The sequence below is a fragment of the Harpia harpyja genome, chromosome 1 (assembly GCF_026419915.1).
Source record: "Harpia harpyja isolate bHarHar1 chromosome 1, bHarHar1 primary haplotype, whole genome shotgun sequence".
Taxonomy (NCBI): domain Eukaryota; kingdom Metazoa; phylum Chordata; class Aves; order Accipitriformes; family Accipitridae; genus Harpia; species Harpia harpyja.
Genome location: NC_068940.1, coordinates 253,493 through 397,671, shown reverse-complemented (window position 1 = coordinate 397,671; position 144,179 = coordinate 253,493). Strand labels below are relative to the sequence as shown.

General features: G+C 42.0%; 1 protein-coding gene and 1 long non-coding RNA gene across 2 annotated transcripts; one reads left to right on the top strand and one right to left on the bottom strand.

Annotated features, from left to right (window-relative positions):
- Positions 1-65,774: 65,774 nt before the first annotated feature.
- RAMP3 (receptor activity modifying protein 3) lies at positions 65,775-123,129 on the bottom strand. Its single transcript, XM_052793893.1, has 4 exons — positions 122,864-123,129; positions 105,055-105,084; positions 102,222-102,354; positions 65,775-67,310 (listed from the first exon to the last, which is right to left on the bottom strand). The coding sequence occupies exons 1-4, from the start codon at positions 122,916-122,918 to the stop codon at positions 67,055-67,057; spliced, it is 474 nt and encodes a 157-aa protein (XP_052649853.1). The 5' UTR covers positions 122,919-123,129; the 3' UTR covers positions 65,775-67,054.
- Positions 123,130-138,710: 15,581 nt separating this feature from the next.
- Positions 138,711-140,321, top strand: LOC128144794 (uncharacterized). Its single transcript, XR_008236220.1, has 2 exons — positions 138,711-139,208; positions 139,702-140,321. It is a non-coding gene; the product is annotated as an uncharacterized LOC128144794 (long non-coding RNA).
- The last annotated feature ends 3,858 nt before the right edge of the window (positions 140,322-144,179 follow it).

Below are 144,179 nucleotides of genomic sequence, written 5' to 3'. Positions count from 1 at the left end.
TATTCAGCCGGCTGTCGACCAGCACCCCCAGGTCTTTCTCTGCCGGGCAGCTTTCCAGCCGCTCTTCCCCAAGCCTGTAGCGCTGCGTGGGGTTGCCGTGACCGAAGTGCAGGACCCAGCACTCGGCCTTGTTGAACCTCATACGATTGGCCTCAGCCCATCGATCCAGCCTGTCCAGATCTCTCTGTAGAGCCTCCCTACCCTCAAGAAGATCAAGCCTCTCGCCCAACTAGGTGTCATCTGCAAACTTGCTGAGGGTGCGCTCGATGCCCTCATCCAAATCATCAATAAAGATATTAAACAGAACAGGGCCCAACACCGAGCCCTGGGGAACACCACTCGTGACCCGCCGCCAACTGGATTTCACCCCATTCACCACAACCCTCTGGGCTCGGCCATCCAGCCAGTTTTTCACCCAGGGAATAGTGCACTTATCCAGGCCACGAGACGCCAGCTTCTCCAGGAGTATGCCATGAGAGACAGTGTCACAGGCCTTGCTGAAGTCGAGGCAGACAACATCCACAGCCTTCCCCTCACCCACTAGGCGGGTCACCTGGTCATAGAAGGAGATCAGGTTGGTCAAGCAGGACCTGCCTTTCGTAAACCCATGCTGACTGGGCCTGATCCCCCTCTTATCCTGGAGTTGCCATGTCAGTGCTTTCAAGACAAACCGTTCCATAATCTTTCCCGGTACCGAGGTCAGGCTGACAGGCCTGTAGTTCCCCGGATCCTCCCTCCGACCCTTCTTATAAATGGGAGTCACATTGGCAAGCCTCCAGTCCTCTGGGACCTCCCCTGTTGACCAGGAACGCTGACAGATGATAGAGAGTGGCTTGGCAAGGACCTCTGCCAGTTCCCTCAGTACTCTTGGATGGATCCCATCAGGTCCCATAGATTTGTGAGTGTCCAGATGGCGTAACAGGTCCCTAACTAATTCCTCCTGGATTAAGGGGGGTATGTTATGCTCTTCATCCTTACCTTCCAGCTCATGAGTTGGAGTACCCTGAGGATGATTGGACTCACTATTAAAGACTGAGGCAAAGAAGGCATTAAGTACCTCAGCCTTTTCCTCATCACTGGTTGCTACGTTCCCTTCTGTATCCATTAAAGGAAAGATATTCTCCTTGGGATTCTTTTTACTGTTAACATATTTGTAAAAACATTTTTTGTTGTCCTTTACGATAGTGGCCAGATTTAGTTCTAGCTGAGCTTTCGCCTTTCTAATTTTCTCTCTATATGATCTAACAAGATCCCTGTACTCCTCCCAAGTTGCCCACCCTTTCCTCCAGAGATGATAAACTCTCCTTTTTTTCTTAAGTCCTAGCAAAAGCTCCCCATTCAGCCAGGCCAGTCGTTTTCCTCGGCGGTTCGACTTGCAGCACATGGGAATAGCCTGGTCCTGAGCCATTAAGATTTCCTTTTTAAAGAATGTCCATCCCTCCTGGACCCCTTTGCCCTTCAGGACCGTCTCCCAAGGGACTTTCTCAACCAGTGCCTTGAAGAGGCCAAAGTTAGCCCTCCGGAAGTCCATAGTGGTGGTTTTGCTGACCACCTTCTTTGCCTCACCAAGAATTGAAAATTCTATCATTTCATGGTCACTAAGCCCAAGACGGCCTCCGACCATCACACCTCCCACCAATTCTTCCCTGTTCATAAACAACAGATCTAGCAAGGCTCCTCCCCTGGTTGGCTCACCCACCAGCTGTGTCAGGAAGTTATCTTCCACACACTCCAGGAACCTCCTAGATTGTTTACTCACTGCTGTGTTGTATTTCCAGCAGATGTCTGGAAAGTTAAAGTCCCCCACAAGGACAAGGGCACACGATTCTGAGACTACTGCCAGCCGCTTGTAGAACGATTCATCCGTCTCTTCAACCTGGTCGGGCGGTCTATAACAGACTCCCAGCACAATATCTGCCTTATCGGCCTTCCCTCTCATCCTCACCCATAAGCACTCCACCTTGTCATCACAATCGTGTAGCTCTGAACAGTCAAAACATTCCCTAACATAGAGAGCCACCCCACCACCTCTTCTACCTTGCCTATCCCTTCTGAAGAGCTTATAGCCATCCATTGCAGCACTCCGGTCACGGGAGTCATCCCACCATGTTTCCGTGATGGCGACTAAGTCATATCTATCCTGCTGCACAATGGCTTCCAGCTCCTGCTGTTTATTGCCCATGCTGTGTGCGTTGGCATAGATGCATTTGAGCTGGGTCATCGAATCCACCCCTAACATCGGCACGCTGCCCCCAGGCTCATCTCTGCTGCACCTAGTTTTAACCCTTACCCCCTTCGAACCTAGTTTAAAGCCCTCTCTATGAGCCCTGCCATCTCATGAGCAAGGATTCTCTTACCCCTTTGAGATAGCTGGACACCGTCTGTCGCTAGCAAGCCCGGTGCTGTGTAAGCCTCCCCATGATCAAAAAACCCAAAATTCCACCTATGGCACCAGCCTCTGAGCCACGTATTAACCAGGTGTGTTTTCCTGTTCCTTTCCCTGCCACTGAAGGGATTGAGGAAAACACTACCTGTGCTCCCGATCTTTCTACTAATCGTCCCAGTGCCCTGAAATCCCTTTTGATTGCCTTTGGATTCCTCTCTGCAATCTCATCACTGCCAACCTGCACAACCAGCAATGGGTAATAATCAGAGGTCTGAACCAGACCAGGAGGTTTCCTGGTAATGTCTTTTACCCAGGCCCCAGGGAGGCAGCAGACTTCCCTGTGGGATGGGTCAGGTCTGCATATTGGGCCCTCTGTCCCCCTCAGAAGGGAGTCACCTACGACAATTACCCTCCTTTTTCTTTTTTCAGAGGATGTGACAATGCGTGGGGTTGCCCAACTGGGCTTAGGCACCTCCCTAGATAGGGCTTCATCTACACCCTGATCTTCACTGGCCTGGTCCTCAAGTTCCAGAGCCCCATACCTGCTGTGTAGGGGCAACTGGGAAGGTGAGGGAGACCAGGAGGGGACTTGCCTGCCTCCCCGAGCAGGGACCTGTATCCATTCCCCTCCAACTCTTAGGTCCCCTCCGGCCTGGTGGCAGGAGGGCAGGGGAACCTCCGCTTCTTGTGGAGCCTCCATCTGCTGCGTCTGCCTCAGGGCTGGTAGGGCGTGGGGGGGGTGTGTGGTGTGTAGGGTGTGGGACCACCAATCTAGCTCCCTCTCCCACTCCCTGATACTCCTCAACCTTTCCACTTCTTCCTTCAGTTCTACCACCAGGCTGAGCAAATCACTCACCTGGTCACACCTCACGCAAGAGGTGTCCCCGCTGACCTCCGTCATTTCTGACAGACTCAGGCACTCCCTGCAGCCAGAGACCTGGACAGCTGCACGTTTACACGGGACCTCTGTCTGCGCTGCCATATTTTTCCTAACGAGTGGCGACCATACCTGGGTCTCCCTCCGGGCCGACACCCACCGCTCGAGTAGCCTGCTCCAGCTGGGAAGAGGGGGGGCTGCGCCCTGCCTGCGCCAACCGCCGCGCCAACTGCCGCGCCAACCGCCGCGCCACGCCCTGTTCGCCGCGCCCCTCGGGGCCGTTCAAATCTCCCGCCGTTGCCCCTGGCAACGCCCGCGCCGCGGCAGCCTCTCCCGCGAGAGCCGCCGGCGCCGGCCGGGTCCCTCCGCCCTTCCCCGGCGCTCCCGGGCCTCGGGGACCTCCCGGTCCGCCTCCGTCTAGATATATGTAGGCAATTCATACAGAAATACTGGCAGAAGTAATTTTAAAAATTGTTTTGTTAATGTGGTTTCTGTACCTTGAGAATTTCTCACGGTGTTTTTTAGTGACTTCTGAAGATGCTGTAAAGTAGTAAGCATACCGTAGGATAAAAAAATGAGACATAAGAGATGACTGGGGCCTCAGGAAAGACAGATGTTCATGCACAAAAGAGACTTTCCATCAATATTAATATTTTCCTTGAGTTAATTGTGAGATTTTGTTCAGTTTTGTTCTTGATAATAGTGAGGTCTTTGACTTTTGAGTTAATGTTTTTTAATTGAAAAACATAGTGCCTTTCCAGTGTTCAAATGTTTCTTTCAAGAAACATCTCAATTCTATTTGAAGGATTGCTATTCTCTAGTAATCAGATATGGCATTTATGTCTCTATGAGTTGTAAAATAATGATTACAGTGCAATACAGTGCTGGACTGCTTTATGTCTGAGATGCATAAATATTTCTGTCATCTCGGTGTTGTAATAAAATTGTCTTTCAAGTTTTGACTACTCATCAGCCTCATTTGAAACTGTATGTAGGCCATTTTCAGACACTTAACAGACAGGTAGTAGCTCTAAGAGTAAGCTTCATGAAGAACTGGTAGCTGGATGTAGGTCAAAGACACAAAATAGTGCCTGAAGGATGACATCAAAGTGACACAGTTCCCTCTGACCAGGCAAGCAGTATGTTGGTGCTGTCCCGTTACTATTTAGGATATGTAGGGAATAGTAGATAGAAGTTTGAAGATAAAGTTGGAAATTAAAGTACTGTGAGGCTGAGGGAGAAACATTGCCCTTTTACAATATAAATATTCTTATACGCATATTGCTGTCCTACAGAAATTACTGCTTCTTCAGTTATTTTCAGTTAGCACTCCTTCATCATTTAGGGATGACTGCAGGCAGGGAGAGTCCCCAGACTGATGACACCAAGGGAGGATGGAGGGATGCATTTATGCAGAAAAGAAGAGATGAAAGAAAGTAGATGATTGCTTAGATTATTCAAAGGCAGGTGATCTTTAAGGTCCCTTCCAGCCCAAACCATTCTATGATTCTATGTGAGCTCCAATTACCCAGATAATCATGTTAGGAAGTAGCGTTTATACCATAATTAGAGGCTGAAAGTTTCCCAGTCTTCATCTGTTACATGTATCTGTGTCTGGAATCATTATTATTCTGAGATCTTATACCCTCTCAGAGTCTTCAGCACCACTACAATGGCAGACTATCCCATACCATGCACAGAGAAGTGCAGCAAACTGAAACCAAGCCATTTCCTTGAGCTTTTGCACAAAGGTTTGCTCCCCAAGTCCCAAACTAAGCACTTGAAACAGGAAATTATGCATTTCATGTATGTGCTCCAGTTCAGTGTGAAGTTAAGCGGAACGATTTTGAGCCACTGTGAAAATGCTTCTTTTTAACACATGTATAAAAAATCAGTGCATGTGCAACAGGGAGCAGCCAACCCCATATTGACCCCATCTGTGGTAGCTAGACCCTACCTTTGGCCACATCACTCCCTATTCCCTGATCATTGGGTCTCACTGCAGAGCCTATTACACTGTGTGGACAAGTGAGGTTCTGGACAGAGCACTGGAGGGTTTTCTGGCTATCACAGTCAATGAGGAGGTTAGAACTTCAGATATTTGCTAATTAGATATTGCATACTGGCTGTAGTTTGCTTGAGTTTAATTATTATAAACTGTTAGCACAGTTCTCCACTCCTAAAAAATGGCAAAACTGCAGGTAAAAAGGGGAAAAGTGGAGCAAAAGGGCGATTTATGCTTTATAAGCATTAAAACTGAATAAATGTTAATAAGCCCCTGCCAAAGAAGCTTGCAAACATAGTGATTGCACTTGAAATCCAATCTGTTACACTTAAAACAGGAAACAAGGGAGGGCCTCATGGAAAACTTCTATTGTGGGCTAATAGCAGATCTAGGTTTTGTAGAGGTCAGAGAGTTAAAGCAGTGCCCTTGGAGCAATTCCATGACCTGTAAGTATTTGCTGTGTTTCCTTATTGCTCCTATTTTTTTCTTTTTTCTTACCCATCATCTCTTTGTAGTACAGCATCATTTCTTTCCCTGTTCCTCTGGTATCTGTCACAAAGTCATGCCTTCGAATCAGTCAGCCTCCAAAAACATATTCATTTTCTACCTCCCTTTCTGCCCTCCCTCCCCAGTCTCGCCAATTCTTCAAATAATTCTTCAGTTAATTCTTCAGCTGATTCTTCTGAATTCAGGTAAGTGCCAGGGAAGTTTCTCACGCCTTGAGAACAGCAAGCAATGCCCTGAAGTAGTTTCTGCAACATGAAAAGGAAAAACCTAGTAGCATAACAAAATCCTGCAGTCATACAGACAGGGAATAGGCAGTCTCTGGACATGATTTGCTTTTGCTCATCAAAATGTGGATTTATTGTTTCTACTTATCAATTTTAGGTAGTGGATTTATTATGGAAATATATATTCTTGTTACCTGGATTTGTTGAGAGTACTTTTTGCTTCACAAAAATCTCATTGTCTTTGACTTATAAAAGCAAGCTGCATAATTCCTGTGAAATGAACACATCTCAATAGGTTTCATAGTTTGCACATTTGCAACCTGAACGTTCTTCATAAACACACACACATGCGCATACACATACATACATACATATACATGTATGTATTTGATTTTTTAAAAAAATGCATATTCCAAATATGCAGATTTTCCCTAGTTTTATCATAATAAGACACTTCTCTGGATTCCTCTGGTGGCTTTTTTCCCCAGCTTTGATCCCCATAAAATTTTCTACTAAATGTTTGAGTCATCATCAGTGAGCTCACAGTTTGTCTGATTATCATTCATGCACAAAGCCATGGCAAATGTTAAAACAAACCACAACTTTAATCCTTAACTGTTGTTAAACAAATGAAAGGACACAGTATATTACACAGCAGCAACTGCATGTTCAAAGGGCAAATAAAATACCATTTTCTTTCTCTTAAGTGTATACTGACTGTTGTGTTAACAGGAATGAACGACACATAGTCCAGCAAAGCCAAAAGCTGGGGTAGTAATCACAGCTCAAAAAGCACTATTGTAATACAAACAACTCTTTTCACCAGATCTTGAAAACCTGTGTGCTTGTTCCACTGTACTTCTGAACCCATTTACAGTTTCTTGCATATGCCAAATGTCTTAAATGGGGGGGTTCATATTATTTGAAGCCTAAGATACCTGAGCATTTCTTTTACAGGAGTTCCTGCATAAATTGCATCCTCCCTTTCAAGAGTCTGCTTGCTCTTCCCTAGTCCCTTCATTGTTCTGGCTGAGCTGTTAGGGTGGCTACACGGTCAATCGTACAGGCAGCTGATCTACTTGAAGAATACATTTTCTTTTTTGGTTCCTTCTCCAGTTTACTCATGTTTCCTGTATGGCCACACAAGTACCTGTCCAGCTTACCGAAGGGGACAGGTGAGATGTGAACAGACAACAAAGAAAGGAGCAGCAGAACAAACTTAAACAGGGTGATTACTAAATGTCTGATCACTGTTCAATGCTGCAGATTATCTGAATACTTCTTTTCAAGGAGCAATAGTTGTGAGAAGTGTGTCAAATATGGCATGCTCAAAAATACAGTAGACTATAGTTTGCAGCTGGATCTTGGTTTTTCACAAGTTTTTGTATTGCTTACTATGAATAGCTCATGACATTTCCCAAAGATCATTTCTAACCCAAATGGGAAACTTAGATCTTGGGGAATGATGCTGTTATTTCTTGAAAAACTGAGTGTTTCTTAAAGAGTCAGTTCTCAAAAAAATGTCTTGAATTAGAAGCTTTTTGTTGGTTCTATTTATTGGTCCCAGATGAGTTCCAATGCACTGGAGTAATGCTTGATGCGTTCAGATGTAGCTGTTTGGTGTTAGCAGTCCGGTTACTACAACTTGTAAAGAAACCGTCAGGCCTTACTTGGCTTGACAGAAGACACCTAATGGGAGACTTAATAAACAAAACAGTTGTGGTGGAAAACCTCTGTAAATGGAATCTTGGAGACCATGCATGCAGCTTATACAACTCAGCAACAGAGAAGATAACGGCTCCAGAATTTAAGCTATGTACAAATATTTAAATATATGCAGTCTGTGGAATAAATTGTACATCTTTTTGTGCTGTTGCAAAATGAGGATTCAGTTGGATGCAAGTGGTGCTTTTTCCAAGCACTTCCATACCTGCAGAGGGGCAAAAAGGAAGTGGACAGTAGCACACAGTGGATGAAGAGAGAATGCTATTTATAAGCATTCACTGGTTGTGTGAATCCTGTGCCCAGGAATGCCTGGGCTTGGTGGACAGCAAGGCAGGCTGTAGGAGGGGAGGGGCCATTTGCAAGCAGTTTAAGTCGGTGCCCATAAAAAAGAACGTCAGCAGCTATTTTCCTGACTGACCTCACATAAACCAAGGATGACCTGGAGATTTTCATGGTCAGGACAGAAGTTCTGGCTCCTCTCTGTATCCTCAAACACTATTTTTGAACAGTTTTGAACAAGCCCTAAAGGCCATAACTCACACAAGGGCTGAAGTTTTAAGGGGGCAATTACACACAACTGTAAATTGTTTTAAATCCTTTATCTGGTGTTCAGGATGAGTCTATGCCATCATGAAGGCACAGAGCGCCTTCATAACCTAGAGGCACCATCAAAGAAATGGCCAAAGAAGTGTGGAGACTTCACCAGCTCCTGGAAAAACTAGTATGTTGCAATTTGAAATGTTCCCACATAGTCCACATTTAGTTGTTTATGTAACAGAACTTCCAGAAACAACAATTATGTGCTAGGAGATAATTGCTTATGATTAGCCTCGAGAAGAGTATTTCAACTTTGTGTTCAATATGACATTACTTAACTAAAGGATAATATGAAATGGAAATATATTTCTGTCAAGCTTTCTGAGAAATCAGAAATTCAGTGTTGGCTTATACATCTAAGGCACATGAAGTTTTCTTCTTCCACATATGCACTGTCTTTAATGCATCAATATTTTCAAAAAATACCAAAACAAAGACATATCTCTAAATTATGAACAACACTTAAAATTGCACATCAATCAAAGTGAATTAGATCTTATCAATAGATTAAATCTTATAATAATAATGCTGTTTAAAAGAATTAATGTTGGGTCTTCTCTTAAGCTTGCTTCAACTTAGATGCCTTAGGTCCCTTAGCCCCTGAATTGGTACCCTAGTTTTCAGAAGAATTGATCATTTGAGTCTCTTACTTTGCTGCCCAAATACAGATTTCCATCAAAAAACTTCTAAGCTTTCTTTAAAAGTTACAAAGGTAATGAAAAGCTGAGTATACAGAATTCTGACTAGAAGTTAACTCTGTCATTTTAAAGATCCCTCAATTTGCTTTTTACTTTGGTCAGAATTATAACAAAAACATTCACAGGAAGATTTTATAGGACTTTAACAGAATTTTTAATATGCTTTGCCACTTTGCTGCAGAGAGAGAGGAGCACGATGTGGAGGGCGAGGAAGTCAATTCCTACTGCTGATGCAGAGAGGTCACTGAGACCTCATGCCAACCTTGGAGCAGGGATGAGGTGGGACAACGGAGCAGGGTTGGGCAGGGCTATACGGGAAGGCAAAAGGCAAATAATGTGAATAGTGGCACTGCTGTAATAGTGTGGTGGCCCAATCTTATGGGTATCATTTGGCACAGTGTGCAATAGCACACATCTCAGTATACTTCCTATGCTGGCTGCAGAAGAGGCTGGTGCCACTGTTTGAGCTAGAAAGCCTAACTGCAAGTTGTGAGCAGGAAAGCAGCTCTTTCGTGGTGGAGGATGACAAATTACAAGGAGAGCACACACCAAGCTTTTGGAAGTGTGGTGTAGAGGTCCAGTGTCTCATCACAGAAACACCTGCTCAGCTGTGTGATAGGAGGCACAAGTGCATATTTTTGTAGAACTTGATCTTTAATTAGGGAAAAATATATACAATAAGCGCTTTAATTTATAGTATTATTTGCCTTGTGTTTCTAGAACTCTTCTTAATATTAGGAGCTTTATCTTATGCAAAATTTAATAACAAAGAATGTTTTAACTTCCTTTTCAAATCCCCAAAGTTATGCAGGATAATAGAAGATTGTATGTGTTTAATAACGTGTAGTTGATGCCTTTCTCAAGATAGAACATGCCTTTCTCTCTTATAGATAGAAATTTGAGCCCTTGAAACAAAAAGTTAAGTGTTAAAGTAGGCTACTCAGAAATACTCAATAAAGAATTATGCCTTTGTTTGTGACTTTTTTAACTTAGTAGAAGTCATGCAAAGAACAAACTAGAGAACTCCCCTCCCCACAGAACAGAAACCAATTTATCACAAAAGAAGCTATTCCTAAACATCTGAAAGATATCTTCAGTACCAGCCATCAAAGGATTGGGTATGTTTTTAAAATTCTCAAAGAAATATTGGGTCACCCTTAAGTGTTTTCTTCTGTCTGCTTCAGCTGCTGCTAACAGCTCTTACACAAGGCCTTAATCTGTTCTTCATTTTCAGTGTTGTGTTTCCTTAACAATAATGGTATATCATGATGAAATAGTATGAATGGCAGATGTCAATACCATTGAAAATAGTGATAAGATAACATTTCCGAGAAACAAAAGCAAAGTAGCTGGAGAGTTTAAAATCCAACTATTTTTTATTTTAGCCTACACCTTTGAATTGGGATTGCTATTTAAAGCAGAAGTCAATGCAATTTGAGCAAAGGCCAGATTTTTTCAGACTTATTAAAAGCTAAGTGGTACTTTACACCACCACTAAACCTCACTAATTATGTGGATAAGCACCATCAGGAAGGAGTGACAGAATCCAAACCTGATCCTTGAACAAGTAGCTTCCCACAAGGTTTGTGTGCCAGATTCACTTATCCAGTCACACAAAAAAACCAAGCTAATGTTAATATCAGATGCTTTCACAAAGCAATATCCAGTCCCATTGTTTTAATGTAAATATATTCATATAAACAGTAATATTTAAAATACATAGCACATTTTTTTTCTTTTTCTAATGTTTAAAAATTAAACAAAACCATTGTTTTTTCACATTCCCAGACTTTGTGCTTTCAGAGATAACGTATTGTACACAGTCTTGTCCTTTTGCCAGACAATACAACCCTGTGATAACAACAAAGCTGGGAACTCTACCAGGCTTTCTGAGCCAGAGATATTGCCACCCATTACTAATAGTTGGGATGGTAGTTCCCATAGCCCTGAAATAAAAATCTGAAAGCAATAGTGCTATTTTTTCCATAAGGATAGACAAAATTAGGAACTAACACAGACTCTGGATCTTGCAAGTGACACTGATAGGGCACTTTTACCATACATGTTTGGGAAAAGCTCCAAGACAAACTGATAATAAGGCTCTCATCTCTGAAATATGAAGTGTTTCACAATGCCTAGCATCTTCCCGTTCCCACTAGCTACTGACTTCTGTCTCCCTGAACTGATTTGCTTCCCACCTCACTCCACTCATTTCCCCATCCCACCTCTTATCATCTCCATTTACTTTCTCCTTGTCTATGTGTCCCTATCCTTCTTCATTGTTTGTTTGTTCATTCCCCAACCCTATCACACCCTTTCAACACCCCAATATTTAGTCTTTCCTTTCTCCTTTCTGAAGTTGCCATAATTCCCAAGCTTTTAATATTTAGAGGCATGACAATCCTCTCTCTTTCTCACTAACACTGATTACAGGGGTCCACTGCTCCAAGCAAGGCAGCAATAGGTGATCATATGATCACAGAGCATTTTGGGTAGGAAAGGTCTCGCATCCATCCTCCTGCTCACAGCAGGCTCATCTCTGAGATCAGATTGGGTTGCTCCAAGCTGTGTCCAGCCACATCTGGAAAACCTCCAAGGACAGAGACTATGCAGCCTCTCTGAGCAACCTGCTCCACTGCCTGTCTCTCCTTGTGGGGAAAAACATTTCCTTATACCCACTCTGAAGCTCTCTTCTTTAAAATTATGCCTGTTGTCTTGCATTCTCCTGCCCTGAACCACTCTGAAGAGCCTGGCCCCATGTACTCCATTACACCCTTATACGCCCTGGGGGGCTGCTGTCATAGCCCCTGAAGCCGTGTTTTCCCCAGGCTGAACCAGTCCTGGTCCCTCAGTCTCTGCTCACAGGGAAAGTCCTCCAAGCCCCTTCCACCCTGGAGACCCTTCAGGGCCTTTTCCACATTGCTGCTCCCCAAGCAGGCAGTCTCCAGCCTGTGGCACTGAAAAGGGTTCGTGCATGCCAGGGGTAGGACTTGCCATCTGTCCCTGCTGAATTTCACACGGTTCCTGTCAATCTACACTCTGGCCTGTTCATGTGGTGGTGCAGGGCCACGCTGAGGTGGAGGATGCTCATAACAGAAGGAACAAGAGAAGCCAACACCAATGGAGAGCAGAAGGACCTTCAGGGCAAGCATGACAGCAGCCTGCCTAGGGGCTGAGCTCCACATCAGCCCAGTGTCTGAGATACAGAAAGGTACAGAATGCCAACATTTTTCCTGTAGACCCCTATCAATCAAAGACTGAAACTCAAGAGACAAAGCCATAATACCACCGCTCAGACAGATGAGATGGCAGCAGGGCTGCAGCGTGCCCTGCAGGATTTGTCAGCGCTGAGCACTGGCTGCATTCAGACCTAGTCAGACCCATTCAGACCTCCAGGAGACAGGGCAGTCAATGGGTGACGTTCTGCAGGGGATCTGCACAGTCTCTGGGAAGACAGTCTCTTTGTCTCTAGACAAAGCCATGCAACCAGTGCAGATTTAGGGCCCAGCGTATGACAGAGATCGAAGGGATGTTGGAAACATTCGAAGCCTTATGCAAATATCCAAATCTTTAGCTAATTTGAAATATTCTCTTGGAGAAAACATCTGGAAACTGACATCGGTGCTGCGTTCCCAATAAACTATTAGCTAGGCAGAAAAAAAATCAGTGGCTATATTTTGAATGTGTGCGGTAAAAGCACCACTGGCAGATTCTAGGGAGATCTTTTGGAAGAAAGGAGGGGTTCATCAGTCATTCAGAGCCAGAACTTGCGTTAGCACAGCTGTCCTGATTGTGTTTTTTCCTATGTATGCAAAGACTCTCATGCCTTTCCAGATAGAATAATGACTTCTTTGTACTTTGTTTATTTTGTAATCACAGATTTCAAAATACATACCATAAAGATGAGCAAGTCATGTAAACATCCCACTAGGCTCAAAACTGAAAACATGAAAATAAAACAAATATAGACAACAGGATATAATCCTTCATGTCTTCAATAACAATTCCAAGTACAATGTCATCTGTTCATGTCAAGATAAGGTTAATTTGATCTTAACACCAATTTGATCAAAGCTTCATGTACCAAAATATTTGGGTGCATATTTATGTTTGTATTTATCCAATTTCTGTACTTTGTTTATGGCATTGTACCTAGCTTTATTCAGTAATGAAGTCACTAGTTAGTATTATTAGTCCATTGGCTGTTTAGTGAAGGAAATACTTCTCAAAGAGAAATTTGCTGTGAAAGCTCTGCTACATGATTATTTTAATGTTAATTTGCGTTATATTTTATCAGCTACTCTATATAATATTTATATTTATAAATGCATTGATTGTATTCTTATAAAATATGATTATTATATACATTCTAATACAATATATGCATAAAGCTTTTAAAGTTAAGTGTTCTGTACAAATACTATCCAAAATTACTTATTCTTAATTCAAAATTAAAATCTGGACAGTCATATGGATGAGAACATCTAGAGTTACATTAGCGTCAATTTTTTCAGAGTTTTGGCAAGGATGTAAAGTAACAAACAACACCCTAACGACTATGGTCCCGTTACCATAGATAGTTTAGCAACCTAAATTTACATTTTCAGAGCCTACCCAGGCATACGTATACTTTTGAAAATCTGGCGAAACACCTAAATTCCACCAAAAATTTGGACTACTGCATCTCTTCTGTTTTCAAAGCTCTTGCAAGCTTCTAAACTATTTATTGGCAGATTTTCAAAAGTCATTTAAGTGGTTAGGGATGCCCAGCAAGCATCTAATCAGATTTTGAGAAGTATTTAAATGGATCATGCACCCAATACCCTTTCAAAACTCAACCCTCAAGGATATTTTTAAAAAAGATATAAAGACAGCTCTGCCTATAATTTGGCAGAAACTTACCCCTGAGTAAGACAGCCTAAATCTGCCAACTGCTGAAGCACTCTGGCTGTTGGCACAGTTGGATGGGAGGCACTATGCAAAATGATTACTACTTTGATTCAGTAGGTCAAGAGCTGTATTTCTATGGAGCAGGCAGAAGAAAGAGTCTGCAGAAGATCTGCCTGAAATTTTTTAAACGGATCAACAAGAAGCTTTGAAGCACTCTATCTAGCACAATAACCATTATGAACACTTTACTGTGCCATGCAGACTCTATCCTTGTGAGTTGTATTATTATTAGTAGTAGTAGTATTGTTATTGTTATTATTATTAATTTCATTGTACTGGCCAGAAGTAAGGAATTAAGAGATGTAAAAGAAAAGATGCCAAGAGGGGGCTGGGAACCCTGCTTCTGCTCCCCCTCAATGTACCAAAGCCCAGCAAGAGCAAGGACAGATCACATAAAAGGAACTGCATTAGGAAGCTCAAAGAGGTGGGCAGTGTGCTCCTTCCCCCATGGGAGATGGATCCTAAACAGCTCTCATTAGCTAGCCCTTAATAGCTGCTGGCACTACTATCCTCAGCTGCACTCCAAAGGCATTAGTCCTTCTGACTGATGTGAAGCTCCCGATGCAATCTCTTGCCCTCAACACGGTGTGAAGTTATTCGAGGGCCTATTCAACTGTTTTCCATTGTTTTCTGTTTACGTAACAGCTAACTAATAAACAGCTTGCAAAGGCTCAGATGAGACTCAAAGCTCTTTCCAAAAGGCAGAAGCTTGTCCCAAGAAAAGTCCACATTACTGTTTTATAAATTATTTTGCAGTGACGATATTTGCTCTCTGAAGACTGAGCTGTATAGGGCCAACAGCAGAAATAATGAGGGCACCCTAAAGGGTCTCCTAGAGGAGTTTCCACTCTCCCCATCTATTGCCTAACATTTATTTAGTTTACCATCGGAGCTGGTTACGCGCCTCTCGATCCAAGTAGCTTTGAGATTCCCTATCAGCTGGGATAGGATGGACAGAAAAATCCTTTGCACAGAAGCTTCTATTGGCCACCTGGCCCACCTGAGAAAATCAAAGCAGGACAATTGAGGGAAAATAAGTAACTGCTTCTTTGTCTTATTTCCCAGTCATTCGGGAAGCCAAGGAACAATTTAGGAAATTGCGTAACATTTTTATGTAATGCTCCACAACACCTTTTCCTTGATGTTATATAGATCCTGTCTTACTGTTCAGTCTATTGGATGCTCAAGGCTGAAAACAGACGTGTACCGGAGATGCTGCTGGATCTGTTGAATAAATCTTAGTTTATAACTATGACAGAATATAGTACTAAATGCCTGCTGTCCCACATTATAATTCTCCAAGAGATGAAAGACTTCATTTTTTCCAGAAAAAGGACTATTCTTTGGGGGGAAGGTTGGGACGGATGACATAAATCATAAATTAAGCTAGAAAATACTTTCATCTTTTTCACAAGAAGTGATTTAACAAAGTGCTTCAGTAAAGCCCGAGGGAGCACGTGTGAGCTGAAATGAGGCTCCTGGGCCCATGGGGAGAGGGTGTGGGTGGGAGTCCCAGGTGAGGCTGTTCAGGGCCTTAGGACATGTTAGAGTCCTCAGGGTCCTGACAGTTTTCTCACAGTTTATGTATTTCCATTTCAAGTGAATAGCAATATTTCATTCCACTTTTAATGTATTTATTCAGTTATTATTATTTATTGGTATAATCAAGAAATTATGCAGACTTTCAGCACCAGAAAATGGATCATTAATTCAGAGCTTAGTAAATTAAACATGAGGAGAAAAATGTCCTTTATTTCCTCTGGGAAGAGGAGAAGGGAACAAAGAACATTCACGTGACCTGGGGGTTAGACCAGTGGTCTCTGAAGTGGGGTGCGTGCACCCCAGGGTGTGTGCAAATCAAGTCATTGAGGTGTGGGAGGAAAATATTTTTTGTACCATTAAAAAGTAAAATAAAATGAACTAAAAAATATTTTTAAAACACTATTTATTTTATCCTTATCCAGTTTAAAATTCTGGTTTGTGTGTGTTTTATAAGGTACATAATAGGAACAAATTATCATTTATTGTGATTTGTCTGATAACAATAGCCATAGCAAGGCTGACCTGATCACTACAAAACCCTTCCGTACCTGATTCTTCTTCCTTTCATAGCAATGCAGGTTAGGAGTGAACTGATGAAAATCTGGGGCATTTCAGTAATGCCAAAAAAATCGGCATAAGGGAAAAATCCTAACTTGAAAATGTATAATTTCCAGCTGATTCTAGGAATAGGCAGGATAGCATTTAGAATATGGCTGTTCTGGAGCTCATGCAAACATTTTAAATAAGGAGCAAGTAGTCCAGCACAAAGCACAAGACAAACTCAGAAATACACTTGTTGGAAATGGTTGCTTGCATAATTTCTCTGAGGGGTCAGAGAGAAGCTTCCAGCAAAACATCACCACCCCTGAGAACAAACTGCAAGAAGAGTGGGTTTTTTCCCAGTGTATTAGCTGAGTCACCTTGGGGGGAAATTGTTTGCATCACTTGCCACTTCATTTTTCCCCAGAAGATGGCCTGGGTTAGAAGCAGTTAAATGTGAAAGACATTTAATGTTGCCTTTTTTAGAAGGGTTTTTTGGGGGTGTGTGGAGGGGGTGTTAGGTCTTGTGGACCACTCCAAAATAATCTCCAGCATGAATACTGACAGGACTTTCTGCTCTTCCAGTTCAGATTTTGTCTAAGAACCCAAAATCTACAATTTATTATGTATTTTCCCTTTAAAACTGTGTCTTGGACAATGACAGAAGAGTTTTGGCCTTTACCAGGACATGCTGAAGAAGCTCGAACAGGTCATTTTTTAAAGGCACATGCCATGAAGTTACTGTAGATCAGATGCTGTTGGCAGTGTTATTTTTCTATCTGTATCCAAACAAACAAAGAATATATAATGCTATCTAAAATCTGGCATATTTTTCTGCTAAAATTGTTATGAACAGATGCCTAAACCAACACTCAAATGAGTTCAAAGTGGCTCACTTGAGTTTGAGATCAGACACAAACCCTTCCCTTAAAATGACTAAACTGCTGAGCTCAGCTAAGAAGTTTTATTTCATGAAAACTTTATAAAACAGTTTCACTAATAATTTCAGTTGTTCTCAGGATTCATTGCTTTTATTGCTTTTGATCTTCTCAGTTGTTTTGGCAGTTTTTTTCTCTTAGAATAATCAGATCTTTCCCTCAACCCTCAGAGGTCAGCAGCTTATTTTGCACATTCATTTTCACTTTCTGTGCTGCATGTGCCAGAACATTTGATGCCTTGGTGCTCTCAGGCAGCACTGTTGAAAATGACAACTTCAGCTGACACTGCACACAGATTTGAGGTCTAATCTCCATGTTCACTTGAGAAGAGAGTTGGTGATTCGTGTTTTTTTTATTTTAAATAACTGTCTATACATATATCCCATCTTTTTCAGAAACCTGAAATGAATAAGCACCATTCAGGTGGCCAGAGCATTCCTTGAAGCTGTAAAAGACTCCAGCTCAGTCTCCCTCTACCCGATTCAGAGAGCAGAGGACTTCTGTCTTCCACAGCCTTGCTTAGCAATCATGACCCCTCAGCCATTCCAGCTGGAGAGGTTTTTTTCAAGGGAACTAGTCTGCACATTTCTGCTAACAGTTTCTGGCCAATTAAGTGCATTTTCCAAAAGAAAGCAGTTTTAGCTGGAAGTGCCAACTATCTATCATCTCTGTTCATTTCATTACTAGAATTTCTTAACTGTTCAACAGATACATCAGAATCAGCAATTTATAAAGTTTCTGGAAAGACTTTCCAAGTACACTGGGCTGCAGCAATGTCAGCAAGGCAATGCATAATACACCAATTCGTAAGTATGAAATGAAACATGTTAAATTTGAAAAGAACATCCTAGCAGCTGTGAAAGGGCAGCTGCATTTCAAGAGTTCCCTGAAAGACGAAAGTGGCTGAACGAGAGCTAGCAAAACGTAGTCAACAGATTTGGTAATTTGAAAGTCCTATTACATCATTCTCTTTGGCTGTTTACAATCTCTGACAGGCAAGAGACTTCATGTTAAACTATTAAAAAAGTTAATAAATCTTACCGTAAGGAACGTTAACATGATGATCAAACTAATTGTTTAGTTTATTAATGCCATCCCACTGCTATTAATGACAAGTCCTCCAGGTACCCTCAGTCATTTATTTGTGTTTTTATCTTTCCTACAAATAGTTTTTATATCTTCACTTAATCATTACTAAGTCAACAGTATAAACTCATTCCTTTTAATATGCTTCATCAAACAATCTCTCCAATCTTCAGTGATTGCATGAGACTAGAATAGGGGGAGAAAAACTGTTTTTCTGTCCAACAGAAATGTTAAAATCTTCCCATCTTAATTTGGAATGGGAAACCAAAATCTCAGCAGAAAATACTAATGGTGAAATATCTCTTAATTTTCTTGATGTGTTTCTACTTTGCAAAACTAAACAGTAAAAATCAATTTGAATGTTTAAACTAAAACTTCAGTTCAAAGTTATTTGCATGGTCTTTTCCTGCATTTGAACATTAAACAAACAGTTGTTGAAACCAACCTTTTCCAACAGGAAATTGAGTTCGACAGATCAGCAGTTCCAAATGAAAAAAAGCTTTACCCAGGCCTGTCTCAGGTCAACATTTACCCTCTAAATGAAACCTCCTTTCTTGGATGTACGCTGATGTAGAGAAGCAGACATGAAATGACATCAGGAAACAGTGTCAGTGTGGCTCCCACTAGTGTTGAATGGACTGTGAAGTCTGAGCTGGTAACTTTGGCAGATAAGTGAAATGCACTTAGAATTAATTGAAATAGGATTTGTCACAATATAAATGATGCAACTTTCTTCAAAGACTTTCAGCACAACTTCTAGTTACACAGCTAACAAAAACAAACCTCAAAAATCATTGCCACTTCAAATATGAAGGCTGTAGAAAGTAATCATAGGAGTCAAATAAAGCTGTTGAAATATGTATAAAAGTGTGGCAGGTACACCCGCCCTGACAGAGAGCAAAACTTCTCGGCCATGCAAAAGAGGAAAAAAGCCCTAGAAGCTGTGGTTTGGGGGTCAAGCTGCCCTGCCGGCGCAAGCCTATCACCTGGTATTTTTACATGCCAATGATTAGGAAAGTTTTTGTCACCTGAAAGCAGTAATTTAAACAAAAATCCTGTTTGTACTTTCAAGTGCCTTTTCTTTACAGTCCCTTTCTTATTTAATTTTTTCTGCTTTATGATGGCTTTGACCATAAAACCTGATCCACCCTCAAGCCTGTAGGTTTTGTGAAATGATTAGCTATTGTGTAGAACTATACTTTCTGGACATGTAGCAGGTCTGATTACATGCCCACTGGTCTGCAGTGGAACTGACATAGATGATTCATGTAGCTTATTATTTCATTTCTAACTCACCTACTAAGTCAGCCTCTGTAGAGACATATGCAAACAGAAAGAAAAATACACCACACCCTTTTTAAGGATCCCTTCTGGGAAGCAAAGGTTTTCTCTGCTCAAGACAACTCTTGTAATATGACTAGGTTCATGCAATCCTAGAGGAAATGTACAACCAAGAAAACAGGCCAGTCTATACAGGAAATGTTATCAAACTGAAGCCAGCAGAGTTCACCCTGTCTTTGGTCTTTCCTCATTTTGATTTAAAGGGAACCACAAGTGCAGTGCTTTAATTGCCAGAAGTTTCGAGGGAGCCAGGCAAATGGAAAGGGAAGTACACAACAGAGCCTTTTGTTTGCTGTTTACACTCCCTTTGTCAGGAGCATCCCAAGAAGGAATAAGCAAAAACAGTGGGCTTTCCGGCTCACTTTGGTTTGCTTATTGCTCTCTTTTGTCCATGTATATATGAATAACACTTTTTATACAGAATGAATAACAATTTCTGGCCTATATTCTAATCTTAAAAAAGCTAATGCTGTTCTACTCAGTTACCCACAGAAGTAATTCTCAGCCTCCCTTTTGGAAAGATATTACAGAATTATACTGTACCATACACTTATTTCAGGAGTGCTACATACCTCCCCAAGGCGCCTGGAATCAAACAGCCTACTGCAAAGCACTTTTATAGTACCTTTGATTCAAAGAGAACAAAACTTTGTACAAAAATAAGTACAATCCCATGATTTGGATAGTTAAGAACAACATCCAATATTTAAATCCTCCAGAGTTTGATACAGAGCCACTTCCTTCCAAAGCCTGTGACTGTTATTAATGGCTCATCCTCACTTCTTGAGGAAGGAAATAGATTTTTAGTTGGCAACACCACCTGAGTCAGAGATTTTACACTCTCCTGTAGAAAGTAAATTGAGAATGTCAGCTGAGACATCTTCACACAGACAGTGCTATCTTTCCTCCTTTTCAGAACAAGGACTGATAATTGTGTTGGGACTTAGTCCGTTGCCTTGTCCACGGATAACATGACTTTCTAAATAACATACCTCTCCCTGTGTGTGGAAAGAGAATCAGTTCCCATGCAGGGAAACGTGTTCAGTAAAGATGGTGATGGACATATTCCTGGAACACATAAGAAACTGGGAAAACTTATTGCTTCCTACAAGGGCTAGGAGGTAGGTACCAAAGAAGCCTGTTAGCTGGAGGAAAAAGGAAGGATAATCTGGGTATGTGTGGAGAGAACACAAAGGGACGGACTAGCATTTATTTAAGAAGCATTTCCCACAGGTTCACTTGGGAAGCATTTCTTAACTCATGGTTTCTATTTCCTTGGTTCCTTCCTTCCTTCAGAGAATTTTTCTTGTCATATTAACACCATAAAATACCTTAAGACCTTTAACTCATGGACATACTGGTGCTGCCAGTGTTGCCATACTATACCTGCTAGCTGCTAGCTTGGATGCCAGTCAGCTCTTATTACACGTAAACCTCCGTGAGGCTGGTCCCACCATACTGACCCCACAGGGAGCGAGCCAGTCGCTTCAGGACCCTGGGTGTTCATGGCCTGGTTTAAGGTCTTCATAATACAGAAATAAGACAGATGAGGCTTAACACGCAATTTAAGTGCATTCTTAAGTCAACAGTTACTCTACCTCCTTTTTCACTGAGCTTTCTGTCACCTCCATAAAACTTTTGCAGTGCATTCAAAGTCTGACTGCATGATTGTTCATCCACTCTTATACAATGAACCTTTTTACTTCTGTATTAAAAAGGCTTTATCACTTTCTCTTGAAAGCATCTCACCTAAAGGGATTTCACTAGCTTTATAAAGAGGCTTTTTTAAAAGAAAGATTCATAAGTGACAACACCCATTCTGTGCTTTATAAAAGCATTTGCAGTATTGTTGACCTCAAGTTTTAAACTATCACATGCAAGACCTTAGAAAATGTGACTTAAAAATAAATTTAATCTGTCATTCTCATTTGCCTGCTTCTGAGCTCATAGGCTAGAGTAAGACCAAACAGGGAAGCTTTTTCTTCAGAGCAGCAGCAGCAGAAAGGGTTAGACTCTTTTTTTTTCTAGGGACTATTAGGTTCTCATGCATTCACATAAGATCAGTAGATCATTTAGCTGTATGAAAAACCAGGAACTGGGAACTCTGCCCTTTCCTGTTACTGTACATGTTTTTCCTCTCTCCTACTTGTATGTGAAGTACCCAATAAACCAAGTGGTGGCTTTCATCATACTAGGGAAAACATTATCGTAGCTATATTTAGCCAGCTTGAATGCATAAGGAATCCTACCCTGCCCCCCCCCGCCTCCAAAGACTGCAGTGTTGCTTTTCCCTCTAGTTCTCCTCAAAGCAATCTTAGAGCCTCCTTAAGATTTAAGTCTTTCTTTTCAAGCTGATTCCCAATAACTTTCCACTCCTTTCTTCCTTTTATCCCTCTCTGCCATGCACTACTTGGGATGGCTTTTTTTCTTCCTAGCATCACAAATGTTTTGCTTCCACACAGGACATACGGTCTCCACAGAAGAAAAGAAAGAGGGAATATTTTCAGAAGGAGCTTCTTGTGGGTCACTGGAGACTCAGGACTGTAAATATTCTTTCCATGTGAAAAGAGCTTTCCACATACTGCTGAAACCTCAGCCAGTTAATGAAATTTTTGCTAAAAGTCTTGCGTCTTTGACTAATCTCTTCACACTAATGAAACCAGCCAGATACAGAACAAGACCTTATCAAGCTGTACACTCAGGCTGGAGGAAAGCATACAGCTCTGGCTCTTGAAGGATGAATTGCAGATCTCTTTTTGAAGGATTTATTTTCTTTTCATGTAGTAAAACTCTGATCCTATCCCAAGGAATGGGGAGCAGTTCAGAGCCCAAGATGTCATGGAGCAATGGAGAGAAGAATAGAAAGGACAAGTGGACAGGCCTAAACCAGTTGTTTTATATGTGTATTGCTGCTATAATTAAATAGCTCTGTGAAGGATGGATTTATGTTATAAAGTAGAGGGAGTTTACAATTTTACAAAAACCTAAGTCCATTCACTCTTCCTGGAGTGAGTTGTCCCACTTGGGTTTGGCAAATAGCATCTGGGTGTAAAGACTAGAACTTTGGGAGGGGAAAAGATCTGGTGGAAAAGTTGGAGGTTTGCCTTGCAAGAGATCCATGTGCAAAGAAGGAGAAGAAGCTGAGATTCACCAGTGTTCCGTTCTCAGCATTATACTTCTAAATGTAACGAAGTGTAAGAGTTGAGATAATAAGATTTCTTAACTTAGCTAAAGTTACTGGAAGCAGCAAGGACAACGAGGAATGAATTGCAACCAACAGAAAGTAGTTCAGTCCAATAGTTAAACACAACTGAAATCAGACTTTGCTACCCAGTAAGACTGAGTCTGAAACAGCAACTGATCTGCAGGAGAGAATAAGCAATCAGATGATCTAGCAGCTGCCTTTCCAGAAAGTAGTGATATTGTTATTTGTTACACTTTAGGAATAATAGTTTATCTATCTTAGAGTTTTCTTTTCTTCCCTTCTGTAAAAACATTGCTTGTTATCAATTTGATTCATATATTAAAGCAGTAAAAATTATCCTGTGGAGTCCCAGAAAGATTATTACAATGTCCCCAGGTTTCTGGGTAACACCTGTTTTCCCTCATGACCCTTTCAGTTTTGATTCCAACCCTTGCTGCTGCTCATCAAATCATGACATTACACAGATAACTGTAAGGAGGTTAACCTTGACTAAATATCCTGGCCTTCAGCCCTTGGAAGCCATCAGGACAGCAACATTTTGATATAAGCATCAGCTCCATGAGTTCACAGAAAGAAAGAAAAAGAAATGAAGTAAGAGAGAATAGCAAAATATACCTGGAGCATGCATGGAGAAGGTTGATTTACAAGACACCTCAGGTACAAAAGAGCTTTAAGTTCTTGTACACAAAGTGGTATCAACCTGAAAAAAACAAAAACAAGTCAGTATGAAACTCTGATGAGAACACGAATGTTGCCCAGTCAGGCCCACGGCAGTTTGAATTTACTAATATAGGCTACAGTAGTAAACACAGAATTTGCTGCTGAAAGAAAATCCTGCCAGAGATTAATTGGTAGATTTTGCTGAAGTGTATGCTTTTGTGACTTCTATGTGTGCTAAATAGACGTCTTCCTACATAAGATCACATATTCAGCCTTAGCAAAGCATAACTAAACAGAGTGTGAGAAATCATGCAACACAGAGCTGGGCTCTCTTACTAGACATCCAGGCTGTGCAGAGCCACCTTAACCAAATGAACCTTTGTCTATTTGCTTTTCTTAAAGCAAAAAAAGTGCCTCTACACCAGAAGAAAATAAATGTGAAGAAAGCATTAGATACTCTTTGAAATTCGGATGGGACCATCAAATCAAAGAAATTCTGGGAAGTGTGAGGCCCATGTGAAGAGTACAGCAGGTAGTTCAGTAATCTGCAGAAATGTTTGTACAGCTAGTAAGTGCCTGTAGTGATATCCTTGAGAACATGGATCTTCTGTGTCTTATTCACTGCTTTATGAAAGATGTTTTTTGCTATTAAATAAAGGTTTTCTAAGTAGAAAAAGAAAATCAGAGCATGAACATAATCAGTGTCAGAATAATCATTCAGGGCACACAATCCTTTAATGGTCATGCTTTGTGCTGGTCCAGCTAAAACAAACAAGCCAGAAAAAGAAAACTTGTAATGTGGAAATTTTCAGTTAAAAATTACAATAGAGATATCTACCTACCCAAATATTGATTGCTATCTCTAAATTTCTCAATTCACAAATTCTCGGTCTAGTAAAAAAAACCCATATAATTCACATATGTATGCCAGAACTTCTTGTTTTCAGCCAACGCTTTTACACAGTTATCAAAAAAATGGCACCTCAAATATGCTTATACTTTTAGAAAGTATAAGTCCTGAAACAGTATTATATTTTCCTGAATGCCCTTAAGTATGTGCGTACCTTTCTGAAGTTCTGGTATGACAAAACAATCCATTTGATCATCATATATATAAGCTAATTTCAAACAGAAAATTCTGCTTAGCAATTTGTTTTCATTCTGAACTGGAACAAAGAAAATATATGAAGAAAAGTTTCAAGAAAAAAGTTCTTTAGATGGATTGAAATACTTGCTTTGTTCCATTCTCATTTTTCCTTATTTTACACAATGTTGTAATCTGTAATAAAAGTGTGAAGTGAAAGTCATTTTAAAAAAAAAAAAAATCTTTTGATAGGGTTGAAAGCTGTTTTTTTCCCTAAATATAATGTTGTCATGCTGATATGGAAAACTTATTTCAGATGAACAGCAGAATACTTCTGAGCAGAAAAATAGTCCATCAGAAATATTTTGATTGCTGCAGAGCTCCACCAAACCAGCTCACCCCTTGTCAGAGTCTATGGGAACAGTGAGTTGGGTACCATATTGTCTGGCTCTTTTGGAACACAGGATGGAACCACCCATACTTTCATTAACAATTAAAAACTGGTAATGAGCAGAACAGCAATACATTTTTCCTGAGAGAAACTGACTGCACAGAACTGAGATCATTTCTCAGAGAAGAAAAAACAGGAAACAAATAATTGAATACAAGAAAGGTGCCCATACCATGGCAGCATAATTAAGGATGAAAGCCTACAGGAAAGGAGTGACTCAAAGAAAGAACAAATGTGCAAATATTTGTTACTCACAAAAACGTGTCCACCCGGACTGTAAAAATTCTTAGTGAATTACACCCCTGATCTTTCAGATATGTACTGCGTATTCTTAATTTTACATGGACATGCAGATTTTCAAGGAAATAATTCAAACGTATTGATTTAGTTACTTATTTAATTGCTTAGAGGACTATCGCCTGAGTTTGGGATTTTTCATTAATCCCATTTATGACTTTGGGTTCTTTTAAAAAACTCGTCCTAAATATATACTTCAGTTAGAACTCAAGTGACTCTGAGAAGTGTGAGAGGTTGAGAGCTTTGTTGAAAGTCCAAAATCAGACAGCTAACCTCTGACTCCAGGAATGGTCTGGTAATAGTGGGACCAGAGTATTCCCATGAGAGTCTTTCATTTGGGAATGAAACCAAGAAATGCAAAAGAGGTGGAGGTTCAGATGATTCAGAAGTGATGCCTGATTTGATCCCATACTTTCTTCCAAAAGCATCAAGTATTTGGTCATTTCATCTATGTGTGTCATCTGTCATCTCATCTATATGTATTTCATCCATATGCAGGACACTATTCCCTTTATATAGGTATGAAAGTAATTTAAAACATTTTCTTGATACAATCACCTACAAAAATCAGAGGAATTGCGTGATCCAGTTTTCTAGTTTGCTAAATACCTACTCAGCTGCCTAGTGTGGCTTTTCTCTAAGATTTTACAAAAAAAAAAAAAGTAATCCTTAGCTGGTTTCATTATAGTATCTTTCCTGGCCCCAAATTCTAGTCTCAAGAAATATTATTCCTGCAATGGATTTTTGCTCTAGACCCAGAGGGCATAATAAGTCTCAGCTGAAACTTTAAACAGGCTCTTGTATGTCCAACTACCTGCAACTGCCTACATCTATTTGAAGCAATAGATCTGCCAGAAAAGCAGTATTACTAACGAGCCCCCACTGGATTTTTCCTCTATCACCCGCACTGTTGTGACAAAACAAAATTACTTTTACAAACCATATCATCTGGCAACCACACTAAGTATTTTATTACTATAACATTGAACATTTTAATACTTTCAGACATTGCTGCTGAAAATGTGATACAGCATCCAGCATCTGGAAGGGAAATAAGGGTGTTACCCGGAGGCAGTAACTTCTTAATGCCTACAGCCAGGTCAGCGAAGGGTACCATGCCAGCACTGCAGGGCACCAAGGCAACACCCATACTAGTAAGTTGTTCGGAGCTGCACATAAAAAGTGTGTCAGATTAGGCAAGATTTTAGCTACACATACCAGAGCTGAGGAGTGACAGGGAAATATTTCTTTAATTTATTTCTGTCCTGGGTTGAAGCCAGCCTTAAAGAACTGCTGAGGTAAGCGAGACTTTGACTGCATCTGCCCAGCTCTAGCTAGATGAACTAGTAGCAGCTAGAAAACAGAAGCAATAGATGCACTTTGCAAAGTCAGCAACAGCTGTATAACAATTTCCTGATACATTTGAAGTGGGAGACCAGAAGGTGATTGAAACCTCAAGTGACACTGCTGATTGGCCTAGTATATAGAGAAAATGAAAGACACTGTCCTGGATCTATGTAGTTAGCAAGGCAATTTGCAGTTTGTGTCAATGAAGTAATAAACAGTGGAGAGAGTAGCCCCATGGGGAGGGGCAGGAAGAAGAGGGGAAACACACACGCAGGTGTACCTGACAGCACGTGAAAGGCTGAGTCCAAAGTAGAACTGCTATGCACAGGGGACAACCTACCAGCCAGGACTTTGCCACATCAAGTGCTTAGAGTAAGTGTCCTGTCCTTCAGGGTCCATGCTGCCAGGCTGAACTGGACCAGAGGGGTTGAAGCCTGATTTCTGCGACTGAGTGAAAATGTTACAGGACAGAAATCACTGTTTGCCTGCAATACCCATCCCAATTAAAAAACAAACTTTGAATTTTATCTTACTTGGTGTTGGTTCTGTTCTTGTGTCTACTCCACCTAAATTCCCTTTAGCAACTTCTCCACAGAAGAAAGTATCATTTTTTTCAGACTATGAGAAATAATAAGCTTAATGGTTAACTCTGAAGGGCATTGACTAACATCCTTTACAAAGGAAAACCTTAAATCTTAGCATGCTTGTTAGGAGAAGCAGGTATTGATATTCCTGATAGAGCTAGTTAGAAAATGTCTTTTCCGTGGATAAATTTCAATATGTCCTTCCATCTGCTTTTGCTTTTCTTCCAAAATACCTCTAGAATAGGCTGGGAGGGGGAGCAGGGGGGAGAGTTCAGCAATTAGTTTTTCACTTAGGTATTTTCACTTTCCTACCTTTCCAGAAGCAAAAAGGCTAGACAATTCTTCCATCTGTCCCACTAGCTAGTGCTGCCCAACCGTTGCCACCCAGGTGTAATGGTGCACACACCTCGTCTGGGAGATCAAGGTCCAAGATGACTGACATGTGCTAGGCCATTGCTGTTTCCATTCAAACTGGATCATTACTGAGGCTCTGCAGCTTATTGACAAAAACTTGCCCTACTATTAGTCAGGAAACCAAGTTCCCTAGGGAACTCGGGAACCATAAATCAGTTTATAACAGCCTATCTTTTGCTTACACCAGTTTTAGATGTCTTTGTTAGGTCAATATGTTCCAGTGTTTTATTTTACATAGTTCAGTTGATTTTGTGACACACACCTCCCCCCACAAAAAACTATTGGAGGAAAAAGAGGCTTTGTTTCCTTAATTTCATGGGAACCCCCACAGCTTCCAGTTCCCAAAACACAATGAGCGCGGGACATTGCCATTGTTGTGTGTTAGTATTCTTGCTGGAGTGTAAATCCCAAGGGAGTGAATTCCCCTATTTCAGGGGAACCTGGAATAGCAGAGGAAATTGCAGCTTTTTCTCCTCACTTCTTTCACAAGCCTGCCCATACTTTGGTAACTACTGGAAAGGATCTTTTCTACTTTTTTTAGTATCTTTCCCTTTGGTGTTGTAATAATGGTGAAGCCTTTTCTGTCAGTGTTAAGTACCCTCCCATGCAACGAGGGACATAATATGATCAGACACAGTCCTTTACCATCTCAAAAGATAAATCAGTGTTCTCAACCTTGTAACTTTGGTCTTCTTACCCCTGTATCCACAGAAACCAAACAAGTAGCTCCTGTGGCTGACATCGAAACAGCAAACGTTGCAGTGGATTCGTTCCCTGTTGTGACTGGACCACACCTGATGGTAACATTCAACTTGTGTTGTCAAATCTGAGGATAGGCTTTCCTATCTTAAAGTGTTCATTTACCTGTTTGTAGTCTTTGCTTTAAGTTTTGTTGATGACTTGGATGTTTATCCTTTAGTGGTGAAATCTGCGTGCAGTTTAAAGGGGTACATGCAGTGTTCACATGTCAGAAATTAAGCTATAATTTGCTCACTTGTAGATCAAAATGTTTATAAGTAAGTGGCTTGTCTTTACTTTTAGATGGGATTGAGTTTCAAGAAGGCAGAGTTTCATTATTAAGAGCCTGAAAACGTACTAAATCTGTAGAAACAGTAGAAAGAGCAATCAAATAATTTCACCAACTGACAATAGCAATAGACCACTTAAGCCCAATTTAGTTCTCTTCCCCAAATTCTTCAACATTTAAAAAGAGAAAAAAAAAATCACAAAGTTAAGTAGCTCATTCTTAAGCCTCACACTAAATGCTTCATTTTCAAGTAATTAAATTAATCACTTATTGTTTTAGAAAACTATTTTTCAGCCTGGGAATGTTGTTTTCTAAAGTGGATCACTAACATTATGATTAGCCAAATAACTTCTGTGTATAAACACAGAAAGTTCACTCTTTCCAATAAGCACATACACTGAGGTGATCTTTGTATGAGCTTTGAAATAGTTCTATTCAAGCCAGCAGAGTGGTAGCAACATAAAACTAATGCAATTCAAAGCCCTCAGACCTCAGCTACCTTATCAAAATTGATGTGGATTTCTCTCTTTCCTCCCCGCCTCCTGCAACCTTTTCTTCAGACAGGTACAGTACTAGTCACTTAGTGAGTGTGAGGCCACTGAGTACCTCACTACCTGGGCGACTGAGTGACACTATACCAATAGTAACTGTTTATAGTTATACTTCCTAGCCCCAGACCACCTGCCTTTAAAGAATGCTAGATGTTTTCTATCAGCTTTACCACATCTAGTTAAACTCTTATTCTCCTTAAGCTGACAAATCGAATTGATTTGCATCACCCATCTTATAAGTCTTTTTAATCAAAACCTGTTTGGGACAGTTCATTATTTCATTTGGAAACCACAACAGCTTTACTTGTCTTTAATTTCTGGGTAGTTCTATGTAGAAGCTGAGATAACACTAATTCTAGTTTTCTGAAAATTCCCCAACACTTCAAGACTCCTGTGGATAAGGTACAATTTAAGTCCTTCCTGAGGAACTTCACTGATGTTTAGATCATTCCATATGCTTACTGCACTCAGGACATCATTCAAGTGTATATAGGAATTATGCACAATCTACTCATCTAGGACAATGAGATGCTTCTCTCTCAAAAAAGGCTGTCCTATGCAGTGACCTACACTTTACGTAGATCCTCTGCTCAGAGGTAAACCTCCAGCTACAACAGTAAGGATGAAATGAAGTTTTCCTGACACTATATTGGAATTCTATCAGAGGGAGTGTCACAGGACTGCTTCTTTCCTCCCACCTGAAAAAGCGACCGTTATTTGACTACAGTGCAAAAGGCTAGGTAGCACCTATCCATGTCAGCTCCAGAAAAAAAAGGCGGTTTCTGCAAAATAGAAGTATGTATTTTAAAAACACACACTGCTTTGCAGCAAACCCTTAGACATGGCAGAGTCTGCATTACAAATTCAAACATTCAGAGTGCAGACTACAAAACATTGGATCAAATAATTTCATTATATCCTGAAGTATCAGCTTTATACCAGGAGCTCTGGTTTTATTTAACTGTTTTCGTTAAAGCAATACTAACTTCAAAGGAGTGATTCAAAGTAGGTTACCTGAATTAACTCTTCAGCGCCTTTGGATGAGGAGCAAGAATTTTTTCTTGTCATTCTTTCACAGCTCTAGCAAAGATTTAAAAAAAGCAGCAACAAAAAAAAGAACAAAAAACTCCCGTGCACTCTTAGAAGCTTTCATAAGCCAACATCAACAAAAATTACAAATCCCATCTCTGGGACATGATCATTCTTTAATCTTTGATTCTTTTCTTTTTTTCTGGTTTTCAATTTTATTTTAAAATAAGGTTGCATTTTGTTGTTATTTTTTTGAAAAAAAAAAGAATTTAGAACAATTTTTATCTACTAAAATGACCTATAACAAGACATTTCTTGTCTAAAATTATCTATCCAGCCTTAAGCAAGGCAAATGCTCAAGTACAGGAAAGGAAACCAAGTAAAAAAAGAAGGAACAGTAGCAAATATGGACTACACTATTACATATTGTCCTGGTTTCAGCTGGGATAGAGTTGATTGTCTTCCTAGTAGCTGGTACAGTGCTATGTTTTCAGTTCAGTATATGAAGAATGTTGATAACACTGATGTCTTCAGTTGTTGCTCAGTAGTGTTTAGACTAAAGTCAAGGATTTTTCAGCTTCTCATGCCCAGCCAGCAAGAAAGCTGGAGGGGCACAAGAAGTTGGCACAGGACACAGCCAAGGCAGCTGACCCAAAGTGGCCAACGGGGTATTCCATACCATGGGACATCACATCTAGTATATAAACTGGGGGGAGTGGGGGCAGTGGAATCGCTGCTTGGGGATTAACCGGGCATCGATCGGAGGGTGGTGAGCAATTGCACTGTGCATCATTTGTATATTCCAATCCTTTTATCATCACTGCTGTCACTTTATTAGTGTTATCATTATCATTATTAGTTTCTTCTTTTTATATTCTATTAAACCATTCTTATCTCAACCCACAAGTTTTATTTCTTTTCCCGATTTTCTCCCCCATCCCACTGGGTGGGGGCGAAGTGAGTGCGCGGCTGCGTGGTGCTTAGTTGCTGGCTGGGGTGAAACCATGACACATATATTGAAACCAAAGAACACACCCATGCTAACACCAAGAAGTTAATACAGCTTACATGAGGTTTCTCTAGCTTTAAGATGAGCAGGGACACATGAAAAACAAGGCATCTACTGATTGTAAATCAATTTAGAAAGTTCTCTTTTTTTATTAAGAAACATTTCCCTATAGGTGTGAAAAGGCTTGCCACTTTGTATCAGCCAGACCATAAATAATGACTCATCTGCAGTGTCTGACCTTTACAAGTCCCTGCTCCCAGTCCATCAAATGAATTTGAGGGCTGATTTTGAATAAAGGCCTAAACGTTTTAATTTAACCTTCCTTCTCTCTATAGCCTTATGAGATCCCCTTGTGCTAGAGCCAATATCACTTTTTGACTTGTAATTTATACTGGCTTCTTCCTAGATCAGAACAGTAACAAAATTGTATGCAGTGCATCTCTTAATGTGAGAATTAATTTTCTTAAGAAGTGCTACGGCTGGGCAGTATTTCTTTACTTCATAGTTGCAGAATAAGAATTGTCAAGCTAAAGAACCTGAGGGCTGGTTACTGCAACTCCTAGGCAGAAATGGTGGTACTACCATTACACACTTAAGGTTATAGCTCCTAAACATCTCCTTGGAGTACCACTCCAAACTTTGGTCTTTGGGAGGGCTGCCATTAATACTGGTGGTGCTAGGATTTCTCACCTAACAGTTAAAGGATTAGACACTTTTCCAGGTACAGACCTTCAAAAAAATTTTGAAAAAAAAATAATTAAAAGCAGAGGTCTGGCCAATATAAACTGGTGTTCGGTTTACTGAAAACAAAGCAAGCTACATCAGCTGAGGTAATAGCACGTAATTCTTAGTGCATCATTCTGACTCATATCATACTTGTATAAGTAAGATTTACTGAAGCAAGCAATCCAGCCAGGAAGACTTCCATGACCATGTCTTACATGATCAGAGCCTATGAGGACTCTCTGTTTAGAGTGATTCTACCTTGATTTTACAAGCTGCAGATTAAGCTAATCTCAGGACAAAGTCCTCAGAAAGGCTGGCAGGGAGCTGCTAGACAGCTGATTTTCTCATCTTCAAATGAATCCATTTACAGAAACAGGAGAGAGGGGGAGACACACAAAGCCCAGCATGGAGGTTAAACAATACCCATGGAAGGACACAATGTGATACTGCTCCTAAATCTTAGCCATTTGACAAGGAGAACATACGTGTCAGACTATAGTCCCAGGTTCCTATTGTTTTCTAGTGCTGTCTAGTTCTCATTAAAACATGAGGCTCAGAGTTTACATCTGGTACAGCACAGCTGGCTGAAGAGAATGGTTAAACTTATAAATAAACACTAGATTTCATGTATAAGTGAATTGTGTAAGTTGGTACCTGGTTGTAACAGCTTTGCAATGATACTTACACATTTTATAGTGGAAAGAGAAAAGTCAGAGATGTGTAAGGAAAATGGTTAGAGGGCTAGAATGACTCCATACGAGGAGAGACTAAAGGCAGAGACTGTACAGTTTTAGGATGAAATAACTAAGAACAGACACAGCAAATACAATAGCTGTTACTGGGATGGTAAATGATTCACTGAGGATCATTCTTTCTTATAGTTCAGAGCCAAAGATGTACAGTAGAAATCAATGTGTAGGAAAAATGTATTGCACGTTGTATGTTGATTATGTGAAATTTATTGCCTCAAGATATCACCATATCTAGATTTGGGGAGGTCTGTAAAAAGAGCTAAACATTCAGGTAGGTCTTACTCAGGCAGATTATAACAGCATTTGCATTTAGCTGTATTAAAAAGACAATAAACCTTCATCCTTAAAGTAATAAATTAAGCTAACTTCCTCCATTCTCATTATTCCCTAACACTGTACACTTCCCTCCAGCTGATGTCTGACTGTGTTAACATCACTTACTTCTCATCTCTATACATAGGAAAGCACTTTCAAGTACCTGAAATCCAAAATGGTTAAACTATTTCAAAAACTATTTGTTTGAAGGTGCATTCAGATCTCATCCCAATCCATTTTCAAGTTAAGTCTAGTAATTGACTGTACAATCACAAACCTTAGTGATGTTTAGGAAGTCTTGCTTTACAGCCCAGTTTCAGATGGCTTTCTGTGGTTGTTTGGAGAGATATGCTAAGTTTTTACTTACCCAAATGGAATTGTTCATACCTGAAACTTATTCAGCATCAAATTTGGGTTTGTTTCCTAATTCTAAGACTCTGTCTTTGCTCAATCAGAAACAGAATTCCAGTATTTTTCTAGCTGACTTGTATATAAGGAGTTCCAAACAGTTGAAAACAGATTTCTGCCTGGTTTTAGCATAGCTTGTTCCAAGATTCCCAAAGAATTTAATTACCAGTCTTTGATATTTCAGAAGTTTCTCATATAGCATGTGTCGTACCTCACATCCATGACGTGCTTTGATCCAGGAGATGTGATGGATTTTACAATGTCTGAATCTTCATGCCGGAAGCTGGAGCTGATTTTTAGCCTCCTTTTCCTCATATTTTAGATAGTTTTGACTAATCTTTTACTAGAGGAGCAAAAGGAAATTTGGCAGACATTTTTCTTTCTGTCATTCTGAGAATATATATAAAGAATATAGATGCAAAAGAATAACGATATTGTGTGCAGCAAATGGTATGAGTAGTCATGCCACTTAGGTAACTTGTGAAGCAGGGATTTCCAATTGCAAGTTTCTTCTAAGTTGCCTGGCACTGAGCCACAGAAGACAAAATCTTTTAAAGAGGTGTTAAACAGGATCCACCAATTGCAATACTCAGAGATACTAGCTACTTTTGAAAATTCTAGGTGTTAATTGCTGCAGTGATGGTCTTGTGATTTCAGTTTGTTCCAACGTCAGATTTGAATATGTCTTTTCATGACAATGGAGTTCTATTTTTGAATGCCACATGTTTATTTATTGGGGGATGGAGGCTAATTTCTAACATTCACACTTCAAATTTGAGCAAGGTCTGTGGATGTAACATCAAGACTACTACAGACTGTGGCTGTAACATCAAGACTAATATGGACTGTGGTTATCACTAATTTTCAGTTGGAAATCTGTACTAAAATCAAAAGGTAGCAAATAGATAGCCAGTATTTATCATTTGAGAGCAAGTAATGCAGTAAACTAAGTATCTGATACCCTAAATAGAGAAGACACCATGGTTAATTAACATACCTGATGAACATGGAGCTCTATTTAATATTTCCCACATACCAAACACCAGAGTTGTCATGACACACTAAGACAACATCTGTCCCACATTGAGGTACTGACACTTCTACTTTATTCCTCTATGATTTTAAAAGACATTCAGAAGAAAAATATGGAGGAGCATGTGTAATATTTTTGACGTCCTTGCTAAAATTTGTATGGATTTAAGTGTACTGGATGTAAGCATAGGAGGTAAAGAAAACAATGGACTATGCCATCGTAAATTGCAGATTTTGTACCAAGGAAAAGCTGTGGAGCAGAATAACTGATACAAAACTGCTCAACTGTAGGAAAAAAAAAAATCATTATCTCTTGCTATTGAGGAATACAGCAGCAGTAAGGTTACTATCTACTCTTCCCTGCAATAAAACAAATGCAACTCTTTTGAAATCATTGGCTACTTTTGTATATGTGGCACAGCTATAATTTTTCAGAATTATGATGGCTTAATTCATTCATTAATCCTGTAATAATTTCACCATTAGTAGTTAACAAAAAAAAAAGTAGCTATCAGAATTGTAGACTACTGAATTTTAAAATAAGCTAACCCCACACTGAACTTCCATTGGCAAATAATACCTAACCATGGCTACCAGCTAGCCCAAACTGTGGATTTTTTTGCCTATTTACACAAAGGAAACAAAGAATTAAATATAAATTAAATACAAATGCAAGTGTATTAATCTCATTACTTGTTCTTGCCAAATCCCAATTCTCCCTATCCACTAAAAAGGTAACACAAATAGAAAAGCTGCATACCAAAGGGCAGTAAAGAGGCAAACAATAAGGAGAATTGTATGGAATATTGAAGTCCCAAAACACAGACTGTCCAGAACAGTATATCACCAACAAATGGTTGTATGTGTAAATAGATGAGAAAAGCTTGACTGCAGCAAAGAAAGGGTACAAGGTGCATATACGGTCATTGCCAGTTGCAATACAGGTTTGACTAAACTTTGCTGGGGAAACGGAACTCCAGAAAGGTCCAAATGAATAGAAGATAAATGCTTTAAGATAATCGCGACAAAACTGCAACAGGCACAAATTATTTTGCTTGTAGGAGTTTTGGCACATTTTAGAGGACCACTTATGTGAGTGTCACATGAAACTCATTTCAAAAACGTGGGAGTAAGGTACATGCTTCCACTGGCAGGATAGCATACAGATTGTGTCCTGGAAAAGTCTGAAGCCTGCATGAAGGAGCCCATAGATTTTTTGCCAGTTTGTCCTTTATTTTCTAAAAGTACAAAATGTCAGAAGTAATCTAGCAGCTCAGTGAATCAGAGAGCAGCACAGAGTACAAACTGTTCCAGCTTGAAGAGTTACATAAATACTGCAAAGGATATATTTTGTTGCTATTCATCCACCTCATCCATCCACTTCAGTGATTAAAGTATTACCTACTGCACACTGATACAAGAAAACATGAGAAATTATAACTCCTTGTTAAAGCCCTGATGAACTTTGCACAGGCAATGAAGAGGCACACACAACTACGCTAGCTAATTCACCAGCTGTGGAACTTGTCCCTTTCTGTAAGCCTCTCACAACTTGATTTCATCAGATCTTGAAAGTCTCATCACCTTGCAAGACTGGACCACAAGATCTAGATTTTCTCATCCTGTTTAGTAGAAAATGGACAAAAAGACACCTAATTTCCCTTTCTTTCCATTTCAAAGCCAGTTTTCTGTATGTATAACTTTGATTCAATATGACATAAACACAGTCAGCTGAACAAACTGAATCCTTCATATCCCAAACGGCCTACAAAATAGAAACAGATGAAACAGGAAAAATACACCACCTGAATGGTTGCAGGCACTAGAGACCTGCTGAGACCCTTGAGACCTAATCACTGGCAAATTATTCCTTATAAACATTTCCTCCTTACATTAGTGAGAAAAATGAAGCCAACTGGGCTCCCATATATGCAATCAATAGGTAGCACACACCCTCAGGTTATTCATCTGATAACAGCACAGCACTGATACTGTAGCGTGATACAATTTATTTGCTTAGTGTATTTATATATATCCACTTACCCAATACATGGAGCTCAGAATTATGTTCACTGTACAAGCTGGCCACTGCAGGCAAAGATGTATTTGGATTAAAATATATCAATATTGGTGGGAGCATTTTCCTGAGATTTGCTCACCTCAAAGAGCTGAGAGCACCAGGTAGATCTCTGGAAATCCCATAGAACAGTCCTGGGAGGGCAGGCTTTAGGGGAGAACATGGAGGAGAGCTACAGCATGTTTCTATGCTTGAAATAAGGTGCAAAAACTCCACTGAGTGTCAAAGCCAGCTGAAGTCCACAGGGATCAGTGAACTGAGTTCAAAGGGGTTTGGATCAGGCCCAAAATGGCTACTCACACCAGTGTGACATTTCATAGAAGATTTGTCTGTTGGCTTCTATTTTTCAAAAGAAACAGCTTATAAGCACTTTGGAAATGTTGGGAATCTTCCTGTAGATATTAGTAATGTACTTACTAGGCACGTCACTTTTTACCTGTATTAAGCCCATGAGGTCTAACATGTATGAATCTGTTTACAGTAACACTGCTGATTGGGACTGTATTTCAGATTCTTTAGTCAGGCAATGACATTATTCTCTTCATAAATATATAAGGTCTCATGTCAAACTAATATTCTTTTAATAATGAGAATAACTAACAAAATATTGAAAACTTTTTGGAAAGGAGCTCAGACCTTGCTGAAGGAAAGTCTTACTTCTTAACTGATATATAACGTTACATCCTCAGTGTGCTCCAAAACAATTCTGAAAGAGAAATCTTTATAAAGTGAAGTAGATATGAGGTAAAATATCATGCTTTGCTTTGGGATTTGCTAGGCTTCATGTCTTTGAGCTTTCATTTTTATTCTAGTTTGTGAATCACTGGAAGGAAGCCAGGATCGCAAGTGTTTCAAATTACGTAAAAACAAATATGTAAATATGCAGTTCCAGTAAAACCTGAAGATTACAAGGACGATCTCCAGTTTGGCCTCTTTCTTGTTAAGACTGCAATTTCTTATACCTCTACTTGATAAAAATGTTCTTCAAAATGGTTTTTAGTTTTTCATGCTATCAAGGTAAATAAATTTAAGACTTATGGTACTAGCAGAAAAAGCCACCAGTCCTAAAGCCAACTGCAGACATCTGAGCACACTCAGACAGAGCACTAGTCAAAACAAGAGCTGTTCAAAACTCGGCATCGTGATTTGGGACAGGTCATCAGCAGTTGTGAATCATTGCCATCCTTGGACGTAATTTACATCACCTAAGAGCCTGGTTGGAAACATTGATCAGTTTGTGTTTAAAACCTTTCCCTCTGTCTTTGGGTTATGAAGCAAAGCACAAACTCTAAGCAGCAAAATACCCTGTTGTTCACATTATAAGCTTCTGATATCAGTGACTTCCAGTGGCTTCCATCCAGAAATAGAGCTCAGGATGTGTTCATGTAAAACACATCCCTCATTTGTCAACCATAGTATCAGTGCATAGGACTATTAGCAATAAATGATACCCAGTTTGTGGGCAGAAACCTGAGAATCTGCAAACAAGATGCGTGTTGAAAGTTTCAGTGGGAGATAGTTGAAGAGTTAGAAATAGAACACGAGTACTTTCTAAGACAAGAACCTCTTCATCTTGATGTTAAGTTGCTTAATGTCTGTAAAGCAATTTGAGATGCTAAGACTAATATATTGCCAAAAAAGCTATTACTATTTTCATCATTACTATTAACTTTGAGCTTTTCTTTTATTTTCCTTCTGTGGTTCTTTGTGTCCTTTAATTGTCTTTGTCTTTCACTGTTTTTGTCTCCTTAAGACTGTAACATCTTCAAGACAGGAACCATTACTTAACACTTCACAGCTTCATTGCTTACCACACTGTGGCCCTGACCACGACCTACAAGTATGTATGTTACACATATTATGTAACGTCAAGACTAATTCTCCAAGCAGTTTCTGTTTAAAATATATACATGGATAGTTTTTCAGCTAATGTAAAATACTTGCTCATCTCTATCAAGGTGTCATGGTTTAAGCCCAGCCGGTAACAAAGCACCAGGCAGCTGCTCACTCACTACTCCCTCCCTGGCCCCAGTGGGATGAGGAGAAAATATGAAGGCAGGCTCATGGGTCGAGACAAGGACAGGGAGGGATCACTCCCCACTTATGGTCACGGGCAAAAGACAGGCTCAACTTGGGGGAGAGAAAACCAAAATCTATGTAATTTGCTACCAGTCAAACCAAACCAAGGCTATTGGGAAGTAAACCCCAACCCGAGAGCAGCTTCCCCCCCGCCCTCCCGCCTCAGCCCCACTCCCGGTTCTCTCTCCCCAGGGGAGCAGGGGACGGGGGCTGGGGTCGGTTCCTCACCCCTGGTCTCTGCCGCTCCTTCCTCCTCAGGGGGAGGAGGACTCCGCGCTCGGCCCCTGCTCCGCCGTGGGGTCCGTCCCTCCCGCGGGAGGCAGCCCTTCACCCACTGCTCCAGCGCGGGTCCCTTCCGCAGACAGGGCGCACTCCTTCAGTCACAGACTGCCTCAGCCACGCAGGCGCAGCCATTTTGGGCGGCCTCCGCTCCCCCGCTCCCCTCCATGGGCTGGGGGGGACAGCCTGCCGCCTCACCGCGGCCTCCCCCGCTCCTCCTCCTTCCCTGACCTCGGTACCCGCAGAGGGGTTCCTCTCACAGCCCACTCCCCTGACTCCCTGCAGGTTTCCCCCCTTAACTCCGCTCTCCCAGAGGCGCTGCTGCCGTCGCGGAGGGGCTCGGCCTGGGCCAGCGGCGGGTCCGGCTCCCAGCCGGGGGAGCTTCCAGCAGCTTCCAGCAGGAGCCGGCCCTGCGGACCCTCACCCGGTACCAAAAAAACCGCCGTGCCACACTCAGGAAAAGAGGATTCTTCCTATGCTAATTCCATTTCTGTACTAATCTTGAGTAATAATGTTCATCTAAGATGAGGATATAGAGACAATCTTCCATTCTCTTCAGTGAAAAATTTAGACCGAATCTAAATAAGATGACCTCAGAATAGCCTTGTTTTGAATCTGTCATAGGTCTTGATACAGACAGCTGACTTCATATACTGCTCAAAGGAGGCTAACCAGATTTCCACCATAGCACGAAAGGTCAATCAAGTTGGAGCGGCTACAGACTCTAACTATATCCTGGAACATCCACATTTACTGTAAATTCAGTTCTTGCGTACAGCAAAGTAATCACTTTATGGTGTCACAGTTCTACTGGAAAAAGGAAAAAGTGAAAAAGGACTGCAAGTGTAGCCATATGAAAACATGCCACCTAGGAAGAAACATGATGGAAACCTCTAGAGATGTAGCTGAAAGTATATGCTTTTGTACTGTAAGAAAGTGAATTGAATGTTTTCTTACACAGTCTGCTTCTCGCATAACCCAGAATAAGTCAGCTTGTTCTGAGGGTCTGGGCCAAATTATCAGAATGTAATTTGGTCTTTTGCATAGTTTTCTTTGCTGGTCACCTCCTGTGAAATAAACTCAACGCAAAGGGAAAGCCCTTTTGTCTCCAGTTAGTATTTTTTTTCACTAGTTCCCCCTCCAACACAATTTCACCTTCTGTTTTGCAAGGAGCTTCATTTTGTGTTTAAAGAGAGACACAGAATACATATTTGCATGGGGTTGCCTTGCTTCCAGCAGTAAAAACAATTATAATTCACTGTCATGCATTACAGCAGGAATATAGTCACTTCATTATTCCATATCAGGTGATGCCTGATTAAGAATTATTTTACCCGGTCTATGATTTAAACATGGTTTTAGTTCAGAAGACTTTGTTCTTGTTTGCATGTTTGTTGAAACAGAACAACAGCATGGCAAATGCTTATCTTTGCAGTATTTGTTCAAGAGAACAATGGCCTTGGAGGTAATGCACTATCTATCAAACTTGGTTATACTGCAGGGAGCAATAAAAAAAGAAAGTAGTTGTTTGAGTCTGATGAGGGAGATAATATATTGAAATAATGGTTCTTTTGTTTCCTTACTTCCCTACTAATTCCATTAGGACACAAACTTCCCCCTTGTGGTAAACAAGCATAGGCCTCTGTGGGTAGCCCAGTACCAACTGCAAGTTTGGCTTTTTGAGGAGATCACATTATCAGACATGAGGAAGAACGAATGAGTATTTCAAATAGCGATTCAATCATATGGGATGTTGCTATCCTTATCTGTAGGAGAACTATAGTTAAAACACCAAATAAAGCTGAAATGATTCAATTTTACTGGAGGTTTAATCCCTTTAGAGTTAGTTTTCATACTGAGATAGGGGCCTTATTTCCTTTCTAATTTTGTGCTAAAAGAAAATGAGTAAGTTTGTTATTATCCTTTGTAAGTATTGATTTTCTTTTCATTTTGACATGTTTCCTTACAGCCACAGAGCTGTCCTTTCCATTTTAATGAAAGCCATTGGAAATTTTATTGTGGCAATGTTGTTGTACGCATAAGATTTTTTTGGTGCTTTTGTTCTGAACCTCCTGGGATTTATAGGTCAGCTATAAACATTTGTTGTGCAACCCCCACATTCCCTAAAGTGACTGAATAACTATGGGATACTGCCTGTGCATGTGCTGGAGTTAAGTGCATTCAGAAAGCCTGGAAGGTTCACAATGGACACATATATGAGCATGTTTCCTTTTTGGAACAAAAATAAACAACTCAAGTAGACTCAAGCTCAGAGGGATCAGAGATCACCCCTTTTCATCTACATATCCAAACCCACATATTAACCATGCAATAAAGACTAAGTATTTTGTTACAAGCAAGTTCTTCAGTCATTTAAAAATACTTTTGTCAGTTAGGTTAGGGGAATCTAAAGCAGAATTTGCCTCATTCAGGATCACACAGTCATTACGAGGCCTTCCTGCAAACTACTGAGCCAAGCTGTTACTTCATTTACATAAATTGCAATATTTCCCCTTTCTTCTTTAATATCTTTTTCCATTGCTTTTATGTTGTTGCCATATGATCTCATACTCCATAATGAGATGGCATGTTCTACATTCTTTATTACCTCTGTAATCTAACGGGTTTGATATGGATTTCTCTTGGTGTTCTTAACTCGGGCTCTTTCCATGGGTCTTCTTCTAATCTGACAATGTTCTTTGTATGTATATTTACTATAACAATGTCATCACTTACACCCATACACTTGCAATGCAACCAAACATTCCCCATTCCTTATCGGTTGCTGAATCCTTTCCCTAGCAAACTTTATTCTAAAGCAGAGAGAGACAGCAATTTATGATAAGTGTACATAGGTCCGTGGCCTCCTCATCTATTCTGACTTAATATCTATCCCTCTCATATTCTCAGGGAACCACAAAGGTAATCACTTCTGAAAACTGGCCTGTAGATTAGATAATGGTATAGTAATACAGTGAGAAAGCTAGAGCAAAAAGACATTATTCTGGAACATCTGAGTATCACTCAACCAAAAAAACCCTGTGATTTTTAATGACTGATACAATCAGGTATTTTTTATTCCTACAATGGCTTGAAGTTACTAATGCTTTAGATATTTTTCCAAGCTTCACCCTGGAAAATGCTGAATGTGTTTTAATAGATGCCAAATAATAGAATGTTATTCTAAAGTCAGATGAAAGTGAGATCACATCACTCATCACTTCACAGAACTGATTTTTAAGACGGATCTTACCCTAAACTGGTACTATGATTCCTGCATTCAGCCTTCGACTATGAATTAAAAAATGAAATTAACCCAGTGTACAAGTAAAGATTTTTTTTCCTGTTTCTGAAAACTCAGCATGTGATTCATAAATAAAAATGCAACATTTCCTCTCCCCATGTGATGGCTAAGAACTGTGAGTATACTGAGGCTCTTCAGTTCCACGTATTAATGAGCAGACCACAAAGCCATACATCATGCTTGGATCCATCTACTCAGCAGCCACTGAAAAGCTTTCTAGAACATAATATTTAAAGACATCTGTTGCTCTTTGCAGACTCTGTGACAGAATAACAGTTGATCTATACTGCAGTTTTGCTATCCTCATGCAGCAGAGTACAGGGTTTAAAGCTTAGCTTTACAGCTACTTCTGCTCAACTATGGACTGAAAAATAAGACAGCTGTTTTGTCACATTTTCAAAAAAAGAATGGGTTCCAAAGCAAAGATACTATAAACTCCCTGAGAACAGTGAAATATAGTCAAATTACATTTGGATCCAGCTTTTCCATTACAAATCCCATAGGAAATTTTAGTTTGCAGATGGGAGGTAAATGTCTCAATGAGATGTGATCTAAGTGGTCCAGCAAGAGGTTTTTATGAAAAGAGCAACTAAAAAAAATAACAAAGATTTTATTGCTTTTCTCTTCATTCCTGTTTCTCTCACATGCACATTCAAAGTCATACTCTAATTCATCAAAGAACCATTACTTTACAGAGATATTTTAATTACTATCGTACGGAAAAAAATGCAGTATTTTTTATTAACATGATGTCTTCTGGACTTACCAAATAATACCTTTGTTAATCATTTAATGAACCAAAATCCAGATATGGAACTTATCTTTTCAAAGATTGCTCTACTGCTGTCTTCACAGATTCAGAGAAATCATCTTTTGTTATAGAAGAAATCACTGTTCACACCCATTCATAGCAGTCAGCTAAGTCATATGCTAGAACCCCTGGTACCGAGAAGCTGTCAGTTCCATCAAAAATACCTCAGGACTATTTTAAGTGGAAGACCTCAGACCCCTGCAAAGAACTACTTTATTCAGAGTCTTTTAAATGTTCTTGCTTATGAATACCCTAACTTACTTCAGTTTGGTATCACCAGTGATAAGCAGTGGCAGCGACAGCTTCTCTTTCCTCAACTATGCTCTTCAACTTTCTAATTCCTCAAACCAGCAGCTCAGCTTCAGTAGTTAATCCTTGTATTACACCTCCAAACTTTCCAAACAAGGACTCCAACCCCGTGCCCTTATATGCAGTCTCCACTGTCCTACCACATACAGCATTTCAAAAGAGCTGAATATCAACCCGTAACATAGGCCACCAATGGCATATATCTCCCCACCATATGCATAGGAAAAGCCATCCCACTAGAGGATGGGATAGGACTCCATTTCCCTTGAAGTCAACACCTGTACATAAGGATTACATAAGATAAATGCTGTTCATCAGGCCAAAGGTCCATCTGCTGATTCCTCCCAGGACCCATAAACTCCTAAGGAAAGTAGAAGAACTCAAGTAAGTGCAGAACATAGTTCTACAAGCTCCTCCCAGATTCCAGCAATCACTGTCTTGGTGACATTCAGAAGGTTTGCAGCAGACTACAGTATTTAATAATCTTTGATGAATCTGCCTTCTATAAATTTGTCTTTTTGCTTCTTTGATCTTCATTTTTTCTGAGTAATGATAACCGATTCAAAGCATAAAGTTATTATGATATGTAGCAAGTCAGAGCCAGCAAATTTAGGTGGCTAATCCAAGGTTACTCACAGTTTTTCATCAGATGAGCTACTGATTGGGCTTTTGACATCTCTGCTAAATCAACATTTCAACAAGTTGATAAACTACTGCCCCGTCTTTGTTCATCACTTACCTTCCCTTGACTATTGCAGCAACTTCTTACAGACTAAATATGCACAGGAGAGTATTGGGTGCATATTCATTTGGCGGGGGGGGGGGGGGGAATAGAGCAAGCACATGTTTTTCCATGTAATTACTCAAGGTTATAATTCAAGCACCAGTCTAGGTATGAAACAAAGATGTTTTCATGACCCTTCCAAGGAAATAAATGAGGTCAGGCAGATACAGATAGAGAATGCATCTCAGAAGCTATGTAAGACCCGACACATCCTTATTACAGAAAAACCATTGCCTTGTTTTGATGCAAGAGGAAGAGAGCATATGGAAGACTATAGCATGGAGTAATCTGTCTGTAAATAGCATACTATACTCACAATCCCCTACACAGGATTTGTCTGATGCAGGAAAAAGTCATAGTCTGTGTCAAGCAAAATAAATTTTTCCAAAGTCCAAATAAATTTTGGATTATATGTCTATCATGATATAGAAGCTGACAATGTCTTTGCACTTGTCAGGAAAAGGCCTGCATCCTGAAACTCTTCCTCCCAGGGAAAAGACATAGTTAAGTTCTGCAGCAGACCCCGAACTGTGAATACCAGAATTCTGGACCACACACAGGTATAAAATGCTGAAGACAGATTTCTCAATAGGCAAATAATATGCTGTGAAGAACTGGCACATGAACAAACCTATAAAAATCTTCAGCATGCCACAGAAGGGGGCATGTTTTAGCCTAAAGCCTAATGGAAAAATAGGATGTATGCCCTGTAAGATTTCCATTTTAATTTTTGACAGAAGTGACTAATATTTTTTCTCTTGTACAGTTTGCAACATAAATGTGGATATTAGCAGTTCCATGTATAGCAGTGAAAAATATCAAAGTGCCCATCACAGTCATTGTAACTGTTGTTATCTGTACATAACACTTATTATTAGTTATCTAGCACTATTAGCTTGACTTAAGTTATCACACCTTTACTGATTCCGAGAAGACTACATTGGTGAAGTAAGACATCACAGGGTTCTTTCTCATGCATTGCAAAGAAAAGAATGTTTCATTAAAACTGTCATTTGGTCCCACTTAAATATTACTTTTTTTTTTTAATTTTGAATTTTTTATTACCGATTTTGAACAGTCCAAGGGAAGTTTTATGTTCCTTACATAACTGTCTGAATCCATACAGCCGACTAGTAAAATACAACTGTTCCACAGTGCAGACCACCTCAGTAGACAGGCCTACAGAATCACAGTGTGGTCTTTGGGTAAGCAGAGCAGAAACCAAATGAGTGCGGCAGTTATTAGAAACATAAAGTCAGCAAGACCAAATTGCCTGAAGTTTATTTGCAAAATTAAAAACTAATTAACAAGAGGAAGCTGAATTAGAACATAAAGAACCTATCTGTATTCAAGATGGAATGAAAGCATTGGAACTAGTAGAACAGGGGAAAAATTTGCAAAGTTGAAAGTTTAGTTGGAATATGCAATGAATACTCAAGGGAAGGTGGTCCTGGGAATAGGGCACCAGAGCTAGGCTCAGGAGGCTTGATTCCACCATTAGCCTTAAAGGACCCTAGTTTTAGGAAGTACTGAGTATCCAAACTCTAAGAAGCTGGCCAATTTAAGGTAATAGGAAATCACAGACCACAGTGGTTGATTCTGGAAGGTCCCTCTTTGTTTATGGGAACAAATATACCCAAGCTAGAGTTTTGAATTCATTTAATTATAATCACTTCCCTAGCTCTGCTTCATGTGCCTCTTTCCCAAGAGATATATTCATTTATTTCCAAAGGGGTCCTGAAAGAAGCAAGAATGTCAACAGCAGTACTGCAAAGCAAATAATTCACTGAGCTATCCAATCCAACCCTCTACACTCTAATACTTTTCTTTTAACTGCTGCCAAGTTTACATCTTTAATATTCAGGAAAGTATGTTTCCCCTCATAGCTACTCTGTGAGGAACGAACATTATTTACTATATAACTTTAACATTCAGAAAGAAAAATACCAAAGGCACAATTCATCACCACTAAGCTTTACTTGAGGGTTGAATCAGCAGAATTACAGCAGAATAGAAGCGGAGTAACTTGATGAATCAAACTCCCAGTCGCTGGAAATTTCAGGTAACTTGTGGTGTATGAAATGGCAGCCACTTACAAAATCACTGTCACAATCAATTTTTTAATCTCGGTTTCCCTATGATTTACAGCATGAATAGATTTATAGGAAAGATCACAAGGAAATTTAGGAAAGTATAAATATAATGGGAACTGAGGATCATGTAGATTAGGTTATGCAAGCAAGCCTGTGACTAGGCAATAAAGAAATGATTCTCACAATCCATGACAAAAACAAATCAGTTTTCTTACTGAGAAGTTTGCAAAATGGTGAAGAAAAAGCTTTTAAGGTCAATACCTGATCGACAGTCATACAGGTTTTGCATTTTTGTAATGTCTTAAGTCATCTATATCAACATAGTCCTGAGCACTGAGGCAACCAATCCCTTCTTAGCAAAACAAGCAAGCAAACATCAACTATTTTTTCTCCAAAGTGGCACAATTAATAGTGAGCCAAAGCCTAGGAAAGGGTAAGGAATACCAAACACCAAAAAGCGTTGCTTCATGTGGAAAATTCCTTCTCCGTATTCGGGGCCTAATCTCATTCACACTCTGTTCGTAAAATTTCTGTCAATCAGTGTCAAAGCCAATTCCTTGTGAGAACATTAAGGGCAAGATGAGATCCGAAAGGCTTTCCAAAAGCTCTGAAAAGACTTTTGATAAGGCCTGTGGGATGGTCCTGGCTGAAGCACTATAGAAAATAAAGAGGTGACTATTAGAATAAGCACTTTCAAAATTTTGTAGCCCAAATTCAGGGCTTGACTACTGATATTGCAATCACACATAAATAATTTCAAGCCTATTAAAAGAGGTTTGACAACTTGCTCATAATTCTAGATGCCAGATATGTTGTCACCTTAAAAGAAATGCTTGTTCTTTTTAATACTTTAATTTGTATTAGAATTTAATTTACAAGTCCCACTGAAAGTAATCGTCTGAATAACAAGCAGATGCACTTTCCCTTTACAAATGTCCATGACAGATGGGATGACAAAACCCTGAGCTGCTCAGTAAATTACCTACAGTACAACATGTAGTAATTCAGCCACCCTACCATTTGCTGTTCTTCATTTTTTACTAGGCTGCGCCAATCCCTTACTTACATGTTCAATATTGTTTACACTTTTGCAGCTAGGTATATCATTTCTAATCATGCCAAGTTTGCAAGGAACAAAGCACATTGCTTAATGCACAAAGTACTTAAGAGTAGTTAGAGGTCTAAGTAAGTAGTAGTTACTTAATGGTAGTTAGCAGTCACCAGAGCCATCCCATTCCCCTTCTAGGATCGCTGGCACCTCAGTTATACTGCAAACATAGCAAAGCTTTTTGGAAATTAGCTGACTTGCAACCTGCTCAGTGTGTAGGAACAAACTTCAAACTGAGTTGGCAAAGCTGACTTACATTGTTAACCTGTGAACAGCTCTGCACTGGGAAGGTATCTATTCTCCTAATATGCTTCAGCTAGCTACTTCACAGCTACTTCACAGGAGACAGACTTTTTTTGCTGTCAGTAGCTTTATCTTTGGAAGAGTAGGGGAATGTTGGAGGCTGTACTTGCTAAGAACTCTTCTCCCCTTCTCTAATCTTTCTTTTCCCCCTCACAGAAATCACTTGGAGGCTCAGCTGTGGCCAATGAGCCAAACCAGCTCCTTCAGGGAAAATTTCACTTCAGTTTGAACAATCCTCTCTGGGCTAAATGGCAACTTGTTGTTTCCTACTCCAAGGCCATACTCAGCAAAGCTAGTATGCAATGCCTCCTCCTGCAATGCCTTGTCAATCTCCAGCCCGCAATATGTGGATTCAGGAAACCAAATGAAAGTTGAAAGTTATACATCAAGAACAAGAAGCATACACACAATTATCTGCTGCTCCTCCAAAGCCACTCTCTGAATTATATATTTTTTAATTTAGATTTCAAGGCAGAAACCTATACTGTCTCCAAAACTGTCAAGGACTCCTGTATGCTTTAATATCATTAATAATCTTGACTTCCATACAGTTTACTGTCACTAAAATCTTGATATCAACAACTTCCTGGGGCAATAAGTCCACAATTTAACCATATTTCATGTGAAGAAGTTCACTAGATTTTGTAGAATTATAATTTTGTACCTATTAAATCTACCTAATATTTCCAGCTCCTGTGTTACACACCAGAGAAAATGTGGTTAATAAATCTAATTAGAAAACCCAAGACTTCTCAGAGCATCTACTGTATTTCATATAAAACCTGTGATGTATTCTTTTGCATAGCTCTCTCATCAGTGGTTTAAAAACCTTGGGCAGAAATATGAATGGAGATTTTCCTAACAACAATGTGAATATACTTCCTTCTAACTGAAAGGAACTGTAGTTTGAACAAAATATAGGAAATTATGACTATTTTAATTACTGCCAAATCTACTGTGTGCTTTTGTTTCCATTAACATTACTGACATCCTCAGAACTCGTAAAGACCAACTCCCAAAAAGTATCGCTGCATAACTCTCCAGACCTGTAAAGTAAACAGAAAGTGGTATGCGGCCCTATTCAGATTATTTGCCATGGTTCTATAACCTGGGTGTCATCCTTAATGCCTTCTGTATTGACTGTATTGGCAGAGATCTAGAACATGGCACCTTTCTGAGAGAGGATCAACTCCTGAGTTTATCATTGTATTACACACATTAACGAAAAGTAGCTTTCAGGCAACACAGTGATTAATGGGGCAAATATATCCACCAGGCCAGCTCTCCATCCTGGCCCATATGGACAAACTGGTGCATAGGAAACCTGGGGAGTGCCTGGTTTGCACTTCAACATCAGTGCAAAGAGCCAAACCAGGGTAGAGGCAAAGCACATTCACATTGGGTGCCAGCGGAGGGATTTGAATGTTTAGAAGAAATCAACCTAAAAAAGCCTAGGCTAGGGCATGGTCAGAGTGAACTCTCCTGGGATTCTGCAGTTTCTTTGGACCCCCACAAAAATACAAGCCAGTTGAAGTAAAGATGACCTAACTTTCCTATGAATTACATTATAAACCAGCTGAAGTAAAAATGACCCTACACCATCAAGGAGGTTTCTTATGTATTGCATTGTCCTTGTCAACTGCTTAGATGACTCCTTCTCAACCTAATGCTAGCCTCAGAAGAGGAATATAAACAGAGCAGGGTAATCACTGCATGCTTCTGATCCACTGCAGCAGCCAGAAACCCTGCTAACTACTTAAGAGAGAAACATGTAACACAATGCTATAAATATTTCCATTTTCTTCTTTTCTCAGGCACTTTTTTCACCCCAGAGAGTGGAAATAAGACTGAGGAGGCTGATCATATGACCCTGGCAGTTACTGAAATGATTGCTCTGATGTGAACAGTCTCTGGTGGGATCCTAATAACAGTATGTGTCGGTGACACTAGCAGCAATCATTCACTTTTGGCCTAGATCGTGTCTCAGGAAGTGTGTGGCTTGCAGCATGCTTCATAGTTACTGCTGTTGTTCTCATGTATGTGTTACTACTAAAAATGGTCTTCCATTTTGTAAGACTTGTGCCTGTCTCAGCTACATCATGTTTAGTGGGGAGGAATGTAACAGGAACGTATAGTGTGTATTTTCTGTTACTATCTGTAAAGCTGTAAGATAAGATACTGTAAGGGACAATAAACTGAGATTCAGTTTCAGATAACGTTTTCAGCCCTCCCTTTTCTTTGACTTCTAAATCCCATGTATTTCCTTCTTCAAAACCAAAACTTTCCAAGAGGCTAGTGTCTAGCTAATGACTGCTAGCATACACATCAATCATTTCCACAATGACAAAGACTGGTGCAAGAAACATGTATCTGGTTTGAAAGTTCTTCTGCAGCTGGCAATATCCACTTGACTTTTAATGACCTTCACCCACCAAAAAGGGCAAAACTTCTCCACAGTATTTGAGGCTTGATTTGTGATGGCACTCAAAAGTCTGAATTGGGGTTATTATGACTTTGACTGATGTTGCATTTTTGATTTAGCATTAATAACATGCTGAATCAAAAATGCAACATCAGTCAAAGTCAAACTTTATTTTGGCATTGCTCTTTCTCCTCCATCAGTTCCAGAGCTGGATCCAATTTTTGCTTTGTATAAATGTCATGGTTCTGGCATGAGCCAGCCAAAGCCAGGTCAGTGGGTCAAAACGTCCATTGAGTTCACTAGTGTGTGAGTAGTGCCTTAAGTCATTTAAGAACAAGTCAGGAAAGAACCATGGAAATGTACAAGCTTAGAAGCTCGTACACCAAGCAACTGAAGACATTGAAGACACTGAAATTTTGAGCCAAAATGAACAAACTTCCCAGGTCAGGGGGTTACCTGCCACCTTAGGAATACTGACTGGTAGATTGCATTTTGATAGATGTGCACTTTAACTCAAGTTTGTTCTCTGGCTTCAATCAACTAAAACATTCCCAAGTTAACCAGGTGATTTAGCTCTACTGTTATTATTGCCATTAACTTACAAACATCAAGTGACATTTGCCCTGGAGATTGCTCTTAGGTCACATCTTGGTAATGCAACCCTTCACCCAGATTTGTAGTGGTTTATTTAATGTAATGGGAATGGCACGGAAGCACCTCGTGGTTGCCAGTAACGACAGGCTTGTGAAAATAATAACTCCATGTGATGTCCTTTTGAAGCATGGAAGTGCGTATAAGTTAATCAGCATTTCCCCAGTGTCCAGGTGTCAGGGAGCAAGGCAGCAGGCCCTCATCCCTGCTGCACCCGGACAGGAGAGGTGGCATGGGGCCCAGCTGCAGCCCGGAGGCCGTAGGGACAAGCCCAGGACAAGGCCTGGCAGGGCAGCCATGCTGGCAGGAAGGACGTTGCCGGGCACGGCATGACCGTGACGTGGTGCGGGCTGAAACCGAGGACTGAGATTAAAGCGGCCCCCAAGCAAGCGGGGAGGCCCCAAGGCGACTCCTGGCATCCCGCGCCCACACCACTCCTTCCAAGCCATCCTCTTGCAGCCCCACGGCTGCCCCCAGCAAAAGTCTGGCTGGGCACCGCCACCAGGGTCCCCAGGGCAGGGGGGACAAGGCCACGGAGCCCCGGGAGACAACATCGATCACCCTCAGCTACTCATTTTCAGGTTACATCGGTAGCAACAAAATTTTTTTCGCAGCTTGTGTGTGCTGAATTCACTACCTTCTCTTCTTTAAAAGGCTGCCTCCCAAAACCCTGTGTGCTTCTCTGAGTAAGTGGTCAAACGACATAGCTTCGCTGAGGGAACAGCAACGCCGATACCTCGCCTGCCACCGTGGGGCCAGGGCTTCCGCACCGCCCACGCGTCTCCTCCGCTTTGCGGTAAATGAGAAGCAGCTCACATCTGATGGTAGGAGTCTTCCTCCTGGCTGGACCAAAAAAATTTGGAAGGACCTTCTAGAGAGGCTTTTACTCTTAATGTCATACTCAGTTTTGATCAAGGATATTTACTGTCTGGGCTGATTGTCAGTGAAATGCAACACTTCACAGAAGTCAGACATAAAAAGATGACTTGGAAACCCTGGCACATGAATTACAAGTGATAATGATCTACCATAAGTGGCAGATTCATTCTCCATGTCAATAAAGTGCATTGCATAAGTGTGAATTAGAGCCAATTTTTGTTGGATGCTCACCACACTGAAAAAATGCTTCATAAGAGACACCATGAGTTGTATTTTTTTTATTCCAAGTCTTTTTTTCTGGATAGTACATTACAGAAGGGGAAAAAGAAATGAAGCATTCCGTTTATAATAAATATTTGGAAGATCAACAACCACGTTTTCCCCTCTAATTAAGTATCCCCATGAGCTAGAATAGCATATATTTAACAAAGAGAATGATTCTTCTATTTTTGCCTGTGAGCTGGGTGGTCCAATTGGTTAGTGCATTGGCCTTTGTCCTCTGAACACTTTGGTTTTAATAATAATAGCTTTGGGCACAACAGAATAGGACTATGACAAATTCATCCTACTTGTCCCTACTTGTACAGCCTCTGTACAATATTTACTTCAATACCCTGGGGGAATTTGGAAACCAAGGGAAAACATAGGTGTGTAACTAACTTTGCATAAATTAATTTTACCAATATAAAGAAAATTTAAATGAATGCTTACATTGATCATATGATTTTTGACACCACACTTGTTACAGCTGCCATAAAACTTCCATCGAGTTTTACATAAGCTAGCAATTCTCTCATCATTTTTTTTCTCAAGAAAATATGTGACCGTTTCATTTTACTTCTCCTTATATACACCTTTCTAACCTACCTAGAAGTCAAGATAAAGGTGGATGGATAATATTTTCTATCTGCTAACATGTTATTAATACCAGCAACATTTTAAAAGAACCTTGTGCTGATTGGTATATTCTGGAGGCCAAAAGCTTTTAAGACTCTCTAGTCTGCACTGAGAGTGGAGAAATGCAGTGGTGGAGCTAATGTTTGACTGACATTTGTTTAAAGCCGTTGAGCTAAAATGAAGGTTAACCTCTTTAAAAAAGTGTGTTAAGACAGTCACACACTGAGGTCCAAATGGAAAGTTCTTGTTCTTTGAATTCTCCAGGCTGCAGAGTATCTCCATGACTGGACTTAAAGGCATTTGAGCCGAACAGAAAGTGTACTGGAGGACCAGGAAGGATCAGATCCAGAAGTGTATTTCTTTGGCTGTTCATGAGAAGACGATGTAAAATGACTGCCAAAGGATACACTTCTCTACTTCTTACCACGCTTCTCCCAGAACCTTCTCATCATGACCATGGGGGTGATATCAATCTGCACACTTAACGTCCAGAGGAGGAAAACTTTAGAAAGCACCTTGTGTCTCCAGCCAGAGAGCTGGTCCTCCCTGTTACTGCCCTGAAAGCAAAGGAGTCCAACTCTGATCTCTTACCACAGAGTACATTGGGAGAAAATTAATATTTTCATAACACTCCATAAATACCATGCACTTGAACCTGCACACTTATCCCATGTCTAACCCAGTGAAATTAAAACTTTCACATTTGAGAGCTTAAAGTGAGATACCCAAGTTAAAGGTAACTTGATTTTCAAGTATAGAGCAACTGCAATTCTTAACCAACCTCTGTTTCAACTGTCTGCTTTCAAGAAGTACTATGCAGATGAAGTTGTACTCCAGCCACAAAAAATGTATCATCTCTCAATCATACTACTCTAGACCCTCAAAAAAACCAAAAAGGAAAACACCAAACTTGTTCAGTATGGGGGCACAGGACTCTGCAAAGAGACTGCACAGTAAAGAAAGAAAGAACTAGAATTCAGATAAATTGCTTTGACTATTGTAATTGTTTTAAAGAAGATAAATTAACAGTTTAAAAAAAACCAAACAAACCCACAACCCTCACTTACTGCATCACTGCAATGTCTTACTAGGTAGAATTTTGGAGAATTTTCAGAAGGATGGACCACAGCCAACTATATGAAGATGCATGCAGAAAACACTTATGGAACCATTATGCTTTGTTGATTTTATATGACAAACTTCTTATACCATGGAAGATTTTGGGGTTTCATTATAGTCCCATATCATGACAAGTTTCCAATACTGTATATTGTTTTGGAGCAATGGTCTTCAGTAATATGGAAGATACTCATTCACTGCACAGAAATTCATATATTAGCTACACAAATCACTACTTGAGGAGAGATTTACGGATAGATCTCAGGATGCCTATTGTACATGATTAATTTATATGCAACATGCTGTGAGCACATTTATGCCTCCTGTTAACAATTTTTTTAAATGTATCAATCTGGGAGAAGCAGGTCTCAATGTATTCTTTCTTTACCATGACTTTTCAACTTCAGTTGTATTACATACAACTTGCAATAAATCTTTCCATTTTACCCATGAAATATTACACAGTGTACTGTTTAAGCAAGATCCAAACCTTTATTTGCAAGTTTTTCATGCTCCTTGGAGAAGTTTGAGACATTTTTAATTAGATTTTCAAAAGACTATTGGTACATGTTTACTAGGATTCAAGTGTTTTCAGTGAGACACAGATTGTTCCATTCCACAATCATCTTTTCATGCTGACTTAACACCAGTCAGACATTTTATCTAAGTTCTCAGTGTCTACAACTTTGGATTCATCTGGATAGTTTTTACCCACTTCTTTCTATTGTTTCTTTCAGCTAACCAATCACATAGATTTTTTTAAAATAGAATTACTGTCAGCAGAAAATTATAATGACTGACATATATTTTGGTCTAATTATACAAGTTCATTACAGAGAATAAAGGAATTATTATTATTATTATCATTATCATTCAGTAGAACCTAATGGCTAAGTACTGATAAAAGAGATACTGTAATTCCCCCATGTACTTTCCACAGTGGCTGATATATTCAGGTAATTTGATTCGAAAGGCTAGATGAATGTTGATCCTTTTCCAGTGTGTATCTAACTCTGGCACTTTTATGGATTGAGCAGCAGTATAATTGAAGAGTATTATCACATTTACATACAATGTCTTCCAAGTAAATGTTGCCATTATGGTGGTTACTGACTTAAAGACTCAGATCTTAGGCTAAAGTCAGATCCTTTGGCTTTCAGATTTCACTTCAAATCAACATACACTCAGTGGCTAAAACTGTAATACAATAGATAAGACTAGGAGAATGTGAGCAGGGATATTTGTGAAAAAAGAAAAAACAACCCAAGATAAGCAATGTGGTTTTCTTAATGCAGAATTCACTGCATTATGGTCTCTGGAATCCATGTTACTTAATCTGCACCCTGTTTTATAAATTTTAATTGATTAGCTGTGTTTGCTGTCTTGAATTTAATGTTCTTAAAACTTCTGGAAACCAGGACTACTAGTCGTGGTAATCCACAGCATGGCAAAAACATTTGACAGACTCAAATCAAACACTGTTTATATTTAGGAAAATTCAGAAGCTGATGCAGATCTTGGTCTTTGCTCTTTCAAGCATTCATCTAACTGTATTCTTGCACTTTACCAGGGTTTAGCTTGTGTTTATTTTTAATAAAAGCCTCAGCTGGCATAAACTATCATACTGGATCCTTGATGCATCTAAGCAAATATTGAAATGTTGTTTTTTCCTCAGAAAAACCCTCCAGTTTCATTAGTATACTTTTGCAGTATCAGAAATATTTGTGGCCTATTACTGTCCTTTATTTCTATTTCTAAACTGTCACCCTACAGCATAAATTGACAGTACTGCATGTTACACAAAACACTGTATCTCTCAGTCTTACAATCTGCCAAATTCACTGTATGTAGCCAGAGCCATTTTCCTTCATTTTTTGCAGTTAAATCCAAATTATTCAACCTTATTTTATAATTATTTCAGATTATTGTCATGGTTTAACCCCAGCCAGCAAGTCAGCACCATGCAGCCACTCGCTCACCCCCCCCCCCCCAGTGGGATGGGGGAGAGAATTGGGAAAGGAAAAAAAAGTAAAACTCATGGGTTGAGATAAGAATAATTTAATGGAACAGAAAGGAAGAAAATAAGAATGACAATGATAATGATAATAATAATAAAAGGATTGGAATATACAAAACAAGTGATGCACAATGCAATTGCTCACCACCTGCCAACTGGTGCCCAGTTAGTTCCCGAGCAGCAATCCCCCCAGGCCAACTCCCCCCAGTTTATATATTGGGCATGACATCACATGGTATGGAATACCCCTTTGGCCAGTTTGGGTCAGCTGTCCTGGCTGTGTCCCCTCCCAACTCCTTGTGCCCCTCCAGCCTTCTCGCTGGCTGGGCATGAGAAGCTGAAAGATCCTTGACTTAATCTAAGCACTACTTAGCAACAACTGAAAACATCAGTGTGTTATCAACATTCTTCTCATACTGAATCCAAAACATAACACTATACCAGTTACTAGAAAGAAAATTAACTCTATCCCAGCCGAAACCAGGACAATTATATACAGCATGCAGATGGAGAGGATCCAGTGATCAATCACCACAGTTGAAGTACTAAAATTATGCATATTGACTTTCTTATACTCATTTCAGGAAAAGAAAGTTTATATAGTAAATTTGTCAGAGTATTTTGCATTAATTATTACAGCTTTAGTTATTAGAAAGGTGTTTTTAAATTTGGACTGCCAGTTCTGCTACCCTGCTAAAGAAAGTACTCCTAAAATACGCTATTTTTGCTAGCAAAATCAAATTGTTGAAAGACAGAAAAAAATGGGGAGTCTGCAAATATTCTGCCAATATGATTGTCAAATAGTGGTGTTTCTCCAAAGATTTTTAAAAGTAGTTTTAGTGCCCAGATTCATTGCTAAAAAGGGTAAAATTTTCTGGCAGAGCTTTTCAATTTAAATCTGGGACAAATTAGGCAGTTCAAAAGAGCTGGGTTTCACTCACTGCTGACAGGAAAATTCATTGCAACAACCTCATAAATACACTCTAAGCAAATATCTCTCCTTAGAGACTCAGGCTCATGGGAATCCACTTATTCAAAATCCCAGCAAAGGTACATAGGTCTCTAAGATGCTGATCCTATAAAATTTCCATAAACTGTGACCTCAATTATTTATAGTTATCCTTAGAAATTATTCTCTTTGGCAAAACCCAGCAAACTTGAGTCTTCCCAAGTGAGGCTTTTAAGTCTGCAGACTGACTCCAGATAGCCCCAAGCTGAACGAAGCACTCTATTACAGTGCCCCATCAGGACTAATAAGATTTCCTTTAAAATTTGACCCAGCTGTTCCTTCAGTTCTGCTGGCTCAGAGACCATGACCCTGCCACAGCTGTCTCCAACATCTTCATCTAGAGATGTCCGAGAACACTAACCAGCAAACAACAGTGACATCTCACCATTTACTGAACAGAAAGCAAGGCACCTACATTTCCAAAGCTGGGTGGGTTAATAGCTTCATGCCTTTGAAAAAGTACACATGCTTGACCTTAAAGAAAGTAATGTACTTTTATACAAAGTCTACATGGCAGAGTAAACCAAAGCAATAATAAATAAATAATTTATTTAAATAAACAAATAAAATTCTTGATACTTCATAGAATATTTTGGCATTTTTATTTCTCTTTCTTCTTTACCCTTCTCTCTTCATTCCTGTTAAAGTTCATGGAAGTGGTGAAGAATCACTTAAAAATCAATGTGTAACTTTGCATGCATCATTTTATTTAGAAGTGAATATTTGGTTTAATTAAATTTCTACAGCTCTCTCAAATCCAAGCCTCTTTCCAGTCACTTGGAATAGGAATGATTTAATGTGAAATTGCCTTCAAAATTGTTTCCTAATCAAGTTCCTAACAAAACCACTTGTTTGTTCAATTCTGATAAAGTACCTATCTTTGCTTTTACAGCAGTTGACTGAACATAAATATCCTAGCAGCCGTCTCCAGCTCTATCTGACAAGATTGGTAAGCCGTAGGTAACAGCTTTACAGGAGTCTGATCAGACACAGGCATGCTTCAAGACTTGTATCAGTTGGTCTCCCCTGAGTATTTTGGTTGTAACGATGCTTGGCTCCGTGTTCTTGCTAGTGGCTGAAACACGCTGAAATAGCATACGTGCCTCCAACGGCTTATCACACAGATAAACCGGTGGGATTTCCTCTTTGCAGTGACAAGCACACACACAACCCTGACTGTTTTGTACAGAGGTTTTTTGTGCATCAAATATTGAGCAGATATACCATTCACACACAATTGTACACACACAATCGCAGAAAGGAGTCTCCATAAGGTATACACAAACTATTAGCCCAGCTGGAAAATAGCAGCACATCCCCTTGCAGCTATGTTACAGCCCTGTTAAAGGGAAGGGAGAAGTAAGGTAGTCTCTTACATACATGACGGAGATAGTTAGGCTTTCTTCAGTTGTTTTTGAATGACTAAGCTGAGGTGTTTATATGACGTGAGCAATTAAATGTATCATAACTCCCTAGGATTTAAAGTAAAGTTGTGCAAGTGGAATTATCTGTGTGTTCCCACTCACTGTCTGTATATACACATACGCAGTCCCCTGGTGTGCTCTCCAAGAACAGTTCAGTTGGTTTCCAAGTCAGTCAACACATTTCAGTTTTAAGCATCTATGTGCTAAAAAGCTTTCACTGTTGTCATTCTGCATCTTTAGTGATACTGAAACTGTCAGACAAAAATTGCTGCTCAGAGCAGCAGGAGAATGAAAATGACAATAGACCCATGGTAATGTTAATCATAGAGGGGAAATACAATGGCATTTTTCAAATATATAGGGCTGTGCTTTAACAGGCATAGGCTCTTATTTCTCCCTTCTAGTCCATTTATTGTTTAAAAAGAATAACTGCAAATCAAAGAAAAAATAACAGCAAAGAAAAAAAATCAGCCAAATGGACTGAATCCTGAAAATTCTCCCTGCAGGCATTTCCCATTGATTTTTTGAATTGCTGTTGTTTTGAATTGTTAGATTGTTGTAAATACGTTCTACGTACTCAGTATTCTTTAAGTAATTTGTGATCATTCCCATTTTTATCCTCATAACACTCCTCTAAGATTATTCCCTTTTCAGACAGGACACTGAAGAATAGAGGACTAAGGTGCTTAGGAGCATGATTAACATCCTCTATAATTTAGATGTCTACTTTGTAGCTGAGGCTACCATGAGACCATCACTAGGATCCATTTGATGGTTCCTAGAGAGCATTTCTGACCATTAATCTGACCAAAACCAGGTGTCTCCCTTAGAATGTGATGAAAGTGAGATTAGAGAGCCTGCTCTCTTGTAGGTACCTACATTCTACATATAAAAACTTACAAAGAAAAAAATATCCCACCCAGAAGGATTCAGACAGAATTCAGATATCTCTGAATGGCAAATCTTAAGAAGTAATTCCATCTACACTGCTGCCAGCCCTGCAGGTTCGCCAAAAAGTTAGTAATGTGCCTGGTAGTCTTGTCTGCATAAGCATACTCTCAGGAAACTCTACAAAGGCACATCTTCTCCAGCCCCATCTTTCAAGCTGTCTCCAGCCCAGCAGTCAGGTCACTGCACTACTAAGTCTCTGTGCATAAGGCAATACAACAGGGCACATCTCTCAAAGCCATTTACAGTACCACATTAATGTGGTTCCAGACACTTTAGAGCAGAGTTAGCTTTCACAGCGAGCTCTAAGTAGATTGGTGACTATATGTTGCCTGTGACCACCCAGGATCCAGAAACATGGCATTTTCTGCCTCCTCTGCCTTCTGAGTGTCTTGGCCCAGTTGGTGTTGACAGAATATGCCCATTATGCACCTATACTATTTTTTCTCCTTTCCAAATGTTCTGCTGAGAGTTTACCTAAAGACAAGGTAGTAGCCTCGGTGCTCCAGAGCCTCTAGTATTCTCTAGCTCTTAGTACCTCAGATTTCCTATTTTGCAGAAAATCTGCTTTTCTTATCAAATTCACAGAGCTATCTTGGGGTCTCAGCTCATTCTTGCAAAGTTCTATTTTAAGTAGCAGAAACACAGAATCTCCAACTGAAATTAAATAGCTTGTGCTATGTCCTGAAGTACTTCTCAGTATTAAGGTAACACTGCATGCTCTTAGTAGTTCTAAGCACCTACAGAGCTTCATGCTTCTTGTATTCAGAAGCAATGGCAGTCATTAATTGCCCTTATCCTCCCAACACACCCATGAGGTAAAAAAATGGAACTTTTTGTTTTCCCTTTGGAACTCAGACACTGCAAATTCAGGTCAAGATCTTTCATTCTCTGGGAATGAAGTACCCTTTTGCATAAGCAAAATGATGTCCAGCATTGCAGCATTGACTACATGTTGTCTTGCTGCCTTGCAAAATTCATACTTCACATCGGGTTCCAAAAGATCCAAACAATGTATTGGAGCAGGTAGACACCTGCTGCCAGGATCCACAGATGACATTTAGAAAGGCAGAGACACCACCTACACCAGCCAAAGAAGGGGATGATCCTAAGTCTCATTCCCCAAGGCAGTAAATGACAATCTGTCAGGCAGAGGTGTTCTTGGCCACAACTGACCTGCAGAAGTTACTAAGCCAGGCCAGCCTGAAACAGAGGCTCTTCCCAATTCAAAAAGCTCTGTAAAGACTAAGTAAGGCCTATTTTCAAATCTCTACTTAGTCTTACCGGGATTGCAGATTCAATACAGAGTTCAATAAAGCATTGCTGGATTTTGTACCTGGGACAGAGTAAGGCCAGGCACAAGTCTAAATTAGGAGAGGAGTGGCTGGAGAGCTGCCCTGCAGAAAGGGGTCTGGGGGTGCTGGTCGACAGCAGGCTCAATAGGTCAGAAGTGTGTGCCCAGGCAGCCAAGAGGGCAAACCACATCCTGGGGTACATCAAACACAGCATAACCAGCCGGTCCAAAGAGGTGATTATCCCACTGTATTTAGCACTGGTGCAGCCTCACCTTGAGTATTGTGTGTGGTTCTGGGCCCCACCATTTAAAAAGGATGTTAAGGTACATGAATGCATCCCAAGAGGGGCAACAAAGCTGGGGAAGGGGCTGGAAGGCATGTCCTGTGAGGATGGCTGAGGACACTGGGTTTGTCTAGTTTGGAGAGAAGGAGGCTGAGGGGCGACCTCATTGCTCCCTACAGCGTCCTGAGGACTGAGGAAGGGGAGAGGGAGGTGCTGAGCTCTTCTCCCTGGCACCCAGTGCCAGGACATGTGGGAATGGATCAAAGCTGTGTCCGTCAGGGAAGGTTTGGACTTGACATGAGGAAACATTTCTTTACCAAAAGGGTGGCTGAAGCCTGGAACAGGTTTCCTAGAGGGGTGGTTGATCTTTGGTCAGCCCTAAGGTGGTCAGGTAGTTGGACTAGATGGTCATTGTAGGTCCCTTCCAACTCAACTCCTTATTCTATTATATTCTGTTCTGTTCTGTTCAGTTCTAGTCTAGCCTAGTCTAGTCTAGTCTATTCTTCTTCCTACCTCCTTCTTTCCCTAACAGTACATGCTGATGAAATGTCTGATGACATTTCATCCCAGCCCTGCACTAGCAGAAGGGATTGCAAGGGTAGTCATGTCCCATCCTAGGCATTGGCTGTCACGTTGTGGGAAGGAGGCATGTACCTTCTGATGGGGGTGAGAGCTGTGGATAGTCTTGAGATAATTTGACCATCTGAACAAATTTGAAAAAAGCATGCATGAAGTGCAGTTTTTGAAAGTCTTCTGTGTTCATTCAGTTTCGCAGGGTTTCCACAGGATGTCAAAACTCCACATCTCTGACCCTAGAGAGGCTCAAAGATCAAGACCTCAGTGTGAAGCAGGACAGGCTCCTGAACTAAATGGTTGCAAATCTTTTTGAGGTGAGCAATGCCTGTTCATTTCCCCACGGGTTTTTTTTCTCCTTGTACTCATTTTTAGAAATGCCTGAGCTGTTTCCCTTGGAAAAACATACTAAAACACAAGAGCCTGAGAATAACAGTACTCCCTCAGAGCAAAGGTCCATCCGGCCAAACACGCTGTCTCCAATGTGGCCCATCATACTTGTCTAAAGGAGAACATATGAGCAGTACAGGTCTACTTCTACCAGGGTCCTGGGGTGCTCATAGGCCTCAATGGCTGGGATCGGCCTCCCCTGGGACCCCCACCCTCACCGGCTCCTGACAAGGGCCCAGGGGACATGTCTCAGCTCCGCCTGGGGCCTTCAGTCCCTGCCTGAGCCATGTTGCAGGTGTGCCTGTCCCTGTGTTTGTCTCCTGGATGGGCCGGGGACCTGCACTGCAGAGAGCTGCTCTCCTGGAGGGAGCCCTCAGACCTAGGTCAGAGCTTGTCATGCAGAAATACAGGCATAACATAGCATAACTATTCTCTTCTCTTCTCTTCTCTTCTCTATTCTACTCCCTGTGCTCACCGTGAGTCAAATAACGAGACTGTTATTTGCCTGAAATACCATGGGGTTTTCAACTCCAAAAACACTTGCAAAGACACCTATCACAAAGGTTACAAGATTTGATTTTATTTTTCTGAATCCATTTCATAGCCAGTGCTCACAAGCATGAACACTACATGCATGTGTAGCCAGGAGCAGGCTGATGCATTCTTCAGCTGAGCTTGAAAAAAACATCCCTTGCAGTCTGGCAAAGGAAAGCCACAGAGACACAGAAAGCAGCGGCGGGAATACAGGCCAAGCAGTCCCTGCTTCCTGAAGAGTGAGAACCTGAAGAATGAGCATCGGCACCGACCACACACAAATGTAGAAGAAGGTGTGTGTGGTGCTGTAGGGTATTTTCAAAACTATGTCACATATCGATGACAAGCACAATTTTTGCCTTCCAAAACTTGCTCCGCTGTGCTGCTTGGCCAAGACAGCTTGCATGCAGGGAGAGCTGGAAAGTGGCAGCTCCTGATGGGGCAGCGAGCCTGGAGCCCTTCCAAGCACAGGCTGTTTTGCCCAAGCCAGAACCCCTGGGGAAACGGAGCTAAGGGAAGAGCAGAGCTCGCTCCCGCTCCAGACTTGCACTGGGCAAGAGAGCCCGAGAGAGCCAGGGCATGAGCGGTGCCTCGGAGGTGCAAGAGCAGCAGGCAAGGACCTAGGCGAAAGGGCCCAGAGGAGCCCTGACAAGGGGCTGTGCTCAGTGCTACAGAGGACAAGAAGCAACCCCCCGGGAGCATCCCTTGGAGCCCGCCGTGGGAGCCAGAAAGCTTCCTCCCCCCGCATGCGGGGCACGAGGGCCACCTTCGTGGAGCACGAGCAGCGGGCACCTAGCCACAACGGCCCAAAGGAGCCCTGGCGAGGGGCCGTGCTCAGTGCTGCAGAGGAAGGCAAAAAACCCCCGGGGACACTCGCTAGCCCACCGTGGGGGAAAAAAAGCCTTCCTCCCCCCAGCTGCAGGGCACGAGAGGCCATCTTTGTGGTGCACGAGCAGCAGGCAGTAACCTAGCCACAACGGACCGGAGGAGCCCTGACAAGTGGTCCTGCTCAGTGCTGCAGAGGAAGGCAAAAAACCCCCGGGGCCCAGTGCCAATCTGCCCCGGGGGAAAATTCCTTCCTGACCCCAGAGCTGGCGATCGGCTATTCCCTGAGCACGTGAGCAAGACCTGCCTCCTGGTCCCACAGGCTGGTCACGCCTCCCAGGGGATGCCCGAGCCCTGTTCTCCCTCAACCTGGAGCCATCTCGGGGGCTTCCGAGAGTGGCCAAATGCCCGCGGCCTGATCGACCTTGGGGGCAAGAATCCTTCCCGCGCCTTCGGGCCGCCAGCGGGTGCTCCAAGGCACTGGGATCCCAGCAACATCTCTGCATCCCACTTCTTACGGCTGCTGCCACTGGTTCCGCAGGGAGTGAGGACGGCAAGCTCTGCAGCGCTCCTCAAGAAGGCATTCCCTTGGTCTTGCCACAGCTATCCATCCAAAAAAGCCTGATGGCCTCGGGCACCTCCAGGGCTTGGTGGTTCTTCTCGTCTCCAGCAGCCTGGTGCAGCCTCCGGTCGTCCTCCCTCAGCCCCCGGCAAGTAATTCCAGCGGCTCCTCGCGGACTTCGTCTGGGCTGTCTCTGGGCCGCCTGCCAGGCGGACTGGCAGTGGGACAGGGGAGGCTGCCCCTTTTATACTGCCCCGGGGCATTGTGACTGCTGCGTTGCCGGGTGGTGGCACTGCGACACCGGGGTGAGGGGGCCCCCGTGCGCAGCCCTGCCCGCCGCCCCTCGGCCCAGCATCCTTCGGAGGAAGGCCTTTGGGGTGCCGGCCTCGAGGCAGTCCCTGTGCCCAGGAGGCCCGGGGGTCTCTCCCTGCCCTTGGTGGCCACGCACTGGGCCCAGCTGCTGGGCGTCCCTGTAAATTCATCTGGATGTCCAGACTGTGTAAATAAGGGCATTTATACCATACACATTCATTTGGTTGTGGGGGTGCCAGAGGTGAAGGAAAGGCTTTTGGTTGCCTCTGCATGAACTTTGCCGATGTAGAGAGCATGCAGGATTTCCTCGCTATTCCTTACCAAGGCACCAAGGGATAGTTGCTACTACCCCGCTTATGGTGAGGTTGTCCTCTTGGAAAGAAGTCCTGAATTGTTTTGTGTTCTTCACCATCTTTTTCCCTGCAGTTCAAGAGCTCTGTTCCTCCTTTGGGTTTCACCTTTGCTATCTTTCTTGAAAGAGATGGCAGCCCTCTCAGCTCTTGTCTTGCTCCTGCTTGTCATCGTCTTCTGTCAACTCTTTGCTGAAGCTCTTATACCACATGGAAATACACACTTTCCCATTTTTTCCTGAATGCAAAAAATCCCACAACTCCCAGCAATTAAGCAATGTCAGCTAGCTGCTTAGCAAGCCTGTCACTTCTCTTCTGGTCTACTCATTGCTTGGGATCAACCACTGTTCCAATTCTGGGAAGGATTTTGAACCAGTTATTTTCTTTCTGTTTGAATCTCTGCCTATTTTCCTCTCAGACTCTGTTGTAACATAGAATTAATTCGCAGTTACAAAACGAGCCAGATTCTTGGTCCCAGATGTGATTTTCTTGGCAATGGAAACAGGCTTTGGGGGAAAGGTAGCAAGCTCTATTGCAGTAGAAAATAACCACTAACTCTCACTAACACATAGTAAAAGTTATGTCAAAAGATCCAACAGTTACCATTCTGGTTCCCTATTAATGTACACAGCTGTTAAGAACTGGACACTGTGGTGGCTTTTTTCCTTAAAACTCTATAAATGTTTCTCCAGATTTAACTACTGAGGCTGCATTTAATTAGCAGTGTCATTTCCCATGCACTGCTTCAACTTCCCTGCCCTTCTATCAAGTATATAAGAAGAAGATTACACTTTGGATGGGGAAGACACACAAAAAAAGATTGAATTTTCACATCCAAAGCACCCAGCAATGACAGAACCCTTCCCCCTCCCCCACAGCACATGAAGGAAGATCCACTATCTCTTATTCTTTGAATCTTACATTTCTTAGACCCTTTGAAAATAAAATCTAGCATGAACTTTTCAAATTAAACAGAATCTGTTTAAACATGACATCTGTTTAAAGACCACAATACACATCTAGTAGTATGATGTCATCAAGGTGACGGTTTCTTCTCCATTTAGTACCCAGGCCAATCTGTTTTATATTACATTAAGCTGGCTGATATCTCTCAGATGACCTGTTGATCAGGTGAACACAGTTTCAAAGGAGCCAGAACTGGTCAAGAATTTGCACCAAATATGGCAATTATATTGAAATGAACATGTTTTTGAAAAAGTAAAAATTTTTGCTATGTGGTTTCCAAACTAAAGTTTTGAAACTTGCTTTGAAGCTTGTTGAAATTTAATGTAAAATGAGGATTAAAATGAAACTCCATGCAGAAAACAAAATTATTTGGTTTTGGCCACACAAAATGCATAACAAAATAATCTTTTGGATCGAATGAATGAGTTGGTTTTTTTAATTCACCACTAGTTTTGGTGAAACAAAACATTTTAATGCAGAAAATAACAGTCAAGTAGAAAACTAAACCAAAATCCTCAGTACAGATGTCATCATTCCTTCACAAAGAGCAATTTTCTGCTAGCATCTAGAGAATGAAAAAGTATCTTTAGAAAAACACACAGGAAACACCTCAGAAAAAGAATCATTCAAACATTAGGGTAATGAAAAAACAAGCCGGTGCCTTCAACCTTTGTGAAAGGATGTGAAAACAAACCAGTACAGCTACAGGTGTTCTTTATTTATCTACATATAAACAATTCTAGTAAAGGGGGCACTTTTAATTTGATTCAAGCCTGGAAACGCTTCTCATACACACAGACCTAAGTCTCAAACCCTGGGCCAGAATCTTAGAGAAAATTTAAATAGCAGAGATATGAAACACCATTACTTGGCCATTCAACCTGTATTTTATTTGTGTGTGTAAGGTATGGAAAAACAAAGAGTCAGATATTGCTCACTTATAACAGAAGAGCATTCAACTGAAAGGCATTTTGTGAAATGACAGAAAAGAAAGGTTCACAGCACAAATTTATTGTTTTATTTTGGGCATATGATCTTTATTTAAACTGTTACATAGGAATAGCTTTATAGAATAAGATTTCTGAGCAGAATTTTTTCTCTTTCCTCCTAGTCTGTTCCAAGCTTTGATGCTCATACTTTACTTCCCACACTCTTCACGGGATGAAGAATTATTTATGTGCAAAACTATACTCTGAAAGGCACCTCAAGCAACATGACACCTTTATATTTATTTGTAGGATATCACTTACACGAACTGAAGTGAGAGCAGGGAGTATACAGTGAACAAAAGTTGTCAAGAATAATAATTATAAAAGAGGAAAAATAAAGAGTCTGGCATATGAAAGTTTCTTCATTACTCCTTAGTATATTTATAATCAACCAATTTCCTCCCACGTTTTCCAGCTTTGTAAAATAAGACTTGTATATCTTCCCAGAGTTTGTTTGTAAGCCATACAATTCCAAGTAGCCATGCTTAAAGGCATTTTATAAACTATTTTATAACGTGGCGTGATAATTTCCCCGTGGGGATAGTCACTGGACACTTAAATTTTCCTTTGCCAGGGCAATACTTCCAGTTCTTGCTGATGATGTTTTTGATTAGCTTCCAGGAAAAGCTGCCACTTGGTTACATCCATGTTCAGTTCCTTTGCCAGTGATCTTCTATCCAAGTCACAGGGTTCACAGATGAAAACTTCAAGTGTCCTGCACAAAAACTCAAGAGATATCATCTCCCCTGCAGTCAAGGTTACACCATGTGTACATACACTTACATACAGTTTTGCAAAACTCAGTTCACCAACCAGCTTTACCCATGGGAAAGTAACTTTACCCTTTTTGCAGCTAAGGGGTCCATTTGCCTGGGGACTTTCCTGTTTCTGGGAGTCGCCTGTGAATTCCATGATAATGAGGCCTGATGGAAGTAGAGAGCTTTGCACCAGCAACACCAATGGCCAAGCTCAGGAGTGACTTTGGCAGCAGCAGCAGGCAGCTCTTTGTTCACCGGAGCATTGTCTCTGTCTCAGTATCTCACAGGTTCCATTTCAGTAGATCTGAAAACTTTATGTTGAGTTTCTCTCGTCATCCTCCTTTCTCAGTGTTTTTGGAAGAAGGAAATGGAGAAAAAGAAAGCCCAGAGGAACAACTTACACCAGGATATCACTTCTCTTGCTGCACCATACTACCAGTGTTATCATGGCACACGTCAACATGACTGGGATCAAGATCAGAGTTATGAGAATTTCATCCGGTGGATCTTCCCAGTGAACCTTTTCTGAAGTACAGTTTGAAAAGAATTGTTTATGAATTCCAGTGATAAAGCCCTCTGCGAGGGGGTTTGGCCAAAAGCAGCTCGCGTTGTTGGCTTCACGTTCTGTGCACTGGGTAAAGTTGTCATAATACCTAGGAGAAGAAGAAAATGAAGAGAAGTTTAAATAGAACACATATGCATATTACACTTAGAGAAAGCTACATAGGGTGCCATATAGAATCTATAGGAGTGGGTCTATCATGTAGATAGTCTGCTGAAGGACCTTTCATGGAAGCTGTGGGTACCAAATACTACATAGTGAGCCAGAAGAACCAACTCATGCATACTCATACAACTGAGAGATTGCATGTGAAATCCTGTGATCCCGGATGGACAGTGGTCAAAACCCTGTCTTTTGGGTGCTGTTACCACAGCCAGGACCTCCTAATGCCACTTAAGTAGAATTAGAACTCCCTCACTAGAGACATCTACAGTATCTTTAAAAAAACATACACACAAATGTGCCAAGAACAGAACATTTTGAGCAACATATGGATAATTCGTGCCTCATCTGTCATCGGACCTGACGTTGTGGCAAAAATGAAGATGTGACACTGGGACCGAGCCACAACGTCCATTACTGTGTAACAATTTCAGTTCTGTTGTACTCTCAGGCAGTAAGAAGATGATGGGAAAATAAACACACAGAAAGTTAGCTTTTGATAACCTTTATTCCCCAACTCCAGCAAATGCCCAGCAGGAAAAAAAAAAAAAAAATCATTCCTAATTACACATGTTCACAATGCTCATGAAAGATTGGGAACCCCTTATAATGCCTAACACTTGATTTCAACACAGCATGTGCTGAAATTTACCTGTCCAGGGATAACTTATATTTATGAGCCTTGGCTATCCCTCAGGAAAAAAAAGGAAACAATAAGCCTAAATGAGTAATTGGATGGGGTTTGTGGTATTATCACAAGCCAAAGAAATTCAGGAAGCGAATGGAGTATGGGGGAGGAGGACGGAAATTAAGACGACGAAGAGTGTCTGGTCAGTATATGAATAAGGCAAGAAATAAGGAAACTGAATTATTGTCTGTTGCATTTTAAAATTTTTCTTTCAGTCCCGCATGAGTCAATAAACTGACTTCAAAGGGAAATTAAAAATAGAAAGGAGAGAGCAAGAAACCACATGACACCTCAAGGGATGGCATCCTGCACTATTATCTGAAGGTCCTAACCTCCCTTTTAGTACGTATAAATATGGTAACTCCTGATGAATGACTCATTCTGACATTAAGTACCACAGGGGACTAATGCTGGCTCAATCATTTGCTGTGAAATAGTGGAGGGGAGAAATTCATTATTTGGGTCAAGACTGAAGTCCACTGTCTATTGCGTGTCTGTCAGGGGAAATGTCTGCCTGCCCATGCTACAAGCACATAGGTTGAGAATACAAGCTGCAGAGCATCTACGTTCTCAGGGCTGTGTTCACAGAAAAAGAAAAAGTCTCACAGAAAGGTCCTTCTGCAACCTCCTCACAGTTCTCATTCTCAGGGTGTTTGAGCTGATGCCGCTTTATTCATAAGCGAATACAGTGGGCAATCTGACAAGTCCACACCCAGATGCTCTGGCATGCAGATGCATAAATGCACAATGTATGTATATTTTAAGCAAACCAACTAGAAAGGAAGCTTTTGTGACAATGTCAGCAGCCGCAGGAAAACAACAGGAAATAAGCTAAAAATAAAATACAAATATTAGCTGTTTGTTATTTTAATAGTGTCATTCTTCCATGTGACCTGGTAGCATCCATTCTTTATGTCCTTGAACTAAATTAGAAGCTGAAGATGTCTAGCTGAATATGGGAGAGACAGTCCCAGAGGACCCGAAGAATAATACATCTAAAGGCATGCCTACAGGGTTCAACAGGCTACAATGCCGACACGGCAGAGATAGCATGCACTTGCCCCGACAGGTCCGTGCTCCGTCTAGCACAGGCACCGGGCAGGGCTCCAGTGAGCGTCAGGCTCTGCTCCAGCCCTGCTCTGGGCCACGCTCTGGTGAGCAAGCTTGTCCCACCAATGGCCGCTTCAGCTCCCCGCTGCCACAGCCACCTCAATTTGCCCATCTGTTCATGCAGAATAACAAAACTAAAAATAAATCCTGGTGACCTGAGCAGACTTCAGATAAAAGTACCCTAAACTGAAAGACTTAATGATATGAAACCTTTCTTTTTACTTCTTTTATTTTATTTTTTCCTGGGTGTAAAATCCTATAGAAAGTTCAGTGTTCTTCCAAGAATTCTGTAGATTTTTTTCCATAAATGTTAGATGGTGTAAACAACAACATTTCCCACTGATTTTGCATTTCAAGTACAACATAGCTAGAAAAATCTGGTTAAATGTTGCCAAAAGGCCAGATAAAAATAATTAGGGAGTTATATTGTATTTGAAAGACTGAATCCCTAAGAGCCAAAATAGAATAAAAATGTTATCTTAATAGTTTGAATTCCTTACAATTTTCCCTCATACCCTCTCTCTCTCAAAAAAAGCTACTTGCACTATACTATAACGCTTTTTTTCACACAATTGTGAAATGTAGATAAGACAAAGTCTTAATTATTTGAGAATTACATCTCTGCCAGTAAAGCTCAAGTCACTTAAATATTTATGTAATTTAGTAATTTAGAGTTTATGCACTGCAACAGAAAGTTCATGTTAAAAAAAAATCCTCTGCATGGTACTGTGTAACAGCTGTCTCAGAAGGGAATAACTGAATCCTCATTACTATGGCACAGGCGTTCTGTAGTTGATCAATTGGTTTGCAAGTTGTTGGGTTTTTTTAAGAGGGGGGTAGGGGTTAATAGATATTTAATTCCAATTTGATTCTCCTATGCTTAATTCTCTTATGCCTTATGTAATTCTCTTTATTCAAATGGTAAATGCTAGAGTAGGAAACCTTTTCATTCTGTCCAATAAAATGACTATCCCAAAGACTCCCTGGCCTCTAACTGGAGGTACTTCAACACAAATGCATAAAAATTACATGCTTTGTGAAAGGAAAGAATGAGAAATGACATTTTCTACTTATTCCCAGAACAAGTAATTGGAGAGCAGTACAGTAGCACAAGCTCCTTCACCTCTTGGATTATAAAGAGGTGGGGGAAGATTATTATTCTCTGTGCTGAGTCACATTTTCATCTTTTCCAGGCGAGCTACAAGGACCCTAGTTAGTAAATACTCAGAAAAGGTATATTCACAGGCAGTTAGGTCACAAGCTTTGTGATCGGTGGACTGAAAAATTAATGTAGCTGTGAGTTCCAACTCAGTTCTATAGGCCAGTACCAAAACCCAAAAACTAAGCATAGTTTGAGCACCAAAATTCATATAAATATATGCTTTCCCCCGATATCCTCAGGACAATCATTGTAAGTTTTATTGAGGAACAAACTACTTGGTCATACTGTGTATTATTGAAAATACTCACTTTCAGAGAACATGAAAAATACTTAATTCTGTTTTGGAGTAACCTCTGAGCTGCAACACGTTTGTCATGAAAGATGATTTTCAATATTCTAGAACAATACTTCATTTTCAGAGCACAAACACTTTTTCTCCTGTACTTTGTGTTTCCACTAAAACAGATAATAACAATTGTGTAGTTACTTTTTGTAAAAACTGTGGAAAATTTTATTTTGTGAGTTATTTTACCGTGAGAAAATGTATTTATATATATTACCTACAACCAAGAACCTGGACAATGGGCAGTTACTATCAGGAATGCTAGTGCACACATTTGCCTTAATGGGACAGTGTTTCATGGAGTGTCCACTCAAACTATTTAAATAGACAGCTGGATGTATTACATCTCACCCATCTCAGGGTACCCAGTTGCCTACCACTCAGGGCACTGCTCAGTCTAAGTGGGGGCTTGAATCTCATCCATAATTTCCCACATCCCCAAGGAGGAATGTGGTAAATTCTTGCTCTTTCTTCCTCAACATCCCCACACAGAAAAACTGCAGAGATGATTGGTTCACAAACAAAAAAAATACAACTCCCTCCAAATTTTCATGAGACCAAGAAAACAAATAGATTGTTTCATTAAGAGTTTCAACAAATGAGCACTTTTCCAAAGAAAAATTCTTTCAAAAAATCCCAAACAATTCTCAAAAAGCAGAGTACCATATGTACCATATGTCATGTTACTGAAGACAAATTTTTGAAGGCATTTGTCTGGCTGCAGCCAGTAGACCCACCAGCAGTTCCAGTAAGAGAATTTTGCCACCTCTTCAGCACTCATGGATAGACCACCCCAGAGACACTCTGCACACATGCAGTCATGGATGTTTTGCTATTGCTTAATGAGAGGGGTCAGGAATTAAAAACCAAAATAATCACTGCACTTTCACTGTTCCATTTTACATAAATCAGCTTCATGATTAGTGATATAATTATGGAAGGGTACAGCAGGGTACGTATATTTTGAGTTAATTTTTGTTATTTTGAGTTCATTTTTGTTAATTTGAGTCCACTAAGTATTCAGAAAATACGGGGAAAATTCTCTCTAGCATAAACGAGTCTTGATGTAAATCAGGTAATAGATACTCCAGGGACACTCACTCCTTCTGCTACTCTACAATCCTAGACAGGAATCTAGAGGCACTGTTCCAGGATACTACAAGTTATGTGGTGTATTTTAATAAAGATGTTTTAAAACTCTTTTTTTTCCCCCAGATGGTTCAACCAAGGAATTTCTTTATACAAAGTAATATATTAAATTAGAGTTCAAAGAATGATCATCCTTGTAACCTCCACCCAGTCTGGAATGAGAAATGCTGAAATAATAATAAATATAAATATCATACGAAGAGAAAGGCTTTTCTTACAGCATTTCCAGATGAAGTGGAGGCAGGAAGTACCAACCTCAAAAAAAAAGCCTATTCTTGTACAATATGCAGCCAGATTTTATAGAATTTAAGGGTGTAACAGTCTTGATGAACTTCAAATAAGGATCCAAACCTTAAGATGATTATCTCCTGAGGTTTCACCATCACATTAAAAGGAAAGCTTTAGTTTTATAATCAGCTATGATCCTACAAAGATGGTGGAATATTTCTGAGCTTTTTCATTCAACATCTCTCAAACAGATTTGTGGCTGTATCTTCACCATTCCTTTAATCACGTATCTTCTGCCAAGAGAAGTATTCTCACAGACACACTTCTACCTCCCTAATCAGATCAGATCTGCTGTTGTGCATCTCCAATATAGATTCAGCCAGAAGAAAATAATGCATTACAAAACATAAGGGAAGAAATGAATGTGTGTGTGGGGAAAAGTAAAAAAAACCCTTGCTGGTTTAATGACGACATTATAAAGTATAGTTTACTCTCATGCCACTAAATAATGGGCATTGTGACAGATTTACTCACTTGGGTTGAAAATAATGAATACATTCTGGTGTCCTTTGAAATAATTACAGATCTCCACCCTTGGCTTCACATCAACAGCTGTCTGGAAAATGAAAAATGGTTGAATAAACCTAACTGAAAACCCTAAAATGCACAATTATTACTAATTGGTTGTTAATTTCCTAAAGATACGGCAAGAAAATGTAAATATAAAGAGCAACTGTAGATGTATGCAGTAGTTTATATACCTAATATCCATCTCCAATAAGCAACAAAAACTACTACATTAAGCAAATATAGAACAAGGAGGGAAATGTAGCATGACACCAGGTACTATGTTACAAAGATAAAAAATTTAGTAGCACTGGAATTTTACCAAGCCAAAAGCTTCTACTAGCAAGTGGGCTTTGCCTTCTACCACTCCTGAGGTTATTTTAATGATTATTTAGTTGTAAACTCAGCCCATTATTGGGAACATGAGTTCAGAGGGGAAGTATTCTCGGAAGCTATCACTATGCCATGCCTACAGCAGCCAGTCCCATAACTCCCTTGAACTAGACAAAAATCAAGAGTAAGCAAAGGCAAATGCTAATCCCACGAAAACTTAAGCATATGCATCCAACTTCATATATACACTGCACCTCCTAAGTAGTCATCACCATCAGTGATGATGTGAGGAAAAAGATTAACTTAATATACTGAAGAGTCTGCACTGGGTCTCAGATGCTGTCAGCCACTTCACAAATTCCCACCTCTCCAGCTGAGAGAGAAACATAGATAGAGGGAATGCACTGCAGAGGGCACAGGAAAATGCAGGATGCAAGAGCAGCACATGGACCTGGCATCCTGCAATCCAAACGCTGAAACACTCTGCAAATGTCTGGCTTGCAAAGATTCATTCATGTACTGTATCATCCAGATAAGAGTTTGTTTTGCTCCTTAGAGATGATTACAACATTGCAGTGTTACTCTGCTCTATGCAGTGATCTGGCTCAAGAGCTGTGGCTTTAATACAGTTTGTCTCAACCATCATTTACTATACTATTGCATGAGCAACAAATTATGTCAGAATACATTACTTAATCATGAACTCATCAGGGACAAAGACTAAAATGAAGAAGGCCGAAGTTCTCCAAAGAAATACTTCTTGAGCTAGCTTTCAGAGTAGCAATGAAGAAATATGTGCTATTTTAGTGGTGAACATGAATTCTCCTGGAAGTTGCCAAACTGAGGCAAATCCCTTCACCAGTTTGACATAACAAATATTAAGCTGCTATGTTAAACACACACATCAGACACTTTGCATTTCTGGCTAAAAACTGTACATTTCTTTATCGTAAGAATAGGGTCATCGGTGACTCACTGCTTTTAAATCATCACTGCTCAGTTTCTAAAGTTGACTTGAATTACAACTTTGATGACAGAGCAGCTGATAGAGACCACAGTTGCAACTGCAGCTCATTCCTGTGTAAGCTCCTGAGACATAGCAAAGTTGCTTGTTAACAAGTTCCTTGGTAAACAGATGTCCCCAGGTTCGCAGCAGCAACCCTGCCATCTCAATTCAGAATGAGCTTAACATGTAACAGTGCAAACAGGACTGAGGATTCGGTACTAATTTAGGAAATCTAATGCCTGCTCTCTGCCCTGGTCCAACACCAGCAGCTATTGTAGTAACACTGACATTTGATGGAAAACAGAGAGAATAGCAAGGGGTAAAGAAGGGCTATTCGTTATTCACTGAAAGCTGAAAGAAAGCAGAGTAAGTTTTAAACAGACTTTGGTGTGGAGGAGAAAGAAGATTAATTGAAAATGTACCTTTTTACTCTATTGTACCTTTCATTTTAGAAAATATGATATTACAGCTAATGATGATAACAGTAATTCCAATGTATTTTCCCCACTTTTCCTCTTTCTTCTGTCTTGTGTGAAGGGTTGTTTGGGACATATTTGTTTGTTTAATATTTTGTGCTTAATTTTATTTTATGAGCAGAGCTTAAGTGTGTAGTGTGGGCCTGGAGGGACATAAGCCCTTATGAGATCTACAGCAATTGTTTAGAGACAGATTTTTACAGCTAGTGGAATCCCTAAAGACAGTCACTAAAAGCCCTTGAAATCATGTGTGTTATTTTGCAGTCAGTAGAAAATAGATGACTGGACACACATGAATTCCCTGGGAGGTATATGTAAATCCTTTTTCTTTCCTTTTCTTTTGGTGACTAGGAAAGTCTCTGTAGTTGAATTTCAGCTACAATCATCCCCAAAGTATTTAGAAATTCAGGTCATATGACCAAAAAGCAAGGGCAGTTCACCTTGGCACAGATGACAAGGTTTCTACACTCTGCTGTATTCCTCCTCCCCCAGCACCATGATACACACTCTTCATGAGTTGGTTTCTGAACCATCATGCTGTACAGCACGATGCTGGAGCACCACAAGGAACTGTGGTGGTTTGCCCTGCAGATGCTTATGAAGAAGAGGTGTTGCCAGCCCAACCTCATGAAAATACTGTGTAATAAAAGACAATACGGTCTCTAATGACTACCTTAATAGAGACCATATGTGTCATATACAAATAGTCGGCACCCAGTTTAGGTGTCCAAAACCTTCCCAAGTATACAACAATCCCTGTATTATTTGATTGATTGCCTTGTAAGTGTTAAAATAAAGCCTACAGTAGCTGTATCTCAATCCTGTTTGCTGTGCTGCTCAAACTGTAGGTAGCATGTTAAACAAAGCAATGAAAGCCTTCCCTTTACAATTTCGGCAATAAAAGTGCGAGACAAATGTGGCGTATTTTCTGTATCACTTCACAACATCTGTACTCAAAAAGTCATGCATGCAAGTATCCCTGCAGTGACAGTGAGAGACCAGATACCACTGAAAAAGGAATAAACAAATAAAACCAGCATGGATAACTGTATAGTTTTGCTTTCAAAGTCAGAGAGCAGCTATGAAATGCTAGCTAAAATAAAACAACTAATTTCTAAATAAAGGATGGTAACACAAAGAAAGCATGCCAGACTGCTACTTCAGACATTGACTTCTCTACGCAAACATTCTAGTAGTTTGTATTTTTTACTAATGGATATAGGCAAAAAACCATATTGCTAATAACACCTATGTGTCATCTAATACATTTCATTCATTAAATTGCAAAGAAAACAAATGTCCTGATTGTTTTCTAGATGAGAAAATAGAACCATAATATGGAATCACAATTTGCCCGCAGCAGAGTAGTTCATGGCAGAACTGGCAATAGAGCTTGGGTCTTCTGGGCTCAGGACCAGGCTCTAGATACAATCTACACTGCTTATGAGGACTCTGATTCTTATCCTGCAATTGGGCTACTGAAAACAACTCTGTCTTTGTGAAATCTCCACTGTTGGGGCTACACACACACGCGCACATGGCATGACTACATATGACTTAATTCTTTAGGAAATCAGGCCAGAAAGTGGAGCTCCAGAAAAGCTGTCTTTGGGGATTACTTGGACAACGGAGCACCAGGTCCGCCAGAACCTGACAGAGGAGGGGAACAGAAGGATGCCCTGAACTTCCTTCTGCTCTTTCCTGACATACAGTCAAGAAAGGAAAATGCTGTCCATGCTGAACTCAGAGACAGAAAACAAAGCGCAAAGTTACAGCTGAGCAATTATCTCAGAATATACACAAAATTGCAACAGCCTGAAGGAGATACACAAGTGACAGACCTGAGCTGCTCATTTGCAAATAAGGAATATATGAACTACCATCTTTAATTTAAAGTATAAAAGACACCCTGTACCTCAGTCCTGAGCACATCCAAGAGGCTCTGCTCCCACAAAGTTCATGCAAGCTTTGATAAAACTTCCAGTTTCATTTATGTTACTGAAGACTGCAACACAGTTTCCAGGTTAAGGGGGACTCAGTTACAAACGAATGCTGCACAGTTACCCACCTCCTCTCTCCCTTCATTTCTACAAAAAGCAAACCTCAGCACACAGGCCAGATGAGACCCCTGGCATGCTTCAACAGAGCCCTGATAACGGGCTATCAGAAGAGAAAGCTTCTGGAGCATTGCACAGCAAGTGAACCACACCACAATACCAGAAATCAGACACAAAATGGAGGTGGGACTCATTACATCTTGCTTCATTCCCCTACAAATGCATCAAGTTTGTATTTTTCACCCGAAGATCAAATCCCTGTCTACATTCAACAAATGGCTTGCCAATTTTAAGTTCTGCACAGTTCCTGCAAAGCTCACTAAAAGAAATTTATGTTACATAAACTTGCATATCCTGACAAACTGAAATCATACTTTTGAGACATGCTGCAAGTAAGTCTGTAAAACAGATTTAAGAATTCTCAATACTTTCGTGACTATGTTAAACTTAATTTTCACACCTACTGTTTCTCCCTTCCACAGTTTCTCATTAAAATGGTGACCTCATCAAAGATATTTGATGTCTGGGAAAACATACATTTCATAGCAGAAAAAGAATAAGTCAGGAAATAAATAATTCCATTTAACAATAGACGAGACATCTGAGTTCAGCTCAGCTGCACAAAAAGAAATCTCAGTGTTTCTTATATAGATGGAACCGGGAACGTTCTTAAGAGACAAATAGCATTTATGTGCCCTAAAGAAGCTGATCTTTCAGAATAAACTCAGGGCACTGATTCCAGTCTTAAATACAGAAAAAAACATAGACATCTGATAATAGTTTCCTCCCTAGTGAGAGGCAAAATTTTGCTCCCGGCAATGGTTGCGCACCAGGCTTGCTGTCACCTATGGAATCTTGTCACCATCAACTCATCTGTGACCACTCATCACTTCTCCAGGTGCTGCAAAAAAGGGAACATGGTCCTTGACACACGAAAAGCAGGTTTTGTACTTGCTCATGGGTAGCTAGGTACTTCTGTATTTTCAAAACATGTCAGACTTCTCACAAGATCTGTTTCGTAAGCCTGTTTGTCCTAAGATTATATGAAGTATTGCAGTGGTGGGTGTTACCAACTGATACTGTTTTCTACTCTCTCCTAGTGCTATTGGCTTCCCCCCCCCCCCCCCCAATGCAGAGGAAAGCTTTGCTTTTGGAAAGATATACTGTGCTGCTAGCTTTAAAGTAAGTAAAATGATGCATGGGAGCAGCTTAGAAGCCTGCATGAGCAGAGTTTGCAGTTTGCCTGGGGCTCTGCTTCGAGTCAACTCTCTTGAATAACTAAGTCTCAACAGCAAAACAAATGCACACAAAACCACAAAGACACCTTCCCCAACATTTTGGTCCCTGGCAAAACTCCTGCCAATTTGCAAAAAAAAGATGTGCTCCTTTCCATCAAACTCTACAGCAATGAACTAGCCCCTAATCCTTTAAGAATTAATCCTACTATTAAACCAAACATATTAATCATACTATTATTAATCTATTTCAAAATATAAATTAAAATCTAGATGAGTATGGATATTAACTGCTTTACTGGCAAACCAATGTGGGAGTGGTTACGGCTAAGCTGCAGCAATGTTCTGCTAAACTTAGGTCTAACAAAATGTAGTGTTCCAGTAGGAACAGTGTTCCTTCTCCAGCCAAATCACTGAACACACTGAAAAATCCTAACCCTCAAATTCAGCAACAGGAAGAACAAAATTGCAGCTAAACCACAGACCTAGAATGGAATTCCTCAACAGTAATGTTCCATTGCTATTTAAATCATCAATTCCAGACCCAGATAAATGAGGTGGTGTTCTAGTGGGAACAGCAGTAAAAAAGCCTCCCTGTAAACAGCCCACATAATGTTGTCAAAGAACTCTTACCTTTGATACTATAAAGTGGCAAAGGACTGAACAGTATTAATTTGGCCAAGCAGCAACAAAATCGTTTCTCACTAATCATTCCCTGGAAAGAACTTAGGTAACTCTAACACAGCAACTTTCTCTGTAATTACAATTATACAACATTAGTCCATAACCTTCATTCCTATGATAAATGAATCACAAATAAAAAGATTTCAATCTGTAGATCACTTTATACTTGAGCCACTAAACCAACGCAGTGCAATACAGTTACACCACGGTAACTTTCAGTTAGCCACCCTGAACATTAGAAACAGTTTAGCCTTACCTACACGCACCTCAGAACAAGCCCGTGTATCTCATTTTTGCAGACAGCTTTGCTCACCTCCATTCTCCCATGGAGTGGACTGGGATTGTTCCCACCTACCTGGTTTTAAAGGCAGGCAGTTGAGCTGACATTACACTGCAGCTAGCACTGCAGCTTTATGTGGACACATCCACCACAAGACTCCTTTTCTTCCGAAACTCAAACCTCAGGTCCCTACTCAACTCCAAAAGCGATAATTCGTATGAATGAGAAGAAAACCTGTTTGCTCTCATTTGAAGAATGGTGATCTCATTTGCAGAATTGTAGCAAACAGTGAACATCACATCTTAGTAAACTTATTTTCATGCTTCTGCAAAAGTGAGTTGTGTTTTCAGCACTACTTGGAAATGAAGAATAGCAAGTGCTACGGTAAGTGCCCTTGTTGATCAAGTCCTATCCCATTTATATTCAAAGCAATATCACTGAAAGTCTAAGGAATGCCATAGCAACATTTGTACAAGATTACTGAGCTTCACTGTTCCAAGACTTCTATAGCCCCTCCATCTTCTTTCAAGAAAAAGAAAGCTGAATGTAAATGAATCTAACAACTGAGGGAAAGGGGGCTTGACATGTTCCTTGATATCTTCAAGTAAGCAGAGTCAGGGATAATAAAACTAAAGGACCCTGAACAATGTCCATGAAGGCTAAATTTTGAGTTCTTATTGTTACAAAATAGATGTTTTCCTTCCTGGAGTATTCTGACTGCACAAAGCACTGTCTGTGTGTAGAAAACCTCAGTTGTGTCAAGTTTACAAATCAGCTGGTGACACTGCATTGTCAAATACCACCACCCCAAACTCAAATGAACTCTTACACTTGTCACTTATTTCCTGCTCAGCATTGCTCTTTACCTCCCAGTTGAAATGCTGTAACAGGTGGCTGTGGACTTCCCATGCACAAACAGGTATTTGCTTGCAAACAGTCAGTAGAGAACAAAAACCACAACTTAACAGCATCTTGAAAGGAGAAATTGTTCAAAGCACAAGATAGCTCAGTGGCTCAGAGAATTTAATTGCATTAAACATCCTATGTGAGGACAGTTATCTTGATACAAGAGCATTATACTGAAAAATTCAATACTGTTCAGCAGTGATTCTTCTTTAAGAAAAACAAACAAACCCCACACTTCCCCCAAAAATCAGCCTAACTAATTCATATTAGAGTATTACTTTGAAGCAGAATGGGTCTGAATGCTAGATTTTGTAAAAGCACTAAGTACTTCCAAACCTGAGTAACATAACATAGTTTTTAAGGAGAAGAAATATTTCATAAGGACAGTTCTCTCAAAAAAATAATGTTCTAGCTGTATTTTGCCATCTCTAGAATGGGAAAATTTTATCAGTAAAAAATATCTTCAGTGCATGCAAGCAATAAATTTTCAGTTTAGCAGCAAGGACACTTGTATTGGTTTTGTGTGGCAAGGTTTTGGTAGCGGGTGGGGTTACAGGGGTGGCTTCTGTAAGAAGCTGCTGGAAGCTTCCCCTGTGTTCGACAGAGCCCATACCAGCCGGCTCTAAGACAGACCCGCCGCCGGCCAAGGCCAAGCCAATCAGCGATAGTGGTAACGCCTCTGTGATAACATTTTTAAGAAGGAAAAAAAGTTGGGACGGCGGTATTCGGCAGCCGGAGAGAGGAGTGAGAACATGTAAGAGAAACAACCCTGCGGACACCAAGGTCAGTGAAGAAGGAGGGGGAGGAGATGCTCCAGGCGCCGGAGCAGAGATTCCCCTGCAGCCCGTGGTGAAGACCATGGTGAGGCAGGCTGTCCCCCTGCAGTCCATGGAGGTCCACAGTGGAGCAGATATCCACCTGCAGCCCGTGGAGGACCCCACGCCGGAGCAGGTGGGTTCCCGAAGGAGGCTGTGACCCCGTGGGGGGCTCACGCTGGAGCAGTCTGTGCCTGAAGGACTGCACACTGTGGAAAGGACCCATGCTGGAGCAGTTCGTGAAGAACTGCAGCCCGTGGGAAGGACCCACGTTGGAGAAGTTCGTGGAGGACTGTCTCCCGTGGGTGGGACCCCACGCTGGAGCAGGGGAAGAGTGTGATGAGTCCTCCCCCTGAGGAGGATGAAGCGGCAGAAAATAACGTGTGATGAACTGACCGTAAACCCCATCCCCGTCCCCCTGTGCCGCTGGGGGGGTGGTAGAGAATCCGGGAGTGAAGTTGTGCCCGGGAAGAAGGGAGGGGTGGAGGGAAGGTGTTCTGAGATTTGGTTTTATTTCTCATTACCCTACTCCGGTTGATTTGTAATAAATCAAGTTAATTTTTCCCCAAACTGAGTCTGTTTTGCCCGTGACGGTAATTGGTGAGTGATCTCTCCTATCCTTATGTCGACCCACAAGCTCTTTGTTATATTTTCTCTCCCCTGTCCAGTTGAGAAGGAGGGGGAGTGATAGAACAGCTCTGGTGGGCACCTGGCATCCAGCCAGGGTTAACCCATCACAGTCTTTTCCTCGCCTCTGTGCATCACATTTTTAAGAACTATCATTAAAATCTACATTCATCACACAAAATCTTCACTCACATCAACAAAAAAGAATTCCCCACACCAAAATCAAAATAATATCATCACAAAACCGACAAAAAGTGGACAATTTACACACAATCCACCCCTCGTCCCTTCACCACAATTACAACAATAAAAATTCCCCGCTCGTCATGCAGCTCTTAACTCTCTAGCTGCGTTCAGTCCATGTTTTGCCCGTTACCTCTCTCAGTTACTATCCTTATCTCAAATTCCTCACTTGCCCGCATTCTCCACCAAAAAGACTGTGATGGGTTAACCCTGGCTGGATGCCAGGTGCCCACCAGAGCTGTTCTATCACTCCCCCTCCTTCTCAACTGGACAGGGGAGAGAAAATATAACAAAGAGCTTGTGGGTCGACATAAGGATAGGAGAGATCACTCACCAATTACCGTCACGGGCAAAACAGACTCAGTTTGGGGAAAAATTAACTTGATTTATTACAAATCAACCGGAGTAGGGTAATGAGAAATAAAACCAAATCTCAGAACACCTTCCCTCCACCCCTCCCTTCTTCCCGGGCACAACTTCACTCCCGGATTCTCTACCACCCCCCCAGCGGCACAGGGGGACGGGGATGGGGTTTACGGTCAGTTCATCACACGTTATTTTCTGCCGCTTCATCCTCCTCAGGGGGAGGACTCATCACACTCTTCCCCTGCTCCAGCGTGGGGTCCCACCCACGGGAGACAGTCCTCCACGAACTTCTCCAACGTGGGTCCTTCCCACGGGCTGCAGTTCTTCACGAACTGCTCCAGCATGGGTCCTTTCCACAGTGTGCAGTCCTTCAGGCACAGACTGCTCCAGCGTGAGCCCCCCACGGGGTCACAGCCTCCTTCGGGAACCCACCTGCTCCGGCGTGGGGTCCTCCACGGGCTGCAGGTGGATATCTGCTCCACTGTGGACCTCCATGGACTGCAGGGGGACAGCCTGCCTCACCATGGTCTTCACCACGGGCTGCAGGGGAATCTCTGCTCCGGCGCCTGGAGCATCTCCTCCCCCTCCTTCTTCACTGACCTTGGTGTCCGCAGGGTTGTTTCTCTTACATGTTCTCACTCCTCTCTCCGGCTGCCGAATACCGCCGTCCCAACTTTTTTTCCTTCTTAAAAATGTTATCACAGAGGCGTTACCACTATCGCTGATTGGCTTGGCCTTGGCCGGCGGCGGGTCTGTCTTAGAGCCGGCTGGTATGGGCTCTGTCGAACACAGGGGAAGCTTCCAGCAGCTTCTTACAGAAGCCACCCCTGTAACCCCACCCGCTACCAAAACCTTGCCACACAAAACCAATACAACACTACATAGAATTGTTATTTTATTTGAGGCTATATCACAGGCTGCCATTTTGTTAGACATCTCTGATGAAGGGGAATTACAACAGCCAATACACAGAACAAGTTACAGGGAACAGAATTGCTGCAGAAGCCTGTTCTCTCACTTAACATTTAACAGTCTCCAACCACCGAATACTTTTCATGGGGAGCAGGTATCACATTTCTGCTTGGCAAGACTTAAAAGAAAAGCTCTTCTGCCAGCGAACCAAACCTCTTTCCGAAAGGTGAAAGGACTTCTGCTAGAAAACAGGTTTTTTGCTTACATATCTATATGACCTTCTTTCCGTTTGTATGGGGATGATTAACGTCCCCCTAAAAATTAAAATGACAAAACAGGTCCATGTCATTTGTCACCAGTTTTCCTGTCTTATTTATCAGGTGGGTATATTTTCTTTAATCTTCCTTTTCTTACCAACATACCTGTAGAAGCCCTTCTTATTCTTCGCATCCCTTGCCAAATTCAGCTCCAACTGTGCCTTAGCTTTCCTGATCGCATCCCTACACATCTGGGCAGCATCCCTATATTCTTCCGAGGATACCTGTCCCTGGTTCCACCGCCTGTGCATTTCCTTCTTATGCTTCCATTTGACCAGGATGTCCTTACTCAGCCATGCTGGTCTCCTGCCTTCCTTGCCCGATTTCTTACACATAGGAATTGAGAGCTCTTGTGCTCCAAGAAAAATGTCCTTAAAGAGCTGCCAGCTCTCTTCTGCTCCTTTACCCCTGAGGGCAGTTTCCCAGGGGGACCCATTCATTAATTCCTTAAACAACTGACACTTTGCTCTCCTAAAATTCAGGGTCCTGACTCTACACTTCACTTGGCCCTTATTCCTCAAGATCATGAATTCCACCAGGGCATGATCACTGCAACCGAGGCTGCCAGCAATCTTGACCTCTACCTCTCACATGAACATTTCCCAGACTGTTTCCAAAAGCCTTGTGAGCAGTGGAATAATCAGCAGCTACGGGGACAGCAGCAGGAGCAACACTCTTTGTTAAACAAAAAGCAAGGGATGCAATTCTCTTTTCAGAGAAAAGAGAGTAAATCAAGAGTTGCTTTTCAAAGGCACTCAAGCTACTGCCTTTTTGAGCAGCCTCCTAAGTATTGACATCTCCTCAAAGGCTGAGGAGGTGCCTCCACTTAAGGTTCTTTTTCTTCTAAAGTTGAATAGATCCTCAAGATAATGCTGTATTTCAGGCCCTCACATGCACACCTGGAATGCTGACATACAAATAATATAAAAATAAATATCAGCACCTTGACAGAACCACACAGGTTTTGCTTCCAAAGCGGTGTTTTAATATGGCTGTTTATCTTCCCCTTTCTAGTTTGCTTTCCAAGACCCATGAAATGCTAAATGGTTACATCAGCGTGCCTAGTCCCTTAATCCTAAACTCTAACATCTGCAGTTTGGATAGAGCTTCCAAACAACTCTGTCAAGAATTAAGGCCTGTGTTTCCAGCGCTCATCAAATACCTTGTCCGCTACTCCTTAGTGTCTCTTGTTCCTCTTATCGGGTACAAGCTTGGCAACACTTTTCTATGTAACACAGCAACTTCTAAAGCTGTGTTGGGGCCTGGCCCATGTCTATCAAGCTGCTGTCCAGCACCCTCAAAGGGGCAAGGTCTCCTGCTCTGAGGCCACACAACCAAAGATGGAGAAGAGGGTCTCTTGCTCTGAGGCCACACAAACAGGTACTGAGACTAAACCAGAGACCTAACCCTCAACTATTATAGTTGCTCCTGTAGTCAAGTAGAAACAGTGGAAGCAGAGGTCCATTCGGTTAGTAAGAGGAGAAGCAGCTCATCCTGAGAGGGGGAGAGAGGAAAAATCAGAAAAGGCAGCCTATTCTGCAGCAGTACAGGAGAGGAAAGAGATAGAAATCATAAAAGAGCCCCAAACTATCTTGTCCCTATCCATGACCAAGCTCTGAGACAGGCAAAAAGATGTCACCCATCAGCCAGGTGAGCGAATTTCTTCCTGGTTGCTCTGATGCTGGGAACATGAGTGAACTATTTACAGCTCGGTGGTCCCAGGTAACATCAGGACATCCAGGGAGAGATGCAACATACATTTGGGCTCGAGATTGAGGGGTGGACCTAACCACTGAAGCCATTGCACAGGTTATTCATGAATGTGAAACATGCACTGTAATCAAGCGAGCCACACGAGTAAAGCCTCTCTGGCATAAAGGGTGGTGGCTACAATATCAGTAAGGGGAGACCTCGCAGATTGATTATATCACACTGCCACAAACTTGCCAAGGCAACCATCATCCGCTTACCATAGTAGAAGTAAAAACTGGATGGTTGGAAACATACCCTATAACTCAAACCACTGCCCAAAACCCCATCCTGGGCCTTGAAAAGCAAGTTATGTGGCAACACAGCACCCCAGAAAGAATTGAGTCAGATAAGGGGACTCATTTCCAAAACAACCTCATTAGTATCTGGGCCAAGGAACATGGTGCTGATTGGGTGTACCACATTCCCCATCATACACCAGCCACCGGAAAGACTGAAAGATACAGTGGACTGTCAAAGACCATACTGAAAGAGATGGGAGCTGTGACATATGGGGAGCAGGATGCAAATTTAGCAGAAGCCACTTGGCTAGTTAATACCAGAGGATCAGCTAACTGATCTGGGCCTGCCTGAACAAAACCTCTGCACATTGTAGAAGGAGATAAGGTCCCTGTAATGCATGTGGGGAACTGGCTAGGAAAGACAGCATGGCTTGCTTCTCCCTTGGGAAAAGGCAAACCTGTTCATGGGATTGCTTTTGCGCCAGGACCCAGTACACTTGGTAGGTAATGCAGGAGGATGGGGAAATCCAGTGTGTACCTCAAGGAGATTTAACCTTGGGGGAAAATAACCCATGATTTGAGTTGCATATTTTAGGAAGAACCACAGCAGGAATCACCTAAAGCAACAGAGAAAGAGCTTTGCAAAAGCCGAACAAGTGCAGCAGTGACCTAACCTGAGCTGATTTTGACATCCAGTAACTCAACACAACATGCCTCTCTGGTTCAGAGTGACCACCATAACAGAGAGAACTCATGGACTAAAGGAACTCGGTGGACATGTTAGGGACATTTCACAGGGATGACCCATAGACTAAGGGAATGAAATCTGTGTATAAATCGAAGGACAGGAAGGGGTCTGGTGGTTAATGAGGATGTATTGGATAGTGTATTTCTTGAGCAGGACATAAATGGTTTGGAATACAGGGTAGAGATTGTACTAGGTCTGACTAGGATAGAGTTAATTTTCTTCATAGCAGCTCATATGGTGCTGTTTTAGAATTTTGACCAAAACAGTACTGATAACACACTAATACTCTAGCTTTTGCTGACCAGTGTTTGCACAGCATCAAGGCCTTCTCTGTTTCTCACTCTGCCCCCGCAGTGAATAGATTGGTGGGTGTGCAATAGGCTGGCAGGGGACAAAACTGGGTAGATGACCCGACCTAACCAAAGAGATATTCCATACCATATAACATCATGCTCAGAAATAAAAGGGAAAAGAGGTTTTTAGGGGGGTTAGCCATCCTTTTGCTTGGGAACTGGCTGGGCTTTGGTCTACCCAGGGGAAGTGGTGAGTGATTGCCTTTGCATCACTTGTTTTGTTTTGTTTTCTTCTCTCTTTTTCCACTTACCCTTCACTTTTCAAAGAATTTAATTTTTTTATTTCTTTTACCTTGACCCCCAAGTTTTCTTGCTTTTATTCTTCCTTTCCTCTTTCCCTGCCCCACTGGGGTGCAGGGAAGGAGAAGTGAGCGAGCAGCTGTGTCGTGCTGAGCTGCCCACCAGGCTTAACCCACAACAACCCATGATATGTTTCAGATAAATTTTCCCCTCTGGTTTAAAGTGGTATCTGAATTGAGAGCATTTTCTTTAGAAAAATGTTTGTAACTTTACAAAAACATATATCCACAAGACACCTTGTATTTTAAGTACAAAAACTGGAAAATGGAGGAAAGGCAAAAGAAAATGAGGTATGATTCTGAAATTAACAGGGTTAATGTGTGACAATTCCTGCCAGCTGCACAATTAAAATATCTCCTAGGTAACAATACAACTGGCCAGACAACATACTAGGGAACACCCTGCCTTTGCAGATGTGTACTCTCTACCAGACCACACACATACCTGTCAAGTGACATCAGTTGACTACAAGTAGCACAAATCATTACATACCTATCCCTTACAGTCAAACAAATCAGGCTCATGTCTATGTAAGTTAAATGCAAACTTTAAAAGCTCTTACTTATGGATCAAGTTTCAAACTTTTTGTCAAGTTGGTCAACTAGTGAAAGCCCTTCATCTTGGGCCTCTTGTGAAAGGAGACAGCATGTTTCTAGGGCAAGCATTCAAACACATCAAATGTTTTTGTGTTGCTATACTCATCAGTATTTAAAATTTTACATCTAAAATTTTAATCCTTGTACTAGAACATGTGAAGGGAAGCAGGAAGTACTCCAAAATTCAGACCCAAATGATCAGACCATCTTTTGATTTCTAGTAAATGCTTCTCAGTGCTGACAATCACAGTTGCACAATCTCTGCTGCCTCATCTGCTTTTTCTCTATTACAATCAGCTATTTCTCTATCCAATTCAGATTATTTCACAATATGTCAAGGCAAAGGCAAAACCAGACTAAGATCTGGTATTTTTTCTTTCCCATCAGCTTTGCCTCTCTCTTCAGTCTCATTAAGAAAACCATTAGCATTTTTTAGCACATATCCTCCTTCAAAGGCCAAGCATGACAGAAATGAAAGCCCTGAGAAGCTAATATCATCTGAAGGTGCATTCCCACTATTTCTTGTCAGGTTAGATTTCAAAGCAAACTTCTGCATGCTTAGAAATTAGGCTGCCTTTATAGTCAGTGGAGACACTGGAATAATTGTAGGGTATGATGTATATGACATCTTTTAAGACACCTTCCTTAAGTTTCCACCGACTAGGAAGGGAGTCCAGGACAACTAGTACATTGGACAGATGAATCCCACACCTGTTCTGTGTAGCAAAAAAAAGCATCATAAAAAAAGCAAGCATGCCACTGTCAGTGATGGAGAAACATGCAACGAATATGCTATCCTTGTATCTACCTAAGCTCAACTTCCCAAAAGCATTACCATCAGAGTCACCATTGGTTTGCACAATCTTCCCTCCAGTCAGCCTGAGTGCAAATGCTCTTGATTGCATGCAGGTATTCAGGTAAGTCACTATCATCAGTCATCTGTTGACACAATTCTACTTTCTCCCAAACACATCAGTCGCTTTGTTCATTCACCTTGTAAAGTTTGCTACGAATAACGGCTTATTTATCACTGCTTTCCTCAAAACGTTCTAACTCCATGCTAAAACTGTTATTCCACCACTGCTTCCAAAATTAAACGCTCAGCTGGCTTCAGTCCAATCCTCGAACACCTGCGGAGGAGCCAGAGTCAGGAGGGAAGAGCCAGTCCCTCACCCAGAGCTGCTCTGAGCTAGTCATTCACAGCTCATCCTCTGTATCATCTCAGCAGCTCAAGGCTTTTCTTTCCATCTAGATGAACCAAGCTGACACGCAAGCAGAGAAAATGTGGCTCTAATCCAGATCAGTTCTACACAGCTGGGCCTCCAGACAGCTATTCAAAACAGGCACCTGTGAACATAGTCATTTTTCTGACCAGGAGACAAAAACTCACAGGGAAAGAAATAACAGAAGAGCTCTCCTCATTCATTCCAGCTTACATCTACAAACAACTGCTTTGGATTCCATTTTTAAGAGGATATTAAAGTGTCATCTGCTGAGTGGAAGCTGTTATTAGATTCCACTTGGTCCAAAGTAGCACAAGCCTTTTATAACACCACAGCATCATTTCTTAAAGTGGAAACAGGGGACAGAAATATCTGATGATATCCAGCTGTGAAACAGAAATCACAGGTCAACCAGGCTTACGCTTTGAGAAACACCCACTGCAACATGTGCACAGAGTGAAAAATAAACAAAATAAAAAACCAATTCATCTGCTTCTAAGTTGAACTTTCCATCATAATTTCCATACCCCTCCTTACTTCCTTTTTATGAGCATGCCAAGAATGTAGATTTTTTTGTGATTATTTACAGAAAATGGGGTTTATAGAGACTGATAAAATTCCTGTAATCAGAAAATCCATTTGCTTTGGGAGAGGAGTGGCAGTTGTTTCCTCTCCCAAGCAGAACACAAATAATGGGAGTGAAAAATCAGGCAGTTAATTACAGATCTTAAACTTCAGATCATGTCAACTACTGGACTAGTTAATGAACAAGTGATTTTTTGCAGTTTTGAATAATAAACATATCCTTTAAAATTGCAATCTGTACACGGACAGTTCACAAACAAGACCCAAATTGATGAAAAATTAACCACAGAATCAGAGGAACAGTAACAGCAACAGCATTAGAAAAGAACTTAAGGTATAGCAAAAAGATCTGATAGGGGAAGAGCCTTGTATGGAAAAGTCCTGCTTAACTACTATTCAGGTACATGATTATGTTTTAGCATGACTTTGATGGTAGAGCCTGTACACCATAGAATGTGGATTTTTTCCTTTCTTACATCTTCCCCTCTTACTCGTGGAGGCAAAGACAGACACATGCCGTCTCCTTAAATAACTTCTTGTGCTTCGTGGCTTCTGGAGTCTGTTCTGACATCTCATACAGACAATGGAAGTAAATGGTGGACCTGAAGGGCCCTACTCCTTCTCCACAACTGTTTATGGAAGACTTCAGTGTTGCAACACTCCCTGGAGTTGCTTAAGGAGAAGCCAACAGCCTCCTAAGCAGGTGCAAAAAATACTATGTCAGGAGATTTTGTAAGACTGGCTGCAGATCAGAAGAAGGGGGACCCAGCATCTTGACAGTGTCACCCAAGAGAGGCAGCTCCTTCTCAGCCCCGGGCTCTGCTGAGTTTACTCAGCTTCTTGGGTCCTGCTAAGCTCTACCTTAATTTGAGAAAGAACAGTGTAATATGGCACATCACCTGTGAAAGACTACAAACCCTTGTACAAGAAAGCTACTATGGGGTCTGTTAATTTTTAAGCACTGACTAGCCAAGTAGCGGTTTTAATTTCTGAGCTCTTTGGATGATGAAAACAATTACTTATTTTCACAGTGATGGTAAAAAACCTGTTTTTTTTCCTTGCACAGCAATACTCAAAAGCAGGAACAATCTTACATTTTTGTACCTATTTTTTTCTAAGTAGTAACACTAATACCTTACACCTGTATACTAGACTCCAGCCTAGATATGTATTAGGTATATATACTCCCCAGTAATATGATGTAAAAATCCATGATAGATTACAGTGCAACATGATAAATTATACATAATAGAGACCATCTTAAGATCATCCTGCTTCTTAAGCTACCTTCCTGCAGATAAAAATCAGATTCAGGGCCTCAGTGAAAACTCCCAGTCCCACAGGCTCCATAATGGAGGCAGATACAGAACCCAGTTCTAGATGTCAGAATGCTCATTTTAACATTTCTATGTCTATGTTATAATCTGATACTCACCTTAATATGAAATGGTACATTTTAGCAGTCAATGAAATGTATGAAGGACATTTGTATACCTGAGAAAAATGTAAAACATCAGTTTCTTGAAACTGAAAAAAATGGTGCTTTTAATTGTTCACCTATGCACTATGCCTTGGCAACCTTTGTTCTTTCCACCCCTTATACACTCAGCTCTTATCACAGAGGAAATCTTTAATTTTACAAAGCTGCTGTACCTCTATCATTTTTATATGTCTGCCCTTTGCAAATTACACAATAGGCTGAAGAAGGTGACTAATCTCCTTAAGAGTGCAGAACACTGCATTTCTTGTCTTGGAACTACTTTCCAACATTGAATTACATACTGTTTTGCAAGGATAAATAGAAATGCCAGAGTCTTGTCAATTAACCGTGTAAAATACTTTTTGAAAGTATCTTTATATAATAAACTTCTGTAATTGAAAAAAGACCCTGAATACAGGACAAATGGGTAGTAGTAATTCATACCTCGTTGTGCTGTCAACAGTTAACCACATGACTAATACCACATGTAGCTTGAAGCAAGAAAATCTATTTTTTTGCCTCTGCTGAGTTAATCTGGGTTATTATATGTTCGTGGTTGATCCGTTTAGAAAACAAGAATGTAGAAACTGTCTTGCAAACCAGAACAGAAGAACCACAAAAGTTTGTATTAAGTATTCATTTTCATAACACATTTATCTTCTTTTCATTTTCACTGCCTCTAAAAATACACTGTCCATGATATTTGCATTGCATAATTGATACCACTCTATCAGTTATGCCATACTATTTTACCACCAAGTAACTTTAGACAGAAATCATATGTATTGCTTATTTTGAAATACAACCTTTAATAATAAGCTCCATGAAGATTGCTTTCTATTACTGATCTTGCCACAGTAAAATTCAAAGAGGGCATGAAAGGTGTTGAAAGGGCATATCAGCTGACGGTCATGAGATTTAACAGCAGAGTGCTTTCTAACATCACCTCTAAATTGCTTACATTATTTATTTGCAAGTGACTTTACTCATTAGGATTATTATATTCTTATATCTTGAACTATTTTTTAATTGACTTGATAAAGTAAGCACTGACATACTGATCCCACTTTGTGAGTGCAAGCTACAAGCCATTAGTCCGATGCATTTGCTGCAATACACATCAATTTGACTCACAGCACCCTTGCTAAAATATTCTAACTGGTGTCTTCTGGTGACCTTAACTTCACCAGTGATGAAAAGTCTTTCAGAACTTTAAGAAGAAATTATTGATATTTACATTGGTGACCTTTGGGCAAATGCCAGATTTCACTCTCTTTCTGAAAACAATGACTCATAACAAATAAATATAACAGATGTCAAAACTTGTTGAAAAAAGCACTTGAAAATTTGAAATGTGATATTAAAAATTGAAGAGTTTTCAGCTATTGGTAATGAAAAGGTGATTTTTTTTTCCTGCTTAAGAGCAGGCTCAGAAGATCCTTCTCTTTTCTCACATGGATAGAAATTTCACAGAGATTTGCAAAATTCTTTGTAAATTGAAGAACAGGAAGGTTTGAGCTCCTAAAATCCTTGAAAAGATGGAGAATGGGTTGCAAAAGCACACTATTTTGGCATGATACAATCATCATCATTTTCTCAATGGCAGACCCAGAGTCTCCATTGGTTTAACAAGAAAGAAACAGTTATCCTTTATGAATAACAAACTCCAATTGTTCTCTCTTCTCCCCATTCCTCAGCACTGGTGTCTCTGAGTTGAGGCCTTTGTAGACTGCTATTACAACAGGTGTTGTGGTATAAATAACAAATAACATTGTTTTAGTTCACCAAATCTGAGCTCTTGGAAGTTTGTGTATTTAATTCAGCAGCCTCTCAAAAAGATTGGCTAATTTCTCCTTATCCTGTTCATTCAATCCACTTACTGGTTTCAAGGAAGCTCTTCAAAGCAAGATTTTCTTGGCAAAAAGCAAGATTTTTCAGTGTCTAAAGTGCAAATCCAAGAAATCTCATCAGACGAAAAGCTGGTAAGGCTTTGCTAGTTTGTAGCATAGAGATTTCTACAATATGCTGCAGACCAAAGTTATGGCTTTGCATTTATAAGCAAAATGGTCTGCAGGTCTTCACAGAATTCATAAATGCCAGTGTCCTTAATACATCATTAAAATTCAGAAGTCATACTTAGAATAATTCATTAAAAATTCGATGTTCATGTATGTTTTTCACCACCTTTCTGCATCATGGAAGGTGGCCACAGCAGACACAGATTTAGGAGTGCATTGCCATAACTTTGCACTAAAGAGAGAAAAAATATTAGAAACAAGTTTCCAAAGCCATAAGCCTATTCAGGCCCTCATCTGGAATTATCAAATATAGATTTCATTTTCACAGCCATGGGTTGTATAAAATGTCTTTCCCTCTCCTATGTAGTAAAGGAGAAAAATTGTAACTCCATTAAGTAACCATATTTCAGCCTCTGCATCTATCAGGAGGAAAGCAATTATGCGGTAATGGAGTATTCTTGCCTCATGTGGAATCCTGGTCTCTGATTTCAAACTAACCACTTTATTCACATTCATCAGGACATACTCTTATCTACACAACATAAAACAAAGCTAATATATTTCATATGAAAGTAATGGAGATTCACCCGAAATGCAGTTCCTCTTAAAGATATTCTAATACAGCTTCATTCAGGGACAAGCTGTGCCTTTGCCTTAAGTTCACAGCAACCTTGTGTCTAGAACAGCTGATCCCAAACAGCAGGTGAACATACACATTTTCAGCACAGCCCTGCACCTCGCAATCTGGTGAGACTTTATAAACTGTAGGGTTCTTTTATTTCCAATTTTATAAATAATAGATGGCAAACATTATTATTTCTGCAATGAAAAACTGCTATTGTCAGCTACCAGCATGATGGCAACACAACTGCTCAAATAGGACGTTCTTTTCCATTGTTTTACTTGCTCGCACCTAACTGATTTATAAGCTGCTTTTCTTTGCTTTTGAAAAGAAAGGCATGAGTCACAGAAGGAAAACAATAGGTTTTTGGGGGTGATTATTGCCAGCCTGGTTTTGCCACTGCTGCCATGACCTCTAGGAGTTTTTAGAAGGATTTTTTAATACAAAATTACTGTACATTTTGATATGTGAAGAGATGAAAGAAATACACATGTAGAACGGATGAAATATCAGCATTATCTGCATTTCACTGAGAGCTTAAAAAAAAGCAGCAACTGTATCTGTATGGGATGCCCAAAGGAAGACCATCCTATTAAAGAAGAAAATGCTAGCATCTACCACAGAAGTCCTTGTTTTTCTATACTGCACCAAACACTTAATGGTAAATAAATTACAGTGACATGAGGCCACATAAAGTATAGCTTTCTACAACCTTCCTTCACAGAGAAACTAAGCTGACAAAGAATATTTTCTTCTACAAAATCTGGACTGACAAAATTGGGAGGGGTTACAGCAGGCTAAATAAGGAATTTTGGCTCCCTTCCCCAGTAAATCTTTGGGCAAAAAAGGGAATTACTCTTCACATACAGACACATACAGACCATTACATGAAAACATTGAAGAAGATAACCTGGAGACCAGGCAACAATACAGTGAGCTTTTGTCCTGCAAGCACATTTGTGATTTGCAGCATTTTACCATGACTTTGTCCAAGACAAAGCATAACCAATGTACTAGTCTGTCTGCCGGGATATAAATCCTAACACAGAGGCACACACCGCTACATGGCACAACTGAGGAAGAGTGGGACTCCCTTTAATCAGTACTGTTCTGGATCTAAAATCACATGTGTGCTGGCCACTCAAAGGTCCAGCTCCAGGCAGCTCCAGTTTGTCTTTTGTGTGAGAAAATCACATGCAAAAATCCAGAATTGAGGCTTTCCTGATAATGTTGAAAAGAATGAGCCAAAGGTGTCTGCTTTCTAATTGTGAGACACATTACTGCAGGAAGAAATTAGCTCACACGAATTAGTGCCTCACCTTAGCTGCAAAACAAATTCAGTGGTTTGTCTGAGATTTTCACAGTACGTTGCTCTTCTGCAGATGTTTTGACATTAGCAGCTGGATGCAATCACCGATCACCATCTAGATCAGACTTCTTGCAGCAGTCAATGGGGAAGATGAAAAAAATCTTACACAACTGACCAAGAAAATGACTCAGTTTGAAGGACTCTTACATACACACTCAGCCAGCAGAGGTTATTGGCTCCAAGCTTTAAGAACTGGGGGCATATAATTTCGTCTTGAATTGCACATGTTTCTTCCACAGTTGGTTTTCCCATTGATCTTAATGTCATCTGGCCTCCTTTTCTTTAATATTTTACTATGTTTCTTAGAAAACTAGGCACTTTTATGATTGGTTTAGTTTAGTTTAGTTGGGCCAAATTGTAACAGGCAAAACTCCCATTGACTTTAAAATTGAGCAACAGTTTTAGGATTATTTTTCCAGAAGATTAGATCAAATTTGGCTCTAGTCATACCCATCTTTTTTCCTTAATTCCTTTTTCAAATCTTCAACACGTGAACAGAACATGGGTGGACTACTTTGTCATATTCAATGGGACTGAATGCTTCTGTTTATAGAATTCATTTTTGATGTAAAGGTTTCTGGGAAAATTACACTGAGGCTGTACAGAAAATAAAATGGTTGTTAAGCGTGGGGACAGACCTTGGACCATGCTCACAGCAGAGCAGGGAATTCCCCCAGGTACACACATACTTGCAATGAATCAGCTTCAGACATATAGTTAAAGAAAAATTTTGCCCTCTCTTGTTCTGCTAAGGACTCAGATTTAAAACTTTGGAAAAATAAGAATTGTAACATCTTGCAGGTGCCACAGAGCAGTGCCGCACAGCCACTGCCTCACAGCAAATTAGGGGCCCTCTGAGCCATGACAACAGGCTTGATGAGGTAAAAAAATATAGGGACTGCAGGAAGAAGTCTGTTACAATAAATTCTTTTTCTGAAACAGAAAAGCCAGATCTTACATGTGTTACATGCGCTACTTTGCTAGAACTCTTTTCCAAAACACAAACTGCTATTTCACCCTTGGCCACTCGATCCGCAGCTATTCCTTGGCTGGCAAACACAGAATGATTGGCTGGGAGCTCCCAGGGTAGCAGGTATGCGACCTTATACACTTGTGACATGACTGCTGCAACAGTAGTATTGGCTTGAAATAACAGAATGCCTTACACTGAACTGGATGACACTTGACCAGATCAGAGATAACAATCAAATCCTACATTTCAGTCCAATAGCAAATGAATCTTACTGAGGCTGGTCTGTTCCCTCAGGAAATGTTTAGAGGACTAGAAACACTGGAAATTACTTATCAGCACTATCTTTTGGATATTAAGTTATCAACTGTTATTTCATTTATTGATTCAGCTAAAGCAAAGCACTCTATAGTTTGCTTTGGATCCGAGAGAAATTAGTCTGGGGATGTGCTCCTTAGACAACTCCAAGCTGGCATGTCTATGTGGAGACTCAGTTTAAGAGAGGACTGTTGGAGTGACGAGATGCATAAGGATACAACTGAGTAACTGTGCAGCAAAAGACATGTACAAAACATATAGGCATCCATTTCTCTTTGGTGAAAGGAAGGTCTTTGAAGGAAGATCATTTTCTGGGCTTGTTTACCATCCCTGTCCCTAGTGACATCAGAGAGAGACTGATCAGCTCTACTCAGAGACAGAAGGATGCTCTCTTTACTACATCGTTCCCTGTCCAGAATCATGCAGCATCCTGCCCTCATTTTGAGTTCCTGATACACTTGCCTGATTGATGGCAATAGGGTCCTGGTCTTTAGTGGCATCTGCTGCCCAGTGCCCCAGACACACAATGTGCATCTTCTGCCCAAAACAGGTTCCTTCTGACAGCTGAGAAAACTAAGCATCAAATATTAACATTTCAAAGAAAGGAGGTGGCCTATAACTAAATACCTATGTTATGGTCATCTTCGCTCTTCCAGTAGTGACCCCTTGATTATTTCTCTGTTACAGCCTAAGAATTTTTACTGCAGAAAAACTACAAGCCCAAACCAATGATAAGGAGGTCCACATACTTCTAAACAGAGGAGGTGTTTGGTGGTATGTCAACAAAAAGAGTACATGAATATCAGAGAGCAATGCTGTTAGCCCTATTGCTACCACTGAAAATACTTTATTTCTAGATATAAAGATGTAGTAAAATCAGGAAAGCTGACTGGCTTGTGCTACAGTATAGTTCAATTTGGACAGTTTTTTTTTTAAAGTGCTTTCTTTGAATGGATGCCCTTATGAAAAAAAAGTAGTATAACTGTCTATAAGGAATGCAAAACAGGATTAACCAATAGCAAAGATAAAGTTAATCTAACAAGACTTGATATCACATACTAAGTAAAACTTTCTAATTAATCACAGCTCTTTACATATGTCTCTTTTTTGGTACACATTGGTACTAAAGCTTTTTGCATTGACATGCCATATAGATCTGTACTTTTTACCTCTACAGTGTTTGATCTCACAGCAGCCAATCAACCAGAAATGCATACATGCAGTCCAAAAAACACTTTTATGGATTTTTCAAATTAATCTTTTGGGACTTTTGTGTGAGCAGATACCACATGCTTCCTTATAATCACTGTATTTCATTCATTCACGTTTAAAGACTGAACGTTTTATCAAACTTTGTTTAAAACATTTCAATGAAAAAAACCCCATTAAAAATCAATGGTAGTCCTTGAATTAAAAATAAATGGAACTTGAAAACTAACTATAAAAAAGTAATTGCCATTAATAGAAGGCAGGTGCAAAAGTTTTGGCCCAATATCTTAACCAACCAAGTGAGGCAAAAAAATACTTTTTGCTGAAGTATGCAAATAGCATAGTAAATAGTGAAGAAGGAGTAGAAGATGTAGGTGTAGTTACACAGACTGATTTGGATGACTTACAAACATGGAGTTACCTAAATCATATGCATTTTAACACTGGTGAGTGCAAGATGATAGATCCAGAAACAAATAATGTACATCACACTTACAAGTCACTCCGAGAAGGACTTAAAATCATGTACAGCTTGTAGAGCATGTCCTCCTGGAATTACAAGGTAGCTAGGAGGGTTAATGCAATACACAAATATTTTGGCAGAAGAAAAATGCTGAATACCCATTAAGATTAGAGGAAAAAATAGGGAGTCCATACATAATACTATGCAAACTACTGCTGGGTGAAATGTTCAATTCTAGACTGGAATCCACTCTACAAAAGAAAAACTGCCAAAACTTGCAAAGGGTTCAAGAAATCTGAAATACATTCATTATCATGACAGGCTGTAAAACTTTGATCTTAATTTATCAAAAAAAAAAAAGTGATTGAGAGGTGACTTAAGTGTGACTTATTTGTATTTACTTGGGAAAAAAGGATTTCTGACAAAAGAAGGAATTTTACTGTATCAGGGAAATATGTAAGAAGGTATAATCGCTGGGAACTGGAGTCAGGCAAACTGATGAGAAGACAGACACATTTTCCTCTGACTGTGAACAGTGAACCCTTTGGAACAATCTGTCTATAGATGTAAATGATCAATACTAACTTGATACCTTTTAAATGAAGAGTCGACCACAACACCTTCCCATAAGATACTCACTCACTCTTACAGGGTTTTAAATAGTGACTACTGAGCAGATTGTGTAGCCTGTATTATTTAACAGTGCAGACCAGATGGCCATAGCCATCTCTCTGGCCTCAAAATCACTGAAATGGTAGTAACTACACTCAGAAATGTTTGGAAAATGGGGACGCAGAAGAGAGAGGAGATACCGATGCTTGGGAGCAGGCCAAAAGCTTAATGAGCTGCTGAGAACCAGCATTAGCACATTTCAGGCCCGTATTTCCATAGGGGTTAGGGCTGGGAGAGACATGAAGATTTGTTTAGAGACTGTTTGTTCTACCTAAAGTGTTTCCAGGATCTAGTTAGAATTATTTAGAAAACACTTTCATTAGCTAAGAACAGAAAGTAATCTACGCAACTACAATAAGCAACATTTTTTCAAGTTCATGTAAGACAGCTCTGGGTACTCCTATCTTCATCTGGCCACTGGCTTCGGGAATTAGTCCTGGCCTTTCAACCACAGTCCCATTGTAACCAGACCAGGATTTATCTCCAGAGCATGGTGAAAAAAATCTGACCATTAATAATGGGCTTAGGTTTGTGGACAGTAGCAGATTTTACATATTTAGCTGCAGTTGCCAAATATTAAGAATATAATATAGAAATATAATATATATTTTATCGATAACAGTAATATATAATATATATGTTATTATAAATATATATAAAATAACAGAAGTATTACACATTAAGAATAAAAAGCTTTCTGTAATTTCCAGTCTTCTAGCAAATGAAAAGCATATTTGCTTTTGTTAAGTCCCCATAGCTTTCACCCACACTTCAGTCTCTGCTTGTTTACTTGCCATGTACCATAATTTCCTGTCATTTAAACCACCTACTTGCATTTTCATCTTCAGGGCTCCCTCTGAATAGCCTAAAAGCATCAGCAAAACTGTGAACAGCTGATCCCTTCCTCTTTTGTCAATGAATGTCTCCAGCTGTTTTTTGAAGGTTTTACCTTTCTTGAAAGGTGTTTCTGGTTGTCCTTCATATTCTAGTGTCCAACAAGAACCACTGAAACCCACCACAGCTAAAGGACTTAAGATATTTTAAAATCCCACTTTGATCCCTCATCATATTTAACCTTTCAAATACCTTTGGACAATCTGACCCAGAGTATTTGTATCCTAACTTCTGCATGAATCCTCACAGAAAAATGCTAAAATTAATAGGGAAACTGTCTCCTGATAGCGCTTCTGTAAAACTTTACCTGAGATTTTAAGGCTTATATGTGATTGTTATACATTTCTAGCAAGATCAAGATCAGCTGTGGAGGCTAAAACTCTTATATTGGTTTCCAGTACCAGCTGCCACACGAGAGTCTCGTCTGTTTAAAATCAGTCAAAAGGCTGCTTTTTAAAGAACACAAGTTTGTTAAGTATAAAGTTAAGACATAAGTAACGGAGCTGTCAGAAGATCTTACAGTATAATTAAGTTACAGCAAATTGAAGTCACTGAAATCTCTCTCATGACTGTTTCGCCAAACAGCAAAGCAATGCAGATAATTGCTATTTACAATCCCGTAACCAAGGACAGCCATTTACTCTGAAGAGCTAAAACTCCTCCATAAAACAAAGAGTTGAGAAAAGAAGCAGTTTTCCATAAATTATTACATTTTGATATAAGATACAAAGCCAAATTTTGCAAGATCTTTGTAAGTGAAAAGCACCATGCAGAAATTACCGTATGAAGAAACAGTTTCCTTCATACAAACCTCACAGTTTTAACCCACTATGTGATCCAAGTTGACTAATTTTTACTGCTAGAGGCTAGATGTAAAATCAGGGTAAACTAATACTACCAGGTTTAAATACCTGAATTTTAAGTGACCATGGCTAGAAATACCATTTTTTCATTAATTTGTCAGAATACTCCAAATAAAGAAGCGTTTCAGTCCCATCCATCAGGGTTCCTCCAAAGAGCTGGAAGAAATTAGCCCTTATATAAAGCATGACATCAAATCACAACGTCTGTTCGCAAAAGAGTAAAATTCTTAAAGGTAGAGGTAAATAAGCTGTTCCTTCAGTGCAACGAACCCTTAAGATAAATTTGTAATCAGATTGATAATGCTTGCTTAATACGTGATTCAGGAAATAAATTCCAAACAAATTCCTCCTCCTACTCTCTCCCAAGCTAGAACTTGAAATGTAAGTGATAGAAAGAAGTTTTAAAAAACTGTGTATTATTGAAAAATGTAAAACATCTTTGTTTTGGAAGAGGCTGGAATTCTTCTTTTGGTACTGCACATGGGGAAAAATGAGCAAAGCCTCAGACTGACTGATTTCTCCAGACAAAACAATCTCCATAGGTAGGCAGGAATTTTCTTGTACAGGGAATGAAAATGACACTAAAGGGGAAGTGCAATTGGAAAGGATAAAAGCAAGGTGGATTCTTAACTCTACGTGAAAGCCAGTAGAACTCAGAGACTTCAGTCACCTCCAAACCTTGGAAAAATCTTGCACCAAAATATTCAAACTCTTGAAGAAACTTTAGCACAAGGCTTGAGAAAAGCTGCCTGCTTTTTCACCTGCATTAGCAAAGGCAGAGTCTAATATTTTGACTCCTGTATGTACCTTTTTCTGCTGCAAGTAGTCCCATTAGTTGAGGACACTTATCAATTATGAACAAGGTATCAGCAAAGAGCTCTGTTTTGTGATTATAATACAATTGTAATGAAGATCAAATGGAGCAAAATTAAAGTGCTTCCTTCAAAATAAGTAAAACGACTTGTACCTAGATGAACTGGAAAATTAAAATTATTGCCCCATAACATACAGATATTTGTTAAATAAATCTACCAGTACCTGCATTGCAAGGATTTTCTTTTCCTTTGTATACACACATTTCTCTGTCAGATATGAATGCAATTTCTGCAAGCTGGATAAGAAGGGCTTACCTCCTCTTGCTCTTCCCCATGGTTGGAGAGAGCTGCATGAGTGCACGTTTCACTCAGGTGCCATAAGTTTTAATAATCTACCTCTTAAAAGGTTGCAAGGTTGTAAAGTCATCTAGGGTATGCAAATAAAAGTGCTAAGAAGGAATAGCATCTAAGTTGTTAACATGCTGTCAGATTATGAAACATTATCAACAGGTGGGACATCTCAACAGAGGTGTCAGTGGCGAGAGAAACATGGGCAATTGCTGCAACATAGCACATCAGTCCAACATTTCGTTACCCACCACGTCTACTGGTGATCAGCTAGGTAAAATCTTGCATGAGGTGACTGCAAAATCTTGCATCACATGAGGTGATACTAAATAGGAGACAAGATCAATGATCATATGAGACGAGCACATATCTGGGGCTAAATGACGCTGTAACAGGTGTGGTGACAGCTAGCTTGTGGCTGCCCTGCCTCAGGAGCAGCCCCCGAAACAGCACCAGCACAGTTTCAAATCCAGGAAGATGTTCTGCTGCAGGCTGGCTCATACCACACCGGCGCTAATTCACTTGAGTCTCGTTTTCTGAAGTGCTGAACACCTGCCGGTTCCTCTGATTTCAGTTGGTGTAGAGGGTACTCAGTGCTTCCGAAAAGCAAGCATTATGCATGAGCAGACATGCTCTGAAGAAGCAGATGCTCCACAAAGCCAAAAATACCACCAATTACACCAGCCCTGTGAGTTTCCTCCAGAGCAGAGTTTGAAGCGTGCAGCTTTATAGAGAGATGTTTAAACACCTCCAGCAACTACAGAACAGGAATAGAGGTAAGAAAATAATAATGCCACCCTCACTACTGTCAGTCTTGCAGTGTTTTAGACATCCAAACAAAAGGGGTGGTGCTCGCTCTCTCCATTCTATCTGGGAGGCAAAGAAACGAACTCCAGCGGGATCAATAGGACAAATCATTTTACATTTGGACAGGATGATCTCACACAAGAGGTGGATTTCTGAAACAGTGTATGATGAAATGTTCCTGTCATCTTACTGAAAAAAGGAAATCAGAGGAGGGAACTGCATTGCTGCCAACAGAGAAAACAGAATAGCATGATTCTAAAAGCATATTGCTTTAGTGGTTTCACAGAAAAAAAAATTGACTTAAGTAACACTTGCCTAAAATGCACAGAAATATAGATTAAATATAAACACAACTGTCTGAGGTAAAAGCAATAGCAGCTAGTATTGATTAGCCCACTGGTTAGTTTTCATTAAATTGGTCTATTTTGTGCACTCTTCAAGTTAAGAGCTGGGTCTCTCTGTGCGCCTGTGGCCATATTGCAGGGACTTAAGAGCTACAGCTTAGGCCTCTGCAACTGGCAACCAAATACAGGAGGATTTCAATTGATTCAGAACACAAATATTTTACATGCATTAGGGATCTATTAAGGATGTAGGTATTACAGTGTTCTTGGTATTTGAGGTGATCCTTTTTTTTAAATGACAAACACCATTATAAGGTGAGAACTACCAAAACCAAAACTAACTCTTACATGATAAATTCTGTCAGGTTGCACCATTTTTTAGAGTCCACTTTCTTCATCATCTCTTCAAAGGATTTTCCACAGGCAGGCAACTTTTCTAACATGAGAGATTCATTGCAGAGATTAGTCTGTTGACGTGCACCTAGGTAAAATCAGAAAGCACCTTAAATCTCAAACATTGAAATAGAAGAAGTGTGATCACATCACTCGCAAATTCCTTCACACAATTCTGATTGCCACTTACATTGTTGGAAACCTAACATTCAACTTTCTAAACAATTTTAGAAAATGGATAAAATACACCTTTACATAAATTTATTAAAAACATAACAGTATATAATACTACAGGTTACCGTACATAGTATCATCTTTTAGACCTAGCATAGAGCAACCTACCTAGTCACTTTTCTAATCTTGCTTAGCTTCTACTCATACTAACTTACTATCACCCATTTGCATTTTTACTTAAAAGCTGACTGGAGTTACTGATCATATACTTCAGTGTAGAAAGCACTTCTCAGGCTTACACAGATGCATCCCATTCAACTAACTGTATGACTAAATGTACTTCAACATCAGAAACATTTGTATATCTTACCAGCTAAAGGGCTGGAATTCACAATCAAGCTTTTTCTTTAGGATATCCACTAAAGGCATTATCTACCATTATTAGATGTTGATGTTACAGCATACGGCTACTTGCAAAGAAAGAGTTAACCTTTACTTGAGCAAGTCTGTATCTTTTGCAACCTGTAATGGCAACTCCACAGTATTTAGAGTCAAAGTTTTTTCTTGGCCAGCCCATGCCTGCATTGGAATACAAAGATAGTATTTTGGTATTTCTTATAAAATTAAAATTCTGAAAAAATTCTATTCAGACTAACTAAAGCATTTTATTTTGATAAGGCTGAAACATTTTGGTTTTATTAAGTAGTTAAATATGTCTTGCTATACCTTTGTAAATGCCACTATTTTGATTGTTCTTCTACATACAAAATGCATACATTTTGTAGAACATTAAAGATTACCTGTAAGTATATATATGTCAACATATTTAATACAAATGCCTAAATTAAATCAGTCAGAAAAAAAATAGGATGATTTCTTCTCTTTACAGCAGCACAAATCTGAGAAAAGGCTTTACCTGAAAAAAACCTGTAACCCTAACAAACCCGTGTGTCAGGCAACCTCCTGAGAACTCTGGAGGAACAGCTTTTTTTAAGAATAAAGCCAGGAAGAACAGACCGCTTCATCCTTTTTTAATCACAGAAAAAAGAACTCTAAGTAGAATCAGGTCTTGCACCTTTTCCTTCTGAACCTACATTTTCACGGAGACCCTATTTACACCAGGGAGAGGAGGTATTTCTTTTCCTTCTATTAGTTACTTTGAAAGCAGGATCCCATCATTGCTGAACAGAGCTGGTGGTTCTAATTTTGTGTGGTGACAGCCAAACCTGCTGCCAGGCAAAGTGAGGTCAAAAGCATGCAAGCCTTCGCTTGATGAGAAGTCAGGCACAGCCCTCGCTCTCAACAGGGCACTGTTCCCTACTATTAGTCCAAAAAAGCCTAAGGCAAGATGGACTGGTTTCAGGCCTCACATCACGACCCAGCCATCAATCAGAAACGTGAACGCCTCCATTTGAAATGGGGCGTGTGATTGTAAAACAGGCTCGAGCGCACATTAAGTGTCTCACCCACGAAGGAGACGGCTCCTCTGGAGCCCGGGCAGGAGCGCTTTGCAATTTAACTCCAGCTATCGCAGCTGACTCCTTAGCTGGGGAAGTCACTAACTCAGTGATGCCATGTGCCAAACGAGAGACAGCCATCACATCTGACCAAAGAAATACTTGGCTTCCACATACTTTCGCAGAGCAGCAGGCCCATAACTGGACAGCCTGCGACACACCGGAGACCCTAAGCCACTATTTCATTCAGAGCACAAACCTCTCCAGGCGTACGGCTGACTCACTGCAACCTGACCCTACCTCCTTCGTCATGTCTGACTGTCAGAGCTCTTAAAGCTGATGCTAAGCTTTCATCCGTGTCAGAAAAAAAACAGAACTACAGTTAATCACCAGTGAGAGAAATGGTGAAAGTTACAAAACAGGGGCAGCGTAATTTTGTCCTTGGGAAGTTAACATGATAGCATGGACCCTGCCTATTTAAGCGCTCCCGCCAATCCATTTGGCAGCTGCAGCAGTTGTAAGTTATACTTTCCACAGCTAGAACTGCAGAGGAACACTAAAGCTGGGCAGAATTCAAAACCAGATATGAAAATTGCATAGCTGGCAACTTCAATCCTGCATTGATGCTTTGACAAAAGTTAAGCAAAGCTGCCTTCCCTGGCAGGGTGTTCTAAACAGCCAGCTATCACTTAATTTATAACCCTATAAATCCAACAGAATACAAGTTTCTCCTCCATTACGTCATGTGTGCTGACAATTTACTCCAGATCCTTCCCAGCAGGGTGTTTAAATGGATTTTCCACGGCCTTGGTGGTTTTGGTTGGCTCTCTTTAGAGCTTCAGTATTTTGCAGGGTTATAGAAAAAGCTCTGATAGAGTCATTTGACAGGAACAATCTGACAACACAAGAGTTTCTGTCTAAATCCCTGGCCAAAGGGGTTCAAAATTATAAATAATTCTACAATTTTACCACCACTATTGAGACTGACCTTTACAAAACACAACACCACTCTCAGTTCACACAGCTGATGAACAAGACCAGCTGTAAAAAATGCATGACAGTTGACTAACTGAAATCAGGTAGGATGGAAGCGTTTCTCCAATGGCTGCCATTAACAAAACAGAAACAGAAGTTTGAATTTTAGAACTAAAGCTCACCTGTGAATCCAAGCGTCATTAGACCATTAACTAGGGGGGTGAAAAAAGAGAGAGATGAGTTAGATACTTCCATACTATTACATAAAAGAATTAGTGCAGATACAAGCAAACTTGAGCATAATTTAGGTTTCAACAGAATACTCAAAATATTCATTCAAACATTAGTTTCAGTTTTATTAAAGAGTGTGTCTGAATGGAAGAATGAACATTCAGAGAACATCCTGTTTTTAAATTCTTTTTTATCTATCCTTTAAATGGCTGAGTCATGCAGACTGGTTACGGGTCTGTCCACACCACTCTTTCCTGTAGGTTCCAACGTTAAGGATTAGGGACAGGGAAATTATTTTTGATGTCCCACTGAAAAAAATTCCTGACAAATCTTTATAGTGTTAACCTCGCATCAGAAATGAGTAATTTCACACAGATGGGTGCCTCTTGCTCCTTGTTTATACCCTACGCGTCACTCCAGTAAAATGAATCAAGATATACATAGCAGAATATCAGCCCCAATCATATTGATCTGGACAGTGCGCTCATGGAGGTATACCAAGCTCTCGACTGAGTTAACTGCAAATTGTTGTGTACATACATCTGAGAACAATTTAGATCCTTCTAATGAACATATTTTTCTTACAGACAAGCATTAATCTCTGTCTTAGTTACTAATGAGCCAGAATGTACTGAAACTGAAGAGCAGGAATCCATGTATCAGAAAATTGTGTTGCATCCAAACACGCAGAGCTGAAACTCCATTATACACTCTGATGGCTGTATCTCTTTCACAAATAGAGCACTTTTCTTTCCAGGCTATTAGCTGTTATACTAGTAAATATACTTGAGTCCCTGGGTAGGTTTTTCTTTAATCCTCACTTGAAAATGTGCCTTATGAACTGCAGAAAACTGAAGATCAAATTAAAAGCATACACTTTACGGGGAAGCCAACCCCATCCATTCTGAGGAAACAGTCTAGATGCCCATAGGTGCCCTAGATGCTCCCCTTGAGGACCACAGACTGTACCTCCAATTCTTATTCTATCAATTCTTGTCACTGATCTCTAGATCCTTCACAGTTATTGCTGCAGTAGTCCTCATGAGATCATGGTGAGGCAAATAAAACAGGATTTACAATGTGAGAGAACTGGTAGAAGAAAACAACATGTCCATGTTTTACAGACAAGAGGTTGAGTGACTACCCCAATGTCAGGCAGGGAAGCTGTGATAAACCAAGCACCGAATAAAGTTTGTGCTCACAAATCCCCCTGCTCACAGGAAAACGTGCTTTTTGCATTTTCTGATCTGCTTATAACAAAGTAACACAGGAGGTTTTGCACCTATCCTCAACCAAAAGAGTCCTTCAGAGAAGGGTGAAACAACAATCCAGACCACCATGTGCTATCATGCCCAGCCCTCTTTGTTTTCTTTACTCCCAGATATTCAACGCAGAACAAAGATTTAATCAGGAGACTACAGCTTGTTGGCCTTGATAGTTTATACAAAAAGTATGACTTTTCCAGCAGCTCTTTTAAGAATGGGCAAGTTCAGCTTATTTCTTGAAAGGTTGATGCCATCACATCTCATTAGAAATACACAGAGGAAGCAAAGTGAGTCACAGTGTTGGAATATGTTGCCATAATCCCAAAATAAACAGTTGCCATACACTCCTACCTGAACCAACATTTAAGGGACGCAAAAGGAGGTTCAGTTTAACTGTACCAGTTGCCTGCAAGTTAAATCATGTTAATAACAGACCGCAGCAATGGCCTTTAACTTTTATTTTCTCCACACACTCTGGCAGCATGTATTATCACCCCTAGCATTAGTGGAATCAGATGGAAAGGGACCAACCAGCTTGGAGCCAGAGCAAGAGGTGAAGAAAAGCACCATCGAATGAAAGATGGGTAAAAATAGGTTTGAAGAGCCTTTGGAAAGAAACAGAAAAGATAAGCAAAATAGGATAAAGTAATAGAAAATAAGAAAACCAGGAAAAAACCTAGTTTTTATTAACAACCTACTTCAAAATCTTGTATATGAAAAAAATCTGATCCTAGACCTTCACTGCAGCCACTTATTATCTAATCTCTACTATCCTTTTGTAAACAGACATCGTTCTGACATTAAAAAGGGAATTCAGAATGGGATTCACAGCAATATGTAAATTCACTATTGGGATACATGAGAGGGTAACTGTCCTATAATTTTTCAAGTATACAAACCCCTGTTTTTCTGTGAAATGGATATGTATTTCTCAATGTTTATTTTTCTGCTATATTTTCATTATTCACTGTTATTTTTTCCCAGAGGCTTAACAGCAGCACTGAAAGTCTTTGTATTGCAACTACTTCATAAATCTGAAGCAGCATATGAATTGCTGTGTGTTCTTCCTACTGCACGTTCATCCAAACACTTTGTAACAATAATTCTGAAAACCTTGTATAAGTATACGAGGGAAATGTTAGAATATTATTTTCCCTTGCCTGAACATTTCTTCAGGATGCTGCAATTACTGACAGGAGAGTAAGATTTTTGAGCGGCTCCAATACTTTCTCAAAATACAGATATCAAGTAATTCTTGTTTGTATGCAGTTTTTCACCAGCAACTACATCAGTGTAATCCTATATATATTCTTCAAAATTTGCAATGTCTGATTCAAAACCATATTTTTATCAATCATAATTTTTTTTAAGAAAAAAAGAACATATAATGACTTCAAGTTAAACCTCAAGTCAAGACCCTACTTCTTACCTCTTTTTAAAGACAATCCTGCCAATTACCATCATCTGATCTTTAACTATACGTCAGGACATCAGATCTATATTGGAAGTTATGCACTAACCAAACATCTGCCTCTCTGCAGAATCTGAAGTTTTATTGATAGCAGCAAGACCTGCTCTGACATACAGTTCATGAAAACAATTAAAACCGCAGTTTGAAATGGCAACTGCTGCTCTGCAGTCATGCATCTATGATTTGCTGGAAACACAGGAGAGATTAATACTCTATTACTATCATTTTTCATACTGATAAATCTTATTACCCACATTTCTTTTATAAATCTGATTTTAAATACTGAACAAATTGATGTTACAGAAGCGTACCAATGTTTCTCCAAGTATTTAAATGTTACATAAAGTTACCTGTTGCATAGGTGGTATTAAAGATCATGTGAAATTCACCCATCTTTTATGTAAACCCCAAGTTATACCATTACAGGTTTTCTGGCAGGAATGCACAGACACTTCAGGGTATCTAATGCATGAGAAACTCCCATGGAAATAACTTCACCTATGCTCTGACACAATGTCAAGAGGCATCCTACTCCATCAGAAAAACACTGGTTACAGTTGGGGTATGGTTTCTCTATTATCCGTCTGCCTGGGCATTTACGAGCTCAAAAGCCTCATTTCACTAGGGTCTGTATGAAAACAGAAGGAAAAGATGAGCTAACACAAGCATCACGTGGCTGCCTTCCAAAGACTTCTCTAAAAGCCCTCTATGGGGGGCAAGTCAAATGTATGTGGCCAAGACACCTCAGACTCTGAAGATGCTGAGCAATCCTGAAACTTGATGGGAAAGTCCACAAAGGTCCCACAAAGGTCTGAGCTCTCCTGCTCTGAATAATAGGACTGTAAGACAAAACAGTTTCTTCAGATATATTTCATCAAACCCACTTCTTTCCCTGCATAATCTCTATACCTAGCTTCAGTCAAATACCATCAGAAGCACTTCTTGAAGGCACATCTCTCTCTTCCAATTTTGCATCACGTTAGGGCACACAGTTTTGTACCACCAACACAAGCACAGTGCTGGCAGGAGGGGCGGAGGTGGACCAGGTAAGGATATGGCCACAGAGCTGAGAGTGCAGAAACTGGTCCTGACAGCAAGAGAAACACGTGAAAGGACTTACCATTTCTGTCCTTTCAGCTAAAAGCCAAGGTTTGCTATGCCAGCTGTTGGGAGAAAAGGGGCTGATCCTTAGCTACTATAAAAGAGCATTCATTGAGTTTTGACCTTGTCAGTCCGCTGAGGAGCTGACTGACATACATTGACTTATCAGACATGATAACCAAGTATTGTGGTTTAACCCCAGCCAGCAACTCAGCACCACACAGCCGCTCACTCACTCCCCCCTGCCCCAGTGGGATGGGGGAGAGAATCAGAAGGAAAAAGGTAAAACTCATGGGCTGAGATACGAACATTTTAATAGGACAGAAAGGAAGAAAATAATAATAATAATGATAAAAGAATTGGAATATACAAAACAAGTGATGCATAATGCAATTGCTCACCATTCACCGACCGATGCCCAGTTAGTTCCTGAGCAGCGATCTGCCCCACCCTGGCCAACTCCCCCCAGTTCATATATTGGGCATGATGTCACATGGTATGGAATACCCCTTTGGCCAGTTTGGGTCAGCTGTCCTGGCTGTGTCCCCTCCCAAGTCCTTGTGCCCCTCCAGCCTTCTCGCTGGCTGGGCGTGAGAAGCTGAAAAATCCTTGACTTAGTCTAAACACTGCTTAGCAACAACTGAAAACATCAGTGTGTTATCAGCATTCTTCTCATATTGAATCCAAGACATAACACTATACCAGCTACTGGAAAGAAAATTAACTCTAACCCAGCCAAAACCAGGACACTGAGTTACTGAAACAGAGCTGACTTAACACCCACAGTGTCACTGCCTGCAACTCAAAGAGAAAAGTCTTAACACAGATAGCTTCCTACAGGGCTGTGGAAGCTTGAAGCAATGTATTTCTCAACAGCCACACAAGACACCTTGCTCAACTCTTGTAGGGAGCTAGCTGGTCCTCCCCCTGCTGCAGCCTGTGCTTAAGGATCTAAGCCTTTATCCTTACTGCCCTTACCAGCCTACTTCGTACCCCCACAAACTGCAGCTCTGGGTTATTTTTCAAATGAAAAATTACTTCTGTGAGCCAAATTTTTATTCCAGCTAATCACACTAGGATGTTAAACCCTCAACAGAGACAATGAAGTGATAATTTAGCATGAAATTGCTATAGAGATGGGCAAAGCCTAAACTTCTGCTATGAAAAAGTCTGAAACACACTGGGGAAGAAAAAATTGGTGATGAGCTGGGGTGACCCCAGCGGCGTCCCCTGAGGCAGGCAGGGCCACGGGTGGGAAACGGGCTCCATCAACGGCTCCAACATGGAAGGGGATGAACCAGGGTGTGCAGACAACAGCAGAAGGAGATAGGGCCAGATACAGGATGGGAGACAAGGCGACCCAGTACGTGGGTCCAGAGCACATCCAGGAAAACAGCCAGTAAGCCAGGACCGCTTCTGACGTAGCTCAGGGCACGATGGGGCACCCAGGCAGGGGGCAAGGGAGATCTTGGCGGGGCTGTTCAGGGTGCTGTTAATGCGTTGAGAATCCTGACAGCAGGTCAGCAAGTGGCCAGCAAAGCACAGCCTTCTACCTGGGCTTAACAAAGATGATTCAAAAACTGGTCCAGCTGGATATCTCTACCTGCTACACAGTGAAATGTATACCTGCATTTATGGGGAAAACAAAGCACATCTTCTCAGGTGGCCCACCCTCAGAGAGAAAGCTAACATGAATGATTGTATTGTTTCAAGTCTAGAGGCTGTTGTAAAAGTACAGGAAGAAGAAATAATGCTATTGGTACAAAAACTAAAGTCCCACCTGCCAATCTTTAAATAACACTTGCTACAATATATGTGCCTCAGAAGGTCATCTTTTGTTTGCAGCTACTAACTGTCCCTTTGACACTTTTCTTTATAAGAGGAGCAGGACCTGGAGGGGGGGACAGGATGCAAGAACATCATCACATAGTGTGAAAGCAACCGAGGAAATGAGGCAACTGAAGTTCGCAGAGCCAGGCAATGACAGGAACCCAACACAAAGGAAGGATGCTGGGAATAAACAGAAGCTTGCAATAAATATAGTACTTGAAAGAAGTGTTACACTTGCATTCAAAATTGGCCCAGAAAAAACATGCCTCAGCACATGGAGATGCAGGAGCAAGGTAAACTTGTTGGCAGGGTGGATTGATCTCTCCCTATGTCAAAGAAGTTATCTAGAGAGCTAGCATAACACAGAAGCCAGCTTTTCATTATCCCCTGCTTTGATGCTGAATCCTTTTTAATACCTTGGTTTTTTTCCCTTGTGTCAGCTGCATGGAAGATGTATATTAGCCATGGAAATGTAATATTCAAAACTAAAAGTGCAGTTCAATGCTGTCCTTTATCACAGTTTGAGGCATTACATTATTGCTTTGAATTGGTAACGTAATTTTAGACAGTTAACAATTTTGGACATTAGAGTCTTCTTCCTGCAGATCAAGAAAAGCATGAAAGGAAGCAATTTAAGCTTTTTCATTTCATCAGTGCAAATCAATGGAGAACATTACGGTGGGCATCAACTATTCAGTCTCACACTGGTTCAGAGTTCCTCAGCTTTCCAGTGACTGCTGGAAATGTGATAATTATTCTGAACTCGTACTTCAATGGGGAATTTTTCAGAGCAGGAATACAAATTATTGTTCTTTACATTCCTTTGTGATGTTCTTAAATTACTGCTGGAAGTATAGAAATAATGCTTCGCAATTTCTCAATAGCCTATGTCTACTTCCAGAGGTGTTGGATGGGTTTTCTGCTATTTTGTTTGAAACCAGTATGTTTTATTTAAATAAATATATAACCCATATTTTTAATTCAATATTTATTTATTAATTACTAATTATTTATTTATTAAATAAATATTTAAATAAACCATACTGGTTCAACGACAGACTTAAGGAAGGGATTACTTAGCAATCAACTGAATGCTAAGATCTATATTGTAATGGAAGTTCGTGACTCAACCTGCAATGTCACATAATGTTTTCTTCACTTCTTTTTTTTCCTGTTATGTTTTTGATGAAGCACTGTGTACTTGAAGTATAAAACAGGTTTTTTCAGCTACTGACTTTCAGACAGTGGATGAACTAAATATTCCTACAGCAGAATCAATTGCTTGAAGTAAACTCTCTTCACACTCTTTTAGAAGAGTGGTATAGACAAATGTGATCCTTGAGAAAAATCCCAACTCAAGATCCATCCTTCCAGAGAGGAAAATTGAAGAAGAATAAGAGGAGTACATTTGTTTCTAGAGTAGAAAGAAATTTGTGGCTTTAGAAACTGTTTAAAGATTACATTCAGCAACAATACAGGGACCACAGTCTGATTTAAAGTGGCTGGAAGAGACCTCCAGAGGACTACACTCCTCAGGAGGTGCTACAGCCTACGGCCAGCAGAGACAAGCAGAACAGCTTTCCTAACAAACCCAAATTGACCGAATTCACTTCTGTGGGTGTTCCCCAGGTCGTTATGAAAAGATTGTTACTCAGGATGTATCTACAGGCCTTCCAAAGGCTTCATGCTCCTTGTTTTCATCCAACTTCTGCCTGCGAGACCTGGTCTTCTGGGTCTTGGGATACAGTGGTTGTCACACAGATGTATAACCTCTAAACCAACCAGATCATAGCTTTTAATAATTTATGATTACAGATAAATACACTTCTAGCAAGAGAAAGTGAAAATCTTCTTTTTTATCCCCGAAACTTCTGCACTTCTTCAGGTTCATTACAGCCTTGAGGTACCGCTACTGCAGTCTCCATTTTATATCAACTACGGAAATAATGACAGAACTAGCAAAAAATTGGTCTAAGGTCACAAGCAGGAACCAGCGTCACACTGAGTACAGTGTGAGCCAGCAGCAGTCTGGTGCCAGGACCTCTGTCTCACCACTACCTCCTTCTCTCAGAAAATGTTAACAAAGCAGCTAAAGAACATGACAATCTCTCTGTCTAAAAGATAATTGTGAAATGTGTCTGCTGTGCAATTTATGGGAAAGATACATCAACAAATGAGGTGGCATAGTTCAGATTTATTCCCCCTAAAAGGCCAGACAGCTTGCAATTACTATGGAGAGACATACACCGCCAGCCCACATGAGAACTGTGACAGCCCCCGAAGTTGGCCATCTGCATCCAGGACCTCAGTCCGTACCACCTGATCACCTGCAAGGACATATTTGATCTCATGGGTGCTCGTTATTGTAACCCAGCTGTCTGCCATTAGTCAAAAAGGCAGGAAAACACAAAAGAAAATGTGATGTGACATAAGGTTTCCCTATAATAAGGAAACATAAGGTCAGCACAATACTGGCTTTACTCTATACCTAGCCACCTGTGAATGAGTGTAAAACACAAGTCCCTCAAGGCAAATAAGGACTCTAATCTGCTCCTATGGAGTAGTCTGAAAGAGAAGTCAAACGACTTTTTTTTTTTTTCCCTTTTTTTTTTTTTTTTAAATAACCTTGGGAAGGGGAAATGACCCATGAAGGTCTCACAGATGAGGGTCACGGCACACTCCCTCCTGAGGAAGTGTTTAAAACCATGGGATACTTGAAGACATTAAAAGTTTCTTCTTCCCTTGACAGGCAGAACATTTAAATCAAGATACTGCCATCATAGAAGGCATGGGAAAATGTTTTTTTCCTTTTCTGACCAGACAACAAAAATCCCCACCCTGCACATCCACCTTCTCTTGATGCCGTGTGTACTCCTCTCGCAGACTCCTAATGCTGTTACATACCATGTCGAGGCATTACATCAACATAATTGCAATGGAGTCATATTTTCAGTTAATTCTACGCCTACCATGAAATAATAAGTTGGCCTGACCATTCAAACATGCGTTGTTTTTCTTCAGTAGCCCAACTCACCTACCAGTGCTCCAGAGCACTGGATACACAATCACAGTATATTTTAAATGACATATTGCCACAAAGAACTCACAAGAGCATTAAAACGCTACCAAAACCTCAGAGCTTCACATATCTACTTATGTGGCTATACAGGTATGCGTGGCTCTTCACAACAGCATCCTTGCTCCAAGGAATAAACACTGAAAACAGATCCTTGCCAGCCTGGCATGGCAGCGTGATCCCTGCACACCGCAATTTTCCCTGGATGGATATCCACGCAGGAAACTTTGCACAGCAGCAGATTCTGGTATAGGAAATTACTTAGGCCAATCCTGGAGTAAATTGTTGCTCTCAGTAGATCTGAGGAACAGAACTGAACCCCAGAGGAGCACAAATTCCCAGCTATCCCCCCTCAAGGCATGCTGCCCAGCCAGCAAGGCAGGGCATATCTAGCTGCTCATGCAGAACCCAGTGCTTCTCAGTTTGCACTTTCTGTGTTTACTTCCATTTCACATTTCTTAGCACAGTTCTTTTGCTTTGTTTTTCAAATAGCATGTGCCACTAAAGGAGTAAGAGGCTATGACAGTGAAAGGTTTAAACTTCTCTTTCTTCTTTCCACCATCTACTACCTTCATACATTAACATTGTACTGAAAGTTGATGACAATTACTCCTGAATAATAGAAACAAAGCTTTTACTAGCAAGTGTTCCATAAAAAACTTACAGTAACAGAGGTATACATAAAATAACAAGACAGTAAAATCTTTAAATTAAAGTTTTCTTTACAACCATTAATAATCTCTATCCTGTTTTTCTTTCATGTCAGTATTTTATTAAGAAAATTTAAAGAGAGGGTAGTATGTCTGACCTTTTTTTCTCAACCAGCCCAAGACCAAAAGACATTTCAACAACAGCAGATCACCACTGCTTACATTTACATAGGAAAAGGAAGACTGTGCTAGGAATATGCCCATTGACAAGTATGGAAAACCAAAAAAAGTAAACACCGTGCAGAAAAATGTTATACTGTATTTCTTCCTGAGCTAAGAGAATTGCTAGGGCGTGAAGAAGAAATCATTCATTGCTATTTCTGGAGCCAGGTTGAAAGTGAACATGACCAACAATGAAGAGCAGGCTCCTAAGATGATCTTCAGGTCTGCACATTTTTCAGCTCTGGGATGGCTGATCCATAGCCCGGAGTCCCCTGATGCACAGCCACCCTATTGTGGTCGCTATCCAAACCTTCTTCGCAGAGGCTTTTTCTCAGGCTTTCACCCTATAAACAATAAAAAAGCCTTCAATAATTTGAAAATGAAGCTAAAGCTCCTTTTGAGGTTTACAGAAATAAACATCTGCATAAAGCCAGCTGCAAAAAAATTTATGTCCCACTATTCAAAAAAAGCATCAGAGCTAACTGTATTATTGCGTGACTGACTCCTCAGCTAACACTTCTCTTTTGCAACTGGGTGTGGTGGGTTGACTTTGGCTGGATGTCAGGTGCCCACCAAAGCCGCTCTATCACTCCCCCTCCTCAGCTGGACAGGGCAGAGAACATATAACGAAATGCTCATGGGTTGAGATAAGGACAGGGAGAGGTCACTCAACCAATTACCATCATGGGCAAAACAGACATGACTTGGGGAAATTAATTTAATTTATTGCCAATTAAAATCAGAGTAGGGTAATGAGAAATAAAAACCAAATCTTAAAACACCTTCCTCCCAGCCCTCTCTCCTTCCTGGGCACAACTCCACTGAATTCTCTACCTACCCCCCCCCAGCAGCACAGGGGGACGGGGAATGGGGGTTGGGGTCACCTCGCCACACGTTGTCTCTGCCGCTCCTTCCTCCTCAGGGGGAGGAGGACTCCGCACTCGGCCCCTGCTCCACTGTGGTGTCCCTCCCAGGGGACACAGTCCTTCACAAACTTCTCCAATGTGGGTCCTTTCCGTGGGTTGCAGTTCTTCACAAACTTCCCTGGTGTGGGCTCCTCTCTCCACAGATCCGCAGGTCCTGCCAGGAGCCTGCTCCAGCATGGGCTTCCCACGGGGTCACAGCCTCCTTTGGGCATCCCCCTGCTCCAGCGTGGGGTCCTCCATGGGCTGCAGGTGGAGATCTGCTCCACCATGGACCTCCCTGGGCTGCAGGGGGACAGCCTGCCTCACCATGGTCTTCCCCACGGGCCGCAGGGGAATCTCTGCTCCGGCGCCTGGAGCATCTCCTGCCCCTCCTTCTGCACTGACCTGGGGGTCTGCAGGGTTGTTTCTCTTACACGTTCTCACTCCTCTCTTCCAGTTGCTGTTGTGCAGCAGGTTTTTTTCCCTTTCTTAAATACGTTCTCCCAGAGGCGCTACCTCCGTCACTGATGGGCTCGGCCTTGGCCAGCGGCGGGTCTGACTTGGAGCCGGCTGGTATTGGCTCTGTCGGACATGGGGGAATTTTCCAGCAGCTTCTCACAGAAAGCCACCCCTGTAGCCCACCGGCTAACAAACCTTGCCATGCAAACCCAATGCACTGGGGCTTCAATTAGTGGCATTAGAGCTGGCTGCTTAGTTTTGCATAAAACCAACCTCCCTGCATTGCTTATGGGAGCTTTTACATAACTCTATACTGATACCCTGAGGAGTAAGTGGTGTGCTTTAACTCACCCTTGCAGAGAGAAAAGAGCACTCCATACACTTCCAGCTACTTCATTGCGTATTCAGGTCTTTCAGCCCAAAACCCAGGAACTAAAATGCAACTGTAGACATAATCTGAATATGGGTTATTCTCTATTGATCTATAGAACATAAAGGGTTTGTTTAGCTCAAATACCATCAGTGAAGCTGCAAAACAGTTTATCTAAATCTGCCTGCTTTCACAGTCTTGGAGACATTCTTCTTGGGTTGAAATTTTCCATAGTTTTGCTCCCATATTGGGGTGAACTTTTTTTCCCCTAAAGTCTGAGGAAAATCCTTCTCAGGATTTTGGAGTCATGCAAGAAATGAGTAGAAAGGGGAGTAGGGAAGAACGAGAACTTTCCTCTTTCTCATTTTGCAAATGTGTCAACAATTCTTTTCTTCACAAACTTAGAAACAGCTTTATTTTAAAACCCTGTGGAGCGATACACTCCAAGGTCAGAAGGAATTGCTTGGATCATCCAGATCTACCCCTTTTGTAACACAAGGTAAAGAAAGTCTTCCAATAATTTCTGTACCAAGCCAATAACAGCTGTTCATATGACAGGATATTCTTCATAAACATTTCCAGTTTAGATTTCAAGACTGCAAGTGATGGAGAATCCCCCACTTCCTACAGGAGGTGTTTATTTTGGATTGTTTCTGCTAACATTTTTTATTTCTTTGACAAGGTTTTTTATAATTCATTGCATGATAAAGTATGAAGTAGCTGGGAGGAAAAGAAAACTCAAATATGTCTAAGGCATACTTGGCGTGCAACAGCCAAAATCTTCAGCAGACCAGTATAGGATCAAACATCCTTATGATGTTGCAACGCACATTCTACCTGTTCTGTACTGCCCTACCAGAAAGGTAAGAAACAGAAGAGTTGGAACCCACTTTAATTAAAACTCACTGAAAATACCAGACTTAAAATGTTACATTACTACACAGAGGGAGCTTTTTTCCCCCATTATTAAAAATATTTAATTAAATGCAAAAGAGCATTAACATTTCTTTCCAAAATCTTAAAATGCAGAAAGACATGAAAACACAAATATTTTGAGGAGCTTAATTCTCCTTTGACCTTTCCTTCACATTGCTCTGACTTTCTTGGTGTTTCTGGTTTACACTAGAGCTACTTATACAGAAACCAGACCAATGGTTATTCCAGCAACACTACCTCTACTTCACTGTGCATCACTAAGTATTTTATGGCAGAACACTTCCCACCCCAAACCTACCCCTGGAAATATGTTCAGCAGCAACATTAACTTACAGCAAAAGTTGGCTTCCCTGAATGCAAATCCAGCCTAGGTCCACTGGTCAAAAATAAGGAAGGACATTTCCATGATATTTTAATATGATACAGCAACTTCTGACTTTGAGTTATCTTGAAGTATGTATTTAGCTTATAAAAAACTATATATTGATCTGCTTTTCTAAAAATAAAATAGGAATAGAGGAGATTTCACACATGCTGTATGACAATCAATGTCTCCACAGAAATATTAGCTTTGAGCATCTCCTCACTGAAAGCCAAAACAAATTTATTTTTCCTATTTCACTTGAACATGTAAGCTTAATGCTGTATCATAATAAGTGTACATCACACATTGCTAAATACATTTAAAGAAACCTCTTCTGATACTAAATTGGACATGTTATGTTCTTGATACATGGAGGTCCTTGAGGAGTAAAGCTGGAACAGCTCATGGACTCAAAGAGGTGTGGAAGGACAGCATAACATTTGCAGCCACTTGCCAAAAACAAACGTGAAGAGAAAATCTGTTCCACAGTCCCGTGTGGCTACCAGGCAGCAAAGCCCTAATGCCCAGGCCGAGACACCCTTCGAGCAAAGGGCCCCCTCCGCTCCAAAGCTGCAGAATATGTCCAGGTACCCCAGAAACAGCCGAGTCTCTTCAGATGATGAGACTAACTGCAAGCACCCGCGTGGCCTTTGCACCACTGCATCAGGAGGACATCTTCCTCACAGCCCTGAAGATGTTCTCCAGTGCACAGAGGGTGAGCAAGACCAAAGTTAAAGTCCAAGAGCTTAAGTCTTGGAAGAAACCTGGACTTCTTGTCCTATTGATGAGTAGTTGAAAGACGTCTACAAGATGCTATTTCTGTCCCAGTATCTCCTCATCTCTTCGCAATACTGTACGGCTGTGAACTCTCTTTTCATTTCTGCTGAAGACAGGAGGGCTACACAGACCAAGAGCTGCACACCCTGTCAAATCTCAAACGATGTATTTTGAGACAACAAAAATGCAAGAATATTTTCTAAAGATCAGAGGCTCTAGCATCAATCTCTCTGCACAAAAAGGGATGCAAAAGAAATCTGTCACTTCCAACATTTGGAAACAAAACTCCAAGTTCCCATAAGAAGTGACAGTCATTACTGGCCAATGTGAATTACAGTATTTCTTCTCACACTGCCCACAGAATTTTTCCCCAGATCATGCTCTCCAAAATAAGGGCAAATTAGTCACATTTATTAGGGTGTGAAAGTAGTAAGACAGATGATACTTTATTGTAGGGTGCGGTGCTTCTGCATAGTCCTTTGCTTACTCAGCTTAATCTGGTTAGATGCAAACAAGATGTGCTTTCGTCAGCCCAGTGCTGTGCAAGGGCCCCAGCAATGCCTATCACATTGTCCTCTTCAGATCAGAGTCTCCCTGGCTTGGAGCACAGGTGAAGCAATTGACATCCCATCTGCAGAAGGCCATCAGTCTGGCTTCACACAGACAAAATTCTGTTTTCCAGAGGGTAAACCGAGGCCACCAGCTGTTTTGCAGACATGCCCCTTGTTCAAGCCAATATGGGTAGGTCACATCAAGCTGTTCTCAAGACGAAGGCTGGGACCCTCTCTAGCCGTCAGACCACTTCTAACAGTGCCATTGCATTTTCTTTTAAAGCCTTTAGAGAGGAACAAAGTTGCCTCCTCCTTTCAGACTGGTTTCAGGGAAGCCAGCATATGAACGGAGATCAAGCCTAAAAACTTGTGGAAAAGAAAGCTTTCTCCTATTCTGCTTTCCTACTCCTTTATTTCCTCATACCCACACATCTTCCTCCCAAACGAGCCAAAAGTTCTTCAGGAAGCTTTTACGTTGTTCTACATATACAGTCACATTAAAATAATGACTTTTTTTTCATTTACATTTTCTAGTTTATCTCAATGCAAGCCTGGCTGTGAAGAGACTCTTATTTTAGAAAAAAGCACAGGCTGTTTTCATAAAACACAAAATAATACACTTCTTCTATTCTGAAATAAGATGGTTCATGTGACAGCTTTTGCTAAAATAAAAAGGTGCGAATTAAAACAGGCTTCATTATGTTTGTGAAAATTAATCTCTTTACGAGCCCTAAATGAGAACACAGTTTGCTTTCTTCATACCTCTCTCTCAAGCACTAATTTCAATAGCAAAGACACAGATGGTAGCAAATGGTGTTTTGTAAAGGCCCCCCTCACTGCATTTCTTTCCTTGGTAAGAAAAACTGGAATTTGATTTGTTTGCCTCCAAGCCATGAATCATATCTGTTATCAGTAGAGAGGTGGGAGAAACCAAAACAACAAATGTACAAAACCCACTGGTGCTGCGATATTTAAACACAACTTAATTGGCAAAACCTCCCACAGTTCCCCTTGAGCCAACCCAGTCACGCCCAAGACCCTTTCCTTAAAATCTCATGGTTTGTCTGTATCTGCACCTATAGCAATACCTGTCTATCTCAGTATAGACTTCTAGCTTCACTTCACAGCCTCTGAGGGTTTGCCTGACAGGTTTGGCTAAAATAAACCTAAAAGCTAAGCCCTCAGACCTCAAAGGTATTTAAAACCCTAACTACTATGTACGTAGGGAAATCTTACTAATTTAAGAGAGTTTGCTAGCTAAATGGTTTCCAGGATTGGATCTCATTGGTGTAAATCGGGTTCAGAAAACCCATTTTCCTCCTTCCCACTTTCAATCTGGAGTTACCTTCAAACACCGAGCGCCATTCCTCCCGGCTGCTGGGACCAAGCCAGCTGGAGATGGCATTTGATGCTCTGTGCTACCACCTGCAGTCCACTGGCAGTCACCACAGACAACCGAACTCGGACAGAAAATTCGCCCTGCTAAGTGGATGTAAGACGAACCTGTCCCCTGTTGTACATGCAGACCTCAGGAAAAGGGCAACATCTTCCCGAAAAAGGAATCGGGAGACACAGAAAGGGTGAAGGATGGTGGGAAGGATATCTGGATCCAACAGCAAGTTGCAGCAGAGGTTGCATTTACACTCAACGCTTTGCTTTCAGGGTGGGATGGAGTCTGCTGTCTTCCTGGTTGCCTGGTGTTGAAAATTGTGTCTTTAGAAAATGAAGCATCGTTTTGGTAGAGAAGCGTTTTTGTTAAAACTCTTTGGTCTGTCTCAAAATCAGATGTTCTGCTTTGCAAAGGTTTATTTGTTTTACATGCACTCCCGCCTGGGTCTATTAAATTCAGGACTCCTACAACAGTCTTCCCTTTCTTTGTTCCACCCTTCGCAGCTGCAGAACAGCATGACATATTCATAAGAAAATAACGGAAAAAAAACTTGATTTAGTTTTCAAACTTTAACCCAATAAAATTGTTTCCTGCTTGTTTTTTTTCCTCATTAGAGTCCAAACTCCCCGGGAGTTACAGACCCCATGTTCCATGCAAGGGGAGCTCCCGACCTTACAGTATATGGACTTCAATACACAGCTTTTTCATTATTGTTTGCAGGATGAGGTATGGTCTTTAAAATAGCAAGTAAGAACGGGGGCCTGGAGCCAGGCTCTGTTCCCAGCTTTCCAACTGTCTGGTTGTTCACCGATGGCCAAAATGCTAAGCTTCGCTAACTGCTGTGAAACAGGATTATGAAATGTGAACAACGATAGACAGTCTTTGAAATCTGCATAGGAAAACTGCTCCAGATAAGAATCACAGCATCCCTCTCTATATGGGTATACATAAACATACTTATAAAGATTACTCCAGAATTTAAAAAAATACCTAGCTTCACTCTGGTAGCATCTTTCACTCCACTCGTTCTCCGAAAATAAATCTCCAGTGAGCAATTTTGCTTTGTAAAATTCACAGTAACATAAGGATGTCTCCCCATACAAAAAGATTACTGCCTGGTTCCCCAAGTTCAAGACTAAATAAATCTTCCACCTGTCAAGACAGGGGTTGGCCATTTTTTTATTCCTTTTCGGCTGGGAAATGACAAAAAATCTGAGCAATTAAGATAAGATTTTAGCAGTCCTCCAGCCACAGAGAATCAGAAAATTTATGCATTTGACACGTCATTCTTTTGACAGACCAGGTCAAGATGATGCTACTGAACACCGTCAATACAACTATCCATTTATTTGTGGGCCTTTTCGTAGAAAGATGTCCAGTGTTTACCAGCTTTGTACTTCAGAAGGGGCATAAAGTTAGCAGACAAAGTTATAAAGTCCTGAGATAAACCTTCTAAACGTACGAGGCCTGATTTTCTTCTCCCCTATCTGTGGCTCACGGGGAATTAACGACATCTCTGGGTTTACCGTTGAGCGAAGAAGATCAGAACTGACTTCTCCCAGCAACTTTTAATCTGACTGCAACACATTTAAATCCGGGAGGCCTAAACAAGCTACCTGACAACGGAAAAAAAAAACCAAAAACAAACCAAAATAAAAACCAGCAAAAAAATCCCCAAAGGTTATCTAGCAGTAGAGTTACCCTTACATTAAGTGAAAGATCTGAAGGACATCTGCACTTTTACATCTGCCTGTAGCTCAACCTCTCTTAACGGGAGCCAACCCCTCGCCCGAAGCCGAAAACCTTCCCCAGCGGCCAACCCTGCCTCCCCCGAATCGGAGCGGCGATCCGAGGCGGAAAGCCCACTAACGCCAGAAGCCGGTGCGGTGCTTTCTGCGGGGGGGGCTGCGCGCCCCGTGCCGTGTTCCGGGGCTGCCCGCCGCCGACAGCCAGCTGGCGGCGGGATGCTGGGCTGGACCGGGCCACCGGCGCAGACGCTGCGCCCGGCCGAAACGCTCCGGCCGCGAAGCCGCCGCTCCGCTCGGCTCCCGTCCCGGCACGGAGAGCCCCGCAGGGAAAGCGCCCCCCCCCGCGGCGCCGCCGGAGCCGCCCGCGGGGCCCCGCCCGCCCGCTCCCCGGAGAAAAGCCCGCTCGCCAAGGGATGCTCTTGCAAAGCGGGGCCGGGGGGGGGGGGGGGGGGGGGGCGAACCTCACGTCTCTCCCGAACTGCACCCCCGCGCCTCGGCAGAAACCGCTGCCCGCGGGGGCCGCGCACACGCCGCGAGGAAGCTCGGCCGGTCCCCGCGAGGCAGCCGCCGGCGTCCCGGGAAGGCAGCGGCGAGCCCGGCCGCACGGCTGCCGGGACGCCCTCGGCCAAGCCGCCCGCCACTTACCCCACAGCAGCAGGACGGGGAGCTGCCGCCGGCGGCACCATCCCGGCGCCTCCATCCCGGCGCGGGCGGCGGCGGCGGCGAGGGGCCGCGGGGGGACGGAGCCCGCATGGGGCGGCCGCTCCGCCGCCGCGCAGGGCCCGGACCCGCCTCGGCCTCCCCGCCGGGGAGGCTCTTCTTCATGCCTCGCCGTCCAGCCCCGGGCGGCGGCGGCGGCGGGGGCGGAGGGGAGCAGCTCCCCCCGCCCCCGGGGTGCTCCCTGCGCCGGGGGGGGGGGGGGGGGGGGCGGACCCCACGGGCGGGGGGAGGCGGCACGTTTGAGTGTGAGCGCGCGCGCGCGCGCGTCTCCGCACACGAGGGATGCCGCTCCCGACCCACGGGGCCGGGGGAGGGGGCCGGAGGGAGGAGGACACCCCCCCACTCCCCCCCCCCCCACGCGGGGAAGGTGCTGGTCCCCAGTGTCCGAGGGGCTCGGGGACTCCTCGGCCCCCGCCCTGGGAGCCGGAGCGGCCTGTGCCAGCCCGCCACGGCACCCGCGCGGTGGGGGCAAAGGCGTGAGTTAACCTGCGTTAGCCCACCCGCAGGCCTTTCGGTTCGGCTTGCGTGGCACCCACGTGTCGTCGTGCTTAATGTTTACGGCTGAACGCGGGCAGCAAGCTAGCCTAACCCCGCAGCACCAGAGCAGAGCAGCCAGGAGCTCTGAGAAAACGCTTCATCTATTCTTACGCTGCCGCTTCATCCCTGCGTGGCTCTTCTCAGAGAATGGTGCGGCTGCTCATTTTCATCAATATTTAAAGGATGTGTTCCTGGAGCTCTCTCTCTAGGAAATGAGCATCTCCAGCAAGAAACGCCGGACTGAGGAGCTGCTAAAGAAGCCTTTTCTTAGCTAAAAATAATTGTGCTGCTCAGTAATGAAGAGCCGGAGTGCGTTTCTAGGTACGTGGACACTCCACCTTAGTAACTGCCTTTTGGCAGAACATTAAATCACTGCCATTGTTAAAGGTCAAACGTACCAGGAAACTTCAAATTTCAAAAAGATTTTCACACCGTACACGAGAACAAAGAGTACTTCAATGTATCAGTCAGGTTGTTCACATTGACGTTGTACACTTGCATAGCACGGGGCTTTCAAACTCGTCTGGAGAGTGGGACCCCAACACAGTAGCAGGATTACCCATTGCACCTGTCTCTGAAAGCAAACTACTCAATCCACAAACTCTGTGTCATTTATGTTGTCATCTAGGCTGAAGGAAATGGAAAATGGGAAACTGCAGGTCCCCAGCCTTGGGAATCCACAGTGTTGCAATAGCTCTGCAGACATTTAAGTGTGTCAGTTGTAATGAACCTCCTATCATTTGTGTGCCACTTTTTCCCCTTGGCTGAAAGCGAATCTTGTAAAATGTCATAAACCATAGCTCAGGGAGACCATCCTTCAGTGGAGGGGCTGCCACTTCTGCTTTGTAAGGAGCGTTTGCGAGCTGTCCCTGCCAGAAGGGACTACAGTGAAGTGACAAGTGTGAAGGTGCGTACACCACAGATGTGCTATGGCATCCTTCCTAACAGTAAGATCTTGATTTCCCTCATAAAATCTGTTGCTGGCAATATCTGAAGTTACAATTAGTATATGAAAGAATTTGGACTGATCTGTGGGAGGGTTAGGACCTATTGGGCTTTATGTGCAATATTATACATCAAACAATATACACTATATTATACAATATACAATATACAGGCAACATTTTTTGTCACATAAGAGACAATGTCACGTATGGAGATAATGCTGACAATTTTCCTTTACATCTTTTGTATTTGTTTTCTCCTCCTGTTTCAGATGAGAAACTGGCAAATTTTAAAAGCGAATGTTACTGCTTCCAACTATCAAGATTCAGCAAGCCCTTCTAGTTTTATGCTTGCAGCAGGTAGTATGAAGGTGCAAACAGTATCTTTGAGGTAGAACAACAGCTAAAATTTATAGGTAAATGCACTAATTTGGAGTGTTGTATTGAATCACAAGCCAACTATGCTAGGTGGTATCTTCAGCAACGTGATCTAAAATGAGTAAGTCTGATTCACAGGTGTATCTGAACAAAACCGTCACAGCATTAGAACCATCAGCAAGAGGCAACTTTGGCTGTTTGAAGGTTTTCATTAAGACTGCCCCTCCCCCTCTGTTGCAGTAATGCCCATAAATGTACTCCAGAAAGGCTGCAAACCTTTTTATTCTGCAAATCTGCCTTAGTAGCATCATGTCTCTACACCAGCAGCGGAAACCTGGTTTACTTTCAAACAAGAAATGCTGTAAATGCCCTTTGCTGTGCAAAGCTCTGAACCCCATCCCTGACAACATGCAGTAACAATAACCTCAAAACCATAGACTGTTGTAATTTCCCAACATACAACCTCCAGAGATCACACTAACCCCTTTTCAGGTACCCTGCAGGCAGTGCTGCAATCACATTACTTAAGGCATTGTTTTAGAATACTTAAATCTGCCAATAAGCCATTGACTAAAAAAAAAAAAGATAGCAATAGACAGGTAGGTAGTCGTTTCAGCATGGAAAGTTCCCAAGGAGTCTGAGATGAGAAGAGGTGGAAGGAGTCAAGCCATCCAGGATGGGTATTATCATGAGCACTAGAGTGTTCAGGGCAGTGTGAGGTAAGGTAATAACTCTCCTGCTCCAGAGGTTAAACTGATCCAACAGAAACTAAAAAATAAAAGTAAAAAATAATAAAATAAATTAACAAAAAGCTGAAGACCTTACACTATGGAAAGCAACATTGCCTTTCCTTGTCGCCTCAAGTATCAGCCCGGATAGAGCAGCCGCTTGCCTGCCTGGAGAGGCCTGGTCCAGTGTTGGATGGAAAGTTTCCTTCTTCTCTTCCTAGCACAGCAGTTTTGTATTAAAGATACATTAAGATTTTAAGACCACATTTTAATGGGATTGCTTGCTGGAGTGAGGTTTGAAAAAGCAGGTTCAGTTCACCTGTGGTTTTGAACTAAAGTAGGTCATCTTTCCCATTCAGTGCTCCTAGGAGCATACCTTTCCTGCTCCAGAAATTTAAAAAACTAAAAGGCATCTGCAGGTCATTAAAATAATTTCCTCCCTTATATTCTGCTTGTGTAATTCCACACAAATCTTTTCTCCTGTCTTTTTGCCATCATTATAGGAAATGTACAAGCACACTAAAAAAAAGATAGTTAAAAAAAAAGGCTTCTTCCTGTGACTCAAAGGCCACGCTATGGTATATTGACTGCACGTAAAAGCCAAACTGATTTTAAGTCAGTCAAATTTGATGAGCTGAAACTCTTTATGCCTGTACTACCTGAACTGAAGGGGGAGAAAAGGAGGACATTTTTGTACGTAAAGATCTTAATTTTTTTATGTAAGGGCAGACATGGATTAGGGAAGTGCACAAATATTTTGCCAGCCTTCACCTCCTAAAACTTCGTTTTTTAAGCCATGGGTGAACGTGCTCTGTGGTTTCAGCAGAGTTCCCATGTTCAGAGCAAAGCATCTAAGCAGTGCGTACATGTTTCAAACCGCACTCTATTTCAGAGGTGCCAAGCTGTGAGTATTCAGCACCTCTGAGACCATTTTATTTTACATACCTAGCTATGACATGACAGCCTTCCCACCAGCACAGCATGTGGGCTTTGTTTGAAGGAACCAGAACATTCAATTACTTTGTTTCCATACTAGTTTCTAGTACAGTAGATTGTCTGGATGCAAAAAAAAATTCAAGCTACATGTATATCCTGCACCATCAACACCAATACCTACGACTAATAAAAATGGTTCCGCATGTGTTGTGATGGAGATCAAGGGAAAGCAGACAGATTTTATGGGAGGATGGCAAATGCTGTCTCCTCTCTCTCTGCTGAAGGGAAGCTCCCCAGTCAAGTGTCCTCCACCAAGATGCCCACCCCTTGTTTTACAGCCGGCGGTACAAAAGGCTCTCATCAAAGGACCTGAGCGCAAATCTGTAAGAGCTGGGATGTCTCGCTGATTCCCAGCTGTCTTTCTCTTATCAAAAGTAGCATCTCAAGGCTGCTGGTGACTGTACGTCATACATGCCGTGATCTTCTCTTCCTGTTGCGCACAGCTATTCTTTTTCCATACCGGGCAGAAGCTTTGGCGTAACAGAAAGGCTTTGTAATTTGGCTCAGGCATGGGAAACAAATCATGCCTTCGTTTTTAATGTAAACATTAGCAAATGGCACACAACGCTCTATTCCTTCTAGACTAAATAAAGCCAAAATTAATTTATGGGTTTTTAAACACTTCACTGTCAGTTACGTTCTAGAGGCCCTGGATTTTTACTCAGAAATTGCATTTATTTTTTCATGACAGGCTGTCTGAGCACTCTGGGAAATGCCAGCAAGGGAGTATGTAGACTGTCTCCATGCATGGTTGTGTCTCTGAGAAATAACTCAGCTTGGAAAATCAGGGAGAAAGGTACAAGAAGAGAGATGGAAACACACACCTTTTTTTTTTTTTTTTTTTAAATAACACTGTTACAATTTCTCTTCATACAAAATCTTACATAGCTGAAGTCTGAAATCTTGCAGGGCTGAGTCACCAATACTCTTGCAGCCATCTGAAGGAATATTCAAGGATCATTTTATAACCTTTGAAATTCAGCTGACTCTGCAGAGATTGGTGAAGCAGCACACAGTACCAACATAAACCTACCTGCAACAGAAAGCAGCAAAGCCTATGCAAGTTCGGTCTGAGCCCAGGATTTCTGACTCCACACATGGGTTCTGATCAGTGCAATTATGAACCATCCAGCACCTCCTTAGCATGAAAACGGACTAATTGTCCTTCTCAGGTGCATGAAAGACTGGCTTTAGGGCTGAGCAAGACAGATCCTAGGACACTTCTTAGATGGGAATTTTCATAAATTTCCATTCCATGGAAAAATGCAGCACTACATAAAATGGAAGATATTGCCATAGTAAATAAAAGGCTATTTGGAGGCAGAAAATGAGTGCAATACATAACATTTGTAATTTTCCAGTCCTAATTCCTACTGTAGTTCTCCTTCTAAAATAAAATAGAAAATAAAAAAACCTTCCATGTTTTCATTAAGGCTGAGTTCAACCCGCTATTATATTCACGCAGTTAGATTTCGTCTCGTGGCCTGGATAAGTGCACTATTCCCTGGGTGAAAAACTGGCTGGATGGCCGAGCCCAGAGGGTCGTGGTGAATGGGGTGAAATCCAGTTGGCGGCGGGTCACAAGTGGTGTTCCCCAGGGCTTGGTGTTGGGCCCTGTTCTGTTTAATATCTTTATCGATGATTTGGATGAGGGGATCGAGTGCACCCTCAGCAAGTTTGCAGACAACACCAAGTTGGGAGGCAGGGTCGATCTGCTTGAGGGTAGGGAGGCTCTACAGAGAGATCTGGACAGGCTGGATCGATGGGCTGAGGCCAGTTGTATGAGGTTCAACAAGGCCGAGTGCCGGGTCCTGCACTTGGGTCACGGCAACCCCACGCAGCGCTACAGGCTTGGGGAAGAGCGGCTGGAAAGCTGCCCGGCAGAGAAAGACCTGGGGGTGCTGGTTGACAGCCGGCTGAATATGAGCCAGCAGTGTGCCCAGGTGGCCAAGAAGGCCAACGGCATCCTGGCCTGTATCAGGAACAGTGTGGCCAGCAGGAGCAGGGAGGTGGTTGTTCCCCTGTACTGGGCACTGGTGAGGCCGCACCTCGAGTCCTGTGTTCAGTTTTGGGCCCCTCACTGCAGGAAAGACATGGAGGTGCTGGAGCGTGTCCAGAGAAGGGCAACCAAGCTGGTGAGGGGCCTGGAGCACAAGTCTGATGAGGAGCGGCTGAGGGAGCTGGGGCTGTTCAGTCTAGAAAAGAGGAGGCTGAGGGGAGACCTTATCGCTCTCTACAACTACCTGAAAGGGGGTTGTAGTGAGGTGGGGGTTGGTCTCTTCTGTCAGGTGGCTGGAGATAGGACAAGAGGAAATGGCCTCAAGTTGAGGCAAGGGAGATTTAGGTTAGATATTAGGAAAAATTTTTTTACTGAGAGGGTTGTCAAACATTGGAATGGGCTGCCCAGGGAAGTGGTTGAGTCACCATCCCTGGAGGTATTAAAAAAGCGAGTGGACAGGGTACTCCAGGGCATGGTTTAGGGGGCATGGTTAATGGTTGGACTCGATGATCTCGAAGGTCTTTTCCAACCGAAATGATTCTATGATTCTATAATTCATCCTATTTTAATCTTGTCATCTTTAAAGCCCAAAGGCAACCCTGGTTCCTGCACAGATCACTTACACCAACTTCCACAGACACATCTCACAGCATGTGCTACAAATTGCGTATGACATGAACCCAGGCGCAAAGATTGCCTCACGGTGTTTTACTTGGCCAATTTCCCTTGCAGTGCAATGGTGCAGAGCTCCAGCTTCCATTACTCGAGGAGAAGACCCAGAGAGCTTCCCCAGTGTCATGCATCTACTTTACTAGTACTACCTCCCTTTCCCCTGACTGAGAAGTGATGCACAGTAAATACTTTTACTTCTTAATGGGAAATTTGGAGAAAATTCGTTGGCAGTGTGCCTAAAGCACATCACTGATTGTCACTGCCGTTGAAAAAGGGAAGGGGGGAAAGAAAGGTGATGTGTCAGAGACACATCATTGCTTCTGTTTTCCATCACTGTATAGATCTTTCCAGGGATCTCAAATGTATCCATCCATGAGGGTTTTTACACCCTTTGAGCACATACTTTCATAAGCCTTGGGATTCCCTCCAAATGACTTCAATAAAGGAGACCAATTATTTCCCCCACATAACAATGAAACTACTGTTTGCATTTATGCATGCATCAATTAAAGGTTTAATTGAGTTTATTGCACTTACAGAAAAGATGGCATCTGCTCAGTAGCTCAGTGTGCCAAGTGACTGTAACTCTCATTTGAGAAAATGACATGTCTCAAACATCTGGAGCAGCACAAAAATAAGAACAGGACATGGGTAGGAACAGTGAGTTGAAGATTCATCTTGGTGGCACTTGCTATCTTTGCCCTACATCAAACAGCAGCATATGCTGCTGAGCCAGGTGTGCTCAATATCTGATTCACTGAGAATTAACCTACATTTTAAGGAAATTCCAGCTATTATTAAGAAAAGTAAAGTGTGTGTTTATGGGTTAGTTAACATGAAATAATATCTATCCTCAAATAAAAGTATAAAATATAGAACAAAGGAAAGATTCTCTTTTCAAATGTTTGCTGTTTATGAAAGGTTTTGTTCTTCATAAAGTTACCTTTAATAGAATATCCAGCCCTTCATATTTAATTGATTTGCTGTAAAAATCTCTCACTGTTTTAAACTCTAGTAGTACAATGTTCTGCGTCTCATGGAAGTATCAGTGAAATCTTAAACAGGATCTCTTCTTACTGTTGTTCCTTTTTGTTTTCAACATAGAAAAGATCGGAAACAACAAAACAAGATAGCAATAGTCCCCATAACGAGTTAAATTTACCAGACACTAAATTGTTCCATGGAAGGGAAGTGAACAACTAGCATAGATGAGCATGAATACTTTAAATAACTTAGATTAATTGAGATAGGCAGCTATTTTGTTGGTTGATACAGATGTAAATATTCCAAAGGCAAGCTAACTTTACCATTGTCTCCTGAGATTTCTGCATCAGAGGAAGGACGTGAGTAAGTGGATGACAGGCACAGCAGGCGGTGTACCACCTGCACGCATGCACACTCACCATCTGCATCTACTGTACCAGCCAGTTGATTAATTAGTGGCAGCTCCATGATTTCAGGTGGAATTTACTGCTTGATGTTGGTGAGGGTAACAGCAATACTTGAAGCAAAGCCCGGTGTAAAAAGTACAGTGCTGCACTAGGGGAAGCAAGAGGTATCAGAAAACATGAAATCTCTCCCAACCCAAAAGCCAAACCAAGATTTAAAGTTCACAGTAAAGTCAAACAGTGTTGAACATGTGCAAGGCGGGTTTTTTGCACTGCTGTTGCAAGTGTGTTGTTTGCATCAATCATCCATCAGAGCTTAAATAAATGGGATTTTCAAAACCAGCTCCAAACAGAATAACCCAAAACAAAAATACAATTATACTTACCCAGAAATGCTTAAAGCTGATGCTGGGGGGGGGGAAGCGTAGACCTGTGCACACCATAAATTAGGCAACTACTTTTAAAAGACACTATTACCTCCAAATATTTTTAACTTGCTCTGTCTTCGGCACAGGTGTCCCAACTATTCCTCTATCGGAACAATAGCTGTTTATTTTTTGTCTACTCTTCAGAACATTGCTATTCTAATTCTGAATAAAATAAATGCCTACGATTGAGCTTGTGAGGAAAGCTGTGTTCATGGGTTGAGACAGCAATTCCGTCTCTTAAAGGAATACATTTCCTTTAACGGATTTCTTGTAGTATTTCCTCCATTCCTGGAAGAAATGAAGACAAAGATCATAATTTCCTGAACAACATTTCTTCCATTTGTTTGTTTTGCTGAGTATGAAACCAGCATTTTGGGCAGCACTGGGACAGTTTGTGAGATGGGCTCAGAGAGCCCGAGCGTGAGACACTTCCTCAGCTGAACGCTTCCATGGATTTGCATGAAATTGGTCTGTGTAAGAGATGGGCACAGATGTTTCCTGCAACAATGACATATAGATTTACTTCTCTCAATTAATTTGTTCTGGAACCTAGCAAATATTAATTAACTGATAGAAGGGCTTCCATTAAATTAAACTTCAAAAGACGCCGATCTTCCTTGATAACTATAGAAAAATGTGCTGTCCAAACAGTAACTGAGAAGACTCAAGCAAAGAAGCATTAATATTATCTAGAGAGCATATTAATGGATTTGCTTAATGAAAGAAGTCCTTTGAAGGGAATTATCTTGACCAAATAAGAGAAAGTAATTATCAGCCTGGAGATTATATGGATCATAACGGATAGGATGCCAAACTTTACCAGTGAGAGACACCCTGTGGTAACAGCCTAAACTGTCACTCCTGCAGGTGCCTGCCGAGAAACAGCAGAAGAATGAATGATTTACGATGATTAAATAATAGATTGTAATGCCAGCTCTTTCAATAATACATGCAACAACAGCATAAATCTGACGTGAAAGTGACAATTTCTGTTTCCAAAATGCTGCTCACAAATTTAAGCTCATATTTAAGCTCACAAATCAGTGTTGATCTTTTTCATGCCTTCCTCTCCCCCTGCCTGAGGTGTGACTGTACATGGAGCTAGAGCTCTTGTTCTATCAAATCCCCCATTAATTCAATTCACAATAACCACTTTTGCCATCAGTTCACACAATCCCACCAGCTCATCACATTAAGAAAATCCTACAGCTTAAATTTGTTTTTTCAAACTTCTTGTCTTCATTTACAGGATTCTTCAAAGCTGTCGCCTCCTCTGCCTTTCGTTAACATATTTGTACACTTACATTACCCCTAGACCTCTTTAATCCTCAAACAAATAAAGGATATGAAGGAAAATGAGGCTTCCCTGACTGTAAGAGCCATAAGGACTCACACCCACAGAGGTCACAGTGGCTTTTGTCAGATGTGGTATCATGATGCACCCAAGCTGCTTGAGGGGGTCTCCTCACCTCCTCTGCCCTCTGCTCTACTCTGCTGCTCCCACCCAGGGGAGGGAATGCAGCAGACATGCCCCAAAAGGCGGCAGGTTAAGCTGGCCCCTCTCTGCAATTAAGGAAGCAGCTGAGCCCCAGCCAAATTGCTCGAAAGGCGTTCTGCCCTCAGCAGAGCAGACACTGCCCCGTGCTCCTCTGCACATGTTCAGAAATGCCACTGAAATGGCAGGATCAGGTAGGGCTGCTGCCAGGCAGGTCATTTTTCTAACACAGCAAAGGACAGTGAAGAAAGTGGGGCATTTTGTTCTTTGGAGGGTTTCCTGATCATTCCCATATGTATTGGAAATAAACACCACTCGAGGGACTTTTCATTGGAGCATGCGTGGTGCCTGTAGCTCTGGGAAGGCAAGAGAGAACACTGGTTTATACTTTCTTCCAGATCTACCAGATCAGCTAAACATGCAGCCCCTCCCTTGCCTGGTTTTATCAAAATGGGCTTAGCATAAATAATCTTATGGAGGTGGGAGAATGAGAGGTTAACCTGAATCATTTTCACGAAAACAGACTCAGGGGCAAGTACACGTGTCTTTATACTTGCAGTTCTGATGGACTGAGTACCGGGCTCAACTGAAACCAGTTTGACAGCAACTAAAGTACACAGATGATGAAAAAAACCTCAACAGTTAAAGAATCTGGAAAGATTATTTAATTCTCAAAGCATAAAAAAGTAACTGAAAAATTTCTCTTATACGTATATATCTCATTTAGATTGTTCCATTAAATGAGTACTTCTGAACATAAACAGCATCAAGGTAAGATGTAGTTTAATAGACTCAGCTTCAAAGCATATGATTGAGCAGCACGTTGCCTCTACTCTGCTGTCATGTTCTGCATGGTAGTGCTCCCAGGTAAGACCATTAACACCACTGACTTAAAATCCTCTGACCCATTTCACTTAATAGCTTGGAATAAATGTCCAGCATCTTCCTGACCTGTAATGCTAAAACCTCATGCATCATTTCACCCACATTTCTCACCTTTACAGGCAACAACACCCTGAATATATTTTTTTAAACTTGCAGCTCCCTCTGCTGTGCAAACATTATTTTAGGAAAAGAAGCTTAGGGTTTTCTTATTTAAAACAATGTAGGAGTGAAAAGATTTAGACCAAAAATAATGTAAGAAGTTACTCAGAGTTATTTTCTTGTTTTCCCCTGTGTTGAGCGGCTACGTTTGAGCTTGTTCTGTGCTGATATCCAGGAATCAGGCATCATGAACCTAATCTTGAATTACCTTAGAGCACGACATCCCAATAGAGGAAGTGGCCAAGCCTCACCACAGCCTCTGTGTATGCCTTTAAAAGCTCAGTCAGATGCACTGGACAAAAATAATTAACTTCATGCAGCAGTCACTCTGTCATGGGGCCACATCAATTTGCCTCAATATACATGTTGCGTCTGTGAAGAACTGCCTCTATATATCATCACAAAATACCAAAACACAGCAGAAAACAGCTCTAAAAACACTTTCAGAGACACAGATCAAAAAGATTACAAGTGGAAACAGTATTTTATTTTATTTTATTTTATTTTATTTTATTTTATTAATGTTTCTGAATCCATTTCATAGCCAGTGCTCACAAGCATGAACACTACATGCATGTGTAGCCAGGAGCAGGCTGATGCATTCTTCAGCTGAGCTTGAAAAAAACATCCCTTGCAGTCTGGCAAAGGAAAGCCACAGAGACACAGAAAGCAGCGGCGGGAATACAGGCCAAGCAGTCCCTGCTTCCTGAAGAGTGAGAACCTGAAGAATGAGCATCGGCACCGACCACACACAAATGTAGAAGAAGGTGTGTGTGGTGCTGTAGGGTATTTTCAAAACTATGTCACATATCGATGACAAGCACAATTTTTGCCTTCCAAAACTTGCTCCGCTGTGCTGCTTGGCCAAGACAGCTTGCATGCAGGGAGAGCTGGAAAGTGGCAGCTCCTGATGGGGCAGCGAGCCTGGAGCCCTTCCAAGCACAGGCTGTTTTGCCCAAGCCAGAACCCCTGGGGAAATGGAGCTAAGGGAAGAGCAGAGCTCGCTCCCGCTCCAGACTTGCACTGGGCAAGAGAGCCCGAGAGAGCCAGGGCATGAGCGGTGCCTCGGAGGTGCAAGAGCAGCAGGCAAGGACCTAGGCGAAAGGGCCCAGAGGAGCCCTGACAAGGGGCTGTGCTCAGTGCTACAGAGGACAAGAAGCAACCCCCCGGGAGCATCCCTTGGAGCCCGCCGTGGGAGCCAGAAAGCTTCCTCCCCCCGCATGCGGGGCACGAGGGCCACCTTCGTGGAGCACGAGCAGCGGGCACCTAGCCACAATGGCCCAAAGGAGCCCTGGCGAGGGGCCGTGCTCAGTGCTGCAGAGGAAGGCAAAAAACCCCCGGGGACACTCACTAGCCCACCGTGGGGGAAAAAAAGCCTTCCTCCCCCCAGCTGCAGGGCACGAGAGGCCATCTTCGTGGTGCACGAGCAGCAGGCAGTAACCTAGCCACAACGGACCGGAGGAGCCCTGACAAGTGGTCCTGCTCAGTGCTGCAGAGGAAGGCAAAAAACCCCCGGGGCCCAGTGCCAATCTGCCCCGGGGGAAAATTCCTTCCTGACCCCAGAGCTGGCGATCGGCTATTCCCTGAGCACGTGAGCAAGACCTGCCTCCTGGTCCCACAGGCTGGTCACGCCTCCCAGGGGATGCCCGAGCCCTGTTCTCCCTCAACCTGGAGCCATCTCGGGGGCTTCCGAGAGTGGCCAAATGCCCGCGGCCTGATGGACCTTGGGGGCAAGAATCCTTCCCGTGCCTTCGGGCCGCCAGCGGGTGCTCCAAGGCACTGGGATCCCAGCAACATCTCTGCATCCCTCTTCTTACGGCTGCTGCCACTGGTTCCGCAGGGAGTGAGGACGGCGAGCTCTGCAGCGCTCCTCAAGAAGGCATTCCCTTGGTCTTGCCACAGCTATCCATCCAAAAAAGCCTGATGGCCTCGGGCACCTCCAGGGCTTGGTGGTTCTTCTCGTCTCCAGCAGCCTGGTGCAGCCGCCGGTCGTCCTCCCTCAGCCCCCGGCAAGTAATTCCAGCGGCTCCTCGCGGACTTCGTCTGGGCTGTCTCTGGGCCGCCTGCCAGGCGGACTGGCAGTGGGACAGGGGAGGCTGCCCCTTTTATACTGCCCCGGGGCATTGTGACTGCTGCGTTGCCGGGTGGTGGCACTGCGACACGGGGGTGAGGGGGCCCCCGTGCGCAGCCCTGCCCGCCGCCCCTCGGCCCAGCATCCTTCGGAGGAAGGCCTTTGGGGTGCTGGTCTCGAGGCAGTCCCTGTGCCCAGGAGGCCCGGGGGTCTCTCCGTGCCCTTGGTGGCCATGCCCTGGGCCCAGCTGCTGGGTGTCCCCGACCCCTGCTCTGCCACTTGGCTCCCAAGGCCAAGCCTGGTGCTGTTCGTCTTCTCTCAGGCCATGGCAGAAAACAAGCATGCAGCCCTGAGACCACCCCTATTAGCCGTCCCCTCTCTGCGCCAGAGCTAAAGCCTATGCGGCCCCGCAGCCAGGAGGAGCAGGGACACAAACCCTTTTCCAGGGGGATAATAGGGGATGGTTTCAGTAGCTTCAGCCTGGAGGAAAGCCAAAGTGTAATGAGAGCCGTAGGCTGGGATGGACGGTGCCAAAAGACCGCCAAAGGAATAACACAGGCTTTTAAAAACATGTGAGTGGAGGTTACACTGGTGTGCTGGAACGAAAGGTTGGTCGTATTCAGACCTGGATCATTTGGATCTGTGACCAAAGCCCAGCCAGGCAAAGGACAACTCTTCCAATTGGGCAAAACTAGCCCATTGCTGCTGTCGCCATCACATCCCCTTCTCCCGCTGAAAGCAAGCTGCGCAGCCTGTCTATTAAACGCACCCGTTGGCCGTGTTTATACGGGGTACAAAATGCACTTCAGCCACGGGGTAAAAGCTTCAGAGCTCCTTTGTGACTTGAAGCTTTCCGAGAGTTCTTTGCCTACCTCGGTTTGTGGGAAGATGTTCAGATCTTACCTCAAACCCTGGCAAGTCTCCTTTTCCTTTAGGATTTAGTATTTTGAGTACTCAAAGTTTAAGAGAGGTACTCTCCTTGCCATTTTGTACCTTGGTGCCAAAATTGATCTCTACCTTCAGACTATGTAAATAAGGGCATTTATGCCACAGACATTCCTTTGGTTGTGGCGATGCCAGAGCTGAAAGACAGGGGTTTGGTTCCCTCTGCAGGAACTCTGCAGAGATGTAGAGAGCACGCATGGTTTCCTCACCGTTCCTTACCAATGCACCAAGGGACATTTGCTGCTACAGTGTCAGGGGAGGTTTGGACTTGACGTGAGGAGACATTTCTTTCCCAAGAGGGTGGTCACACCCTGAAACAGGCTTCCTGGAGAGGTGGTGGATGCCCCATGCCTGTCAGTGTTGAAGAGGCATTTGGACAATGCCCTTAATACCATGCTTGGAACTTTTGGTCAGCCATGAAGCGGTCAGGCAGGAGGACTAGTAGGGACTTGTAGGTCCCTTCCAGCTGAACTATGCTATTCTCATTCAGAATGTGAGCAGAGAAAAAGAAATAGTTTTTCCCACTTTGTTGGAATTTGACAGAAAGTAATTTAAAGGTGCCTTGTCCAAAGTTGCACAGCAGTTTAGCAATTGCATTTCAAAATGGTGTTTTGGCAGTCGAAGAAATTACACTGCCAATAGAGCTGTTTAGGAAAAAAAAGGAGTAGTTTTGCAGAGGATGTGTGAAGGGATCTACAAAAACATCTTTAAAGAGTCTATGGATGTTTCCCCTGGAAAGCACTGATTTTGTTTGAAAGCTAAGGCTCTTTCAGCTTGGGCATCTTTTAGTTTTACAGCAAAAACTTAGTATTTCTCAGAGGAAACAGGGACTTGTACGAATTGAGTTGAATCCTCAGCTTCCTATTTAAAAAAATGTCTTTAAGGTAAATGTACAATCAGGCCACAACTGTGCAATGGCATTAGTCCCGAAGTTAATCCCAATGGTATTAGTCCCTAAATTAATCCCAGATGCATACCAGTTCACAAGGAAGCCATCTACTTGGTTGTCTGCTTTATGAAATCTCACCTAGCATGTAAGGCTCACATTGAACCCCATCCTACCATCACCTTTAACACACTTGTTTTACCCATGCTTTTATGCTTCATAAAATGAGCTTCCCTAAGTGTTAGCAACTCCAAGTCAGCACCAATTCTTTTGATAAAAATAACCTGCTACGATTGTCTGAGCAATCATAGTTAAATTATACCACCACTTCCATACAGTTCCGTAACAATATTCGTCTAGTGGTGCTGATACAACAGAGCTTCTTTATCTAATAGTTAATGTTAACACACTTCGATAAGTAAGAAACACATAGATCGATATACTTTTCCAGGGGAAAATATTTTTAAGACTGTACATTAGTATAAATAAAAAGGCAAAACCCCTCAAAGTCTGGAGGAAGATGCAAAAGTGCTTCTTTACAAGAGGGTTTTCGTCCACTCTTACTTAAGTCAACTCAAGGGAAGATCTGAATAAAGCCACGGTGCCTTCTCCCACCCTACTCTGACTGTTCACCGAGATCCAGTGCTTAGCGCTGTTCCCAGACAGTTTCCATTGAGACTGGATGAACTGTCAGATGCCACCATTATTTATAAACTTAAGCTCCCAGTCTCTCCTGCCATTTCCACATCCACTTCTTCGCTTTCTGATAAGGCATGAATCATCATCAGAAATCACTCTCCAGTCCATTAACAAACTAAACATTGCACAGACTCATAGAAGTACACGGGTGGCTGTCGTTACATCTGCCTCGATATTAGAGGGATCAGCACTGCAAAAATAGCTGCAGTTAGCAAATATCCATGTGCATTTATGAGCGTTTTCATTCCAGTACACACATTATGAAACAATATTATCGTGGTAGGAAGGCTAGGTAGGTATTCCAGCAAGGAAGACTGCTTTGCTGCTATATTAATACCTTATATTATAGTGCAATAATCCTGTGCTCTACAGAGTCTCAGACTGGTTCATTGGAGGGGAGAAGAAAAAAGTGTATGGCTTTAAAAGGCTTGCAGTATTGGGTCAAAAAAGGCACAGATGTTGTAGCAAATCCTTGAAATAACATAAACTCACCATGCTCGATTGAGCATTTTTTTTTATTTTTTTTTGATTGCAAAATCATTCCTGTTTTGCAATGAGGCAGTTCACAAGGACAGATGTGTTGCTGTGCTCTTTAGCAAAAATACTCAACTTGGGACATACAGGGTGATGAAGTCTTGGCTATGCTAAGGCTTGAGAAAATGTATGTAGGTCTCTATGTCTGTCACCTGCGTGTATCTAGGAAAGTGAGTTCTAGTGAAACTAAAGTTACCAATGAGTCAAAAAAAAAAAAAAAGGCACGGTTGTCTGAAAAATGCAAAAGCTCTAGTGGCCTGTGTCAACACCTGTACCGAAGATGATGCAAAAATACTTTTTGCTCTGCTCAGTCGTACTGTCTTCACAAACCTTCACAAAAAAAGGCAGCTTTGGATTCCTACCCAGTTTTATGCTAAAGTTGTTTGTTTGTTTGTTTGTTTGTTTGTTTGTTTTTCCCCTCTCTCAGGTGGATGTCAGCTGCCACCATTTCACCGTGGTTGCCCTTTCTTCTGCCGTGAAAGTACAAGACAGATGGAAAGATTCCGTAGTGGTCTGCAAGTACAAGGTACGCCTACGATGCGTGTCTGCATTTTTCCAAAGGTACTTGTAGTATGGACTTTAAAGTTAACATTAAGAATGTGCCAACTCTCCTTCCACATTTTTTCTGTGAAATATTTTAATACGAATACTAAAACTAAGGTCTGTTCTGGAGCACGTTACGCCTACGCCAGGTTGACTTCCCTCTGTCTATTTCCTCTTCCTGAAAGCACGTAATCTTCTGTTTCCGTGCGCTTACTAGTAAATGATACCGTGAAAATAATTTTGTACTAAAAGAGGGGAGAAACTGTTCGTAAGAGTTCAGCTGTTCAGAAGAAACGGGCTTTGTTTTCACGATAAAAGCTTTATGCTTCTGCAGTCAATGAGTTTTTTTAAATATCTTATAGGAGTACTCGACAACCTTACTGAGATAACTAGCACCTGTACTAAAAGCAATCAAGGTCAAAGAAGAGACGCGGACAAAACAGGACAAACTGGCGGCGCTTCCGTGTGTTTTCCAGGTTTTCCCAGGAAGCATCAGCAGCCTTGTAACTAGTGACAGTGAGTCCTGAGGTGGTTTTGGTGAGTTACTGCTTCAATAATGTATTTTTATTGGATGTATATAAACATGGGCACACCCTTTTAGTGTAAAGTGAATTATTGAGATTTATTCTTTATTTTTCATTTTGCTTTTTGAAGTTTTCCACTTCACTTTCAGCTTTATTCACCAAACGAGCAAGATGCAAAGCAGCAGCAGCAGCGCAAGGGCTGTAGCTGTTGCGGTGGATCCGTAAGCGTAGATTCTGATTGCGTACGACCTCGTCCCGCAGCCTCCCAGGGTTATCTCCCTGCAGCAGTGCTGTAAGGAAGGGAGGAGACGTTTTCCAACACCGGCGAGAGTGTTTACTTGTATGCTAAGAAGGTGTTCAAAATGGTATCGATTAGCCTGAATGCTGATTTTAAGCGTTCAAATCGCTCTTAACTTTTAAAGGAGGTGGTGTATTTCGAGCTGACCTGTTTACCTGGAATCCTCCTTTAGCTCAGCGACTCTTCTTGTGCACCCCCAGCCTCCGCTGGCAGGGCGGTATGAGAAGCTGGAAGGTCCTTGACTTAGTATAAACACTGCTTAGCAACAACTAAAGCGTCGGTGTGTTGTCAACATTGTTCTCATCCTAAATCCAAAATGGCCCTGTACCAGCTACTCAGAAGAAAATTAACTTTATTCCAGCCGAAACCAGGACAACCCCAAACCCCCTGATTCTGGGTCTGCAACGGGAAAAAACCGAACGAATTTGGGACTCCTGGGAAAGCCAAATCCGCCTGGATTTGCGCAGCTGGAAAGCAAAAAAACCCACCCCGTTTTCATGCACAAAACCACAACCAAAAGATCTCCCCTTTTTATGTTGTGGAAAAGCACTGAAACACACCCCAAACTGAGTATTTTGAAAAAGCAGAAAACTCCCCAGTTTGGGGAAGATTGGGGGTGAAGCACAGGCAGTTTGAGGGGCATTGCTGGGGGTCCTCCCGGTGTGGATTCTCTGTTGCGGGTTATCCCAGGTGAGTTACCTGCTGTGGATCATCCCGGGTGGACTCCCTGGGGTAGGTCATCCCCACCCGTGTCCCCCCGTGCACCTTTGTACCCTCCCCTACCCTCCCGCCGTGTGTGTTTCTCCCCCATATGCCCCCCTGTTGCTCCGGCCCGCCCCCTTCACCCACGCGAGTTGTTTCCCCCCGCATCCCCTGCTCTCCTATCTCCTGCCCCCCCCCCCGCTTCCCTCCTCCGTATTCCACACACCCACCCCCCCCCCATCATCCGTCAGGCTTCAGACCCCTGGCATGCTGCCTGCACCCCATTCTCTGTCATTTTTTTTCTTCTTTTCCTTACAAGTTGTTGTTGTTGTTGTTGTTGTTTCTTTTTAATGATTCAACTGTTTTTGTTTCAAGCCACGAGTTTTCCCACTTCCGCCCTTCCGATTGTCTCCCCGTCCCACTGGGGGCGGGGGAGCGAGTGAGCGGTCGCGTGGGGCTTCGTTGCCGGCTGGCGTTAAACCACGACACGGGGTGAGTTGGAAGCCCTGCCTGGCTAATGCTGGAGGCTCTCTGTGTTCCTCCTGCCGTCTTGACGGGCCGTCCTTGTTCTTCATTGCCGCTTTATAGCGAGCGCCTCTTGCTCCGTAAGCAGCAGTACTCGGGCCGTGCAGGTACTGCGCGTTGCAGGCAGCAAAGGGCAATTGTGACGCTTGCTGGCGGGAGCGGCAAGGAGTGCGGAGCCACGCTCCTGTAGGGAGCAAAGGTGGAACCTCGAGGGCTCTACGGTCATCTGCTGAGGACATCTAATATCCCGACGCGCCTCTTTTGCTTTCCCTGCTTCCCGTCTAATTACTTTGCACGCCGGAGGGCAGGGCGGTAAGTAACACCGTGCAGCGTCTCTTCCATAAGAGACAAGCCCCGCCCAAGAAGCCTTGCGTGCGTGCAGGATTAGGAGAGCAGAGTTGTGATAGCACAGAGGTGAGGAAAGGTGCGCCCACCCCAAGAGAGCCCCAGGATCGCCAGGGTATCGCTCACTTGCAGGTCGGCCGCTCGCATCTGGTCCGCTGGGACGCGCCGTTTCCTGCTGAACAGAGCTGCCCCTCTGGCACGAAGCAGCTTTGGGTCTCTCGTGGCCTGCCTTCAGGCTGTCACCTGAACCAGGCGTTATTTTTTTTTTGTTTTTTTTAAATCTCTCGCCAGTATCTGTTGACTGGCTGCTGTCCCTCCCACAACCCTGATGCCACGTGCAGACGGGTACAGCAGTCCCTAGGGCTTGGTCCAGGGCAACCCCCCCTGCCGTTTGCAGGTTCCCTGTGCTGCTTCTCCTCTCTAGAGAATGGGGTGGGGGGGCAGGGACAGAAGCGACCGCCCACATTGTCTGTTGTTTGCGCTTGACTGCTGTAAAGGCTCCAGCCACTCGGGTGCTTTTTGGAACGGAGGCAATGAAGAGGACTGCCCGGGCTGCGAGTGGGGAAAGGGCAGGGAAACGTAAGCCCTGTGCCCCCAGTAAGTAGCTGCCGCCTGTGGCTGGTCTCTACTGGGCTGAGCTGTCAGTGGTGTCTCATCCAGCTGATGCTCAGAAGAGGATCGTTGCGGGGGTGCTGCTGCCCGGCGAGCGAAGGTGGGAACTGGCGTTCGGGAGGCGCGCATGCGCGGTGGCGCCTGTGGCTGGGCCCCTGCTGTTGCCTGGCAACCGAAACGCGGTCCTGGCGTTTGGGATCCGCGCATGCGCGCTGGCAGCGCCCGTCGCCGCCGCTCTCTTCCGCCGCCTCGTGACCAATGTTCGGTACTGCCGCTGGGCAGCCGCGCTGGCGCCTCGTGCCAAGCGCTCGCCGCTGCCACCCTGCGACCAACGTTCGGTACTGCAGCTCGGAGGCTGCGAGTGCGCGGGGCTGCCCCCGTCCCGCACGTGCCGTCCGACGGTACCGGCAATGCGGCGCCGGCGGGAGGTGCCGCCGCGCTCCTCGCTTCCTCCCGGTAAGGAAACGCCGCCGGAAAGGAAAGCTTGCATGGGCTGTCTCTGCCTGGCCTCCCTCTCCGCGCGGCGCGGCGCGGCGCGGCATGGCGTGGGAGCACAAAGGGACAGGCAGGGCACTTACTGGCTGTGGGCAGGAGCTGCTGCGGCTGAAGCTGGAGAGGCCAGAGAAAGGTAGAGAAGAAGAAATGGAAGGCCGGCCGGCCGCCCGGCCGGCAGCTGCCTCCCGCTGCAGGCAAGAGAGCGCCTGCCTCTCCGCGTGTGGAAGGATCCCTCTTCGTAGCCCACAGCAGGTCAGACCGCCAGGGTGCACCGCAGGGTCCGTACGCAGCACCGACGGTGCGGTGCGGTACGGCCGCGTGGCGTGCGGGCGAGCGAGGCTCCGTGCCCAGGAAGCCTCGTCTTGCAAGACCCGTGAGACGCGTGTTCTCCTAGGGGGAGGACGGCCGTGCAGCCGGAGTTACGGAAGAGGAGGGGAGCGGGAGAGGAGCCGAAAGAAGCGTCTGAACTGGCAAAGTCTGCTGGCAGCGCCAAGAAAGAGAGCTGTGGTGAGCCCCGGGCCCTCGGGGCCCTGTCTCTCTCTCCCCTCTTCTGCGTTCTGGTCCCTCCCTGCCCCTCTCTTTCCCACACCGCTGCTTTTTTTTTTTTTTCCTTTCCTCCCTTGTACCTCTGATACTGAAAAGCCGGTCCAAGAAACTCTCTAAGGCTCGTTTTGGCGTTTTAGAAAGCAGGCATTCTTCATTGCAGCGCTGGATGCACGGGGGATAGTTCCACCTAGCGTGCGTGCCACACCTTTAGCACAAACAGGTCATATAGACTAACTAATTGCATATGAATCAGATTAGTATACGTATACATAAAAATGATGGCAACTGATTATCATAGCACTGCCTACATCCGATCACGCGCAATGAAGGATCCATCTGAGACGAAGGGCTGCTTTTGCGACCACCGACCCATTTGAAGTTCTTGCTGGCTGTCCTTGAAGTCTTTATTCTTGTCCTTGGTTCTCTGATCTTGAAGCTTAACGCAGTTTCAATCGCATGCGGTCAGTTTCAGCATTGTTCTCATCTAGTCATAAGAGCAAAGAACTGCAAAACTTAGGAGTACCTACCTCTGCTAGTTAATTGCTTGGCTATACTTTTGTCTATTGTTTCAATCATCGCGTTAGTGTAAGATTTCTAATAATTATTTACTAAATCTCACTTTTACAGTCACCTAGCAGCAAACCAGTTTCCACGGCTGGTACAAAATATTAAAACCATCCAGAACTATTTAGACGTGCCATACAGAATGTACGGAAATATGCTATCAGAGGTGTCCCAGGGGCAGGGGGAGCGTCGGGGGGGGCCCCGAGCCCCGGAGCGGACTCGCTGGCAGGACTCGTTAGGCGCGCGACTGACCGAACGGACGCCGGCCGGCCGGCCCCGTTGCCCTCCGGGCTGCGTTTGCGCTCCCTTTGCACGGGGCGAGGGGCCGTGAGGGAGCCCAGGG

Coding starts and splice junctions, on each gene's coding strand:
- RAMP3 (XM_052793893.1), bottom strand. CDS start 122,918: ATGGAGGCGCCGGGATGGTGCCGCCGGCGGCAGCTCCCCGTCCTGCTG. Junction 105,085..122,863: donor CCCCGTCCTGCTGCTGTGGG/GTAAGTGGCGGG, acceptor TCACCCCCCTAG/TTAATGGTCTAATGACGCTT. Junction 67,311..102,221: donor AACCTGACAGAATTTATCAT/GTAAGAGTTAGT, acceptor TTCTTCTCCTAG/GTATTATGACAACTTTACCC.